Source organism: Ascaphus truei, chromosome 10, assembly GCF_040206685.1.
Source record: "Ascaphus truei isolate aAscTru1 chromosome 10, aAscTru1.hap1, whole genome shotgun sequence".
NCBI lineage: Eukaryota > Metazoa > Chordata > Amphibia > Anura > Ascaphidae > Ascaphus > Ascaphus truei.
The window spans coordinates 8,578,473-8,702,478 of NC_134492.1; the positions used below are offsets into that span (position 1 = coordinate 8,578,473).

General features: G+C 42.0%; 1 protein-coding gene across 1 annotated transcript; it reads left to right on the forward strand.

Annotated features, from left to right (window-relative positions):
• Window positions 1–2,508: 2,508 nt before the first annotated feature.
• Window positions 2,509–77,675, forward strand: LOC142503479 (vitellogenin-1-like). The gene is made up of 35 exons (XM_075615727.1): window positions 2,509–2,547; window positions 2,731–2,754; window positions 3,025–3,176; window positions 4,521–4,772; window positions 15,138–15,299; window positions 15,403–15,551; window positions 17,331–17,481; window positions 31,491–31,648; window positions 31,976–32,141; window positions 33,427–33,552; window positions 36,393–36,611; window positions 38,734–38,951; window positions 39,038–39,135; window positions 39,669–39,793; window positions 39,890–39,997; window positions 42,131–42,250; window positions 44,123–44,312; window positions 44,597–44,690; window positions 44,782–44,967; window positions 46,609–46,756; window positions 51,021–51,240; window positions 51,757–51,950; window positions 56,682–58,349; window positions 58,450–58,506; window positions 59,934–60,020; window positions 62,755–62,961; window positions 64,307–64,449; window positions 64,545–64,683; window positions 67,304–67,436; window positions 69,106–69,295; window positions 71,250–71,347; window positions 74,970–75,064; window positions 75,219–75,378; window positions 76,599–76,757; window positions 77,377–77,675. Exons 4-35 carry the CDS (start codon window positions 4,737–4,739, stop codon window positions 77,493–77,495), a joined length of 6,123 nt encoding a protein of 2,040 aa, XP_075471842.1. The 5' UTR covers window positions 2,509–2,547; window positions 2,731–2,754; window positions 3,025–3,176; window positions 4,521–4,736; the 3' UTR covers window positions 77,496–77,675.
• The last annotated feature ends 46,331 nt before the right edge of the window (window positions 77,676–124,006 follow it).

Consider the following 124,006-nt stretch of genomic DNA (forward strand, 5'->3'; position numbering starts at 1 on the left):
TTCTGCTCTGAAGTTCATATGCAGCAGGACTCTTACTGTACACATAAAGTAATAAATTCACCTGTGCTGAAGCAGGGGAATCCTGAGAACCTAACCGGTTGGTGGCTTTTGAAGACTGGAATCGGCCACCCCTCCCTTACTCTCAGGCTTGCATTATTTGCCTCTTCCTTTTCTCAATGTGATACATTACTGATTACATACTGGTAAGACAACGTCTTAATTCTTCCCACCAGCTTAAACATATTGCATTGTGCACTAGCCTGTCTCTGCTAAAATGCAGACACTGCCTTTTTTATAAGAGAAATACAGACATTAAAATTAGATGCCATTCAGTGTGTTTCTAACCACTTGGCACCGAATCAATACGTTCATCCAAATACTGTCTAGCAGATCGTTTTTTTTTTTTTAAAGAAATATGTCATAAATTGTTACTGCTCCATGTCATCTATTTTTAAAGGGAAACAAGAAAATATTGATTTTCAGTATTTGTTCTACTTCAGTATGCACAGTACACAATGTTGTGCCATGTCTATATAAAACAAAACTAAAAATGTATGATAATCTTATGATATGTAAACACCACACAGCAACCAGATAATATGTATATATGTATGTATATATATATATATATATATACACACATATATATATATATATATATATATATATATATATATATATATATATATATATATATATACACACACATATATATATATATATATATATATATATATATATATACACACACATACATATATACATATATATATATATATATTATATATATATATATATATATATATATATATATATATATAATCCCTTTAAACCAGACTGAATGATGTCTATAAAACTGGTATCACAAGTACTGATTTCACTATACAAAGAGTCACATCAGCAGAATTAAATAACTTAAGTGCAGACAGAAAACTCTAGTAGCTGTAACATTTCAAATCATCGTTTCAAACTTGTACTTGAACTATAAAATAAAGTAAGAAACACAGTTGTTCTAATCATGTTAATCAGGCTGTTTCTATGCTCCACTTATGCTAAAAGCAACCAATGCAATCACAACATCCTATTTCTTGCAGTCAAGCTTAATCTATGCTTCCATCATACTAGCAATAGTATTATTGTTACTTCTCATTTCGTCTCCCTGCGATAGCTTTAAAATAATGCATTATTCTATTATTTCGAAAAGCTCTTTAACATAGCTTCTTACTTTACTGTACATAGTAAATGCACTTTGTGAGCCACATATTTATGATATCTAGAAGCTACTTTGCCAGAAGTGTTACACAAAATATTCAGAATGTTAACTGTGGGGACTTCGCTGAAGATGGTAAAAATAATACTTGAGCAGTAACAGAAATGATTTAACCACCTAATGATACAAGACCAAGGAAAAGCGGCAACATTTCGTTACACACAAATAAAATATTGAGATTAATTAATGTGTCTGAAGACTAAATTGCAACTGTTAATCCATCTTGTGTCTCAGGAGAATATCTGGATGGATAGACAGTTAGAAGTTTAATGGAACTTACATTGACATGGAGTCGGTGTAATTTTGAATATACTGTATGAGTACGATGACAAATTGCAAGCACCATATTTCACTTTTTAAATTGTGGCATTTCAGTAAAGCAAATTAGCATACACGTAATTGCCATTAAAAAAAAAGAAAAAAACTGTGCAAAAACAATACAAAAAAACAGCTAACCAAGAAAATGGAGGTGCTATAAATGTCTGGGAGGTAATATCCTGACAAACCCCCATTATGAATAATACAAGTAGAAAAAAGACATCAGCGCACTGCTCCCAGGAGGATGTTATATATATATATTTGCATATCATTTCCCAGAATCCCTTGCTGCAGTGGCAGCACTGTATGCTGGGCGATAATGGGGAAAGACAGGGTTGCAGACCTGTCTAAGACATGCAAATGAGCATACAGTAATATTTACAGTTGATATATATATATATATATATATATATATATATATATATATATATATATATATATATAGTGCAATTTATTAGAAATATATCATCATAAGGGAAATATAAAAAAAATAGAGAAAACAGCAGAATTGTAGGAAAACATAGCAGCAGCAGCAGCGATTCAGGTATAAGCCCCTTTAACAAGCATGATCATGGGGTTTAGCTGCTGCTACGTTTTCCTACACTTCTTATGTTGACATTATGCTGACTGTACTGATGTCTTTTATCAAAAAAAAAAATCAAATGTTATTATACATAATCACTCCTTGTAGTGATCCATTTCATGGTCCTGGTACTGGTGAAGTATCCATGTCCTGCTACTGGTGAAGCACCAGACTGACATAGATTTCACAAAGTTATTTATTCTCAGTTTGATCAACACCCAGCCTAAAAAATGCTTGTTCATCAATTTATAGTTCCAACAAAAAAATCACATGATCGATTGGGCCTTTCCTATAAAAGAGAACACCGTGTGATGACCTCAGTCCTCCTTCACTATGTGGGGTGCAGTATTTGCCCTGACAGTAACGCTTGCTGCTGGTAAGTGTAGGCAAAGAATAGTTTTACCAATTGTATTTATGGGTTAAATACTGATAAAAAAAAACAATATTTGGGAATTGTTGACTTGGGTAGTGTATCTTATTCAAATGCTATGTAAACAATATAGGCACATGGATTAGTTTAATTATCTGTACTTACATACAATATATTTAATGTTCACAGCAGGAAGTACACAGCTTCACTATGGTAAGTAAAAGCATGTTTCTTAAGAAGTTTTAGAATATTACATATACAATGTTATTGTCCTAAACTTAATTACATTACCATTGATTTAATTTTTGCTTTTAACATCTCAAATTAACTAGTTTGTATTGACATCTATTGCATGTCTTGTAACTTTATCAATTACTTCATAACTCAGCATTATACAGCTTGATTGCAACATTACAAAATGATACTAAAATCCAACATTCATACAGAACTGTCTGCTATTTACTAACAATATATATTTTTAAGAGCTGGAGTTCAGTAGGAGCAAGACGTACACATACCGCTATGAAGCAGTGGTGCTAAGTGGGTTACCAGAAAAAGTTTTTGCCAGAGCTGGACTAAAGCTAAAATGTAAAGTGGAAATCAGTGGTGCCGGGCCAAAGCGCTGTCTCCTTAAGGTAAGAAAAGAAAGTTTCTCATTTTTAAAACTGTATGGAAGAAAAAGTTTAATTTTATGGTTTACTTGCTCAAGCAGGATGCAATTACATCAAAATTTTTTTTTTAGGAAATACCCTTGATTCAATTTCTTACATATGCCAGATAACTATCAACCAACCTTGGACTTAAAGGATTTGTTCTGCTTTCTGCTCAGCAACACAAAAGAAAATAATTTGAGCTGAACAACAAGTCTTTATTGGATCAATTCAATTGCTCAGAAACGGAACACCAGGCTGTTATTTAATCATCCGCTTCTGCAGTCATATAGGCAATCTATAATCTGCAAATTCTGCATGCTATCTGAGCAACTTAATATGTACAGTTTTACACACACACACACACACACACACACACACACACACACACACACACACACACACACACACACACACACACACACACACACACTATGAATTTATACACACATGCACACATATATACATATATATATTTATACGCACATGCACACATTATATATATATATATATATATATATATATATATATATATATATATACTGTATATATGTATATATATATATATATAGTTTCACTTACAGTCAGTACTGGTGTACAAAATCGTTCCATATTTTCAGAAACAAAACTATAAAAAATTTAATCTGAGCCTGTTTTAAAGCAACAATCCAAAGTGGCATTTTGTGGGCGATTTAAAAATATATATATTTATATATATATGGTTGAAGCAGGGGGTCTCCAGAACTGCACCCGTTAATTTCAGCTCTGGGGACCCCCTGCTTCTGGAGACCCTTACCACTCCCCTCGGCTGCCAAGGTTCACAATATGTCCACTGTTCAGATATTTCCCATCCTGCGGGCCAATAGGAAGCTGTGACATCATCGATGCGTCTTCCTATTGGCCCATGTGATGCACGAGCTTCTAACTTGAAAGTCCTGCTTGCTCAGCCGGAGCAGCTACCGGCACCTACTTTGGAGGTAAAAATCTCCATAAGTAGGGCATCCCATGAGCTGAAATTAATGGGGTTCAACTCCGGAGACCCCCTGCTTCAATTATTTCAATTATATATATATATATAATAAACTTTTTTTACATTTTTTTTTTTTTAAATTGCCATCTTTGATTTCTCCTTTAAATCAGTTTTGTACCATGGAAATTTTTATGCATTTTAATCTATAATGCTCAAGGTTTTGTAATTTAATAAGTTGAGTTGTTTTACAGTTCTAATGGTAACAATTATTTGAAAGAGGAAGATTTTTTTTTTAAATATTCACTGATAGTTTGAAATACTTACAGTATTTGGAATTAATTTTTTTTTTCTAATTTTAGATCCATGAGTTAGAAGTACAAGAATTTAATGGCATATGGCCCAAAGATCCATACACCAGATCTTCAAAACTAACTCAAGCCCTTGAAAAACAACTCACCAGGCCAATAAAGTTTGAATACAGTAGTGGCCAGGTTGGAGATATATACATACCGGAAGGTGTACCAAATGACGTGGCTAATATCCATAGAGGTATTTTGAATATCCTGCAGCTCACCATGAAGAAGGGACAAAATACATATACTTTACAAGAGGTAAGACATTTACTGTAATCATTGCCATTCAGTTCTCATTTGAATGTTCAGGACTTGTTCAGTGTTTACTCTATCTTTTCTTTAACACTCCCCCTTGGTATGTACGGTGTGCTGCTAAATTAACCTTATCCGTTTTGTTGAGTAGGAAAGTCGGATAATAGACCAAGGCAATGCAATTGATGTGATCTATTTAGATTTTGCAAAGGCTTTTGATATAATGCCACAAAAAAAGGCTAGTGTACATAATAAAATTAATTGATCTCTGTGCAAATATTTGAACCTGGATTAAACACTGGTTGAAGGAGAGGCAGCAGTGAGTTGTTATAAAATGGAATATATTCAGATTGGACTAAATTTGTACAGGGGCCACTTTTTTAATTGGCAGATATGGATTAATACAGATACATGTACATTTGTGAAGTAACAATAGGCATGCCACCTACAAACTAAATGGGAAAAATTAGGTCAATGTTTGATGGAGAAGAATTTAGGAGTGCTTGTAAAGTAAAGGCTTTGCAATAGTGCTCAATGTCAGTCAGTAGTTGCAAGGCTACCATGATATTATCATGTACTGGATGACACTGAGTATAGATACAGTAAAAGGGAAGACACTCTCATTTTGACATGGTATAGATCCATAGTAAGACTATACCTTGAATATGGAGTACCATTTTGGGCAACTTTCCACAAAAAAAACACATTATGTAACTGATAAAAGTACGGAAAGGAGACACCAAATTAATAAAGTGGGTGAAAGGTCTGATTTATGAATATACATATTAGTATTATTTACATTATCAAATCAGCTATGAATATGATTACTAATATATTTACAAGTATATTCAAAGTCAAAAAAGGGGGACCTTTTAATCCCAAGGACAGTATAGATGACTCCGGGTCATCCGGTGACATTGGAGGAAAGAAGATTTCACCAGCAGCAAAAAGGGTTTATTTAAATGAAGGGCACTCCAAATGTGGAATGTAGGTACTACCCATGGAGACACAGCTGGCAGATACAGTAGATATATTCAAGAGATGGTTAGATGCTTGTTTAGGAAGGTATAAAGGACTATGCCACATATAGATATAGCAGGCGTTAATGCATCTGTTATCGTGTGATTTTGCAGTACCCGCAGTGATGTGCCTTAGCACATATTATAATGGGTGCACTATCATCTGCTGCATCTGTTAATTTAGGATTGCCATTACTAAACAAGGATTATTTCCCTTTGTGAGACATAAGTAAAATTAATGAAGTGATGAAAATGTGGCGAAACTGGCGAAACTTCATGAAAAAATGTACAAACTAAAGTGCAAACCAATTTACACATCTTTACTTCTGAGAACATATTCCTCATGACAAATATTAAGATAACTTCTCCGAAGTGACACGTGAGACAGCTCACACTCCTAACGGTCACAGGGGCTGCCACGTCCCATTTCCAAATACAGTTACTATGAAACAGAGAATCTCAGCTCCTGGACACATGCACTAATAACTCCTGCTTCTGTGGTTTTCTTCACTCGTTTTCCTATCTTTCTCTTTCCATATCTCTCTCTGGCCCAGATCCATAGAGGTCAATTAACTCAGTGCTAATAACAGGCAGTTATCAAAATCATTAATGGACATTCTTCTCCCTGAGGTTAACTCATATCCACAAAGCTAATTATATGCAAAAACCATGGTCGCTGTTAGCATAGACTTAATGCCATGTTAAGTTAGCACTGACGCGCTAGCTTCAAATAGCATGGCTTCCATCCAGACCCTGAAATATAGGCGTCCCTCTCTCCCTCTCTCTCTCCCTCGTATCATTAGCACTAATGGCTTTTATACTTCACATAATGCCCTTTCCGGACTAAAACAGCACTTAACGCTGCATTATTAAGATTAGAAGAAGTACAGTATGCAAGCACTTAACGTGCCAATAACAAACCTCTGTGGAATTGTGCCTTAGTGAGATGTTATTATTTCTGTCAATTAAGATACTCATAGACCCTGGGCCACACCAGGTATAATGAATAACCAGTTCACGTGCTCACAGGTGAGTGCGCTTAATTTACATGACAAAGAAGGGTGGGTAGCCATGTTGGTCCTTTCTTCCATGTAAAGCTGAACCTCGTTATAACACGGTGCTCAAGGTCCACATAATGAGACCGCGTTATAACCGGGACCGTGTGGGGGGGGGGTGGCCTCTGTCCCTGAACCTGGCATCGCAGCGGCATCCTGACACAGGACTTACCTGTCATCTGCAGCAGCAGCTGTCAGTTCTCCCTGCTTCAGAGTCAGCTTCCGGCTGCGTGAGAATGTGTGTGTGAGTCTGTGTGTCAGTCAGTGTGTGTGTGTGTCAGTCAGTCAGTAAGTCAGTGTGTGTGTGTGTGTCAGTATGCTGCTGCGGTGCGCTCTCCCCCTCTCTCCTGACATGAGCTTTCCAAGTCCCCCGACCGGGAGCAGGCCCCCCCTCTCTCCTCCCCTGGCGGAGCTGCTGCGCTCACTCCTGACATGATCTTGAAGAGATTTGTAAGGTAGGAGGGAAGAGTACGTGAGGGAGGGAGGAAAAGGAAGCTAATTTAGCACTGAAAGCTACAGGAATCTCAGACAAGTGAAGGAGCAGAGCAGCAAACATTACTGAGAAGGCAGACCAGCAACAGAGTGCTGTAACAGAGAGAGTGAGTGAGTGAGTGAGTGAGTGAGTGAGTGTGTGTGTGTAAGTTGACATAGCATTGTTCATTTATCAGGTGTTTTTGGGTATCAGAACACCTTTTGTTGTACAGTATGTTTCTGATCCCAGTAAGGGCAGGTGGTGAAAAGCTCCAAAGCACTGGCACCCACATTTATTCTCCTTGTGAAGTTTTTGGGGAGGTGGTGGGTCCCTCTGCTGTCAAGGGGCTGCATGCATCTCACGGCTGCCGAGTAGGAGGAGATCTTGTTGGAGTAGTGGCACAAAGTGTGTGTGTGTGTGTGTGTGTGTGTCGGAAGCAGCAGCAAGAGGGGAAAAAGGTACAGTATTACCTGTTATTAAATGGCCCATCAGGCTGACGGGGAGGATAAATGCTGTAGGTATTTCATTGTTTCCCATTTACAGTTTAATGCTGTTTCTATCAAACTGAAAGGAATTTTTTTTGTCAGTAGCTGCTTATTTTAAATGTACAAAACCCTAGTGAGTAATTCGATTAGCTGATGCATATGCTATATATATGGTGTGTGTGTGTGTGTGTGTGTGTGTGTGTGTGTGTGTGTGTGTGTGTGTGTGTGTGTGTGTGTGTGTGTGTGTGTGTGTGTGTGTGTGTGTGTGTGTGTGTGTGTGTGTGTGTGTGTGTGTGTGTGTGTGTGTGTGTGTAAAGCAGTACATTTTTTTTTAACGGGAGCCACACTCACACCGTGTTAATTGCGGATCCGTGTTGTAGCGGATCGCGCTACTAACGGGGTTGAGCTTTAGTAGCAAAGGAGGGAGAGGGAGTAGGGAGTGTGACCTTTTATTGGCCAACAAGTATTTGGTTACAAGCTTTCAAACCTTTCAGGGTCCTTCATGGGTAAAAAAGATGAAGGACCCTCAGAGGTTCAAAAACTTGTAACATAACTACTTGTTAGTCCAATAAAAGGTACATAACCCCTACTCCCTCTCCCTCCTTAATTTACATAGGAATATAATGTGGTATGGTTGGCTCAGGAGCTGGTGTGGCGGGGCTCCATGAGGAGAGGTTTGGGAGCCACTGGTTTAGTTTATGTATTATAAAAAAAAAACACGTGTGTGTGTATATATATATATATATATATATATATATATATATATATATTGTGACAGAAACCAGGGGTTGGTAATAAACTCCATATACAGGGCTCCCAGGATACTGAACAGTTTCTGTCCTGTCTAAGCTGAACAGGGCAGCCTCGTGGTACAGGCACTCCATTCCACAGTTTGTCTGCTGCCTGTTTTCTGTCACCTGTCATGCTGATTAGAGTTCAGGTATATAAGACCTGTTTCCTGTTTCCTCTGGGCCCCGCCCAAGAGCCTGGAAGGCTGCTGAACTGCAGAGGGGTGAGAAAGCCTCTTTCCCAAATCGCTTCATTCATTCTGTTAGTTTGTCTAAAGACTGCAAAGGTACTTATTTTGTTGGTGGAAGTGGACAAGCCACTTCCAACTCTGAGTCAGGGACATCTAAGTTTAAGTTATCGCTCAGACGAGCAGCTTTTTGTTTGGCTTTGTTTTCTGTTTAAACTGTGGCAGTCTCAGTGCCTGGGACTGAATAAACCAGGCATAGCCTGTTTAAAGGAACAGTACGTGACGTCTCATCATTTAACCTACCCTAAAAGACCGTGTTCTAACAGTCCCGGACAGACGGCGGAGCCCCGGAGTAAGCCGTTTGTCACATATGGTGGAGAATGCGGGCAGAACACTGAAAGGTCTGGGGGTTAAAGAACTTTAAAAAAAAAAAAAAAAAAAAAGAAGGTTTTTTTTTTCTCTCTCTCCAAACAAGATGGAAGACGTGGTGAGTGCGCTGGTACGCAATGTCGCTGTCCAGAAAGACGCGAATGAAGCCCAGCAACAGGCGAGTGAAACCCAGCGACAGCTGTTAATAGCCCAGCAAGAGACTAATGCAAACCAGCAAGAGACAAACCGCCTGCTGAGAGAGGAGCAAAAGCGGTTCGCTCAGGGCTTACAGCAGGAACTCGAGATCCTGAGGGGGACTATCAGTAACCTTCCACTGGCAGAGGCAGCCCCAGTTCCGAAAATGACCAGGGCAAGCCACTACCTTCAGAAGATGGGACCCTCGGATGATGTGGAAGCCTATCTTCTCACGTTTGAACGCACGGCACAGAGAGAGGGATGGCCAGAAGCTGAGTGGGCTGGTCTAATCGCACCCTTCCTAAGCGGCGAACCCCAGAAGGCTTACTTTGATCTAGAGCCAGCCGAAGCTAACGTCTATGCAAAATTGAAGTTCGAGATCCTCGCCCGCCTCGGCGTAACCACGGCTGTTCGTGCCCAAAGGTTTCACGCATGGTCCTTCACGATGGATAAAGCCACCCGAAGCCAGATGTATGACCTCATCCACCTCGCCCGGAAGTGGCTACAACCCGAGATCAACTCAGCAAGCCACATCGTGGAACGGTTGGTCATGGACCAGTTCTTGAGGAAACTTCCCTCTGCCTTACGCCGTTGGGTCAGTCGGAGTGACCCCCACAATGCGGATGAGCTTGTGGCCCTTGTAGAAAGGTACAGTGCAGCAGAAGAGCACCCGCAACCCACAGTCGTGGAGCAACCCCACTATCCGAGGTTCCAGGACTCTTCCAGAGACGGTAAAAGGGTACCGGGGTTAAGGGGCGCTGAAGAGCGGCGACCACCTTCACGCCGCTCCAGCAACAGTGGTTCGCACACTAAGGGCAATAGCCAACATGGGGAGCCGGGAAAAGGCTCTAAGTGGGACACAGACTATGTACCTAAATGTGTAAATTGTCATGAGAGGGGCCACACAGCAAAAATCTGCCCACTAAATGATGAGCCCATGCAATGCAACAGCGTGGAACCTTATTCGCTGTTGTCCCAATGTATGGGCCCTAGCCCAGAGGACCCCTTGAATAACCATCTGTGGGCATTTGTAAAGGTTAATGGTAAGAGGGTTCGGGCACTTCTTGACTCTGGGAGTATGGTCACACTAGTGTCCGAATACCTATTGCCCATTAAGAAGAAACAGGTAAACAGTTCACAAAGAGTGGCAATTTGTTGTATACATGGGGATAATCATGAATATTCCACTGTTGATGTTTTTTTTGAAACAGAATTTGGTTCTTTAGATTTCAAGGTGGGTGTTGTACCCAAACTGGCACATGATGTGTTAATAGGGACCGACTTTCCCCATTTTCTAAAAATGTGGTCCCCAGGTCAGAATAGCGCCCAGAGTTCAATAGCAGACCATAACGAAGTGTTAGAAGAAACAAATCCTTTCCCTTTTTCAGAAATGGAGGTTGACGAGGGCCCAAATAAGAAGGGGGAAAAGGAGGAGTGCTGTGAAATTCCCTTCCCCATCACTACTTTGGTAGGGAATACCCCAAATCAAGATGTTGATCAGGCACTTACCACCCCAGTACAGGATAAGACCCTCGCTGACCTAGAGGTCAGTCCTGGGAGTTTTAAGAAGGCCCAGTGGGAGGACCCCACATTAGCGGTAGCAAGGGGAAATATACGGGACCAGAATAGTACTCATGGCCAACCAGATAGGTCACTTGCTTACCCCTACTTCGAGGTAGAGAACGACCTAGTATATCGGGTTGATAAAAGAAAATCAGTTACAACTAAACAATTGTTGGTACCACGGACATTCCGTAACGTAGTATTACACCTCGCACATAGTCATCCATTGGGGGGACACCTAGGGGTGGAAAAGACAAAAGAAAAGGTTCTCCGAAGCTTTTATTGGCCTGGGGTTCTGGCAGAAATTACAAACTATTGTTCCTCATGCCCAGAATGTCAGATCACCGCCCCGTTCAAAGCATACCGCAGCCCATTGGTACCCCTTCCCATAATAGAGGTACCATTTGACCGGATTGCTATGGATCTAGTAGGACCCCTAATAAAGTCTGCTAGGGGACATCAGCATATATTGGTAATATTAGATTATGCTACCCGATATCCGGAGGCAGTTCCCCTACGTAGCACCTCTGCTAAAAACATAGCAAAAGAGTTAGTACTTCTGTTTTCCCGGGTCGGAATTCCTAAAGAGATCTTATCTGACCAGGGAACACCATTTATGTCCCAAGTAACAAAAGAGCTATGTAAACTCCTAAAAATCAAGCATCTCAGAACCTCAGTCTATCATCCACAAACAGATGGTTTAGTGGAAAGGTTCAATAAAACCTTAAAGAGCATGTTACGCCGGGCGGTCGATAAGGATGGGAAAAACTGGGACTGTTTGTTACCATACCTGTTATTTGCCATTAGGGAAGTTCCCCAGTCATCCACAGGCTTCTCCCCGTTTGAACTATTGTATGGCCGACATCCAAGGGGCTTACTGGATATAGCCAAAGAAACTTGGGAACACGAGGTTACCCCTTACAGAAGTGTAATAGAGCATGTTGCCCAAATGCAGGACCGCATTGCTGCAGTCCTACCCATAGTGAGGGAACACATGGAGAAAGCTCAAGAAGCACAAAGGAATACGTATAATAAGGGTGCTAGGGTCAGAATTTTTTTTCCAGGTGATAGGGTACTAGTTCTGGTTCCCACCGTGGAGAGTAAATTCCTTGCTAAATGGCATGGGCCATATGAGGTCTTGGAAAGAGTGGGAGAAGTAAATTATAGGGTAAGGCAGCCAGGTAGGAGGAAACCTGAGCAAATTTACCATATAAACCTACTCAAGCCCTGGAAAGATAGAGAGGTCTTGTTAACCCTAGTACCCCCAGGTCCGTCAGAGAATCAAGAAACTGACCCAGAGGTTAGCATAGCTGAAACACTGTCCGTGCATCAGAAACGAGAGGTCCAGAGTTTAGTGAGAAGGAACAAAGAAATCTTCTCTACACAGCCAGGTAAAACTAACGTAATTAAACATGACATAGTCTCTGAACCGGGGGTCCGAGTTAACCTTAAACCGTACCGAATCCCAGAGGCCAAGAGAGAGGCTATAAGTTTAGAGGTTAAAAAAATGCTAAAACTAGGCGTAATTGAGGAATCCCAAAGTGGGTGGAACAGCCCTATAGTTTTAGTCCCAAAGCCAGACGGTACAACAAGGTTTTGCAATGACTACCGGAAACTAAACGCGGTGTCAAAATTTGATACTTATCCTATGCCCAGGGTGGATGAACTTGTAGAGAGACTGGGCAAAGCCCGATATCTCACAACCCTAGACCTAACAAAAGGGTACTGGCAGGTTCCCCTCACAGAAAGGGCAAAAGAAAAAACAGCCTTCTCAACCCCAGACGGCCTCTTTCAATATAAGGTGCTGCCTTTTGGCTTACATGGAGCTCCCGCCACATTCCAAAGAATGATGGATAAAATTTTAAAACCACATGTTCGGTACGCTGCCGCCTACCTGGATGATGTGGTAATCCATAGTGAAGATTGGCAGTCCCACCTTCCAAAGGTCCAAGCTGTGCTCGACGCAGTTCGGTCTGCTGGACTAACTGCTAACCCCGCTAAATGCACTATTGGTCTGGAGGAGGCCAAGTATCTGGGGTATTCTATTGGTAGAGGGTTACTCAAACCACAAACACTCAAAGTAGAGGCGATACAAAATTGGCCAAGGCCAGTCACAAAAAAACAAGTAAGGACCTTTTTGGGGTTAATTGGCTACTATAGGAGGTTTATTCCCAATTTTGCAACTAAGGCAACCCCACTAACCGACCTCACAAAAGCAAGAGGACCGCTAATGGTAAAGTGGTCCCCCGAAGCCGAACAGGCCTTTAGAAGCCTGAAAGAAGCTCTCTGTGCCCAACCAGTGTTGGTCACACCTGACTTCTCCAAAGAGTTCGTAGTCCAAACCGACGCATCTGAGGTAGGGCTGGGGGCGGTACTCTCCCAGGAGTCTCAAGGGGAGGAGCACCCCATCCTTTATTTAAGTAGGAAACTAAATCCCCAGGAGAAAAATTACTCCATAGTCGAGAAAGAGTGTCTCGCAATAAAGTGGGCTGTAGAGACACTCAAGTATTATCTGTTGGGGAGAAAGTTCCGATTGGTCACAGATCATGCACCCCTTACCTGGATGTGTCAAAATAGGGAGAAGAACGCTAGGGTGACCAGGTGGTTCCTAAGCCTACAGCCCTTTAAATTTTCTGTGGAACACAGGTCGGGGCACAAACATGGCAATGCCGACGGGTTGTCAAGGATGCACTCCCTAATATCCATGGTCGCTCACCCCTCGAGGTCTGAGCTGGGGGGGAGGATATGTGACAGAAACCAGGGGTTGGTAATAAACTCCATATACAGGGCTCCCAGGATACTGAACAGTTTCTGTCCTGTCTAAGCTGAACAGGGCAGCCTCGTGGTACAGGCACTCCATTCCACAGTTTGTCTGCTGCCTGTTTTCTGTCACCTGTCATGCTGATTAGAGTTCAGGTATATAAGACCTGTTTCCTGTTTCCTCTGGGCCCCGCCCAAGAGCCTGGAAGGCTGCTGAACTGCAGAGGGGTGAGAAAGCCTCTTTCCCAAATCGCTTCATTCATTCTGTTAGTTTGTCTAAAGACTGCAAAGGTACTTATTTTGTTGGTGGAAGTGGACAAGCCACTTCCAACTCTGAGTCAGGGACATCTAAGTTTAAGTTATCGCTCAGACGAGCAGCTTTTTGTTTGGCTTTGTTTTCTGTTTAAACTGTGGCAGTCTCAGTGCCTGGGACTGAATAAACCAGGCATAGCCTGTTTAAAGGAACAGTACGTGACGTCTCATCATTTAACCTACCCTAAAAGACCGTGTTCTAACAGTCCCGGACAGACGGCGGAGCCCCGGAGTAAGCCGTTTGTCACAATATATATATATATATATATATATGGCAAATCGAAATATTACTGTATGTTCATTTGCATGTCTTAGCCAGGTCTGCAACCCTGTCTTTCACCATTATCGCCCAGCACACAGCACTTCCACTGCAGCAAGGGATTCTGGGAAATAACATGCAAATGAGCACACAGTGCCACCTTTTGTCTCAAGCTCATATTACACGAGCAACCCTTAAGCCAATGCATGCTGCTTTAAACACAGCTTTTAAGCATAGGCTGGGGTGAAATGCAAAGCCAGTAAACCCACTCACAGACATGTTTCAACCTTGATGGGTATCATCAGTGTGAGGTTGGTTGTGCTGGCTCTGCTGTATTGAGACTAAGAGAAGGTAGGCTTTGGCTTAAGGGTTGCTCGTGTAATATGAGCTTGAGACAAAAGGTGGCACTGTTATTTGCATGTAATTTCCCAGAATCCCTTGCTGCAGTGGAAGTGCTGTGTGCTGGGCGATAATGGTGAAAGACAGGGTTGCAGACCTGGCTAAGACATGCAAATAAACATACAGTAATATTTCCATTTGCTATATGCTTTACTGTGGAGGGTTTTTGTCACTTTTTTTTACCCACCATAACCTTAATAAGTGTGGTATATATAACACACAGACACACACAGACACACACAGACACATACAGACACACACAGACACACACAGACACACACAGACACACACAGACACACAGACACAGACACACACACACACACACACACACACATTTTATTATTTTGAATACCTCTCCAAAGAAGGCTGAGCAAAATTGTCCTCCACTTGATTTTCTGTGAAATATATATGCTTTGATACAACTAAGTACATTGTAAAGACAGAAAGCCAGATTTGACACGGCAACTTAGCCCTACATAATAATAATGTTCTTTTTTTATCTGATAGAGTGGAATTGGAGGCATTTGCCACACAAGCTACATGATTCAAGAAAATAAGGAGGCAAATCAATTATCTGTTACCAAATCAAAGGATCTAAACAACTGTGAGGAGAAAGCCAGTATGCTTACTGGTAATGCGTATTCTCACACATGCAGCAGTTGTAAGCAAGTAGGCAATATCAACATCATTTCATATCTATGACATTTTTATAGTAGAGAAATTGTGATTTTTTTTATTCATTTATCTTTCTGCCTCTTCTTTTTGTCTTGAGAGAAACAAAAATTCCCGTGCTGTAGCTACCTACAACTACAAGGTGAAAGCTACAAAGACAGGCGCTTTGTTGCAGGAGGTGGATGTGCAGGAAGTACACCAGTTTACGCCCTTTAATGAGATGGATGGGGCTGCCGTTCTGGAAGCCAGGTACATGCACAGGCCTAGTTTAGAAGTGCAGGGACACATTTTAGCCTTCATGCATTGGAAATTCTTGCACAGAAGTTTGTGCATTGTGGGTTTTAAATTGCATTATGTAAATGTTGTTTCAAAACCGGGGCAAAAAGTGGTGAAACTAATAGCTCCTGTTGTATCAAAGAAAATATCCCACTTAAGATAAAGGACAGTGTTTCTTCTTTTATAAGTCTGCCACTATTTTATTGCCCCACCTTTGTAGCTGAGTTTTTGAAAATGTGTCTATAGAAAAGAGACTTAAAAAAAAAAAATATATATATATATATATATGTTTTAATATATGCCGCCTTTGATTACCTTTATTGAAAACGAATTACCTAAACTGCCGATTGATCTGCAAAGGTCCTGCTACCCAGGGTTCACTAAATGGCTGCCTTTCAGTTTCAATCAATCCTTCAGTCCGTGTAATTCCGCAGCTACAATGTATTCTTATATTACTAAGGTAACACTATCTATTGTTACAGTTTGCAGCTCAAACTGCAGGGAACATTTGGCACAAATTATCACAAACAGGAAAGATTTTAAAAGATCTTGCACTGCTGGGGAGGTGGCTAAAACCTGCTATGGAAATCAAAAAATGCTCAGTATATTAAAACATTTAAAAAATAGCATTGAGTTCAATAATAAAAACAATTAATAAGTATTATCCAACACTACAGAACTAATTTATTTAAATAAAAAAACACACCCATGTAGGATATTGCATTGATTGCTCCTCAATTTATATAGTATGATGACTGCAGCATATTACACCAGCCAGGAATATAAGTGGTAATATAGATAAGTAAACAAATCAATATGATTATTTACATATCGTAGAATGGCGTACTTGATTTATATCAAAGGATTTATCAATACTTTAAACAACAAGAACACCTCAGAAACAATCTGGTTGAGTAGAAATGTTATAACAAAGAATAAGGACTGAACATTAGAATTTGGGTTGGGTGCAGGGTCTCACAATCAGCGGGCGCTGCGGATCACAAAGGTAAGCCCAAAGTAATGAGCAGGGGCATACACATTGGGACATAACAGGTAGAAAAAAAGGAGGCCACTGTCATTAATAATTCAATCATATATTCCACTAAATTATAGCAAATAAAAATATCACTTGTGAGTATTGACTGTACGGGACTTTTATTAGGAACGTTTCCTGTTTGGGATTTATTTGTGCCTGTACTGGTTACGATTTTTGTATATTTATTTATGTATGCAATATTATCACTTCCTCTGCCTCTGGGGGTGTGTGTTTTAGACCTGTGAGGATGAGATGTTAAGGGACATTGCAGAGGTTAGCCTTTTGATATGCAATTCTGTCCTATTTATAGCAAATACAAATATCACATATGAGCACAGTCACGTGTCTCAGACAGGTCTGCTGCCCCGCTATTCCCCATTATCTCTTAGCATATAGTGCTTCCACTGCAGCCAGGGATTCTGGGAAATGACATGCAAATGAGCACACAGTGTCACCTTTCACTTCATGTCCATTTTAACATGGAACCCTATGAGCTTCTTCCTACCGCATTACTCAGCTTTTCAGCACAGCCTGGGTTAAGAAGTGCGTTAAATTAAATAAACTCTTTTTCAATGGGATTTTGTATTTATTTTTAAATCCCAACCTTGATTATCTTCCGAGATGTTTTTTTTATTTTGAGTGCACAAATTACACCATATTCTCATTATTATTATTATTATTATTATTATTATTATTATTATTATTATTATTAACAGGCAGAAACTTGTATTAGAGGAAGTTCAAGAACAGTTGAAATCTCCTACTGAAAATGAGTTTACCAACAGAGGATCGCTTCGATATCACTTTGCGAGTGAACTTATCCAAACTCCCATTCAGTTGTTAAAAATGAAAAATGCACAGACTCAGGTATGTGACTTAAAAAATAGCATTTCTGCTCCATGTGTCGTTAGTATTAGAGATGGCCGAATTCGCCCATATCCGTTTCTCGCATTTTCCCCCAAAATCCTTTTCACGGAGTAAAATCTGCAAACGGATTTGGTTGGTTTTAATCTGCGCGGATTCATCAAAAACCGCCGCTGGATAAAACCCGTGGATGGATTCTTAAAATAGCAATGGCAATAATAATAATAATAACAATGAAAAAATCCGCAAAACGCAAATCGCTCTTTTTGAGATTGATCCGCGGAAATCTGAGGACCAAAAGAACCGGTCGATCCACTGCGGATCCAAATCCACAAACACATTCACCCATCTCTAGTGCGCCTGTATGTGTAATATTCATCCCAGGAAGTACAACCAGGTAACATTGAGTATCTCTAGTGCGCCTGTGCGTGTAATACTTATTCCAGGAAGTACAACCAGGTAACACTCACCCATCTCTAGTGCGCCTGTATGTGTAATACTCATCCCAGGAAGTACAACCAGGTAACATTCACCCATCTCTAGTGCGCCTGTATGTGTAATACTCATCCCAGGAAGTACAACCAGGTAACATTCACCCATCTCTAGTGCGCCTGTATGTGTAATACTCATCCCAGGAAGTACAACCAGGTAACACTCACCCATCTCTAGTGCGCCTGTATGTGTAATACTCATCTCAGGAAGTACAACACGGTAACATTGAGTATCTCTAGTGCGCCTGTGCATGTAATACTCATCCCAGTAAGTACAACCAGGTAACACTCACCCATCTCTAGTGCGCCTGTATGTGTAATACTCATCCCAGGAAGTACAACGCGGTAACATTCACCCATCTCTAGTGCGCCTGTATGTGTAATACTCATCCCAGGAAGTACAACCAGGTAACATTGAGTATCTCTAGTGCGCCTGTATGTGTAATACTCATCCCAGGAAGTACAACCAGGTAACGTTCAGCAATCTCTAGTGCGCCTGTATGTGTAATATTCATCCCAGGAAGTACAACCAGGTATCATTCACCCATCTCTAGTGCGCCTGTATGTGTAATATTCATCCCAGGAAGTAACACCAGGTAACATTGAGTATCTCTAGTGCGCCTGTATGTGTAATACTCATCTCAGGAAGTACAACGCGGTAACATTCATCCATCTCTAGTGCGCCGGTATGTGTAATACTCATTCCAGGAAGTACAACCAGGTAACATTGAGTATCTCTAGTGCGCCTGTATGTGTAATACTCATCTCAGGAAGTACAGCCAGGTAACATTCACCCATCTCTAGTGAGCCTGTATGTGTAATACTCATCCAAGGAAGTACAACCAGGTAACATTCACCCATCTCTAGTGCGTCTGTATGTGTAATACTCATCCCAGGAAGTACAACCAGGTAACATTCACCCATCTCTAGTGCGCCTGTATGTGTAATACTCATCCAAGGAAGTACAACGCGGTAACATTCAGCCATCTTTAGTGCGCCAGTATGTGTAATACTCATCCCAGGAAGTACAACCAGGTAACATTGAGTATCTCTAGTGCACCTGTATGTGTAATACTCATCCCAGGAAGTACAACCAAGTAACATTGAGTATCTCTAGTGCGCCTGGATGTGTAATACTCATCCCAGGAAGTACAACCAGGTAACATTCACCCATCTCTAGTGCGCCTGTATGTGTAATACTCATCCCAGGAAGTACAACGCGGGAACATTCACCCATCTCTAGTGAGCCTGTATGTGTAATACTCATCCCAGGAAGTATAACCAGGTAACATTGAGTATATCTAGTGAGCCTGTATGTGTAATACTCATCCCAGGAAGTACAACCAGGTAACACTCACCCATCTCTAGTGCGCCTGTATGTGTAATACTCATCCCTGGAAGTACAACGCGGTAACATTCACCCATCTCTAGTGCACCTATATGTGTAATACTCATCCCAGGAATTACAACCAGGTAACATTCAGCCATCTCTAGTGCGCCTGTATGTGTAATACTCATCCCAGGAAGTACAACCAGGTAACATTGAGTATCTCTAGTGCGCCTGTATGTGTAATACTCATCTCCAGAAGAACAACGCGGTAACATTCATCCATCTCTAGTGCGCCTGTATGTGTAATACTCATCCCAGGAAGTACAGCCAGGTAACATTCACCCATCTCTAGTGCGCCTGTGCGTGTAATACTCATCCCAGGAAGTACAGCCAGGTAACATTCACCCATCTCTAGTGCGCCTGTATGTGTAATACTCATCCAAGGAAGTACAACCAGGTAACATTCACCCATCTCTAGTGCACCTGTATGTGTAATACTCATCCCAGGAAGTAGAGCCAGGTAACATTGAGTATCTCTAGTGCGCCTGTATGTGTAATACTCATCCCAGGAAGTACAGCCAGGTAACATTCACCCATCTCTAGTGAGCCTGTATGTGTAATACTCATCCAAGGAAGTACAACCAGGTAACATTCACCCATCTCTAGTGAGCCTGTATGTGTAATACTCATCCCAGGAAGTACAACCAGGTAACATTCACCCATCTCTAGTGCGCCTGTATGTGTAATACTCATCCCAGGAAGTACAACCAGGTAACATTCACCCATCTCTAGTGCGCCTGTATGTGTAATACTCATCCCAGGAAGTACAACCAGGTAACACTCACCCATCTCTAGTGCGCCTGTATGTGTAATACTCATCTCAGGAAGTACAACACGGTAACATTGAGTATCTCTAGTGCGCCTGTGCATGTAATACTCATCCCAGTAAGTACAACCAGGTAACACTCACCCATCTCTAGTGCGCCTGTATGTGTAATACTCATCCCAGGAAGTACAACGCGGTAACATTCACCCATCTCTAGTGCGCCTGTATGTGTAATACTCATCCCAGGAAGTACAACCAGGTAACATTGAGTATCTCTAGTGCGCCTGTATGTGTAATACTCATCCCAGGAAGTACAACCAGGTAACGTTCAGCAATCTCTAGTGCGCCTGTATGTGTAATATTCATCCCAGGAAGTACAACCAGGTATCATTCACCCATCTCTAGTGCGCCTGTATGTGTAATATTCATCCCAGGAAGTAACACCAGGTAACATTGAGTATCTCTAGTGCGCCTGTATGTGTAATACTCATCTCAGGAAGTACAACGCGGTAACATTCATCCATCTCTAGTGCGCCGGTATGTGTAATACTCATTCCAGGAAGTACAACCAGGTAACATTGAGTATCTCTAGTGCGCCTGTATGTGTAATACTCATCTCAGGAAGTACAGCCAGGTAACATTCACCCATCTCTAGTGAGCCTGTATGTGTAATACTCATCCAAGGAAGTACAACCAGGTAACATTCACCCATCTCTAGTGCGTCTGTATGTGTAATACTCATCCCAGGAAGTACAACCAGGTAACATTCACCCATCTCTAGTGCGCCTGTATGTGTAATACTCATCCAAGGAAGTACAACGCGGTAACATTCAGCCATCTTTAGTGCGCCTGTATGTGTAATACTCATCCCAGGAAGTACAACCAGGTAACATTGAGTATCTCTAGTGCACCTGTATGTGTAATACTCATCCCAGGAAGTACAACCAAGTAACATTGAGTATCTCTAGTGCGCCTGGATGTGTAATACTCATCCCAGGAAGTACAACCAGGTAACATTCACCCATCTCTAGTGCGCCTGTATGTGTAATACTCATCCCAGGAAGTACAACGCGGGAACATTCACCCATCTCTAGTGAGCCTGTATGTGTAATACTCATCCCAGGAAGTATAACCAGGTAACATTGAGTATATCTAGTGAGCCTGTATGTGTAATACTCATCCCAGGAAGTACAACCAGGTAACACTCACCCATCTCTAGTGCGCCTGTATGTGTAATACTCATCCCTGGAAGTACAACGCGGTAACATTCACCCATCTCTAGTGCACCTATATGTGTAATACTCATCCCAGGAAGTACAACCAGGTAACATTCAGCCATCTCTAGTGCGCCTGTATGTGTAATACTCATCCCAGGAAGTACAACCAGGTAACATTGAGTATCTCTAGTGCGCCTGTATGTGTAATACTCATCTCCAGAAGAACAACGCGGTAACATTCATCCATCTCTAGTGCGCCTGTATGTGTAATACTCATCCCAGGAAGTACAGCCAGGTAACATTCACCCATCTCTAGTGCGCCTGTGCGTGTAATACTCATCCCAGGAAGTACAGCCAGGTAACATTCACCCATCTCTAGTGCGCCTGTATGTGTAATACTCATCCAAGGAAGTACAACCAGGTAACATTCACCCATCTCTAGTGCACCTGTATGTGTAATACTCATCCCAGGAAGTACAGCCAGGTAACATTGAGTATCTCTAGTGCGCCTGTATGTGTAATACTCATCCCAGGAAGTACAGCCAGGTAACATTCACCCATCTCTAGTGAGCCTGTATGTGTAATACTCATCCAAGGAAGTACAACCAGGTAACATTCACCCATCTCTAGTGAGCCTGTATGTGTAATACTCATCCCAGGAAGTACAACCAGGTAACATTCACCCATCTCTAGTGCACCTGTATGTGTAATACTCATCTCAGGAAGTACAACACGGTAACATTCACCCATCTCTAGTGCACCTGTATGTGTAATACTCATCCCAGGAAGTACAGCCAGGTAACACTCACCCATCTCTAGTGAGCCTGTATGTGTAGTACTCATCCCAGGAAGTATAACCAGGTAACATTGAGTATCTCTAGTGCGCCTGTATGTGTAATACTCATCCCAGGAAGTACAACCAGGTAACACTCACCCATCTCTAGTGAGCCTGTATGTGTAATACTCATCCCAGGAAGTACAACGCGGGAACATTCAGCCATCTTTAGTGCGCCTGTATGTGTAATACTCATCCCAGGAAGTTCAACCAGGTAACATTGAGTATCTCTAGTGCACCTGTATGTGTAATACTCATCCCAGGAAGTACAATGCGGTAACATTCAGCCATCTCTAGTGCGCCTGTGCGTGTAATACTCATCCCAGGAAGTACAACCAGGTAACATTGAGTATCACTAGTGAGCCTGTGCGTGTAATACTCATCCCAGGAAGTACAGCCAGGTAACACTCACCCATCTCTAGTGCGCCTGTATGTGTAATACTCATCCCAGGAAGTACAGCCAGGTAACACTCACCCATCTCTAGTGCGCCTGTATGTGTAATACTCATCCCAGGAAGTACAGCCAGGTAACACTCACCCATCTCTAGTGCGCCTGTATGTGTAATACTCATCCCAGGAAGTACAGCCAGGTAACACTCACCCATCTCTAGTGCGCCTGTATGTGTAATACTCATCCCAGGAAGTACAACCAGGTAACATTCAGACATCTCTAGTGCGCCTGGATGTGTAATACTCATCCCAGGAAGTACAGCCAGGTAACATTCAGACATCTCTAGTGCGCCTGTATGTGTAATACTCATCCCAGGAAGTACAGCCAGGTAACATTGAGTATCTCTAGTGCGCCTGTATGTGTAATACTCATCCCAGGAAGTACAACCAGGTAACATTGAGTATCTCTAGTGAGCCTATATGTGTAATACTCATCCCAGGAAGTACAACCAGGTAACATTGAGTATCTCTAGTGAGCCTATATCTGTAAGGCTGCGGCCATGGTGATCGTGACGGCGCGCAGGCGGGCACGCGCAGTGTGATCTCATAGATGTGCTTCTATGAGGCTGTCTATAGAGCGTGCCAACGCACACAGGAGCAGAGGCGCTGGCGCTCGCAATGCAGGAGGAAACAGAAAAATCTGTTTTCATGTGCGGCGACCGGGGGCAGCCGGGTCACATGAGCGGTTCGCCCAATGAGGGCATCACAGCCACGCCCCCGACACGCCTCCCTGTCTCCTCTGCATGCAGGACACAGATCTCTCCTGCTGCAGGCGGCGGGGAGAAGCCGAGTGAACGCTTGCGCCCTCTCCAGCGTTCACCATGGCCGCAGCCTAATACTCATCCCAGGAAGTACAACAGGGTAACATTGAGTCGATTTATTTTTTATTTAACTGCAATTGCTGGGGCTCACATGGAATATTAATGTTAATGGTAAAAGTTTTAGAGGCTTATTCGACATCAGCCGATTTGGCCAAATCTAGTGGTTTTGGGATAAAAATCCCCATTGACTTCAATAGGGAATTTTCACCAAAAAGAGCCTTAATAGGGAATTTTCACCAAAAAGGGCCTGATCGGTCGCATTGGCGGATATAGAAAAGGGCAGGGGCTCTGAGCTCCAGTTCTCAAGACCCCCCAACAGGTCAGGTTTCCAGGATATCCCATCATCAGCACAGGAGGCTCAATCAGTGGCTCAATCTTCGATTGAGACAACTGTGCTGAAGCAGGGATATCCTGAAAACCTGACCTGTTGAGGACTAGAATTGAGAATCCCTGAAATAAAGCCCTAAGACTTTTACCTTTAAGTATACAATGAGGGTTGAGCTGTAGATGCTTTTTAATATACTGCAGTTGACTTAAAGTCATGTTATTATGGATAGTATGTCATAATTTATTTATTTATTTTATAAAATATTTTACCAGGAAGTAATACATTGAGAGTTACCTCTTAATGTGTCCTGGGCACAGAGTTATGATGACAAATACATGTTTACAAATACAGTTACACAAATACATTTACACAAATACAGTTACATAAATAAGGATGTTCGAGTTCCGTGGGGGGGGGTGTCAAAAATCAAGTCATCGGCCCCATACACACACACTCACACACATGGTTCAGGTGGAACAAACACACACACATATATATACATTAAACATATATACACACCCATACACACACGTGGGGGTATTCCTCCTGGCCACTGGGGGCGTTTACACATCTCCTCAGGCTGTCTCTGAGGAGGCAGGGATGGAATAAAATAAATTCTATGTCCTTGAACGCTGACACGGAGCAGGGAATGAAACATTGTGTCCGTTACTTGAGGGTGTCAGACCTGCCAGAGCACATGAGGTGCTAGGATTGTCCTGGGAGCGAGAAGGGCTCCCTGGACTAGGCCAGACTTTACCCCCTAGGCCCCAGATAGCTCCACCTCACTGTAAAGACGTGTGCAGGGCTGGCCCGAGGTATAGGTCGCTCCTGATAGTGAGGGAGCACAGTGGAGTACAGCGGAGCAGACGCAGAGATCCTCACAGGTGGAGGCGCTGCACCAGTCACCGTAGGCTCCCCAAGCGTGGAGGCTTAGGACTCCTGTACACCTAACAGGTAGCACCACAGTGCATAACACCTGCTTTTACTTGGGGTAGGGAAGGGGTGTTACATTTGTAGGCGCTGCTAAGATTCAGACTTGGGGTGCCCAAAATGGAACAAATATAGTATAAAAATGTAAAGTTTTTCAAATATAATATGCCGCTACCGTCAAGACAGGAGGTCCAGCAGTGGGTCCTGGCAGGGCTGGAACTGCCAACTGCGTGGTAGCCGTTGGCCAAGTGCCAAAATTGACTATTTTATATGACATATGAATGGCATTAATGCAACATCCAGAGATCACCAAAATCTAGGAAGTGGCACGAATATCTGATTCCGATTCTGCCTGGGACTAATAGCCAGTAGCGTAGACCTGGATGCGACGGAGGGGTCCAAGGGCGTGAACCTCCATGGAGTCCTGGAAGCTGGGTGCCCTCTAATATACCCGGAGGCTGAGATCAAGAGGGAGGAGGATAGTGATGAGGGTACAGATCAGAATACCGGAAGGTTCACGATCATTGCAGAATTGCCCACACCAGGAAAGGGATAGTCCTAAACCCTAGGATAGCCTTGTGACTGAACCCATACTGACCGAAATACTGTGGTGGCAGGCTCACCACTACCGTAAATCGTAAAATCAAGGCTTTCTTGGGGTTGCTGCCCACCCCGCACGGCAAAGAGTAGTTCGAGGAGTGGGAAGATCATTCTCTCCAGGTAATAGGGGAGTGGTCCTGCTCGGAGGCCGTGAAGCGGCACAGAATTGTAGAGTCTTTGCGACCCCTTACGGCCAGCATAGTCAGGTTGTGGCTTTTCATGCAGCCTACGGCTCTAAGGACGATAATATTGAATTACTGGCCAAGTTCCATGACCTTAAACAAAATGAGGGGGAACGTACGTCAGCGTTTCTTCGATGGTTACAGCTAAATTTATGGACACTAATATCCAAGAAAGTTATTGAACTTTCTGAGGTGGACAGCTATCATTTTAAACTGTTGCTGAGGGGATCATTGCCTACGCATCCCATTGCTATTAGCTAAGATGTATTCTCTCCCCCGAAACCCCCCCTAGGTTTGAGGAAATAATGAGTTGAGTGCAAGATCAGGAAGTAGCCCTGCGGTTCTATATGCCTAAGAAGAACCGGGAGGCCAAATGCACCGAGGAGGCAGGCAACTCCTCCCGTGGGACTCCGGTGAAGAAGGAGCCCACGGATGTAATGGCTCCAAAACCGCTGCGGCCTACTCCCTGACCACCGACGCGGGTGGCCCGGAGCCTAGCCCTGTCTTCCGTGAGAGATCCAAATGCGCTCCCCGCTGTTATGAGTGGGAGGAAGAAGGTCACATGAGGAGGGACTGTCCTCAGAAGGTAACCCCTAAAACGGCAGCACTAACTTTTGTAACTCACCCTAAAACACAGTCACCCCAAGGCGGGAAATGTCTGGTATTTAACAGCCCCAGGATGGAGCACTGAGCCGACCTTTCAAGCCGTATTGGTGCCACCTCTTTGGTCCAAGTTTTGATAAAAGGAATATACGCGTCTGCTCTATTGGACACCAGTTCTCTGGTAACCATTGTCTACAGGTCCTTCTACGATGATCACATGCAACATCTGCCGTTGGAGTCAGCTGAAACTATGACTTTATGGGGGCTCAGCAGCCAGGATTACCTGATAGATGGAGTCATCAAGGCACGGATGGACATACCTCAACTGAATACTAACCGAACTCACCCCATGGAGGTGGAAGCACTGGTGTGTCCTGAACCCAGGGAATTCACCTATTATATTGGGCACCAATGCCGATATTGTGCGATCCCTGGTCCGGGCGTTTCTCAAAGAGGCGGTAGAAATACATCCTGCTTTCATGGAAAATGCCACCGGATCTCTGACCAAGAGCGACACGGCGATTCTTCAGTAGGGAGAAGGGAGTGACTGAGATTCTTCCAGGGGGAGTATGGCATATGCTAGCCAAAGACAACTACCCCAGTGATGATGGAAGTGACTGGTACTTCGCATTGGAGTCAGCGCCTGAAGAGGATCTGAAGAGGGACTGGAAGGTGGTACCGGAGGTAAAGGAGTGGAAGGCTATGTTCCCCTCCCAATTTGCTGTGTCCATACAAAACATCTCCCTACACCCTGTCCAGCTGGACTCCAATCAGGAGTTGGGAAAAATATACTCGGTGACGGATGTGAAGCCCTGGGCTCACGTGAATGCTGTATCAGTACCGGGGACTCCCCCCTCCCGACCGAATGGAAGAAAAGTCTACAAGAAAGACTTATGGAATATAAAGAAGTGTTCACTACCAGTGGGATGGACGTGGGTTGCACCAAGAGCGCTCAACACAACATTCGGTTGAGTGATACCACACCCTTTCGAGAACGATCCAGGCGCATAGCGCCCCGGGATGTGGAAGATGTCTGGGATATTCTAAAAGATATGGAGGGTGTCGGCATCATAACAGAGTCCTGCAGTCCCTATGCCTCCCCTATCGTGATAGTGAGGAAGAAAAATGGCTTAAGGAGTTTATGTGTGGGCTACCGAACCCTCAACTGCCGGACCATCCCTGATCAATATACTTACCTCGAATTGAAGAGATCCTGGTGCGTTGTCCGGTAGTCAGTGGTTCAGCATGCTGGACCTGTGGTCGGGGTACTATCAGGTGTCCACGAGCCCCTAAAATCAAGACAAGACAGCGTTCATCTACCCACTGGGGTTCTAACAGTTCACCCGAATGCCCCAAGGCATAAGTGGAGCTCCAGCCACCTTTCAGTGATTGATGGAAAGAACCCTGGGTGACCTGAACCCCCACGAGTGTCTGGTCTATTTGGACATTATTGTGTTTGGGCGGACACTGGAAGAACACGTGGAACGTCTATTCAAGGTCCTAGACTGATTTGCAGAAGGAAGGTTTGAAATTGTCCTTAGACAAGTGCAAATTGTGCCAGACCTCTGTCACATATGTGGGCCATATCGTATCCACCGACAGGGTGGCAACTGACACCACCAATGTAGAAGAGGTGGTGAACTGGCCTCTTCTGGGGAACGTAGTGGAGCTCAACTCCTTCCTCGGATTCTGCGGATACTACAGGAGATTGTTGAAGGGTATACGTGTATCTCCAAAGTTCTGAATAATCTATTGAAGATCTGCCCTGAGGAACCTCAGCAGAAAGTCTCAAACCCCAGGACCCCATTTGGCGCAAAATGGACTCTCGATTGCGGGAAGGCTTTTCTGAAATTGAAGAAGAGTTTCACTGTAGCTCCATTCTGGCCTATGCTGACCAAGACCAACCATACGTGTTGCACGTAGATGCCAGCTTCGATGGAATAGGAGTGGTACTTCACCAGAAATAGCCCACTGGGTTGCGACCTGTCACCTGTGTGAGTCGCAGTCTGACCCTGAGCAAAAATACACAGTGAAATACATATATATCTCTTGAAAAGGGGTCATTTAATTAACCCTTTGGCCAAAGCGTATAAGCCTGCAAGCCACTTTCAAGGCATGACATAATATCGCATATCCTAACACTAACTGATTAAAATCCTTATTTACCTTTATGATTAGAGAAAGGATGGTCCTGGCATTGAACCTGTTGCAACCAGCTGTATGAAAAGAAAACCTGCTTACCTGGACAGTGGAGAGGGGCGAGCTTTAAACCCTGGGTGGGAGGAGCCACTAACCTCCAAAACAGCTGAGACCAGCTGGACAAAGTTAACAAACACACAGATACCCAGCAAGCTCTCAGAACCCCCCCAAAATTACTACAATCTATATCTATATCTATATTGATATCTATATCTATATCGATATCGATATCGATATAGATATAGATATATATATATATACAGTGGTTGACAAATCACCAAAAAATCTACTCGCCACACAAAAAAATCTACTCGCCACCTAGTACCAAACGTGTGCTGCTTGGGCCAATATTTACTCGCCCGGGGGTTAAATCCATTCGCCCGGGGCGAGCAAATGTATAGGTTTGTCGAATACTGTATATATATATATATATATATATATATATATATATATATATATATGTGTATATATATGTGTATAAGTGCCTAGTGTTTTTGTTTTGGTCCTAAATCATTTTGGGGTTTTGGTTTTTAAAATATTAATGGTTTTAGTTTTGTATTTAGTTTTGGCGTGTAAGGTTTTGCTAGGTTCTGATTTCACACGCCCGGTTTTGCCCAGCTCTAAAATTAATATATTACTACCCCATCGTCCGGCATTGTCGATCCACTGCTAGAGGAAGGCCTCCCTAATGATCTACCAGGTACTGCGGTTGCAAGCCTCTCTTCTCCACGTAGCTCCAGCAAATGATTTAATATTATCCTCCGATCTTACTTTTGGTTGTAATCTTGGTCTTTTGACATCCCTTGTAATTCAGTCCAAGAATGGCCAATTCTTCTTGCTATATGTTGTAAACACTGACATTCAATTTCTTTACCCCTGTGATGATGTCACAGACATTGCCAGCTTGAGACCTATTCATTTTTTTTTCTATCTCTTAAGGTAATACTCAGCATACAGTAGATCTCTCCATACTTCTTTGAGTTGTCTGCTGTTTCTAAATTTGCTTTGCATTTATGGTTCAAGTGTCACACCTACAGTACACATGAGCAAAGACAGAATACACTGGTGAAACACTTATCTTTTAAAGGCAAAGATAGAAGGTTTCTAATGCGCTCTATCTCTTATTATCTTAATTCTCCTATTGATTTAATTTGGAAAGATCCCATCCATTGATACTTGCTGGCCAAGGTACTCATCGTTTTTAACTTTGGTCTTTCTGAGGTTCATATGGAGGCCCACATTCTTACTTGTTTTAGCAAGATTTGTTGCTGGAGGCCTTCGAAACATGTGGTAAAAATAATGTTGTCTGTAAATTGTAGATCACTCAAGTACAGTACTGTATGTACTGCTGATTTTGATTCCTTTATCTTCACAATCCAATGTCTACAACAATTATTCTAGTATTGCAGGGAAAAGTTCTGGTGACATGGTGTCCCCTTGTCACAAACCTATACTAATCCTGATCTTGCTTGTACTTAGCTTCAAGTAGTCTGATTGATATATATATATATATATATATATATATATATATATATATATATATATATATATATATATACATGTAGAGGTATCAGTACCGTGTTAGCCGAGCTTCAATAATCAAAAAATAAATAGATGATACCGTTCTGTGTATATATATATATATATATATATATATATATATATATATATATATATATATTATAAAACAAAGAATAGTAGCACCAATAGATAAGAAAGAATGGTAAATAATTAAAAATATAATAATGCAATAGGTCTAAATGATAACAACGGATGGAAAAATAATAAAGATAAATATATGATTGAAAAGTTAATACTAAACCACTCCATAAACAATGTCCAGTCCAATAATACGCTTGATTGGGTTTTTGCAGGGCAGCTTTCAAAGGGAGAACCAGTTAAAAGGAATCTAAAAAACAAAAGGAGAAAGCGCACAACCCATAGCGTAAAAACGTAAAAATATATTTAATATAAAAATAGAGACGAGGGAATCAAGCTCACTCACAAACGATCAAATAAAACAGGTATGTATATATAATATATATATATCACCACCACGGGAACGGCACGGTACGGGAACTGCACGGCTAGGCCTCCACTGCAAAGATGTTAAAACCGCTAAAAGCCGCTAGTCCCCCACATCAGACCTCGTGGATGATGGTATAGGTGTAAACACTGAACACGGAAGTCCTTCGTTGTAAGTCCTTCCAACCCGGATAGGTTCTCATCTGAACCAACACTGGGGCTCTGTGCAGCAAGGATGGAGGTTCGCCAATCCTTCCGTCCTCCAATGATGACGTAGTGTCGGCGCTGCAGTCCTGACGCGTTTCGTCAGACCAACTGAGTTTGTCAAAGGATAATGGAATCTTAACTAAAACAGACACATATACACAAAAGAGCTCCACTCTACACCTCACACTGGTAAATAACACCCTCCAAACATGAGACAAGAAACATGATCTTCACCCAAACGCTTGACATTAGATATTATCTTCCTTGGAAGGGACTATCTGCCCTACAAAGAATACTATTATCACTTTCCCTCACAGGCTGCTCTTGGAATTATTTTGAGCCTGTTTATTTATTTCTAGCTATCTTTTACTAGCTATCGCCTGTCAGTCCACATCACACCGTGTATTTATATGCTATGTCATTAATTCTACCACTAGAATTACGTGAGTATAGTCATAGGTCTCCCATAGTTTTAAAGGTTAAATATTATTACAATTATTTTTAGACTCTCCACAACTCCATGGTGTGCCCAATATAGGATCTCTGTCTGATGAGTTCACCCACATATTCCTCCCCTTTATAAATACTCTACCCCAAGATCCTAAGCAGCACCCAGTATCGCCACTAAAAATCACTACCCCAAGTGAGCAAGAAACATCCGGTTCATAACTGGACATCGCTCTCTTTTGATCTATTCATTACCAATCTAAATTAAAAACTAAACGAGTTCAGGCAAACCCAAACCACAACACTTTTTTTTTTAACAAAAACTTAAACACCTGCGAAAAGGGCCAACCCTTAATGGCTTATCAATATGTTATTACGGGTGGTCCTTAGTTAGGTACAGCAGAACATGTTGTATTATTAATACAGATCTTCTTGTTTGGTGCTGGTCAAATGAATTAGAAATACAATAGATTCTTATCCTATGTGTCTAAGGTATGTTTTGACGGGTCATTCTTTTACAGATTATTGAAATCCTCCATCACTTAGCAGAACATAACATAGGATCATCTTCCAAAAAATCTCCAGCTCAGTTTTTGCAGCTTGTTCAGCTTTTACGGACAGCAAGCTATGAAAATATTGAGTCAACATGGAAACAATTTTCAAAAAGACCCCAATACAGGTAAAGCGGAACGATCTCTAATAGTACGATAAGTAAAATAACCAATATATTTTTCATGTGTCTCTTTTTAGCATGGTGCGTAGAAGAAATAATTACCATATATTTAATTAAATGATTATAATTGCCTATAAATGTTCTTTAAAAAAAAAAAGATCTACTAAGGTTCAGATCATTGAATAGCTGTATAAAACACTATGCTTTAATATAGGCATTGCATCCAGTTTCTTTTACCTATCATTTGAGTTACTTTGATCTAAAAACAGAACTAAGGATACTACTTGAAATCAGTGGGTCTTGAATAATTCTTTTCTCTTTTATGTTCTCTAGACGTTGGATTTTAGATTCAATTCCAGCCATTGCCAGTCCTTTGTCGCTAAAGTTTCTAAGACATAAAATTGATACAAAAGACCTGACTGAATTTGAAGCGGTACAGGTTGTACTCATGGCTATACATTTGATCAAAGCAGATCATGAAGCAATAGCAGAAGCTAAGGTACAGTATGCTCTCATTCTGCCTAATTATTTCTCACTACTTCATTCCTCATGGATGTACAGTACAGCAGGGGTGAGCAAACTTTTCCGTCTGCACCCCCCCCTGTCTACTCTCCCACCCCCCTTGCTCGCACCCCTTCCCCCCCACCTTGTCTCTTTGTCCCCAGCATTTCTAACGTCACAACATCATGTGACGTCATGTTGCCATGGCAATGCGACATTATGTGACCCCGGCGACGTCATTTGACGCCGCATTGCCATGGCAACGTGTCACCAGAAGCTGCCGGAGACAAGGTAAGGGAACTTACAGAGGCGTTGCGCGCGCTCCCGTAGCATTTCATTTCAATGCTTTGGGGAAGAGCGCGGGGCCTCAAAGTGTCGCGCCCCCAGAAAAAATTATGCGCCCCTCCAAATTTGCACATCTCCTGCACTACAGTATGCTTAGTAAAATGTTATGGGAGACTTTCACGAGGGGCAAATAACTGGATATATGCGGTTTTGCGGACGCCTGCCAGTCAGGCGTCAGTTGATAATCTAGAAAACGAATGTTGTGACGCACATTTGAAGACATTCACGCAACTTTGCAGGTCACATGGCCCTTCAAATACTGCCATTTTCACAAAAATCTGGAGAAAGGGGATAAAATAGAACTGGTAGAAATATTGTATTTTTGTGAATTTCCAATGAAACGTGAACTTTCCCAAAAATGGAGCAAAAAACCCGTAATACAAAGAAAATCGTGAGAAATGTTGCAATGCACGTTTGAAGACATTTGAACGACTCCACACCTAATGGCGCAGAAGCAAAAACTAACATGGATCATTTATATACACTGTTATTGTAGTAGTGCAGGAGTAGCCAACTCCAGTCCTCAAGGGCCACCAACAGGTCAGGTTATCAGGATATCCCTGCTTCAGCACAGGTGGCTGAATCAGTGGCTCAGTCGAAGTGACTGAGCCACTGATTGAGTCCCCTGTGCTGAAGCTGGGATATCCTGAAAACCCGACCTGTTGGGGGGTCTTGAGGAATGGAGTTGAGCATCCCTACTCTAGATTGTAAGCTCTTAGGAAAAAGGACTCGTTGTGCCTGCAACATCCTGTGAACATGGCTGCTTACATTGGCACCCCTATATAAGAAAAGTCTTATTTGTCTTTACTACAAAAGCTATCAAACTATATACAGTACTGTAACAACGTTTACAGTTTTACCACATTGATTTTGATCACTTGGGTGTGATTACATTTTCTATGCATGGTTTTAACCAATACATTGGTTTCTTTTGTTAGTTATTGCTGGCTAGTGTAAAACATCGTCAAGATTCTTTTCTTCGGAAAGTGACATACCTTGCCTATGGATCTCTGATACAAAAGCACTGCAGAAGTACTGAAGTCTGCTCAGACTCCGCTCTACAGGTAATAGTTATACGTTGAGTAACAGGCAATCTGTGTTAATCAGAATGTCATTATGAGGGGTGGGGGGAGATATCACACGTTTCTACAGTAGGGTTATATAATAAGATTTCTTACAAAAGCTTATGTAGAAAATTACCCCTTCTCATGCCCCAAAGCATTGTAAGGCTCGGTTATAGTGCTGGTGACAGCGACGCGACGTTGTGTCAAAACAAATGCATTGCCGCTGTCACGTGCACTTATACTAAGCGTGGCGGGACGGAGCGACGGCTTGGTCGCAATCGCTGGAAGTCATCTCAATTTGATTTTTACAGCTACCGCAGCCTGAGGTCGCCGTCACCGGCACTATAAGCGCGGCCTTAGGCATACTTTCAGGAACGAAGGGGTTACATCATTTGTAGAAATAAAATACAATGCTTACAGTAACATCCATAATCCTCATCATGGGTTGCCAAGAGGTGATATATTAGGTTCAATATTGGTAATATTATGTATTTTTATAACCTACTGTATTGTTTGTTGGTTAGTGACAATGGGTGCTATGCACTAAGCAGTGATAAGTGCTTTTAAGTGAGATACATGCCTTTATAGTGTGATACTGTCTGTTGTGAGATTCACAAAGCAGTGATAACACTACAGTATCGTGCTATAATGGCATTTTTTCCCACTTAAAAGCACTTATCACTGCTTTGTGAATCTCATAGCAGACAGTACCACGCTATAAAGGCATTTATCTCACTTAAAAGACTTATCACTGCTTAGTACATGACCCCCTATGGGGGCTATGCACTAAGCAGTGATAACAGTGCAGTATCGTGCTATGGGGGCTATGCACTAAGCAGTGATAACAGTGCAGTATCGTGCTATGGGGGCTATGCACTAAGCAGTGATAACAGTGCAGTATCGTGCTATGGGGGATATGCACAAAGCAGTGATAACAGTGCAGTATCGTGCTATGGGGGCTATGCACTAAGCAGTGATAACAGTGCAGTATCGTGCTATGGGGGCTATGCACAAAGCAGTGATAACAGTGCAGTATCGTGCTATGGGGGCTATGCACAAAGCAGTGATAACAGTGCAGTATCGTGCTATGGGGGCTATGCACAAAGCAGTGATAACAGTGCAGTATCGTGCTATGGGGGCTATGCACTAAGCAGTGATAACAGTGCAGTATCACGCTATAATGGCTTTTTTTCCCACTTAAAAGCACTTATCACTGCTTTGTGAATCTCACAGAAGGCAGAATCACTCTACAAAGGCATTTATCTCACTTAAATGTATATGTCTATAGTGGCTATTATATACGTAGGCAAAATGGGCCTAACGACAGCCTAAGGAAGAAGGTAGACACTTGCAATATTGTTTGGCGGCGGCCCAATATTGCCAGGTATCGGAGTTTCATGAATAGCGTGTGAAAAAGTAATTACCCGTTAACTACAAATTTGCAAACACCAATGTCAAAAATAATGCTGACGTATTGCCTCGAGAACAAGCCCTTTGCAGCGGCTTCAACACCAGTGAAATACAGATAACACCAGTTGTTTCATCAATCAACCTTTCAACCTTTAGTGAGTCCCACCTATAGCGTGAAAATGCAATTGTATACTTAACAATGTGGCAACTGCCATTCATTTCAATGGAAGTGAATGCATAATTAATTGTGCATTAGCAGATTCTCACTAATATTATATATAATATTCCACTTCCAGCAGTGGAAGTGCTGTGTGCAGAGTGATAATGGTGAAAGGTGGGGTTGCAGACCTGCCTAAGACATGCAGATGAGCATACAGTTGTATTTACATTTGCATATATATATATATATACACATATACATATACATACACACACATACATACATACATACATACATACATACATACATATATATATATATGCATATATACATACTGTACATACATATTTATATACATACAAACACATACTGTACATACACATACATACACACACATACATACATACACACACATACATACATACATACATACATACATACATACATACAGGACCTAAAATGAAACTTGCCTTTCTTAGACTGTGCCAGCGACAACGACGCGACGTCGCGTCAAAACAAATGCATTGCCGCCGTCGCGTGCGCTTATAGTAAGCGCGACATGACGGCGCGACGGAGGGACGGATTGGTCACGATCGCTGGAAGTCATCTCAATTTGATTTTTCCAGTGACCACAGCCTGACGTCACCGTTGCCGTCGCCGGAACTATAAGCGCGTCCTAACACTCCAGCAAAGAAAGAAATGGGTTTGTAGGAAACTGCATGTGGAATTAGCTAATTACATGCAATGCATCAAAGGGGTGGCAGCATTTTCCTACCATTTATAACTTGGTTTTTTGGCCTTTTATGAAATAGCAAAACATTAATTTTAGAGTATTGCACATCTTAATATGCATTGCACAACCACTTAATGACTCAAGTTCAAGTAACTCTCATCACTAAATTGTAGGTATAATGAGTGAATGCAGTAAATGTATATCATGTTATTTATAGAATTTGTATTAAACTAATCACCTCTATTGTACATTTACTAATACATCTGTCAAGAATATGGAAGCTTACAATGTTATATAAAACTGTAACACCACATATCAAGATAATAGAAAAATGAATATAATCTTACGCTATGCAATTTTGCACAGGTTTGGCACAAGGGAAAAGAAAATATCTTGGTTTATCAATTTCATAATCATGTATAATATAAAAGAAACACTTGTTATTTCCCCTAGAATTAAAAAAAAAGAACAAAATAATAACCTCAAATTATACTGTCTCAAAATGAATGTGCTTTTTGTTTTTTGTTTTTTCTCCAGCCTCTTAACGATCTTGCAGCTGAGGCTGCCAGCGGAGCTCATGAAAGGGATATAATCCTGGCACTGAAAGCTCTCGGGAATGCAGGACAACCTGCAAGTATAAAGCGTATTCAGAAGTTCCTGCCAGGATTTTCATCCGGTGCTTCCCAACTGCCAGTCAGAATCCATACCTGTGCTATACTAGCTTTAAAAAACATCGCTCTAAAAGATCCTAGAAAGGTAATGTCATCCATAGCAAAGAAGAAGTGGGTGAAGTCTGTTTGTAGTTGAAGATACAGTATGTTGCCCTGGTTACATTTTGATACATCTGCATATAATTACCCTGTAAATGCATTTCAAAATGATTGGATGGAGGAGAACAATGTTTCATTAATAAACAATTGGAGGTGGGTGAATGTGGTGACATTTGCTTCACGTTTTTTTTCCCAGGGACCTTTTAGGGACACAAATTGAAGCTAAATTCTCCGATTTCCCTATACAAATTATTTTCGGTGTTTGTTTTTGCAGCAAAAACACTGCCCCGCTTTTTACATTTTCTCTTATTTTTTCGAATATGCACCAATTTTTGTATTTTAATAACAACAACCCATTAGCGGTGGTTATTTTCGAACTTTGCGAATTTGCAGCAAATGTGAACTTTGCCACAAAGTGTACGTATTTCTAATATAAATATTATATTGTATTATGGGTAATTTTCATAAGAACAAAACAAAATGGCCTCCTAACTTCAGTAGCGCACGATTGGGACTTCTACATGACACTAACATCATTGTGCTTAAAATGTGACAAAAACCCTCCATAGCAGGGAAAAGAAACTCAGAACATTTATTTATTTTTCTACAGGTTCCTAAAACCTGCTTAATCCAATTATTGTAATTAGTACTTTACTGGCCAACTCTCCTTATTTTTATGGCAGACTCTCAAATGCAGTAATTTGCTGAAAAATCAATAGTTATTTTTGTTTCTCCCTGAAAAAAACGTTATCTCAATCAAATGCATGTCAAAGAAACATGAAGAGGCTCCCTCATTTTCCTACCATATCTTCCGGAAAATATGTTAAGATATTTGGATAGTATGATTGCATATAATGTAATTATGTTCCTGCATATGTACGTTTACTGGTACTGTATTGATCAGAATCTACAGGTCAGCAAAATCTCATCCTAGTCAATAAACAAAAATACATCTACAATGGATTTCAAGTGTAATTGTAATTGTTGTATATGCATGCATGAAATGCAAGTAGCATAGTACCCATATTCACTCACAGCGAAAACAGCCATTAAGTTATATTTCTTTACATTTCACATACACCACTTGAAATGTTATGCTTCACTCTTAAGAAAGAAGGGTTTTAGTTCAATCATATGGCAAATTATTCAATGCTATTCTAAAATGTTATCATGTCAATATGAGCTGAAGTCTCCCCCAATAGTGTTTTTTTAAATACATGGAAAACATCTATGGCAGGAGACGCCAACTCCAGTTCTCAAGGGCCACCAACAGGTGAGCTTTCCAGGATAACCCAGCTTTAGTTTAGGTGGCTCAATCAGTGGCTCAGTCATTCTGACTGAGCCACCTACGCTGAAGCAGGGATATCCTGAAAATCTTACCCATTGATGGCCCTTGAGGATTGGAGTTGGCCTCCCCTGATCTCTGACTTCATGTGTTATAGTGATCTTCTTTTTCCTAAGAAGTATCTCATTGCAGTCACAGTCAGAGTAATTAGCTTTAACCAACTCCCAATAGTATAGAATTGCATGGAATAAATGAAGTTTGAAGGGATTTAAATTAATGACATGACATATGGCAGCTTATATAATGGGTATGCATGGTTATTGTACTGTTTCCTTATCAACCTACTGTATCCATTTAGTCAATGACACATGCATTAATTATTTAACAATCTATCACCTTCAGCATCCATTTAGTGCAAAGCACATGGGATTTGCTGTTGATACATGGCCCCCTATAACATCCGCCTGTGCTATAGGAATGTCTGTTACGTGCAGCTCATAACTAAACACACCAGCCCTGTAAAACATGTACTGAGTAATACACAGCGTTACATGCAGTATTACATATAGGAGTAATATATAGAAGTCCTGTGATTTTCTTTAGTACACTACATCCCTTCAGAGCCATTTTGAACAAATGTTGTATAACTCATTTGTATTTTGGGGAGATATTTAGATTTATACACTACGGTTACTGAAAATCTAAATGTATAACACATGCTCCATATCACCACTGCCAAGATACCCAACTTCTAATAAAATGTATGACAAGAAGTACATTGTTTAAAAAGAAACACTATTAACCACCAAACTTTCCAATTCAGGTCCAAGATATGTGTCTTCAGATATTTGTAAACTACAATTTACATCCATTCGTCCGGCTTGTAGCATCATCTGTACTACTGGACTCTAGACCCCCTGCTAGTCTGCTGGCAACAATAGCGAATGCGTTACTGCGAGAGACTAACATGCAAGTGGCAAGTTTCACATATTCGGTATTGAAGACTCTCAGCAGAAGTACAGCTCCCGACCTCCAAGAAGTGTAAGACGACAAGTCTGTTATCTTGGTGTTGTGCAAAGGATTATTTATATGTGCGGTTATTAACTACATCTTCCCTTTCTTATTAGAGCTGCAGCTTGCAACATAGCCATCACAATTCTGAAACCCAAATTTGGACACTTCAGTAATAGCTATAACAAAGGCTTCCATTATGACATTTTTAAGAGTAAGTGCTTCCTTTCCTCTTCACTTCTGTAAAATGAAAGACTATCATGTGACCATTTTGGTTGTAAATTACAAGCTGTAAATGTACTGTTGATGAGGTAAATATACACTGGACTCACAACACTGCTTCTCTTTTCACAAGCTCTCAATGCCCTGAAAAGTTCCTGCAAGAGATTAGGACTGTTCCCCTAAAGCTTGGCTTTCTCCATAAGGTTTGATGACAGAAAGGGGGCAGATTGTTAGATTTTTCCATCGAAGTTAGATTATTGGGAATTTATTGTTAATGTATCGCAATGTCAGAGTGAAACATATATTGAAACTTGATTTTGGTATATTTTATTCTAGAGACATTTCTAAATGTGCATTTTCAGGGGCTCTGTACATTTTATGCCCTTAAATAAATCCGCAATATATAATATAACCTGTACACTTATATTACAAACATCGTGGCCACTGGCGTTCATGACGTACACTATACATCCAAAGGGGTGAAGTGAAAACATGTTTCTCTTTTATGTTTTGAATTCCCCACAGATTCATTCATGTCTGGCATTACAGCGTCATTTGATTTGTTAAACAATGCAGCCCACAGTATTCCTTTAGAAATAATAACCAAGCTAAAAGGTTCTTTCTTGGGAGCCACAGCTGATTTGCTTGAGGTAAGTAACCTCCAGTATTTTTGTCATTAACAGGAATCAAGCAATCCCTATCTCCAGTTTTAATGCTTCCATATTCCATTTCTATACTGTACATAGGTTGGCTTTCACTCTGAAGGACTTCAGGAATTATTGATGAACAAGCATATTTTCTCTCGAGAAAGCAGCCCACAAAATATGAAAACAATTATGGATATGCTGAAAAAGGTAAGACACACTATTGAATACACCCTTCTAAACACTGAAAGTATGCCTTAATTGGAGACCTGGCCATTAGCATGCTCTGTTTTTTGTAATATTGTTCAACATACACCATGTATCCATAGATCTCCCAGATTCCCGTCATCAGTGCTGGGTAACAGAATAAAATACTGAAAACCCAAGGAAGCGTATATATGTAGCCTGTGCCACTGACTTATGGGATACTTAAACAAATCAGAGCATCATTTAGAATTATTTATTTATTTATAAAATGTTTTACCAGGAAGTAATACATTGAGTGTTTCCTCTCGTTTTCAAGAATGTCCTGGGCATAGTTATGATGACAAATAATACATGGTTACAAATACATGGTTACATAAATGAACAGGGTGTACATTATATACATGACATTGCATGCACAGTTAAAGATAGTATATATTATAGGCGTATGTAACAGTTACAGACCAGATTAAAATGTGAGACAGCTTTAGTTTTGAAAGAACTTAGACTGGTGGCGGCTGTGAGAGTCTCCGGTAGATTGTTCCAGTTTTAGGGTGCACGGTAAGAGAAGGAGGAATGGCCCAATACTTTGTTGAACCTTGGGACTGTGAACAGTCTTTTGGGGGCAGATAGGTGATAAGTGCTGCATGTGGTAGGGTTGAGGAGCTTGTTCAGATAGGCGGGTAGCTTGCCCAGAAAGTATTTGGAGGCAAGACAGGAAAGATTAACTTTGTGCCTAGACGCAAGTGCTGACCAATCTAGTTCTTTGAGCATTTTGCAGTGGTGATGTGTTGTAGTTACATTGGAGAACAAAATGGCATATTGAATTGTAGAGGGTATCAAGTTTGCTAAGGTGGGTTTGGAGTGCCGAGCCATATACTGCTGCGGCCAACTTCAATCTCACAAATGCCCGTGATGTTCCGGGGCTTTTTTTGGCTGGCGCCGAACTTGTCCGCGCTCAGCCGCATCTTCCCCTCCCCTCGCGACCCCCTGGCTGCTTGGCTGCTCCGCCGCTGCTCGGCAGCTTCACGCGTCTTCCCCTCCCCTCGCGACCCCCTGGCTGCCTCTGCACCCCCTCTTCCCGCATCTCCCCTCCATTTCCCTGTCCCATGTCCCCTTACCCGGGGATGCCGGCGGATGTGTGACCGGTGCCACAGTGACGCGCGTCACGCGTCACCAGCCGCGTGTCACCAGCCGCGTCTGCCCGGAGTCTGCCCGCACATTGCGGTGGCGGCCACTGAAGACTCAGCTCGGCCGCCACTGTACTATGTCCCCATAGTCAATTTTTGGCATTAGCATCTGCTGTGCGATGCGCTTTCTGACCAGCAGACTTACTGTAAGAGGATTTGTTTCTGTAAAGTACCCCTAGTTTGGCATAGATTTTCGATGTCAGGGTATCAATGTGCATCCCAAATGTTAAATGGGAGTCAAACCATTTATATTATACATACCTTATACTGAATTTAATGATATAATGTTGCCTTAAAATGTCACAATATTACTTTCATGTCATAATGGCTAAATTAGTATTAATCAAAAGAATCAAGATATGTATGAAGAGATAATACCTGTGTGTGCTTGTACTCTGATCAGGAGAATCCTTAGGCAAAATTCAAAGCAAATACTGTAGATGGGCAGCAGTCCAACTGCAGTCAACAAATAGGTGGTTTATTCCTGCGGACATTTCAGTCCCCTGTATTACAAATTATGACTCCATATCATTAAAATGTAAAGATTCACAGTGAAAAATTGGTTTTTATAATTTCTAAAAAAACCTTTTTTTTTAAAAAGAAACAATTACACTAAAATAAATGTTAAATGTGATAGTATAAGGTGAATGTTTGGAAATTTAAGGTGTCTTTTTTAAACAGTTAACAGCACTTAAAATGCATTCATGAAGGAAATATGTAATTTTAATAAAATAAAAAGATTAAACCTAGTTTAATCCTAATTTAGCTATACAATTATTCAAAACCCAAATGTCTGTATATTACATTTAATAATAAAGGCCACCCATTTTTCAGCCCACATAGTAGAAGTTTGCAATCAGCATTGTGCAAACATCCCAAAGCTCTACTTATTAATTCTTAATCCCATCCAATGATAGCTCAAGTCTAATGTGCTTTTCTTTCCTAACAGCTGTCTGAATGGAGACCCCTGCCATCAGATGAACCTCTTGCATCAGCCCACATCAAGATGTTCGGACAAGAGATTCTCTTTAAACAGTTAGACAAACATAACCTGCAAAATATAGTGAAGGTAAATATAAATTGTCATGCTATGTTGGATATAATGTTTCATATCTAGTATAAAAAAAAGAGAAATGTCAAATAAGATACACTTTTCCCATGAATAATAAACATAAACTCTTTGATTTTACAGTACAACATCAAAATACAATATTCAGGATGTATTGAATTTTATAGTGCATTTATTAATTTTATGTTGCTGTTTGCAGTATGAGAACATATAGCATGTTAACAGCCTAGTCGTGTATCAATGTGTAACCAAAAGGGAAAACACAACATCGGATTCTAAAAAAAACAACTGCTATGCTACCGCTGAGATTTAGGGAGCAATTCTATATACACCAAAGAGGCTGTTAGGGTCACTTTTGGCCAAACATCCCAGTTGAAGTCTATGAAGACTTTCATGAGAAAATGGCCTGAGCCCTGCAGTCATTTTGAAGCCATATAGGGCAGGAGTGGGCAACTCCAGTTCTTAAGGGTCACCAACAGGTCAGGTTGGAAGGATATCCCTGCTTCAGCAAAGCTGACTCAATCAATGGCTCAGTCAAAGACTAAATAATACCGTAGGTGTCTGGAAGGTTAAAATTAAGCTTTCTCTAGAACACAATGTGGTCAAAAGTTACCATTGTAAGCTGAGAAGCTAGAGATTAAATCATTATTAAATCATGATTTTTTTTTTACACTATATCCCTTTTTTTAGTAGAACATGATGGTTACATTACTGTATATGAGTTAAACGTATATAGGCTTCTGGGGGAATTGCTGCTTTAATGTAGGTATAGTATAAATGAGATTATTTTAAACACATTAATATACTTAATCCTTTGGGTGCCCTTAGATGATATAGTCACTACATCATGCCCAAAGAGGTTTGTTTTTTCTTCTTAGATTGTGTCCTGCATTCCCATGGCGCACAGGACCCGATCTGCCTAGTAGGGAAACGGAGGACACCTCTTCCATTTCCTGGAAAATGGCAGCCGCAGTCACATGATTGCTATTGTAAGCAGTCACATGACCGCATTGTGCCATAAGAGCTGTGGCACTCAGGTACAGAGACCCTTTCAGCACTCAAAGGGTTAATGTACACAGGGCCGGCTTGATGGCAGTGCCGTCGGTGCAGTGACACCCAGCCCCGTGGTTACAGAGGCCCATACTCTTCCCCACGACAATTAAACTGATTGCTGAGCGCTGGCCCTCTGTAACACTTTTACCTTCTCCGGTGGCATCACCTCCTGCAGGGTCCCTCATCATGGCACCGCGACGCGAAATGGTGTTGCGTTGCCATGACAATGGGATGCCACAGGATGTCACAATGCCATTGCCTCGTCACGTTACTAGGACATCAGGAAGCCCTGTGGCGCCATGTTGCCATGACAAACTGACGCTACATGATGTCATGACGTCAAATTGTCATGGCAACACAATGCCATTTGATGTCGCGGCACCATGATAACGGGACGCGGAGGAGGAGATGACGCAGATAAAAGGCCCTGCACATGTCCCTGCACTGAGCCCTGCAAACATCCCAGCCGCCCCTGAATCTACATATGAATCAGCAGTACAAACGCAGTCTGGCTGTGGGCTGGAAGTAAAGCCCATAACCCTAGTGATTGGTTTAATCACTAGTCAATTGATGACTAGTAAATATACAAATGTATTGGCCAATATTGTACCGTAACGGGAAATCCATAACACAATATTTCAGAGAGTCTCTATTCAAACAAACGTAAAACGTGCCATAAATCAAGGAGGGTATCGCGTTATCCATGATTTTCTAACGTGTTAGTGGGTACAATAACGGCTGCAACAGCTATACATGAAACTCTCATTCATTTTCTACCTCTTGATTTTTAGTAAACTTCTTTACATTATACTTTTATAGCTATTTCACAGACCAGAAGAGAAAATGTCTATGTTGAGCACAATAGTAAACCAGCTTCAAAATGGTGTGGATGTACACTGGTCTAAACCCATCTTGTCTAGTGAAATCCGTCACGTTGTGCCTACTTGTGTAGGGCTGCCATTAGAAACAAGCCTGTATTATTCTTCCGTCACAAGAGCTGAAATCCAGGGTAAGAAGAGAACACCTCCACCTACATGTGAACAACTGCCCAAACCAGGGGTGGCCAACTCCAGTCCTTAAGGTCCACCAACAGGCCAGGTATTAGGGATATCCCTGCTTCAGCATGGGTGGCTCAGTCAGTGGCTGAATCGAAGACTGTTGAAGCAGGGAAATCCTTAAAACCTGACCTGTTGGTGGCCATTGAGGACTGTTGGTGGCCCTTGAGGATTGGGGTTGGCCACTCCTGGCGGCTGTAATATCATATATAAACCATCATTGTTTTCTGCTTAACAGCTCGAACTCACATCACACCGGTTCCAACTCAAGACTTCAACTTACCCCAGTTACTAGATTCCAACATTAAGCTGAATTCCAAGATGTCACTCAGGTAAATGTAGTATAGTTGAAAATGAATATGACATTTTTGCCAGATTCTAGTGCTAGAGCTTTTACAAATACTTTATGTTTGCTTTTTTTAGTATGGCTAAAGATATAACATTTGTAATGGGAATAAACACGCACTTCATTCAGGCTGGGATGGAAGTTCAGGCAAATATTCACGTCATTCTCCCTCTGAATTTTGCGGCAACAGTCGATATTAAACAAAAGAATTTCAAGTTTGAATTTATTCCGGGTCACCCGGAAAATGAAGTTGTTTCTATAAGGTACGTATTAAATGAATTACTATATTTGTTGCAATATACTATTGACTAAAAAGTTGTAGCAAAATAATGTTAACTACATATGAATTCGTTACAATGTGCTTAGCCCTAGATACTTCAGCCTCCGTTAAACCCGAGTTCAAATTACACATGGTAACAAAAGAAAATAGTGTGTGGTTTAACCACAATTTTATGACCAAAGTCATACATTTTATCGAGTGAAATATTTACATGTGAATTGCGATGCGGTTATTTACTCCACTAATAAATAGGACTTAATTACCACATGTGATTGAATGGGGGAAAGGGAGAATCATATACTGTACTGTATGTCAACCATAGGGTTATGTAATATAAATAATATACCACAGTTACTAAAGGATTTAATATGTAACTTACACTACCTACCTCGCTTGGGTAGCTAAGTGGCTAGTAAGGCTTTGCATGGTAATGCCTTACTACCTGCTAAGGTAAGCAAAGTGCCCAACCACCCACTCTGGGGGAACCTACCCCCAACACCCACTCTCCTACCTCCCACTCTCCTCAACATTTGGCTACTATGGTTATTTGCCATTAGTATAGAGGGTCAAGTTTATTGGGGGAGAATGGGGAGTGGTGGTTGGGTTTAACCGCTTGCTTGCTCTAGTCGTTAGTAAGACATTGCCATGCAGTGGCCCCCTTGGTAGCCAAGGGGGATAGTTAGTGTCATGTTAGGACATGTTAGCCCTTAGTAGCCCTTAGTGGTCAGTTACCTTGTCATGAGTAGCTGACCACTCCGACTGCTAAGGGGTTAATATCAAATGTTTAAAATGTACAGTTTTATATCCCCTATTCCATGTGGGTTTAGGTTATCTTGCCTGTATGTATATAATGGTATGTGTATATGTATGTGTATCTGTATTTATATAGCACAATCCATGTACATAACGCTTCCCAGCAGTAATACACGTGATAATATAACACATAGTGAGAAGAAAAAGTGCTTTAAGACATAAAATTAACACTGAGAAAAGGAGTCTCTGCCCCCAACAGCTTACAATCTAAGTATTAAGTAGGGAGAATGTACAGCGATAGTAGGAGGGAGTTCTGTAAGTGCGTCTGCAAGGGGTCAAGGTCAGTGCATACGAAGGTCATTCTACACAAAGGCAAGAATGGTCTAACGCCAGCATGGATGCAGCCAGAAATCGGACAATGATGACTGACATCAGAATGAGTCAAATTGTGGTATTTACTCATTTTGGTGCCGTTCTGATATTTTTTGTAGTGGACATGGTAAAAGTACGTTATTTCTAGTGGTATCAAATTGATGACGCCCCCAAAAACGAACTAATTTTATATAACAATTTGATGGATTATTATTGGATGTCCTGTGTTATTGAGTGGACTCTGTTCCTCATTAGGTTCCCTAACATTAAATAATAGCATTTGTATAACGATAACTAGTGTTTCATTGTTATTTATCACGGGCAAATTGCAACCTCTAAAATTCTTGGCAAAGAAATAGAGTAAGAACACTGGAACAAAATATTGACCAAAAAAGGGGGCTGTGCCTTAAAAATATTGCAAATAGAAGAAATGTTTGTCTTAGGGCAATTGCACATACTGTATTTCTTTAAGATAAGCAATGCAATGTTTCATGTTCAGGTCAAAGGCATATGCTGTAACAAGAAACATTGAGGATTTAGCTGCTTCTAAAATGATTCCAGTTGTACCAGCTGGAACAGAAGCAAATGTACTGAGACAGACCTTCAATCCAAGAGACCTGCCCACTGGGGACTTGCTAAGAACAGAGGTAAAGAGAATTCACTATCAGCACAGAAATATACTTTCTTTCCGTTGGGATCCTCTTTCTTACATAATAAAATAGACTCCCGCTTTTTCAAACTTGCTTGCATTAAATCATATTCATATTGCTTATACCAGGATCAAGGCATCTAGTGCTATTTGTTATTTCAAATGAAACATAATATAAACAGATTTTTACTTGGGACTTCAACACATTGAGATGATTTAGGAAATGCCAGCACTAAGGACAAACAATATCGTTGCTGGCTCCTGGTTCGTGTACAATTGATCGAATATAGCATAAAGTAAAAACATTGATTTAAGACAGTGTGACAAATTCTGGGACATTCATTTACAGTGTGTTGCTCTGTGTCCAGATACATATTGCTACAGTACATCCAGTTCTCACTCTGCTGGTTAAAAATGTATCAAATGTTCACTGTTGAATACAACACAGCTCCAATTTGCCAGTTGACACTTATTTGATTTGTTTTACTTTATATAACGCGATACTCACCAAGAAAACACTGTGGTAGAGTGCGTAGAACAGCTTAGGGAATGACCCTTATCCCAGACCTAACTATTTATCATTTCAAATTTCTGTCTGGTATCATAAAGAAAAATACAAATCCTCAGCGATTTCATAATTTTTGATCAAATGTAAAGTGTAATGATGAAAATGGTGTCCCCGATTGGGTCACGAGGGGGTTCTGTCATAAACCTTACAGCGCTGTAACATGCGGCCACTTCTGCTGAATAGCGTAGTGCCGCTTAATATATTTGGACCATTATTTCTATAGTTTCTTTAGAAATGTACTTTTCAGGAACAACCAGAGAAAAATATTGAGACAGAGGTAGAAAAGTAATATATTTAACAGATGGGGAAATATACCTTAATTATGTACTAATATAAGCTTGTTGTACTGTTGAGGCTATAGGGGATTTGTACTAGTGGAGAAAAAGAACCCCAACGGAGAGCACTCAACAGTGCACAATATACAATAGAGGATGTGGTGTATGAAGTGGTAAGTATCGTGAGTAATCTAAAAAAACATTTATTGGAGACTTGACTCAATTAAAATATATATGGACGCTAAGTACCAGGGTGATGGATACTAATATAGGCCAAAAAAGCGCAGCGAAAGTAAAAAATGCCAGATCTCAAGTGTAAAGTGTGGGCTGTAACCCTTGATGATATGTGCAGGGTAAAGCCAGATGTATTGGACAACCACAGGTGTCTGTGTATATTAGGAGTAAATCACAGGTAAGGTCGCCTGTGTCAGTCAAGTGTCTAGCTTGTAGGTAGTGTTGGGTGGTGTCGTATATACCAGATCGTTGTATATACAGGTAAGTATACCAGGTAAGTACACACCAGGGTAAACTTGCACAGGGACATTCATCAGTCACCAAATGTTAGGGCAATCCATATAAGCAGGGCACTGCTGCGGTCCCTGGGTGGTGCTGCTAGATCAGGGCACCTTGTCTGTGTTAAGAACACTCACACACACTCACTAACAAATCCCCCAGCGCAGGTCTCCTAGAGGGTGTATATATTCTAAGCATTTAGCTTGTTATCAGTTCGTGAGGGCAGAAACCATGCTGATTTTTGATACACCAAGCAATAGCAGAAGCGTGTATGGCGACACAGTCTGGTCACGGTTCCTGTCTTTTTATGCTACCAGTACCTCATGTTGTTTTTATCCGCCTCTAAGTGTTAGTAGACACTACTTGTGATCTACATTTTGTCTACCCACCGGTTTTTCAGCCATCTGTCTGTCTGCTTAGAATAGATACACCCTCTAAGAGACCTGCATGCATGCATTACCAGCCACACCATGGATATCTATAATATAATTAAAGAAAACGAGAGAGAATTGTTTACTGCAGAAATCTTCAGAATGCAAATGTGAAAGCATAAAAATGATGCATGGATTATATGCTTTAGATATGATTAACTGGATCCCCATGCAAATTGCTGGTGTATATTTAGTGCAGAGATTTAGTAGCTCTGTTGCTTTAGAGAAGAGTATTTTTTTCTGGGCCTTTTAATCTTTTTGCCACAGGCTCCTGCAAAGCTTTACATTGCTCGATGTACATTACATTGCATTACTTGACCAAGAGAGTTATTACATACAGAAGTAGCCAACATTATTGCATGCGCAGGAGTGCTCCTGCGGGTGTCATAGCGCCGTGGCCCCGCCCCCTTCACACGCTTGGTTGTTTCCAAACGATGGCGGCTTTTCCACTGGTGAGTTTTGTACTTCCCACTGCAGCGCACCAGCAGGAGGGAAAACGTTGGATACATCTTTATGTATAGCAATCGCACAAAGCTTTCATGTCTCTTCTTCGGGCGCCCTGCGGCTTGTGAGAATCTATACCAGGGGTGGCCAGCTCCAGTCATCAAGGGCCACCAACAAGTCAGATTTACAGGATATCCCTGCTTCAGCACAGGTGGCTCAATCAGTGGCTTAGTCAAAGACGGAGTCTTTGTCTTTGACTGAGCCACTGATTGAGCCAACTGTGCTGAAGCAGGGGAGAAGGAGAAAAACTGGAAGAGCACTACTGTAGTTATCAAAAAAGTAGAAAGGAGGGTGCATATCCCATAAGAAGATTATTTATTGGTCATGAAAAAACAGGGCACGGAGAGCCCCACCAACATTTCACGCTTCACAGGGCGCTTTTTCAAGGTATACATATCACAACTTTATTAACATATATATAGACACAAAATGACATAACCAGCCAATACTCACAGCTCACATGCGATCCACCCACTTTGATTGCTAATGGTCTTCTGATGTGTATACACCTAATCAGTATATTCAGACACAGACGACAGTGACTAACTCCGCCCCAACTACCAATCCGGAGACATGCGTGGTCTAGCAACCCCCAGTAGTACGCACTTGCGCAGTAACCAACTGAGGGAGAGTCCTCAATGTCAATGGAGGCCGTGGGGTGTGGGGAGAGCGCGTCATCCAATGGCCCTGACTGTATACCTCACTGGGGCTCTAAGTGCACGCGCAACTGCGCTCTGCAAGACACTAGTCCCCTCCCCGCAGTTGGAGCAGACACAGTGAGCTCCGGACCATCGGCGGAGTGCGCTTGCGCAATACCAACCATCGCGTCACAGGCTTGAGAAAGCGCTCTGTGAAGCGTGAAACGTTGGTGGGGCTCTCCATTGCCCTGTTTTTCCATGACCAATAAATAATCTTTTTATGGGATACGCACCCTCCTTTCTACTTTTTTGATACCTACAGTAGTGCTCTTCCAGTTTTTCTCCTTCTCTACTAGCCTACACCCTGGACGGAATCACACCTGGGTACCCCTCACCTTTGGATGGAAGCACACCTGGGAACCCCTCACCTTTGGACGGGAGCACACCTGGGGACCCCTCACCCTTGGATCGCATGGACTGTGCAGCGCTCAGAGTGAGTCAATCGCTTGCTACATGTTTTCCTGTTCAGGACTTTATTTAGACAATTGGTACGTTATAGGGTGTTATTATGCTCAATCTTCCTGGTGTTATTGTTAACAACAGCGTCACTTATTAGTGAGCTTACTATCCAGGACTGCAACCCAGTACCTGTCTTCTATCAAGTTTATGTTTAGGGGTCACCCCTACAAGTATCTGGTTATTCATTCATTCATCCTACTGTTGGGGTCTTTAGCATTATGCAGTCACATGGTCTGTGCTGAAGCAGGGGCTGATTGAGCCATCTGTGCTGAAGCAGGGACTGATTAAGCCACCTGTGCTGAAGCAGGGATATCCTGAAAACTTGACATGTTGCTGGCCCTTGAGGACTGGAGTTGGCCACTCATGATCTATATCAATAAATATATCCAACAAATATTTGAGAATATAGCTAGTGCCACTAAATGTGAGGATTCGGGAGAACATTTTATGTTTTAGATATTGGAAACACAGCTAGAAAGCAGGAGCTGGCGATTTAGTATCAGCTGGGACAGCATGCGGTGCGAACAAAGATTATTTCAAAATCTGATCATTTTTTTTCAGTAAATCTCTATGAATAAAAACATCAGTTTTCCATGGAGAGAATAATACCAGGAACAGTATATGTTCTACAGTGGGAAATGAAGTTAGCATAAAATACATACTTTAATAATACAAAAAAACATACAGCTTCAATGTCTGTTTTGAGATGTATTCCATTTAGAAGCGTTTTATTTTTATTTTTTTTAAATCCCTATTCATATTGACTGTTTCATCCAATGAAGATTTTTTATTTTTTTATTTCATCACTTATTAGGGAAAGTTTTCAGCTGAAGTTGTTTCCAAAGAAAACCTATATTCCACCGAACAGCCAACTCGACACCCCTCTCCCTCTGCCCACTCCTCGTGTGCTGCAGCAACGGACTTTGGCTTCCAGTTGTGCTTGGAAAAGAAGCTCACAAGTGCCGCCTTCGTCAGAAACTCACCTCTTTACCACATGATTGGGGACCATTCTCTTCAAGTGATATTTAAACCAGGTAATTTATTTAAGAGACAATAGAAAAACAGCAGATGCTCAAAATAATCTCTATTGCAATAAATTGTAGTGAATACCTTCCTAGTATAGAAGGTATTTAGGTCCATATTTACTAAGCAAGGCTATGCCTTAAATGTATTTTTGTAATGTTTTTGCAATACAACAGAAGCTTATAGCAAGCAATTATTTTATTTTATGTAAAATGTATGAGTTAGGAGTTGTTCTAAACAAAAGGCTTCTATGCAAAAATGAATCAAAAATGTACATAATGATTACCCTTTCCTTTATGGGGGTCTAGCAGTGTATTGCACTGCATGAAAGCAATGTGTTACAAGTCTAAATAAGGGACAAAAGGGTCTAAAGGGACAAGAGGTCACTTAAAACTGAAACACTTAATTTACAAGAGATTTGCTTTTAGAAACTCAGCAGGCTCCTACCCAGTTAAGAATGTGTTGCTAAAGCATATTACATTTCAGGTCCTTGAATAATTAAACTAGTAAATGCTATTTTTTTTTAGTCCGCAAGGATGCTTCAGTTGAGAAAATACAAATAGAATTTCAAGCAGGGCCTCAGGCTGCTACAAAAATGGTACGTTCAGTTAATGTTCAGAAAGCTGATAGACAGGAACAGGACACGGAAACCACAATGGACACAGTGGCTCTTTCAAAGCTGAAGAAAATTCTTGGTGGCCAAGACGAAACAGTGTCAAAGGTACAACATGTCTTACTATACATAAGCCACTTCATATTAACCTTCTTCTATATTTTAACATCTTGGCTTGCATCATTCTGATTGCAATGGGAATTCATAGCATGTTACAGGAAGACACTTCCCGTGGCAAAACAATTAGGATTTTTCAGCTATATGGTAAAGAATAATCTTCAAAACAGAAAGTGAATCCCTGCGCTTCTCCCATAGGGATAGCAATCAATGGGGAATATATATATATATGTATGGTGTAAATACCTATAAGAAAAAAGGAGTCTCCTTTTTTCTTATAGGTATTTACACCATACATATATATATATATTCCCCATTGATTGCTATCCCTATGGGAGAAGCGCAGGGATTCACTTTCTGTTTTGCACATTTGTATGGCCATTTCCTTCACTAGCTGCATGCTCTTTACATGGAGAAGCGCAGTGATTATATTTGTTTTAAAGAATAATCTTCAACAATAAAATGGAACACTATAAACTGTTATAGATATGAAGCAATATTTCGGGGCCCATGCTCTATGCGTTCATAAAAAAAAATCCCCGGGCCATTTAAATCGCCATTTTTTTTTAGCGTTGTTATCACGGTATTCAGAAAGTCTCGATTACCTGTGATAGCAAAATTGACAAAACGGGCGAGTAGCCGGCGGCGTGATGATCGCCTCTCTAAAAAGGCCGTACCCGGTGATATCTTTCAGCTGCAGAGAGAGCTGCTCAGAGGGAGACGCCTCATAACGGGGCCTGTATCTCGGGAAGCAGGGGGTCCCCGGACCTGAAATCAACGCGGTTCTGCTCCGGATACCCCCTGCTCATCTACACTAGTAATAACATTTATATTAAAACAGCTACTACCCACAATAAACATTAAAAACACACTAATATCCACCTCCTCAACCACCACATGATTGATACAAGAGGCCGCAGGTGTCTGTGGGCCCTCGGGTTCTCCCCATGGGTGTCCGGGGGCCATCAGGTGGTCCCCGTGGGTGTCTGTGGGCCCTCAGGTAGTCCCCGTTACGTCTGTGAGCCCTTGGGTGGTCCTCGCAGGTGTCTGTGGGCCCTCAGGTGGTCCCTGCGGGTCCCCCCTGGCATGCGGTACAAATCCTGTGTCCCAATTGTTTTTACAATATATTAAAATAAATACACCACCCCCCACCCCCCACCCAACACATACAGTACTGTAATGGGCAAACTAACTATTACCCAGATATGGATAATAGCTCATTTGCCCATTATTAAATAAAACATTAGCCAGTCAGCATAAATAAAGTAAATAAACCTTTCTACTTACCCCTGCCATCATGAAGGGCATCCTCATCAGCATACTGCAGGGCCATGTCCTCCGTTGCCAGAAACAATAAAAGAAAAAAAACTATCTAATGGCCCCTAACCCCTTAATCACCTTAGCAGTTAATAACTGCTATAGTAATTAAGGAGTTAACCAACCCTCCCCCACTACCACCTGGGAGGCCTAACCACCCACCCCGGGACCACTATACCCACCCTCTACTCATTGATTGGCACAGTGGTAAATCATACCTATATAATATGGGCATAATAAGCCAATATAGCAGTCAATGGCCACCCTAATAAAAAAGCACGAAGGCCACAAGTACACAATAATAAAATATATACACAAGCACCTAAACCCCGCAATTCAAGAAATAAAAGCACCAGCCAACCAATTAAGTAAATAAAAGCACTAGCAACCAATTAAATACATAAATAAAAGCAATATACGACCAATCAATTTAATAAATATAAGCAACAAATCAATTAATTAATAAAACCACTAGCCAACACAGTAACCAACAAAATGAATAATTAATTAAAAAGGCTAAACAATCGGAAAATGAAATAAAAACAAGCCATCCAAATTACAAACTATTTAAGCCAAACAATAAACAGAAAACAACAATCAATAGAAAAAAAGCATTTGCCAAAAAATTGGCTATAACTGTATCGATCTGTACCCTAAAGGGGCACAGATTAATACATTAGCAGTCATTGGGCAATAAAAAACATAAAACTAAAAAAATACAATCAAAAATCTGTAAAAATAAATTTACATACATTCAATATTTTCTTACCTTTAGAAGCGTTGACCCTCTGAATGCCAGCGTTTCAGGAAGCTCTCGTACCACAATGTCATCAAAGTCAATCCAACGCCATCCATCTTGAAGATCCGGAACAGGTAACAAAATTCTTCTTTCTTTCTTTTATCTTCTATCACCTTCTTTTATCTTCATCTGTCATTATTTCTTTCTTTTCTTTCATCTTCTGTCTTCTGTCTTCATCTGTCAATCCAACCCCATGGTAAGTCCCAACAGATGTTGTCTTCTTTCTGTTAAATGAGGCGTCCAGGCCTAATATAGGGCCTGTGACGTCACATTTTCAGGTCAGATAGTACAGCTCCAATCTGATTGGATGCTGTATCATGTGCCTGGCTCCTTTTTTTGTTTGTTAAGGATGTGACGTTATCTCCAAGGGAGGTACATGGCTATATCACATGGTATTACAGTCAATGGGATTGAAGACAATCCCATTGGTTGCTGTACCATGTGATAGGTTACATTAGTTCAAAAGGATGTGGCGTCACTTTAAGGGATGATGTCACATTCCTTTTGAACTAATGTAACCTAGCACATGGTACAGCAACCTATGGGATTGTCTTCGATCCCATTGGCTGTAATACCATGTGATATAGCCATGTGGTTTTAATGGTGTGACGTACCTCCCTTGGAGATGATGTCATATTCTTAACAAAAAAGGAGGCGGGCACATGATACAGTGTCAAATCAGATTGGAGCTGTACCATCTGACCTGAAAGTGTGACGTCACAGGCCCTATATAAGGCCTGGACACCTCATTTAACAGGAAGAAGATGATGAGACAACATCCTTTGGGACTTACCATGGGGTTGGATTGATAGGTGGAAATTAGAAGATTAAAGAAAAGAAAGAAACAATGACAGATCAAGATAGAAGAAAGGAGAATTTTGTAACCTGTTCCAGATCTTCTGGTTGGCGTTGGATTGAGTTTGATGATGTCGCGGTGCGAGAGCTTCCTGAAACGCCGGGATTCGGAGGGTCAACGCTTCAAAAAGGTAAGAAAAATATTGAATGTACGTAATTTTATTTTTACAGGTTTTTTTATTGTATTTTTTTAGTTTTATTTTTTTCATTGCCCATTGACTGCTAATGTATTAATCTGTGCCCCTTTAGGCTGCAGTCCCACTAACTACTACAATGCACGCCTCGGCGTGCGCTGTGCGATCAAGCCCTGCCCCCCCAATTCCTCCAGTCGCAGTTCCTACCTTGTCACGCACCGCTGGGGAAAGTTTTTCAGGCAGGCAGGGCAAATTGAGATTGGCATTTGTGACGGAGGCGTGGCCAGCGGGGACCCTTGGAAACCACCTGAGGACCTCTGGACAACCGCGGACACACAAGGGCCCACAGAAACCCATAGGGACCATCTGAGAACCCGCAGGACCACCCGAGGGCCCATAGACACTCTTGGCCTCTTGTATCTATCATGTCGGGGTAGAGGAGGTGGGTATTGGTGTTTATTGAGGTTAGCGGGGTGGGTGAAGGGGTATTTGGCCCTTGGTGGGTAGTGGGGGGGGTTAACCCCTTCATTGCATTAGCTGCTAAGGTAATGAAGTTGACTGTAAATGCATTTTTATTGCATGGGATTCATGCTGGGAGTCTCCAATGCTAATATTAATGGGTATCAGCTCTGGAGACTCCTGGCATCAATCCAATGCAGAAAAAAAGCATTGTCCTGTCTCACCGCTTCTCAGCAGGTGCTCACCACCTTCACGCCAACTTTTCCCGGTGTTAGACTTTTGGGAGAAACTGTAACGCTCACGCTGCCCACAAACAAGAGAAGACCCCGGCACTGAGGTGGGAAGGTATAACACCACACACCCGGAAGGAGGATAGTTTAGCGTTGCCGGATCTGGGTTGGAGAGAGTAGGAGATGCGGTGTACTTGCCGAGTCCTTGGATTGGAGAAGACAGGATAGTAGTGGTCCGTAAGACGTGGTTTGGGATTGTAGAGAGCAGCATAGTCCGAGTCCGTATGCCGTGTGCAAGGGTAGGTGAGATTGCAGTAGTCGAGGGTATGCCAAAGTCCAAAATCCAGAAGGGTCCATAAACAAGCCAAGTCGGTACACAAGAGGTAACTGCAAAGGAGACAGAGCACTGCACAACAGAAGTGAGCTTCACGAGGCTACATAGGATTCTGCTGAGCAAAGCATGGGAGGAATCAGGAAGTATTTAAAGGCAGGGCAGACGAATGGGAACAGGAGGCGGAGTGGACAGGAGCTGGGCAGGAGATGGGCAGGAGCTGTGACCACGGCAGCAGCAGCAGGTAAGGAGGGAACACGCCATAAGGGACGTGTTCCCCGATTCCTTACAGAAACTCGCCATTCTAGAGCTGCGATAGGCCTCGATAAGCTAATCATGGCTACTAGAATTTCATGAGTTTCAGAACCTGCCACTAAGTGGCTTATCAACACTCTGCAATTTATTTTTTTGAAGGCTCTAAATTTTGTCTATTCAGTCTTTTATCACCCACTTATCAACGCTTATAGAATCGTAGTAGGCATTTTGGCTGATAAGTGCTTGATAAGTGGCTTATGAACACTTTTAGCATAGGCCCTTTAGTTTTTTATGTTGGTATTCAGAAAGAGATATATCAAATCTTTACTTTTTTTCTACCAGGAAACTTTGCGTAATAAAACATGCTCATCATCTAGTTCTGAAAGTAGCAGTGAGTCTTCAAGTCAATCTAGAACTGCATGCAAGCCTAGAACTCAGCAGAAGGGTGAAGAACCAAAGCACAAAACTGAAGGCAAAAGGTTGAAGAATAAGCATGAGAAGCACCATCAACAAAAGAAGAAACAGTGCCAACAGAAAACGAAGGAATTGCAAAAGCATCCGCATAAACACCATGCAAGGAGCTCAGAACAAAAACGTGATTCCCAAGAACCAAGCCCTAAATACCATGTAAAGTGCTCAGAACAAAAACGTGATTCCCAAGAACCAAGCCCTAAATACCATGTAAAGTGCTCAGAACAAAAACATGATTCCCAAGAACCAAGCCCTAAATACCATGCAAGTAGCTCAGAACAAAAACGTGATTCCCAAGAACCAAGCCCTAAATACCATGTAAAGTGCTCAGAACAAAAACGTGATTCCCAAGAACCAAGCCCTAAATACCATGTAAAGTGCTCAGAACAAAAACATGATTCCCAAGAACCAAGCCCTAAATACCATGCAAGGAGCTCAGAACAAAAACGTGATTCCCAAGAACCAAGACCTAAATACCCCGCAAGGAGCTCAGAACAAAAACGTGATTCCCAAGAACCAAGGCCTAAATACCATGCAAGGAGCTCAGAACAAAAACGTGATTCCCAAGAACCAAGGCCTAAATACCATGCAAGGAGCTCAGAACAAAAACGTGATTCCCAAGAACCAAGACCTAAATACCCTGCAAGGAGCTCAGAACAAAAACGTGATTCCCAAGAACCAAGACCTAAATACCCCGCAAGGAGCTCAGAACAAAAACGTGATTCCCAAGAACCAAGACCTAAATACCCTGCAAGGAGCTCAGAACAAAAACGTGATTACCAAGAACCAAGACCTAAATACCCAGCAAGGAGCTCAGAACAAAAACGTGATTCCCAAGAACCAAGCCCTAAAAACCATGTAAGATGCTCAGAACAAAAACATGATTCCCAAGAACCAAGCCCTAAATACCATGTAAGGTGCTCAGAACAAAAACGTGATTCCCAAAAACCAAATCATAAACACCGTGCTCACAGCTCAGAACAGAAGCATAATTACCAAGAACCAAGCCCTAAACACCGTACACAGAGCACAGAACACAAACGTCGTTCCCAAGAACCAAGCCCTAAACACCATGCACGCAGCTCAGAACACAAACGTCATTCCCAAGAAGCAAACAGTAGAAGCCATAACCACTCTGGCTATGGTCATGTTAACAGAAACAACACTAAAATCCACCCCAGTGAAACACACAGGGGTCCGAGCAGCAACAAGGGCAAAAATGACAGTTGTGAGTTTCAAAGAAGTAGTAGCAGTGAGAGCAGCGGCAGCAGCAGCAACAACAAGCACAGCAGCGGCAGCAACAAGCACAGCAGCGGCAACAACAAGCACAGCAGCAGTGGCAGCAGCAGCAGCAGTGGCAGCAGCAGCAGCAGCAGCAGTAAATGCCAGAGAAGTAGACATTCCAGCAGTAGAAATTGCGGTGGAAGAGGTCAGGAAAACACCGGTAAATCGGGCAGGAACAGTAATGCCCAGAAAATACCTAAGAAGGTGACATCTATTCCTTACGGTCATGGTAACCCGTTTTCAAGAGAATATTCGGTAACAAATATTTCTTTGCATTTATTTATTGTTTTTTTTTATGTATATATTTTTCAAGGTGGTTCATTTAAAATACTAATTGTTTCATACATTTTGGCAGCCAGAATTTGTTCCTGATATTCGTGAGATCCAGTATAAACCATCACCTGCTCTTCTGGTATGTATAGCATTTTATGCCAATTATTTGAATGATTCCTTCACCGTACTGTACAACAGTGTATGAATTTTCCATACAGTACTCACTGTTTATTTTTTTTTATCTGTGTACTCTATTCATAATAAATTATCCCAAAACCTACATTTATAGGGGTGCTAAGCCCCCCTCTTACCTAGTGACATTAGTAGATTTTAAAGATCCATATCTGATGTGAAGAGGAGAAAGTGAAAATAAATTGCAGATGTTGCCATATGAACACTTACAGCTTTCTGTGGGAATTTTTAAATAAAAAAATCTAATTACGTCTAAACAGTCTAGGTAATAAAAACTCAACATAAGGTTGGTAATTTGCTTTAAATGCCTCACATTGAGCCCACTTTCAGGACACAGATGTACAGTAGCCACAAGCCAGTTTCACTTCAGTAAAAGTGACAGGTGCAGCGTTACCGTCATCGCTGGGGGCGGTCCAATACTTGTGAACGGCCCCACCCACATCGAGGACTCTCTGCCGCCTGGCTGGGATCCCGCAGGATACATATAAAGGAGCAATCCATTCAATAGCCTATATGTGTGGTTTTTAAAAGTAAATCAGTTCTGCAGTATTAGATAATACTAATTATGTTTTATTATTCAACGCAATGCGGTTTTTAATTATTTTTAATACAATGAGCATTCTTTGATTTCTAAAGCAGGTTTTAGGCATTATATCAAGCAGTGCAAGATATTTGCAACACTTTCCTATTTGTTAGAATTTGTTGCCAATATTCCCAGCAGTTTGAGCTGCAAACTGTAACCATAGATAATGTTACCTTAGTAATATAAGAATACATTGTAGCTGCTGAGTTACACTGACTGAAGGAATGATTTGAAACTGAAAGGCAGCCATTTAGTAAACCTTGGGAAGCAGGATCTTTGCTGATCGATCACAGGAGAATTAATCGATTGGCAGTTTAGGTAATTAGATTTCAATAAAGGTAATCAAAGGCGGCATATATTAAAAGAAACAAAAAAAAACATTTTTAAAGTGCTGCTTTGATGACCTCTTTAAGCTGTATTATGGTTTTATGCATAAAATGTTATTTTTTTATATTGGAACTACCTGCTAAAAAATACCCATTTATAGGAAATTGGAGAAATTAAATGATATGCTGTGCTTTAAACATTTATTGAGGTCTCGTGCTTCCATCAAACAGTATAAAGGGGTTTTGTGATATAAAGATAATACAGTTTGATGTCGCTGTTCTTGCCTTTTGATACAATTGCCTAAAATGCAAGGGATATAGTATGTAATATACCAACCGATACAAATAACATCTCTCGCTCACAAAACATCATTGAAAGCCAGAATCTTTGTTTGCTCACTATTTCAACTAATGTAATCTTTCTTCTTTTAATTCTTGCTCTTTATGTAAAATGGTGTCTTACAGGAAACCGGACAGAGACACATTAAACCAGACTCATGGTTTAGATCAAAGAGCAGCAGTAGCAGCAGCAGGAAGCCCTCAAGACATCAGGTCAGCTGATTGCAGTATCTATATATATATAATATATTTATATTTTAGCTTACCTCTCATTACATTTAACCACTCCATGATTTCCTGCACCTAAAATATGGGAAAGCAGAAAAAAAGTATTCTTTCTTTAAAAGAACAATTAAAACAGGACTTACACCCATACTGTACCTTACACTTACATTTCTGTAATGATGCAAGACAAAATATTCTTGTCAAATACTTGAAATACTTTTTCTACAAGAGCATGCATACAGTATATTTATAGAATATAATTACAGTATATTAGTGTATGCCAATAATACACAATGGTTCCCAAATAACAAAGGAGGGAGAGGGGGTAGGAAATCTTTTATTGGACCAACAAGTAGTTGATATGTTACAAGCTTACGAACCCCTCAGGGTCCTTCATCGGGTGTGGCTGAAATACAGAAACACTTTTATATACAGTGTCTGTGAGAGGGATATCTGGTTACAATGGATGTTGAGAGGAAGTGGGAAATAAGATAAGGAGAAACCTATAGCCTAAACCAGGGATTTTCAACCGGGGGTCCGCGGCCGCCGCTACGGGGTTCCGCGGCCGCCATGGGGGAGAGCTGGGACAATTCTCCCATGCTGTCCCAGGCCCGGCGGTGTGGCAGCACCCTTACATAGCAGTGACTCGCCGGGCCGCCCGGTCACTGCTATACTTCATCTCCCCATCTGCTCCGATCGGCACCGGAAGTGGCTGACAGGAGGGAGAGGAAGGATCGGGTGGTCGCTTGTGTGTGTGTGTAAGTGGGAGTGGGAGTGTGTGTGTGTGTGTGTGTGTGTGTGTGTGTGTGTGTGTGTGTGTGTGTGTGTGTGTGTGTGTGTGTGTGTGTGTGTGTGTGTGTGTGTGTGTGTAATTGGGAGTGTGTGTGTGTAAGTGGGAGGGGGAGAGTGTGTGTGTGAGTGTGTGCGCGCGCAAGGGGCAGAGGGAGCGTAAGGGGAGAGTGTGAGGGGGAGAGAGATGGGGTCTTTGGGGGGAGAGTGTGAGGGGGAGAGAGATGGGGTCTTTGGGGGGAGAGAGAAGGGGACGATGGGGTGGGAGAGATGGGGCGATGGGGAGGGGGGAGAGATGGTGGGGGAGGAGAGAGACAGGAGGAGAAGTATAGACCAGAGCAGACAGGGAGAGGAAGTATAGCAGTGACTGGGCGGCCCACCTGGTCACTGCTATGTGGGGGTGCCGCCACACCACCGGGCCTAGGACAGCATGGAAGAGTTGACCCAGCTCTTCCCCCTTCGGCCGCGGAACCCCTAAGGGGTGCTTGCGGAACCCCGGTTGAAAATCACTGATTTAGGCTATAAGTTACTACCTTATCTTATTTCCCACTTCCTCTCAACATCCATTGCAACCAGATATCCCTCTTTTACACTGTATATAAACGTGTTTCTTTATTTCTGCCACACACGATGAAGGACCCTCAGAGGTTCGTAAGCTTGTAACATGTCAACTACTTGTTGGTCCAATAAAAGGTATCATACCTCCTACTCCCTCTCCCTCCTCTGTTATTACATGGAAGAAAGGACCAACACGGCTCCCCACCCTTCTTTGCACAAATATGCCTAATATCACAAACATGCTGCGTTTACATGAAACCATAGTTTGTGCAGATTTCATGGGAGATTGTAGCAGTGAAATAACGATTTATTTCCCACTAATATGTTCCAAAAATTAACACTGAGGGGCATTAAAATATTGCTCATCATGTAGTCGGCTTTCACGGACTAATTTTGAGAGATGGTTTTATCTTGATTTTTCGTTCATGTTGTATGGTATCCAAACAGCTTAAATATTGTAGGTCGGGAGGTTTGTCCTGTATGTGGCATAAGGTCCGAACTGCTGATGCAGCTAACGTTATTACAACCCATGACATCCCCCCCACCCCCCACCCCCCCGGGTAATTAGCACGCCGCCCGCTTCACGCGTGTGGATGATTCTCCCAATGGTGCGTTGTGTATGTCTTGCTACAGAGCGCCTCGGGTTTCAATAACATTAGCTACATCTGTATCTGAATCACTTAGCTACATCTGAGCTGGAAAGGGAAATGTATCATCCATTTCGGATTCCCATTGCCAGTGAATGGGAAGAAAAGTCTGTGTGTAATACTAAATAAGTGAATATGTGTGAGGCTAATTGGGAAAATCTGTTTAAGAGAACATCAGAACCCACTAGAGGCAAATACACCAGGATAACATGTCACTACAATTATTCATATTGAAGTCTTCTTGCAATGTCAGGTAACACAATTGCTTGGAAAGCGTACAGTAGTTCATTGCTTCCTTGGTGTAAGCCATATTAAACTAAAACAGACCAAAATATAGGATTGACTATAAACCGATAAAACATATCAAGTAAATGAACTGATAATCTCAGACAGTGAACAAAGACATTGTACCTATTTTTCTGATATTACTTATTAATAAATCATTTAAATTGTAGGCAGATGTACGTTTGGACACATTTGGATGTCTATTTAAAATATTTGGAATAAAAGAATTTACATTTTTCTCATTGTTCTCCAGTAAAAAGGTAAAACGTTGCACATTCTTTCATAAATCTTCATCTACTTTGTACACTGTCATATTAGTATTTTAACTAAACTGAAATGAGAAAAGCAATCAAAAGGAATGCATATTATTTTATTGCCATAATTGCTATGTTTCAAAGCTATGATTTTGTTTTAATGCACTTTTTAATCTTCTATTTTTTTAGCACAAATTCCTTGGTAAAGGAAGTCCACCCGAGTTCACCATCCTAGTTAGAACACATATGAGTGATAACAAAGATCGAGGGTACCAAACCACAGCCTATCTTGATCCAACCAAAAACCGTGCACAGCTGATCATCGTTTCACTTGTTGAAAAGAGTTCCTGGAAAACGTGTGTTGATGCTGCAGTTTCAGGAAGCCACAAAGCCATGGTAAAATACTGAAAATGTTTCATCTAATTACCTTTCTATTCCCTTTCTTTAATTCATGACTAAAAAGAATATCAGCGCAAAAAATCACGTGAAGATTGAGAATGGTTTGATACAGATTAACCAATACCACTCCTAATAAAACAAGCTCATTGCTTAGAGTGGAAACTTGCCACTATAGAATAGAAACCTGTTATAACAGTCCACACTTGAAAATTCTTGAGGCAACGCCAATAGAGAATGCACCGCTCTCGGCTTGGCAGTGAAAGAACCGCTCCCATCTCTGGTGTAAGGTAAAGGTGAAGGGTCAAATCCGTCTCCACCTCCCTCTCATCGTCTGGTTTCTCACCGCTTACTGCTCTGTTCCAAACGGACACCGGGCAAGGAATGCACCTGCTCCCGGTTTGCAGCTCTCAGTGGTCACAAGACGTCATACAGGGCGGATCTCCAGAAGTCATTACACATTTACACAGAAACCAGAAGATGAGCACACAAAACCATATGTGCTATGCAGCAAGCATAAGCTTATAGGGGACCATGTCATATGGTTTTGAAGCAAAGGGTGGCACTGTATACTCATTTGCATGTCATTTCCCAGAATCCCTTGCTGCAGTGGAAGCACTGTATGCCGGATGATAATGGTAAAAGGCAGGGTTGCAGACCTGTCTAAGACATGCAAATGAGCACACAGTAATATTTCCATTTGCTATATGCTTTGCTGTGGAGGGTTTTTGTCACTTTTTTTACCCATACATACACACATATACATATTGTGTCTCATTCTCTTATTAGTCCAGGGACTATCCCAATGAGGCTTTGAGGGGTGAGTTTATTCCCACTAACTCAGGCCTTCAGGGAAACATTGTTCCTTTTTAGGACTTTATTGCATGAGACTTTTTTACTCACTCATTTATACATTGATATATCTATATCTATATATCTATATCTATATATATATATATATATGCAGCACTCAAGCGCTTATACCACCCATCACTTTTCCTTATTGAATAGCACGGCTTAGTCATAAGGCCAATAGGGGCTTATTCTGTAAACGGAGAGATTGCTGTTTCGCGATCTTGGACAGAAAGCCCCATTGACTTAGATTAGGCTTTCCATTAAAAATTGTTGTTTACAGAATAAGCCCCTTAGTATTTAAATATCAATTGTGTGAGTGAAGCAAGGATGCAGACATTGCAGGTCTCCCCGGGCATTATATCACATCCATCAGTTCCTGCACCATTGTTACACACGGGCACATTTTCAAGAAGAGATCTCTGAATAGCCACAATTATGAATTCCATACATTTTCAATCAAATGAATGTATCATTCTGTTTCATCTTACAGACAATGGTCAGGTGGGGTCAAGACTGCCAGGACTATAGAATTACAGCAAAGGCATCGACAGGCAGGCTTGAAGGGAATTCAGCCGTGCAGGTGGCATGGCAGTGGGCAAAACTGCCAACGTGGATGAAAGGTGCCGCTCAGAGGTACAGGTTTTACCTTTTCATGCTACTGTAGACCAATACTGTTTACAGATGTAAGTATAATTGATTGTGGAAACATACCTCTTCTATGTCCCCAGGGTTATGGAGTTTGTTCCAGGAGTAGCATATATGTTAGGAATTTCAGCAATACATCGTAACAATCCATCTCACCAGCTGGTTCTACGAGTGGCGACTACTTCTGCACAAACAATTGATGCAATTGTTAAAGCGCCAGGGGTATGTTGCCTTTTACATTCAATTCCTAAATGGTATATTGTTGCATAAACAGAGAGCATAAATAAGGACATATTAGCATAAGAAATATCTGATATTTACTATACTGTATATATATATATATATATACAGCTCAACCCCCTTATAACGCTATGCTTGGGGTCCATAGAGTCATATCGCGCTATAAGCGGATTGCGTTTGAAATAATATACAGTATGCATTGTACAATAAAGTATATAAGATACCAATAATCGTGTTGTAAAGTATTCATAAATACGAAAATTGGGAGCCGCGCTTGCATCGCGTTATAAGTGGATTTGCGTTGTAACGGAACGCACTATAACGGAGTTGAGCTGTATATATATATATATATACATATATATATATATATAGTGCAGAATAAATGAGTTCTTCAGTATTAGGTGATACCTTTTTTATTGGACTAACAATTTATGTCATAGGACAAGCTTTCGAGAGTTCTCCTTCACCTAATACTGAAGAACTAATTTATTCTGCACTATTGCATTGCAACTGAACTAACACTGCTATTTTCTACTATATATATATATATATATATATATATATATATATATATATATATATATATATATTATATAAAATAATTTTTTGCCATACAGAATACAATACATATTATAGACGCTAATGCTATTTAAAAGTAAATGAAATAAAAAGAAAGTAAATGAATAGTCTCACTTTCCTGAGATTGGATGTAACAGAAATGCCATAGTTTTTTTGGGGTTTTTTTTCCTGTAACAGAATCACACCCTTAGGGGCACATGCATGAAGTGCTGTTATGGGTTATCGCACCTGCTACGGTGTTAATTCACATTGACTTGAATGGGAACAGGTGCAATAACCCATCCCTGCACTTGATCCATGTGACCCTTACTGCTGCAATGTAAAACATCAGTTCAAGAGTAATTGAAGCAATTGGATGTGTTTGTGCATTCCCTAACGGAGCAGGAACATATTTAGCAATCTATAGAAAATGTATAAGACATTATAGAATACAGTATATGTATTCTATACAGGTCCCTCATCACTATTCTTTATAACCAAGGATATTTTCACCAGTGCATCTGGATCAGTGTTTAGGAACATTGCTTATGTGTAGGGCAAGGGCATTATTTAGCTTTTTCTGATAAGTTGTGCAGATAAATTAAACCCATAAACATTTAACATAAATGATCAATTATGAAGCACATGGAATGGAAGGTGAGGGAGGGTGTGAGAAGGTGTGGGAGGGTGTGGGAAGGAGTAGGAGGGTGTGGGAGGGTGTGGGAAGGAGTAGGATGGTGTAGGAGGGTGTGAGAAGGTGTGGGAGGGTGTGGGAGGGTGGGGGAAGGTTTGGGCTGGTGTGGGAAGGAGTAGGAGGGTGCGGGAGGATGTGGGTGGGTGTGGGAAGGTGTGGGAGGGTGTGGGAGGGTGTGGGAAGGTGTGGGAGGGTGTGGGAATCAAAGATGTTTATAATTTCCTAACTTCATGCTGTGACCCAAATGTCTTTCCTTCAATCATCATTTGTCAATCTTGGAACACCCTTGTAAACCTATTAGTCACCGGTTTCTTTTCCAATTATGGGTGTTTTTTTTTTTTTTTTTTAACAAGCAACACCATTCCCTACAAAGCATGCCAAGGAGAAGAGTTGCTTTTCCCAACAGCCTAGTTTTCAATGATAGAACAGCAATCTGACCATTGGGCATTAGTAAATAACAAACAGTTACATATTACTAGCTATTTCCGTAATAAGCACAAGCTTGGGCTGTGATAGAAGTGACAGCACTACAAGTGAAACGAGTGCCAGGCGTTAGGAAGGGAGAGGGGAGACGATATAATGGTGTACACTGAACCTACCTTAGTTCAAGCATGATTATTTATTAGAGAGCCTGGATCATTCTTAGGCTGCGCTTATAGTGCCGGTGACGCGACGTCGCTGCAAAACAAATGTATTGCCGCCGTAGCGGGCGCTTATAGTAAGCGCGCCGGACCGACGGGAGCAACGTCGTGGCACAAAATTTGGAAGCCGGTCAAATTTGATTTTTCAGAGGCTGTCACCACATGTGACAGCCTCTGAACCAATCAATGGCCAGGTCGCTTGTGACGTCGCTGCAAAGCGAAATGCAACTTTCGCGAGTGGCGAGGGCGACGGATGACGTCATCCGTCGCATCGCCGTCGCGCACACTATAAGCGCGGCCTCACTGAATTGCACCACCCCTAATACACAACCATACACACATTCACACAATGAATACAGACACTGATATTTACATTTCTATACATTTTTATAGCTGCAGTAGACAACATAGAAAATGATTATTAGAGTTAGGTTTATTACCTTAGTTTATTGCAATCCCATTCTTTCCCTGCTGCTGAACACCTGCTGTAAGACCAAGAATGAGTATCTCCAACTAACAGAGAACATGAAATAACATGCAGTAAAAAAAAAACTATAACAGAAACCTCTCACTGGCCACAAAAGCCTTTTTTATGGGAATGGAAGGAAGTAATCTTTAACAAAATAAGCTTCACTGGTGGAACCATAATCAGGAGGTTCCTAAGTCACAGGGATCTAACGGAAGCTCTCCTCCCTTGTTCTTTTCTTAGCTCACACTTTACTGCCAGGCAATTCCAGTTCCATTTGATGTCCCGCCGGGTCCATACTCATTTAGCGGGATTCAGCAAAGCAGTTGGCATAATCTTCCTGCAATAGCTGCAATGATCACCAAGCCTGTAAACGGTAATGTCTCACTGCACTTCTATTTCCCTCATACAGCAGGATTGTTCAGTCTTGTTGCACCGCATCACACAGAGCCACATACTACGCTAGGTGACACACTGTCCTTCTCAATAACTCCAGTTATTATTAGAAGGTATCTTCTTTTCGATACTACTGCTCAGGCAATAATGTAATGCACCAAATTGAATTATTGGCTGATACCACTTTCATAATAAGACCTGAGAACCCAATTGTATGCACTCGTCTGTTATCAAATAACGGTGGGTAGTAAATGAAATATCAGACTAATCAGGGACAACTACCAAATGCAGCCTATTATAAAACACAGATTCCCCCCTAGAAATAAATTGAGGAAACACCTAAATCTGTTTGTCTTTTATTTATTGTCTATTACCATAGTGCACCACATTTATCTATTTATCAGAGCGGGTGGAGCTCTTTTGTTCTACACTGATAAAACATAGATGTTCTACCGACCTCTTCACACAGCCAACCGTTTATTTCATGAAATAATTGATAAATGTACCTTCTTAGATTAGTTTTATAATCTATTCATAGCCATTAATCTGAAATTTATTAAGTTGCAAATCGTTTCAGTTGATTTGTTTGAAAGATTGGTGTCAACGTTTTAAGTAGAGATGGGCGTATTTGAACAAATCTGTTTCCAGGATTTTTGCGCATTTTCCCCCGCGGTGTAAAATACGCAAACGGATTTGGTCAGTTTTAAGCATCAAAAGCCACCATTGGATACAGCCCGTGGACGGATTTGTAGAATCCAATCCACGGATTCAGCTATCCGTTGGCGGATTCGTAAGAATTTTTAGGATTTGTAGAATCCGCTAACGGATTGCTGAATCCGCGGATTCGATTCTACAAATCCGTCCACGGGAGCGGAATCCGCAGAGTGTATTGGTAATGATATTTTTTAAATCCACAACACGTGAATCGCCCTTTTTGAGATTGATCCACTGAAATCCGTGGACCAAAGGGACCGGTTACTCTTGTTTTAAGCTAGAATTGCATGTTATTGTGTAATATGTCCTGAATCATCATATATTTGAAACATTTTCCACTGTGTAGCAGCAATGAGTTTCCATTTTTTTAATTACAATACGATGGTACGGTTTCAAAGACGAAAATATATGGAAGAATGTGCAACAAATGTAACTTATTCTCTCCACAAGTTGAATAGGTGAAGTATTTTCACTGTTAAGTATTATTGTGCTATATAAGAAAAGAGTATTGTTAACATAATGGGCTCCATCCTTCTTCCCTTCAGCAAGCAATCCATGCAAGATGCAATCTGACATCATTTGGTGACATTTTCTCATTTGCATACAAAATGTGCATATTGTTCAGACTTATACAGCCTCAAAGGAAACCTACTGTTTCATGTTTTTGCTTAGTTTCGACATGCACGTCCAGTTTAATGAATATGGTAAGAGGTGTTCTCACAGTTTAATGAATTGGCCCCTAATTTCTGCTAAGGGAGGCAGGATTACATTAATATTCTTTAGTCCACTTTTTTATTATGGCTTACACAAGAATCTATGGTAATAAGAATGATTGCAAAATACAATAAAAAAATATTTTTTACTGTATGTATACTTCTGTTTAAGTGTATAAACTGTGTTTCACTAAATATATAAATGGATATATTTTGTTGCAGCTGAATGTGAAGTGAAGGAAGACAGATTCACAACATTTGACAAAGGGACCTTGAAATGTTCACTTACCTCTGCCAATTGCTATACTGTGCTTGCACAGGACTGTACCAACCAATTAAGATTCCTTATTGCCATGCGGAAAATGGACCAAACATTTCCAAGTTTTGAAGTTAATGCCAAGATGGGCCCCTCGTAAGTACATGTATTAATACAGTAAAGTCTTTTAGGGAAATCATTCTGCTAATTCACTGCAGGTGAGGTTTGTAATGCCGAGCCATGCCTGTTCCCCATACTAGGATAACGCTATATTTTATAGCACATTGTGGGTTGAGCAATCAAATTATATTATATCAAATATGTGATAAAGTGCATAAGCATTAAAAAAAAAATCAAATTTAATGAAAGAAAATAAAAAAATTGTCCAATCAAATAAAAAGCAGATGTAAAGCAGACTCCTGATAGCTATAGTCCTTATCTTTTCTTATATTCTTATAATCGTCCTCCTCAGATGTTGTTACAGACACACACACACACACAAACACACACAAACACACACATACTGTACATTAAGCAGTATAGATAGATCATAAACATAATCTGAAGACATTATAAAAAGAAAGAAAGAAAATTGAAAAAATGTATTGTTAAGGGGAATTAAAATGGCCGAAGTGGAAAATGTATAAGTATATACATATCCAAAAAACTACTCACAGAGTCTGAGCATGTATATACATTTACATGGATGTACCTTGCTGTTTGTTACCGTGGTTACCACATATATTTTCATTTTTTAATATTTAATTTCTCGGAAATGGTTTGCGCAAATTGTCCGAAAATTTTGTACAAGTTGCAAAATAATACATTTAATGTTTGGTATCAAGAATCCGGTAGATAACGGGTTTTTATCACTTAAAAAACAAACAAATAATTCCAAGATGGGGGCTGCACCGATTTGGTTGAAACTTCTGTCAGATCTAAGTTAGGATGAAATAAAGGTTCAGGTCAGGGTGTTTGGCCTGCGGAGAGTGAACACGCATACAGACAAACATCTCATCTAGTTAAAGTCTTCACTTCCCTCTCTCGCTCATCCAATTAAAAAAGAGGCCGTTATTATACCAATCAGATTATTTTAGGTAACATAATATTGTCCGCAAAATAATCATTTAGTGTCCCGTATACATTTCCCGGTATCGACAAAGGAAAGGGTTTAAACCTATATACTGTATGCTAGGGTTGACAACTCTAAGTTATATCAGTACATACACTTCACATTGCTTATTGAGATGTTAGTGTGAGAATTATTAAATGCAGTGAATTATTTATTTTATTTTAGAAATTGCCACCACGTAATATATTATACAGGACAGGGGGGCTCAACTCCAGTCCTCAGGCCCCCTCCAAAAGGTCAGGTTTTTAGGATAGCCCAGCTTTAGCACAGGTGGCTCAATCAGTCCCTGCTACAGGCTCAATCAGAGCCACCTGTGCAGAAGCTGTGATATCCTGAAAACCTGACCTGTTGGGTGGGGAGGGGGCCTGAGGACTGGAGTGGACCCCCCAGCTGCACATTGCTAAAATACGATAGAAACATAGTTCTCTTCACTACAACACTGTGATGTATTTTTTCTCAATAGATAGGTATAGACCACTGCAGGACCAAAGTAGTCTAAAGGCGGTGATATGTTTCAGGCATTTATTATGATAATTGATGGATAATTCTATTTTTTTTCTCTTTAAAAAAATAAACAAACCAATGAACACATTTTAAAAATGCATCATCATTAAATTCACTTATACATATGCGTTAATTCATGGGTTTTATGTGGGGCTGTCTCTTACATGAACAGCTATAGCAGGCGGTATTGCTCTGTCTGGTGAGTGCAACAGGGCACACACAAGGTGCTAGCAGGGAACATTGTAATAGTATTAGCTGCGGGGAAAAAAGGGATGGGGTTAGGGCAGTATTCCACATGTTGGCCCGCACCAGCGGGTGTAATGAGGTCTGCTACATCTGTATGTACAGTATAATGACAAACTGATGAACATCATACTCAAAATGTCTCCACGATAGCCATTATGATTCTATCAAATTGCATTGTCTCCATTTGTTTGTCATACTTCAATTTTTCTGTCTTTTTTTTTTTATCAGAGACATCAGGATATTTTCAGATGCTACTGATCCGTTCCACGTGCTACTAAATGGAATGTTCTTACTTCTACACAATAACACATATATAAATGAGGAAGGTATAGTAATGCCAAAGGTTCTCCCGTACAAAAGAATGGTTCATTAACTCTTTTTTGCTTTTCTATTAGTGACTGAACTATGACCATATGGTCAAAAATAAATCTTACTGAGCCCTGAATGTGAGTAAAAATCATCGACCTCTCATTAAACCTCTTGTTAGAATTGGTTACCTGTAGCCGAACTAGCCGCATCTTCCTGGCTCTGCATCAAATTGGTTTATTTGCCATGACTGGCAGGAATTGGTCCATTGTGGTCTGACGTTAGTTGGCTTGGTGGCTGAAGTATGCTGTGATCCCACCTCTTCACGGTCAGAGGAACATTTCTTTCAGGTGGCACCTCTCACTGCAAAGACAATTTGTTGCAATTTCTCTATAAATTCTTCACCGAATGGTGGAGTTTGGTTTAAGCCACATTAAAATGTAGTAGAAGGGAAAAAAAGCTGTGTGTGCTGTGCACGCGCATAGTAAGTGAAACTTCTTTGAGTTTTGTCACAGAAATTGTATTTGTGTTTGTGATGTTTTAATTAAAATCAAGATACAATTTAATTGACAAAACGTAAATAAATTTGACTTAGAACGCGCGTGCTCGGCACACATCCCCTGTATTAGCTATTTGCACTAAGCGTGAATTCCTTGTGTGTGTGTGTGCGTGTGACTGCGTGTGTGTGTGTGTGACTCTGTGTGCGTGCGTGTGTGACAGTGTGTGTGTGTGACGTATGCGCACCCCCCTGCACATCGCCCCCCCTGCACATCGCCCCCCTGCACATCACCCCCCCTGCACATCACCCCCCCTGCACATCGCCCCCCTGCACATCGCCCCCCCTGCACATCACCCCTCCTGCACATCACCCCTCTGCACATCACCCCCCCTGCACATCAACCCCCTGCACATCACCCCCCCTGCACATCACCCCCCCTGCACATCAACCCCCTGCACATCACCCCCCCTGCACATCACCCCCCCTGCACATCACCCCCCTGCACATCACCCCCCTGCACATAACCCCCCTGCACATCACCCCCCTTGCACATCACCCCCCCCTGCACATCACCCCCCCTGCACATTACCCCCCCTGCACATCACCCTCCTGCACATCACCCCCCTGCACATCACCCCCCCTGCACATCAACCCCCTGCACATCACCCCCCCTGCACATCACCCCCCTGCACATAACCCCCCTGCACATCACCCCCCTTGCACATCACCCCCCCCCTGCACATCACCCCCCCTGCACATTACCCCCCCTGCACATCACCCTCCTGCACATCACCCCCCCTGCACATCACCCCCCCTGCACATCACCCCCCCTGCACATCACCCCCCCCTGCACATCACCCTCCTGCACATCACCCCCCTGCACATCACCCCCCCTGCACATCCCCCCCCTGCACATCACCCTCCTGCACATCACCCCCCTGCACATCACCCCCCCTGCACATCACCCCCCCTGCACATCACCCCCCTGCACATCACCCCCCCTGCACATCACCCCCCCTACACATCACCCCCCCCTGCACCTCACCCCCCTGCACATATCACCCCCCTGCACATCACCCCCCTGCACATCACCCCCCCCCCTGCACATCATCCCTCCTGCACATCACCTTCCCCCCCCTGCACATCACCCCTCCTACACATCACCCCTCCTGCACCTCAACCCCCCTGCACCTCACCCCCCCTGCACCTCACCCCTCCTGCACCTCACCCCTCCTGCTCATCACCCCTCCTGCACATCACCCCCCCTGCACATCACCCCCCCTGCACATCACCCCTCCTGCACATCACCCCCCTGCACCTTACATCACCGCCCCTGCACATCACCCCCTTGCACATCAACCCCCCCTGCACATCACCCCTCCTGCACATCATCCCCCCTGCACCTCACACCCCCTGCACATCACCCCCCCTTCCCATCACCCCCACTGCACATCACCCCCCTGCACATCACCCCCCCTGCACATCACCCCTCTGCGCATCACACCCCCCTGCACCTCACCCTCCCTGCACCTCACCCCTCCTGCACATCACCCCCCCTTCACATCACCCCCCCTGCACATCACCCTCCTGCACATCACCCCCCTGCACATCACCCCCTGCACATCACCCCCCCTTCACATCACCCCCCCTGCACATCACCCTCCTGCACATCACCCCCCTGCACATCACCCCCTGCACATCACCCCCCCTGCACATCACCCCCCTGCACATCAACCCCCTGCACCTCACCCCCCCTGCACATCACCCCCCTGCACATCACACCCCTGCACCTCACCCCTTGCACCTCACATCACCCCCTCCTGCACATCACCTCCCCTGCACATCACCTCCCCTGCACATCACCCCCCTGCACATCACCCCCCCTGCACATCACCCCCCCTGCACTTATCCCCCTGCACCTCACATCTCCCCCTGCACCTCCTCACATCACATCACATCACCCCTGCACCTCCCCTACACCTCCCCTCACCCCCTGCACTTCAGATCACGGCGGCAGAGCAGACAGGACTGCCTGAGCGTGCAGTCTTTAGAGCGGGCTGGGGGGGAGGAGGGGGAGAGAGGGCTCTGCTCGCGGCTGGTGGCAGAGAGGGAGAGCGGACTCGGGAGGGAGAAGGAGGAGGGGGAAAGCCATCCTCCTCATTCACCCAGCAGCGGCAGCACAGGGAGGTCTCTGAGCCGTGGCATCTGTGAGCGTTGCCATGACTACCGCGCATGAGCGGCATGTCAGTGGGCAGCAGGCGGGGAACGGCGGCAGTTAGGAGCGGCGGCGGACGTGTGGGGGGAATGGCGGCCGTTAGGAATGGCGGCGGAGCGGCACCTGTTAGGAGCAGCGCCGGCGTCTATCTATAGGGGGGGGGAGCCATGACGTCACTTCCGTTTCACATTTCGTCTCCATCTCTCCAGTTTTGCCCATCAGAACTAGGTGCCACTAAAGAAGTTTCACTTCAAAAAGACCATTTTGTTTTTCCAGTTCATTAAAGTCTTCGTCCCATTTTCAGATATGAAAAATACTAAACCAGATGAACCAAAGTTGTACATTTGGGTACATTAACCCTTTGGGTGCCCCCTGGTATTGGGGCACTGTAATATTAAGTGGCACCCTGCTGACCGTATGATGTTTCCCCAATGTCCTATTGATAAACTGAGATCACGAACAGAAAGGAGGAGGAACACTTTCTCCTCTTACATCGTCACGGGGCAGATTGGGTCATGTAATCACTATACTAGTGGTAACACAAGAGATACTGTATGCAAGTATGTTCCAGTTCCTTTCAGGAATGTTCCTTTGAAAGTTTGTTTGAATGTTGCAAAAATGCATATATCCCATTTATTTATGAAAATAGCTCCAAAAATTACCTTTTGTTCTACAAAAAGTTGACTAAACATGAGCAAACCTCGCAGTAAAAGTTAGACTCTGGAAAAGCTGCATTTACATTGGGAGCTTTTTTCAAGTTTGGTATTTTCACAGCGTATTTGCAAGAAATTAATATCTAAAATTTGCTGCAAACATGAAGATCTGATCATTTTTCACAAACCCCCTGTTAAGTTATCAAAATATCAAAATAGATGCCCCTAAGAAGTATTTTACATTTACTGTTTTTTTTTTTATTTTATTTATACAGAATGCATCAAAATTATGAAAACTTCAACAATGGTAAAATTAATGGCACCAAAGCACGGTGTGGAAGAAATGACATTCAATGGAGCCTCAGTCAAGGTATGGAAATGAGTCCTTCATATTTATCCTTCAAGAGGCCTAGTATTTGCAGAAAATATAATGTAGAGTCAATGGAAGCACATTTGTTTGTTTGTAATATTCGTTCACATGCGGATTTACTTTACTGTTACATTACTGCAACTTTCTTTTTCAGATTACCATTGTACCGTGGCTGAGAGGAAAAACATGTGGGCTTTGTGGAAATGCTGATGGACACAAACACAATGATCTCCAAAAGCCCAATCACCAGAGAGCAGTGAGCTGTTCCAGCCTGGTCCACTCCTGGATGTTACCAGACAATTCATGCTATGGAAGTCAGTTTGTGAACCCGTTGTGTTTGACTGTGTATGGAACAATAGAATGCTAAAATAAAAATGTTATTTAAGAACAGGAATCATTTAAGCGGAGTATTAAATGCAGCGCCATTAAGTCTCCAACATTTTCTCAGTGCCCCTGTACCACGTAGTTCTGAGGCTGAGTGATGGTAAGGGAATAAGGAACACATTGACTAAGTGGTGCAATTCCATATTTGCAATTCTTCTTGCCTGGAAGACACCTTTAAAGCCTCATTTACGTCACGGCCAAATCATACTATTTCCCAATAAAAAGTATACTTGCTGTTTTTCTCATTTATCTTGTCGTGCCAGCATCATGCGCAAGCCATTATCAGCCATATTCAGTAGAGACGTGCTAATGTCTCACGGTTATAAAATACATGTACATATTCATGTGTTCGCCATGTCGCCACACAACTTGCCGATTTTCACCAAATTATTAGCATTTATAAGTGCGCAAGAGCCAGTTCAGCATCGCTGTTTCAATGCTCGAGGAGGAGTCACAGGGGGTGCTGGGGCCTGTCAGTGGGGACTTGCACACAGAGGGGTGGAGGCAGGGCCTCTGGATTCTCCTCCTCACACTGTTTAGCGGGAAGTGCATTTGTGCACAGGGTGTGAGCGCTGCAGGCCCCACTGGACATGGCAAGGAACATGCGCCCTTCCACACAGAGGAGTTGAGGCTTGTTGTACGTTATGTTCCTCCAGAGAGTCAATAATCCACATCAGCAGCTCTGTGCTGATCGTTACAGTGAGAACCGAATACTCATCCATACACGACCATTCCTAATCCTTTAGCTTCATGTTAAAATATGATTACAGCAGAGATATGATGAAAGATATGAAACTAAACCTCAGTTTAACTCACACAACAACTAAATCTCCAATAGGCTCCTGGTGTATCTCTCTGTGTATGGGCCATATTTATCGTACAGTATTTTCCGTAAAGAATTTTAAGCAAATAAGTCTGCAGGGGGCGCTCTTCTCACCAGAAGTTACACTGCAATGTTCATTACAAAACATTTTTGGGGGGACTTTTGCCACAGTTGCAGCGTTTTATGTTCCTAGAAACGTGTGATATACTAAGAAACCTAAATATAGTGAGCGATCTCTATGTTTGGAAATGCAATTGCTGTATGTGGGAAAATGTATAATAATTTTAACAATGTACTGTATTTAGTTTTACTTTTATTCTCATGTAGGTTGCACATTGAGTCGGCAGTTTGTTTTATTAGAGAATCAACTTATTGACGGACAAGCATCAACATGCTATTCTTTGGAGCCTGTATTACAGTGTGTTAAAGGATGTAACCCAACCAGAACAGCTCCGATTAAAGTTCCCTTCCATTGTCTTCCCAAAGGTACGTGGGATAATCCAGTGGTGCTCAACTCCAGTCTCCAAGACCACCCAACAGGTTGGGTTTTAAGGATGTCCCAGCTTCAGCACAGGTGGCTCAATCAATGGCTCAGTCTTTGATTGGGGGGTCTTGAGGACTGGGGTAGAATAGCTGTGGCATAACTGAAAGGCTTTTACGGATTACCAATTAAAAACTGTGATGGTTTCTTTTTATTTTTAAACTTTCGTAGATGGGACAAACCGTTCTTCTAGCTACAGAATCTGGTATTAAAAGAAGTTTTAGGCGATACTTTTGTTTTAGGTTTTAGAAAGCATTAACTTTCAGCTCCTTTTGCTAGAGACCTGTTTTTTTTCCATTCCTTTTGCTTTATCTGCCTTCAGATAAACTCCTGATTCTCAAATAGAAGAGAACAAAAAAAGACAAGATATTGTGGGAATGATTTATGAAAGTATCCAGGCTGCAGAACTGGGACAAAACGAGTGCAAAAGAAGTGCACCTGATTTATTAAACGACACAAAACCAATCGCTTTTAATTGAATTCATTTTCTTTGAAAAACCTGGTGTTGACTTTCTTGTGGAGAATATGTTTAGTACATTTTCATATATGCCTTATTTTTATTAGATTCTGCAATAAGTCTGGATGATTGGCAAGTGAACCCAAAGCAGATATCCGAGGACTTCATTGAAGAAGTGGATGCCCATACTAACTGTGTGTGCACAGCAGGATGTGTAAAGATCTAAAATATCATACTGCAATGTAAAGTACAGCACAGAAACCAACACATCAATGTAATATGTAGTTAATTTAGTAAATTTTAAAAAAAAACTTTGTTTTAGTGATCCTTAAAGTTTCAAAATATGAATAAGTACTGCTTAAAAAAATAATAGTTTGTAATAGGCAATAAAGTTGTACTTTACGGATTGTGCCTCCGTGTCTAGTGTTGTAATAGGATAATATGGGTTACCATGTTTGTTTTATTCATCACTGCACAATGTGCATAAAGACTTAGAAATCGGTTTTCCCTGTGCTGTATAAACAATAAACACCAGGTAACGTGACAGAAGGTTGGTAATTGAAAACATGAAATGCCTCTGCGATTACTTAGCATTGACTGCCAGGCGCTCTCTGCGAGTGAAACCAAATCTGTGTTATGTAATGTTGCAACTTTGTGAGCTGCAAGCCATTGCCTGCTGTCACCCGGTACAGCAAGTTTGTTACAGAACATTAGCATTACTAGCGAAATAGCAGGTTCCTTTTATTTTCACACATCTGTAGTTCACAGCAGGCTCACAGTTTGGTTACAGTTCAATTCTTACAACTGGCAGTTTGCAAATGATTCTCATACCAGTGACAAGTGTAATGCGCCTGTATGTCTTGAAGGCAGAACTTTGCAGCTTGGCTGCTTATAGTCAGCAGGGGGTGAGGATTATACTGCTGTCATATCTCAAGCATATACAAATTACAAATGCATTACACTGGGGTAAATCCTCAGGCTCAGCAGTACCTACATTTTCCATACGTATTATGCGTGCTAGTTACAGGCATGCTTGCTCTTTTTCTCTATTCTTTCTTTTTTGTTTGGCTTCCAATGTTCTTTTGGAAACTGCACAAATTTCAGAATCTTTGACATTTTTATTCCTACCCTCAAGCATATACAAAAGGTTCGGAAATATACACACACACACACAAACAACAAAGCACAAGCAGATCAATTTAATTTATATGTAGCCTGTGTCCCCCTGGTCCCGTTTGTCCCCTTACTTTTCCATAGGAGTATTGCACAGCAGGGGAACTACACGTTTCAGCAGCCTCAGGGGCTGCAGGACGCGTTGCCAGGCAACCAATAGGGCTGAGAGCTGTATGGCAGTTAGAATTCTGACAGTTGGGATTCTGACAGTTAAGGGGACAGTTAGTTGTAAGCAGGATAGCAAGGGGATAGGTAATGTCCAGGGAGAAGTGCTCCACTGGACTAGGTCAGAACATACCCATAGGTCCCCGCTAGACCCCATCACTAATTGCTTGTGTGCTATAGGGATGGCCCCTAGACAGGGACGTTTCCCTTAGCAATATAGTGTTAGTCAGCATATATGCTACGGATGCACGCGGTGTGCGCTGCCTGCGTCTGGGACAAGACCAGGCCATCAAACCAGAGACTATCCTAAGGCGGGACCCTCCAACCAGACACCACCCCACGCAGAGGCGGATCTTCGGTGCACAGACTGATCGGTTGTTTGTTAGTATCCAGCGGCACCCGGGTACTGGGCGCCCGGGCAGGTATATCTACAAGTGCACCAACAACACACGAGGGCAGCGCTGTCACATACTTGGGGTGGGATTGGCTATTGTGGCCTGGACACTGGGACACTGGTGCTCCTGCACCTAATTAGTGTGGTGGGATATTCCACGGGTCGGTATATCTCTATCTATCTATCTATCTATCTATCTATCTATCTATCTATCTATATATATATATTGTATTGTTATATGTTATACAAAATAAACAATACAAACCGGCGCCAAAATAGTCCAAAGGGAATAGTTATAGTCCAATGGTGTTAAAGTCTCTAGTGGTGGATATCAGCTTGTGTCACTTCCAGCTCCTCCATAAGACGTTACTCCATGCGTATGTAGCAGAAAGAAAAGAGACAAAAAGAAGAACACATCATAGCGCAACAATGCAAATATAGAACATGCAGGACAAACAGGACAGGACAAACAGGACAGGACAAACACTAAACAGAACAAGCAAGGCTGACTAATAGTAAGAGTTAATTTAATATACACAATAAAAAACTAAAGCAGATGTGGGATGCGGTACTTACAGAACTGCCGCAGATCATAAGCAGAGATATAGATGAATGGTGGCCGGCTGTAGCTCCGTGTGAACACGTGACATCCAAAGGTTTCTTCCTGGCAGCATAGCCCATTTTTTGGTTTTGTGTAGGGTCACATAATATTATTAATATTAATACACTGTATTGTTATTGTTTAACCTTTTAGCGATATTTACACCATTTCCCCTTTTTTTTATTGTTATGTGTTATGTTGTATTGTTCCTGTTATAAGTTACTGTCCAGTAAATACTGTTACATACACCCTTGTGTGCAATTACTGACTGTATTGTCTTGGGAGGGGCTATCCCACTGTGTGAGGATCCTTTCCCAGGTGGAGGCACTGTTAGAATATTCATTACACACACCCCAGGCTCCCAGTGGCGGAGGATCAGGCCTCCTGTTTGCCACTCAGGTAATAGCAGCACACGGGGGGGAAGTAAGGGGGCTACATATAAATGGTACATTTCAAGGTCAGGATTAAAAACACAATATATACATTCTTGAAAGCTTTTAGGTAATAACGTTACCACTCGGTGTCCAGCTGGAAAAGACGGAGGTGTGCTGTAGCAGATGCTCTCTCAATGGTGGTCGTGAGTTGTATTATTGTGCCAAAGCCCAACAGAAATATACGCTGAAGCAGTGGCATTGCTAGACAAGGGCAGGCCCCAAAGCGAAAAAAAATTCAGGGCCCTATTAATATTAATACTGTGTAATTTTTTTCCTTCCTCTCCCATCCTCTCCCTGATCCTCTCTCTAATCTTCAGCTCCCCCTCACCAGCTCTCCTCCCTCCTCATCAGCTCCCCCTCACCAGCTCTCCCCCTCATCATCATCAGCTCCCCCTCCCCAGCTCTCCCCCCTCCTCATCATCAGCTCCTCCTCACCTGCTCTCCCACTCCTCCTCATCAGCTCCCCCTCACCTGCCTCACCCCTCCTCATCATCAGCTTCCCCTCACCAGGTCTCCGCCTCATCATCAGCTCCTCCTCCCCAGCTCTCCCCCCACCTCCTCATCAGCTCCCCCTCACCTTCTCTCCCCCTCCTCATCAGCTCCCCCTCACCAGCTCTCGCCCTTCCTCCTCCTCATCAGCTCCCCCTCACCAGCTCTCGCCCCTCCTCCTCATCATCAGCTCCCCCTCACCAGCTCTCCCCCCTCCTCATCAGCTCCCCCTCACCAGCTCACCCCCTTCTCATCATCTCCCCCTCACCAGCTCTCCCCCTCCTCATCATCAGCTGCCCCTCAACAGCTCACTCCCCCTTAAGCTCTCTCTCTCTCTTCCCCTTAGCTCTCTCTCTCCCCTTCAGCTTTCTCACCTCCCCTCAGCTCTTTCTCTCTTCCCTTCAGCTCTCTCTCTCTCTCTCTTCCCCTCACCTCTCTCCCCCATGCCTACCTTTGGTGGGCTCCTGTCTATTTAATGGTTTCATTCAACCCATTCGGTACCAGAGTGTCCAGTTTAAAAATCCTAAATATTTCCTGACTGCACATTTTTGCGAACCTGTCGTCTCCAAGAATGGAAATAGGGATGTTTTCTAGGCCAATTATTCTAAGGGTGGAAACATCTTTGAAATGATTATTGCAAAAGTGTTTTGGGACACCATGTGTTAAAAATTGAACATATAGCGGGCATGTGGTTCTGCTAAAATAATAAAGCCCACATCCACAGGTGATTAAAAAAACAGTATACTCTAGCTGATTCTACAATTGATGTGTCAAGGACAAAAATTGGCAGGTGAGGCACCTAGAGGTCCTAGACTTGAAATGACAAGTACAGTATGTACAGTACTCATTTTTTTTCTTTGTAAGTGTGCATCTTAAGCATCAAAAAAAAAATTGTGAACTATATTGGCGCAAAAAACTGGAATGCACATGACACACATGTAAATAGTATGTACTAAAAAATTCTGTGCTTCAAGAAAAATAGTGGAACCTGCATTAAAATCGTCTGACAACTTGCACCTGGTATAAAACATAAAAAGTCTGTTAGTGCAGAAAAAGGTACAGTACTAACCAAAACCTTTTCTGGACGTAGTATGGATGCTTCGTTATAAATAGAATAACAAAATGTATTATATTAACAGTATGGAGATTATAAATAATATTACACTAATCATTTATATTTACTAATTCTACAGATGTAGCCAGTTTCAGGGTTCTTCAAAGTACAGATACCGTGGCTTCCCTTGGCAGCGAAAAATTCTCTGTGCGGTGTCCCATTTGGCAGAACAGACCTGGCCACGGCTTTTAATGTCCCCGGAACCAAGGTGCTTTTATCTGTGGTTCCAGGGACAGTACATCTGGCAACATCTGTCGTTATAAATAAAAAAAATAGACCTTATTCTGATTTAATTTGCCTCTGTGTCCTCACGCCAGGATTACTGCGATGCACATTACCAGGGACGTCCAGAAAACGAGCTGTGCTTCCTGCAGCTGGTAAACCTGTTTGCATAGGTTGAACTTGATGGACGTATATGTCTTTTTTCAACCTCATCTACTATGTACTATGTAACTATGTAACATTTTGGCTTCGTGGCATTCAAAATCCTACATTTTTGGGGATACAACTATCTGAAGGAGCTCCTGGTTCTCTGCACTTCTATTCACAGGAAGGAGGACTCCTAACAAGTCACAAATCTCCCTGATTTCCTTTGCGGCCCGTACTTTCAGCCATTCTGCTCCTACTCTTTGGAACTCTCTGCATCATATGGTTTGAGATGCCCCCTCTTTGGTAATCTTTCAAAACAGACTCAACACTTCTTTGTTTACCCAGGCATTTGATTAATGATAACCAGTCTTGCATGTAACACTATCTTTCCATTCTGTTTTCTATTCATCTTATATTTTTTATCTTTTGTTTGCTTCCTTTATTAGCTTCCCATGTGTTATTTTTTTGTCACTGTGAAGTGCTTTGAATCCCATTGGGAGACAAGTGTCCTATAATTAAAATTATTGTTATTACATAGGCTCCTAATTTATATCAGATTGTGCTAATTTCATGGAAAGATGGAAAAGGACAAGAAACATCATATATTACAGCAGCATTACCAGATTAAAACAAGCATTGTGCAGCAATGCGACATCATGTGACTCCTCCGGAAGTCAGATTGGCAAAATGCGTTGTCTTCTGGAGCGTGCAGTGAACACGAGGGGATCACCCGGTGGAGAAACAATGTGTCCACCAGAGGTTCTGGAAGTGACGTCAGATGCCAGGGGGGAGTCGGTCTGTCGAGGTCAGATCAGACAGGCAGCTGATACTGTTGCAGACCTGTGGCATTGTATCACAACGCTTGCTTTAAACTCACTAAATGTGAGTGAGATAATCTTGTAATGCTGCTATAATATATTTGTCGCTGCATACTATACTATGCCATGCTTTTTGTCGCATTTCTCAGTGAATAATTGAAGAGTGATTCAAGAGAACAGAGGAAGGGTCTCAAGCCATAGGAGCATAACAAATGCCAAATTATTACTGATAAGGATATTGTTGCAATAATGTGAATTACCCCAACTGATTGTTTACTTCACTCACACCAGTACTTCCCCAGTGTATTTCTCCCAATATGGTGAGTGCCCAATCATAATGATTGCTGAAGAAAAATGTGAGTTGTACAAAGTCTAAAGCACCATTATATCAGTGCCAAGAACCAGATATGAATTACATTTTGTTATGATTCCAACTTCTGAATTCATTGGACTTTTCCACAGTTCCACATATCTGTGCAAGAAGATGAACAAACAGAGAACTACCTATGGAAACAAATGGAATAAAAAATAGAGAATGCGTATTCTGTAAAAAAAATGATGTTGATTTATTGGTCATGAAGACAAGCTAGCGAAGGTGCCGCCGCACCAATGCTGAGCTCAAGATACAGCTCCCCAAAAAGGAAGAGAGGGAGGTGTCCACCTGTCAAGTGGCCGGCCTGACACTGCGCTATGAGGCCAAAATGGCTGATACCTGCGAATTACTGGACCATGCGGCCAATGAGAGGGCCCAGCTGCAGCTGGAGCTGGACAAGGTACGGGATGAGCTGCTGGGACCCTAGCGAAGGAATTGGCAGAGCTCCAAAACTTAATGAAGGATGTGTGGAATCAAGCTCAGAGCAAGCACAGTGACGAGATGAAGACCCTGAGAGGAGAATTGCAGGATGCAGAAGACCCTGAGAGAAGAGTTGCAGGATGCACTCAAGAAACAGATGAGTTCAACTTGCATTAAAGCCTAGAAGGGGAAGAGCTAAAGCTGGCAGCTAAACACACATCCCAGCAACTTACAGCTCTGCAGACGCAGATTGCTGAGCTCAAGATACAGCTCACCAAAAGGAAGAGAGTGAAGAGGGGTCCGTTCATCAAGTGGCCAGCATGACACTGCTCTATGAGGCCAAGATGGCCGATGCCCACATATTTCTGGACCACATGGCCAATGAGAGGATCCGGCTGGAGCTGGACAATGTCCAGGAGGAGCACCAGCAGCTGCAGGTCAGAAATAAAGAAAACGAAACAGATTTAAGCCTTGCTATGAGTCACCTGGGAGATATGGATTTGCGACTCAACTCCAAAGAAGCTGACTGGCAACTGCATTGAGTGGGAAAAGAAGTGCAGATGGACAGCTTCAAGAGCTGAAAACTCAAATAGCTGGTCTTAAATGCTCTTTAAATGATAACACGAAACAGCATGAGACTAGGACAGTAGAAATAGATTCCGGATATCAGACAGAATTCAAAAGCAAGCTGGCAGAGGCTTTGCAAGACTCAAGCAAGGGTTACAAGAGACAGACATTTAGTGCTAAATTGGAGTCTGAAAAGATGCAGTTGGAGAAAGAGATTCCAAAGCTAAAAGAGATATGTGGGTCACAAAAGGAGGACATGGAATGTGAACTCAATGTCCTCACTGATTTCTATAAAGAGGCTGATGGACCGGTTGCTGTTTTCTGTGCTGTCACTGTGTGGACAAATACCTTGCCCATCAATAGACCACCGGACGAGGGCCACCTCGAGTCGACTTTCCATGAAGGACATCCTTCTGATCCAGGAAGGTCATCTGTTGGACCTCACTGGAGAGAGGGGGGAGCAATGTCAGGAAATAGTCCTGACATATATATTCCTAGAACTCCCTCTCTCCCAGTTCCTTTCCCTGTCCACTGGGTGTGCTGCTGTTTTCTGTCTGCTCTGGGGTTCCTCTGTCTGTCTCCTTTTTGCTCCTGTCCTCTGTCCTTATAGTTTCCTGTTCCACCCTTGCCTTTGTTATATGTCCAGACTCCGTTCTGGAAGTAGCGTTGGATAGTAAAACCATTGTAAAGTGAGTCCGATGTTAATCAATGGCGGTGAGTGTTGGATAACGCATTCAGGCTTCGGATAATGCATTCCGGAGTTGAAAAACGGCCCATAGGGTTGCATTGTAAAGCATTGGTTATGCCATTCGCTGTAAAGTGAAACGTTGGATAGCGAGGACTACCTGTAACGCTATATCTGTTTTTTGGCCATTAGCATCAGACATATTGGTTCTCTCACATAACTGTGCAGACTGCTGGAAACATTCTTACATTTTCAGCCAGCCCTCCAAAAGCATCAGCATGTTGTAATTTATATAATTGTTTGGAGAATATAAGCATTATGGAAGCTGTCCCTAATGGTAACAGGTTCTGAAATTATACACAGGAGTAATTTATCAAGGAGCCAATAATGATTCAAATAATTCATTCACGACATCCATTTAGGTTAGTTATTTACCATGTTAAAAGCAGCAAATTGCTAGCCATCATCAACACAATTAAACTGAAGAGAACAAAGTACCTTAATCATTGTACAACTTCAGGTGACAGACACGTAGAGACAGAGGAGCATATTTACTAAGCAGAGCTATTACATAAGACAGATGTCAGCGACTTATAACCCGTCAATTTCTGGCATCTGAAGGTGTCTCATGGAATATCATACTTACTGTATATGTTTCTATCTCCTACATGTAACAATTTTTTTATAACACAAGTCAATTTCAATAGTTTATTACATTAACTAAATACCATAGTGATACTTCATGTACAAAAAAGAAATTGCCTAACCGCTCATTTATACAACACAGCTGCATTCAATCTAAACCCCTTCAGTGTACATCTGTGTCGCCCCAAAGGGGGACAGCCTTTCGCAAAGCTGAAGGGCAGCTAAAGGGTGTGAGCCATTTGCTGCTGTTCACTGATGTTTGGTGATGTTAAAACTTCTCTATTTCAATCTTAAACTCACCAGCCCTTTATCCCCTGTACCCAATTTTCCAACTATAACTGTCCATGAAATGTCTGTGAATTGACTGTATAACCCTGTTCTTTTAATGTAACCGCGATGGGGGAGGGGGGAATTATTATTATTACCAATATACTCCGCGGATTCCGCAAACCATGGACGGATTTGTAGAGGCCAATCTAGAAATCCATCCACAGGTTGTGTCCAATGGCGGATTGTGATGAATCCGCATGGATGGAAACTGCCCAAATCCGTTTGCGGATTTTACACCGCAAAACAGAATTTTGGGGCTAACATCAGCGAATATCCAGAAAATGGATTTGGTCGGATTCGCCCATCTCATACTCAAACTGAATGGGACTGCCAGGGACCCCTGCTGTGTTAATCCGATGGGCCATTAGCCTCTGCAGAAATGTCTCTGAAATGTACGCAGCATGTACCCAGCATGTACCCAGCATGTACCCAGCATGTACCCAGCATGTACCCAGCATGTACCTGGCAAGTTTAAGGCAAGTTTCAGAATACTCGTAAGCTCGTCTGTATGGAACAACTCGTTGCCTAATTGGATCCGTTTGCTCTCTAAGAAGTTATGGAAGAAAAATGTTTGCTCAATAACAAGAAAATAAATAGAGGAGAACTCAGCTTAAAGGAAAGTTGGTATAATATTAATAGCCTTTGAACAAACTAATGGAAGTTTACTTTTGCATGGTAGTCAACTCAATCATATGATTTGACAATTTTTTTTAATGTATTTTATTTAAAATCCTATTGACAAAATTAATTACACATAGAATGGAAATGTAATAAATTAATTCTATCAATTCATCCTATCTTACTATATATTTCTGAAAACGTCATGTTTCAGTGTCTGTATGTGTCTCTCTGTGTCCCTCCCTGTGTCCCTAGCGGCAATCCCATTGGACCTTGGGCCAGGCCAATGGGATTGCTCCCTTGGCCCGCCCGCCCGCCCCCACATACCTCTCATTGACCTGAGGCGGAGTGACGGGCCAAAGGAGAGACAGAGAGACACACACACACCACCCCCCACCCCTCCCCCACGCTCTCTGCGGCTCTCCCCTCACATAGGCCGCTCCTCCAGCTGACCATCCCCGAGAGCGCTCCCCACGGCTCTCACCACCCATAGGCCAATCCCTCACCCGGCGCTCTCCCTCACCCCATACCCACTCACCCCCCCGCTCTCCCCCCGCTCTCCCCCCCCCCCACCCGCTCACCCCCCTCTCCCCCCCGCTCTCCCCCCCGCTCACCCCCCGCCCTGCTTATCCCCCCCTGCCACACATACAGAGCATGCTCTCTGCGGCTCTCCCCTCACACAGGCCGCTCCCCGTCCCAGAGGACGCTCCTCCGGCTGTCTCCGCCTCTCCCCGCGAAAGGCGCAGCACCCCCTCACTGGAGCGTCTCAGCCGCAGAGCCGTGAAGGAGCCCGAGGTGGAGGAGGACGGCGGCCGGTACCCGGAGGAAGAGGAGGAATGTGGCCGTGTGCAAGGTGAGGAAACACAGGGGAATGGGTTATTAAATGCATCCCTGACTCCCCCTGCCCATTGCCCCCTCCCTGCCCCCCCTACACTCCCTGCCCCCCCTACACTCCCTGTCCCCCCTACATTCCCTGCCCCCCCTACCCTCCCTGCCCCCCTGCCCCTTGCCCCCTGCCCTCCCTCCCTCTGGTCTTTTCCCCCTGCCCTCCCTCCCCCTGCCCTTTGTCCCCTGCCACTCTCCACCTGCCCCTCCTCCCCTGCCCCTCTGCCCTTGGCCCCCTGTTCCTCAGCCCTTTGCCCCCTGCCCTTTGCCCCCTTCCCCCCCTGCCCTTTGCCCCCTGCCCTCCCTCCCCCTGCCCTTTGCCCCCTGCCCTTTGCCCCCTGCCCTCCTGCTCTTTGCCCCCTGCCCTCCCTCCCTCTGGCCTTTTCCCCCTGCCCTCCCTCCCCCTGCCCTTTGTCCCCTGCCACTCTCCACCTGCCCCTCCTCCCCTGCCCCCCTGCCCTTGGCCCCCTGCTCCCTCAGCCCTTTTCCCCCTGCCCTTTGTCCCCTGCCACCCTCCACCTGCCCCCCCAGCCCTTTGCCCCCTGCCCCCCTAGCCCTTTGCCCCCTGCCCCCCCAGCCCTTTGCCCTTTGCCCCTCCCTGCCCTTTTCCCTGCCCCTCCCCTCCCTGACCTTTGCCCCTCCCTGCCCTTTGCCCCGCCCCTCCCTCCCCTCCCTGCAACCCCCCCCCCGACCCTCCCTGCCCCCCCCTGCAATCCCTGCCACCCCTCCCTGCCCTTTGCCCCCCCCACCCCTCCCTGCCCTTTGCCCCCCCGCCCCTCCCTGCCCTTTGCCCCCCCACCCCTCCTTGCCCTTTGCCCCCCTGCCCTTTGCCCTCCCCACCCTTCGACGCCCCTCCCCCCCCGGCCTTCCACTCCCCTCCCCCCCCTCCCGCCCTTCCACTCCATGCCCCCTGCCCTTCCACGCCCGGGCAACGCCGGGTATATCAGCTAGTATGATTATAAATATAAAGACATTACATTTTTTTATTTTAAAGGGTATGCGATAAAAAAAATACATGTAAAATAAATCTATTAATTGAGTTAAAAATTGGAACTTTGATATCCTCTATAAATTTGTACCACTGGAGGATATCAGAAAAAAGGATGAAAGGGAAGGAAATCTAAATCAAAATAGCAAAATACAGTATAGTAATGTAACACCTTCCCCCCTATCCCTGTAAGGGAGATTCGGTAGTTACAGGGTGTGCTGTGGTGCTGTTTAACTCACCTGTGATCTTCCAGGAGGTCTGAGGGCTCCGCATGTTGTATTTGGGAGCACCAACAGGGCAGGTTTTCTCCTGGTACAGTGCCTCCATCCTATGAGGGTCCTGCCAGAGACAGGATAGATCCCCACAGGCACATACTTCCCCAGTAACAGGCTCACACTATCAACTGTACAACTTGGTCTTATTGATGGTACTCAACAGTCCTTCTCCACGGTCCCTGAAGCAGACCCAAGGGGCTTGAGGCCCCAAGAGACCCTCCTTAGCTCCCTTAACCCCTGATGGGGCAAGGGAGATGCGCTCCTACTCCACTGAGGGAGGGAAGGAGACACAATTTGGTGGAGTGCCAGCTTTAATACCCGGGGAATGGGCTTGTAACCCTGCCCCATAACAGGGCAGGTCCAGGTATTGACAGGAATCACACCATCTACATGTGACCCAGTCAGTACCCTCCCCAGGTATTGACACTCCAAAATGCCCCTGGGTATAATAACATTGTAGCTATCCAGGCTGCAACTGCAAGCTAGGCCCTTGCAGGAGTTTAACCCCAACACTGCCTGTTCCTATCAGGACTTATAGTGTTGAGGCCAGTGGAAAGACTATAGCCAGAGGCGCTTGGCTACACTAATAAGTGCAAGCGTCTCTAGCAGGGAAACCTTAAAACCTACCAAAAATAAACACAATATTAAAACAAAGACACTGCACTAAACAAACTATTCCACTAGAGGACGCAATTGTTCAAGTCAAACAACCAATCTATTCAACATTTTCAGTGTTTCATGTGTTTCAGTATTTTGCACTGAAACACATACTTTACAAATACAAAGATACCTTACAAAAATTGTTGCGTGCAATTAATTCCACCCATCAACATAGCTAAAACATTTGCCATACATTACATCCCACATAGAATAGCTACTTTGCAAAATGTATAAAACCTTGCTCCCTCCGCAGTGAGGACTGGTTGCATATTACTGTGAGCTTTCTCTGCCACTATAAAGTTCACTTTGATTTTGGGTCGCACACAGTATGACCAGCAAGCAGAGACCGATTTTAATGTAAAGGGAAATGTACAGACTGCACAGGCACTGAAAGTAAGAGCATGAGTGATGGGGAAGGAGTACTGGTGGGTGCTATGTATCCAAGTTCGTAACTCAACACAGATCAATTCTGAAGACCAACAGTTTGCGATAAATATGCCTATATCAGCCCAAAGGTTCCTATTTGTCTACTGAAGAGTTAAGGCCCATGAAGGAATACTGTAGGGCCCCTTACGAAATAATTACGCATGCATTTGTTTTAATAGGATGTTTATATATACTGTTGTAATTCTGTGTCGGCCATCAGTGCGCAGGACATCTGGAATGTGTTTGTCAGCATCAAAGTAAAACTCTCCTTATATTGGAGAAGGTTGATATACGATATATATGATAGACGTTAGCAGAGGAAATCACATTCCCACACACTACAAATTAATTCTTCAGACAATGTTGGCCTCTCCCTAATCTGAACAAACCTATATTTCGTATCATATCTACTCTGTCCTTCCATCCTAAGTGCTCGTTATCCACTTCCAGCTCCCCTCTGCCCACCTTCACCACCTAACCTCTCAGCTCAAGAACTTGCCACACGCCTCACGCCGTGGTATAGTAAAGGATAGATGAACAAGACATTGTTCAATGAGCAGAGCTCCTGTTTGCCACGGCAATCTCATGAACCTCTATTTCGGTATGGGGTCACAATGCCGAAGTTCCTATTTGTGGATGTTGGCAATGGCTGGCAACTGTCTCCTGGGTAGAAATGGGCCAGTTTTTTTGCGGATTTGGATCCGCCTTGAATCATCCAGTTCCTTTGGTCCGCGAATTTCTGTTGATCACATTCCAAAAGGCGAATCCACAATTTCGGATTTTTTTTCAGAGATAGAGAGCAATCCGTTTCCAGATTCATTTTTAACAATTCAAAGAGGGATGGGGAGAGAGGGGGGAACGGGGATGGGGAGAGAGGAAGGAGAGGGATGGGAAGAGAGGGAGAACGGGGGATGGGGAGAGGGGGTGGAGAGAGAAATAGAGGGGATAGGGGGAGGAGGGGAGAGAGGGGGAAGAGGGATGGGGAGTGGGAGAGAAGGGATGGAGGAGAGGGGGGAGAGAATAGAACTGCAAGTCAGCAAGCAAAAAAGGCAAAGAAAGAAAATCATCATATTCCAAAGAAACAACCATTATCCTCCACAATGTTAGGTAATGTTCAAAAAATCTGCAATTATGTATCTCTGGCAAGTGAATATGCTCTTAACAATCCTAAAACAAATGTCTCTGTTAGCAAATCTCAAGAGGCACTGCTCCCAATGTAGAATCTAATCAAACAAGTATAGAAACACAGAATAAAAAGAAAAGAGCATGTCTCACAGGATTAAATCCACATCATAATTGATGAGGTAATAATAAATATTAAGATACTAAGTAAAAATGTATATATATATATATATATATATATATATATATATATATATATATATATATATATATATATATATATATATATATATATATATATATATATATATATATATATATATATATATATAACAAAACAAAACAGAAAATGTTAAAGGAGCGCCTATTGCAATAAACTGCCTAACTGTGAGTCAGTAGCCAACTGCGTTTGTACAACCTTTGGGGTGGCTAAAGCGGACTAAAATATAATTAAAAACCCTATGTGTTTTTAAGATAAAATGTGTAATAGCTTTAATACAAGGTATACATATCAAGATAAAAATTATGATTTAATGGGAAAAAAAAAAAGGGAATGTATGTTATTATACAAAAAGATAATTATATTAAAACTAGTTTAAAATGAAAAATATATTGTATAAAGTGAAAAATATAAAAAATTAAAGAAAAAAATATTTTAAAAATAAGATGTTCTCCCAAAAACTTTTGAAACCTTAAAAGTCACAGAGTCCTGTTCCAAATGAATGCATCCAGGTATAGGCAGCCCGTTTGTAAGGGATCACAACTCCCTAGGAATACCTATGAAAGAAAAAAGAAAAGAAAACAGGCGCACACCTAGTGCATTAAAGTTTAACAATAATTTTATGGAACAATTAAAACCAGACAAATGCCCACTCACAAGTATAGCGTTATTTGAAAGCAGTTATGAGATTGGCCCTCATAAGCCAGTGTTGTCGTTTGAGTCTGTAATGGTGTCCTCTCGTGCGCGGTCTCCTTCACCGGAAGTGACGCTCACCCGGTCTGGTGTCCCGCACAAAACGGAAGTCCCTCCAGGAAACCGAGGCCTCTCCTGACTGCCTCTAGCTGCTGCACCACCAATGGAGCCAAACGAAGATTCACTGATCTGCTTTGCCGAGCCTCCCACACACTGCGTTCCTTTCAGTCTGCTTTCAGTGGGACAAATGCCTGCTCTGCTCTAGCCACGCCCTACGCGTTTCGTCATCAATGATGACTTCTTCATTGCACCATTACAGACTCAAACGACAACACTGGCTTATGAGGGCCAATCTCATAACTGCTTTCAAATAACACTATACTTGTGAGTGGGCATTTGTCTGGTTTTAATTGTTCCATAAAATTATTGTTAAACTTTAATGCACTAGGTGTGCGCCTGTTTTCTTTTCTTTTTTCTTTCATATATATATATATATACACACACACACACACACACACACACACACACACACACACACACACACACACACACACACACACACACACACATATGTATGCGCAGGCATGTATACTATATCTATCAATATTGCATTAGTTAAATTACAATAAGTTCTTTTCATCACAATATTGTTATAATCTATCATGTAGTATTTTTAACAATCTGACATTATAATCCACCCATAATGTGTCAAAAAATTATAGTGTATATTGTATTAATATATATTAATAGAATATTATATATTATTACAATAATAATGCTGCAACCGCTTTTCATGTTTTCACAGCTGATAACAGGTATGATGCAATATTGTTTAAAAAATGATCTTATTTTAATGCAAACCAAGTTACTATTTGGAAGACTCAAACAAAACTAGTATACCGGCTTACAACAATTTGGCAACATAATCAGTGACGTGTGAGTTCGCTCTGGAGCAGTGTAAAATTATTGATAGAAAAAAAACCAGTCATGACATCACCGTTTAAGACAAGCACGTGGACCGCCGGGCGGAAGTACTTGAGCAGGGCCACCTCTTCCAGGGAGTGAGCAGAGGATGGAAGTGGCATTACACCCCATCAAACAGCGGAGCTAGGAAATGTGAACACTTTCATGCTGCCAAATCATTCCAAAGTGCAAGGTACTGTACAACAAACATTGGATGCAGTTACAATGTAACGTTTCTCTATTCCAAGAGAAAGGATCTAATCTTAAACAATATCATTTAAAAGGGAACAGGGACACAGTAAGCGCTCTCCGGGGCAGGGATTTCCTCTCCTATTGTCTGACCTCGTTGCGCTTATTGTATTATAATTCCCTGTACTGTATTGTCTAAGTGACTGTGGGTGATATATAAATAAAGCCATACATACATACATGCATACATACATACATACACACACACATATATATACATATGCATACAATATACTGTACATATATAGGCACATATTGACTAAGTGGTGCAATGCAACAATACCGTTTGCTTCATTAGGACACGCGTTGATCCCTCAACAAGTTATTTGTTGGTAGCATCTAGTGTTGTATACTTTGTAGATTTTATCCTACAAAAAGCAATACAAAACTATCTCAAACTTTCACATGTATCATTTATATAAACCCAAATTCTTCTGTGAATACTGTACATGTATAGCAAAAATGTATTTTTACAACAAATAAATATAGCTGCTTTATTTGTAATTGAATTTATATACACCTAGATATTTTTTACTGCAGCAAAGAGAAAGCATAATCTTACATAGCCATACAGACATTTATAATCCGATGTCAATCTTTTTTTTAACAATAAAACTTTTTTCTTTATGAAAAAGTTAACATTACTATTTTTGTGTTGTAGGAATCCATCCAAACGTCCACATCGTCAACAGAAGAAGGAATTAATGACATACGTAATTCATTAAATTCAGAGAATGTTCATGCTACCAATAATACTGTTTCACCTAATGTGATATCTGAACATGTTGAGCAAGACATTTTTATGGACCAGACACATTCGGGCACATACAAGTTTCACAAACGTTTGAAAGAAGTTTAGTACACAACCTTAAAAACATTAATAGAACTATTGCACAAGGTTTCAGTATTATGCAAGAAAACATTTCAAAAGAATTACATAAAATAGGTGTAACTTTTTATAACTTTGGTCCAAAAAATATATAGTACCTGGCCCACACTTTACTAGTGCTAACACAAATAAAGTGGCAACAACATTAAATAACTGTATGGTTACAGGAAAGGAACATGAAGTGAATCATCATTTGCAGAATTCAAAACATTCTGACAACTGTAATAATATTACATCTGTTCCACTGGCTGAACAGCAAACCACACACCAGCAGAACCATTAAATACATGACGGAATGTATTCACTGCGACACTAACGATGTTTGCTTAATGAAGGTAGTTATTGCTATTAACTTCATTTTTTTAGTAAGGCTTGATGGGTATCATGATATTCCTATAAAAAAAATATGTAGACATCCTCATATAGTTTTGGATTATATTACTGTAGCTTTGCCTTACTTTTTTTTTTAAATATATGTGGTTAATTAAGTATTGAAATTGTTACAATAAGGTCTGGTTTACCTGGAGTTACTTTAGCAACACATTTTTTTTTATTAACACTTAAACAAATGGTTATCCCCAGTGCATCAAAGGGGCTGGACATAACAGTGTTGATGATGTGTTGACCAAATATGGCCATACTTGTATAGCCTCGTCCTCAAGGTATAGAGCCCCATATAAGGCCATTCCGTCATCCATGGGGAAATACAGCGGTTTACCTTCAGCCAGCAGGGACACGGACCCAGACGGAGAGATGCAGATACGGCTGCAGGTGACTGCGCAACTCATCTGCAAGGTGGGTACCGGTATTTCTCTAATTGCAACTGTTATGAGCAGGGAAAGGGGGGGAAGGGGTATACTCTGGCAACAGTCAATGAAGAACTGGGTGCTGGATCTAGTAGTAAGCATAAACAGCGTCCTATAAGAGAATAGGGGGAAAGAGAAGCCCCTATTGTAGCACTGCTAGTTCAAATGTGTTGATGAATTAGTTCAAAATAAAACTTTAATAGTATCAATAGTTAAAATTAAAATTGGACAAACTAACAATCACCCATAATGAGATGATACTCCTAAGTGCTGGTGTGCACTTGGGCTGATGGGTAGATATCAGTGAAAATCACTGCTCTAAATGCCTATTCTGATCCATAGGCATCAGAGTAGAAATATTACCAAAATATCGCCTGTATTCAAATGGGATCCTTTAATTATGGAGAAGTATCCTCCTTAAACAATACTGTTTATAAAGAGCATGGGAGGTTCAGCAATTCACTAAGCACCATAGATAGATACTGTATGTATCAGTAATGGTTTCTGTTGGAGTATGAAAATATACAGGTATAGAAAAACTCTTAATATACAGTAATAGGAATAAAGAACTTGTATTATCCTGTTGCTTCATTAGAGACAAGATAAAGATTGCAAAATCTACCATGTGTTAACTTCAACTCAGCTGGAATTGTATGGTGAGGTAACGAAATGCTTGCACAGGAGACTGTGAGATATGTATTGGTGCATACCATACATGAATAATATGAAGCAATGCGTAACTCAGGGTTGTTAGTAGCATACTTCCCACAGTATGTAGGCTGCGATGGCTGCAGATACACTTTGTAACACTAATGTTGCCAATTGGAGTGTTATATGAGCACTTCCAATAGTTAGTGAGACACGTATCAGTATGTAACGAAAATGGAACTCCTAGAAGCACTGGGTGGTAGTGACATTGAAAATCCCGAAGGACTGTAAAGGTGTATATTAATATATACAGACTAAGGCTGAGGCCATGGTGCCTTCGCCCACGCGGTGGCTGTAAGGTAAGGTGGTGTTTTCCCTGGCCATGGTGGATGGGCCGTGGGGGTGTGCCTAGGGGCTTCACGGAGCTGGTTCGCCCTCAATGGGCGAACCGCTGATGTGACCAGCCTGTTGCGCCAAGAAATGAATTTGAACTGATTTCTTGCGCAACGCGCGCCCCTCCCGCACGCACCCGCAATCCACATGGATGCGAGCACTGCCTTAAGGCAGTCTGTTTGCTCAGTGTGCGGACGCCTCCGCATGGTATGCGGTACCATGGCCCCAGCCTAATGCTGCATCGGCTAGACGTGCGGTGGCTGTAAGGTAAGCTGGTGCTTTCCCTGGCCATGGTGGACGGGCCGTGGGGGGCGTTCCTAGGGGCGTCACGGAGCTGGTTCACTGGTCTATTAATTCTACCTTGTCCATGTTGCTAATCAAAAGATCCAAAATGGCTATCAGGGGTTATTTAACCTGCATAGCTATGCCTGATTATACATGTAGCCAGGTCCCCTCTGGCTCCCCGGTTCCCCGTTCCTTCCCCCCATACCTCCGCCAGTGAGACGGCAGCTGCAGGGGTAAGCGCATCACCGGGGCTCCCGGCGACGTTGGAGGCAGGGCACCGCCATCTTTGTTGTGTCCGCGCATGCGTGGAGGCTTGCGCATGCGCAGACGTGATGCGGCAGCCATTACAGAAAGGGAGGCAGGAACCAGATGGTGCTCCGTAGTGCAGGGACCCCTAGAAGTCGCACATGAGCAGTTCAGAGTAGCGGCGGCCATTACAGGGTTGCGCATGCACAGCAGAGTAGGTGCACACGGCCACAATGATAAAGAGGGCCATGGAGAACTACAGCCCCCAGAATGCTTAGGGGCAGACAGGCCACCTGATGCCAGGGATCCAATAGGGCTTGCAGCTCCTCCTGCTGGAGAGATACATTTTGGCGCACATAGACAGGAAGAAGTCAGTTGGTGCTGGGATAAGGTAGGGGGAGGTAGTGCGTGTAGGGAGCAAGTGACTCTTACACTAGGCCAGGTTACCCTCCTAGGCCCCAGCTAGGCCCAACTCACCATTAGGATTGTGGCTGCTCTAGGGAAGTCCCCTGCAGTTAGGGACTTTGCCCTGTTAGCAGTCAGTTTAGTCAGGGACACAGCTGCAGTGCTGCGTGCTCTGACAAGAAGGGTCAGTGTTTGCAGGAAATCATTCTCTGCAGTAGCAGAGACAGAGACTGTCTGGGTGGTGAGGTTATCAGAGGGAGACCATCCACCAGGAGGAGGACACCATCGCTGAGGCTTTGGCGTTGGACACCGACGGGTCCTCTTCCTTTGTTCTGCAGTACCCGGGTGCAGGAGCCCCGGGCAGGTACAGTCACCAAGTGCACCGCCATTACCGGTACCAAACAGGCACTGATCACGCCTAAGGGGTGGGTTGCAGAACTCTTGGGACTATTGAGACACCTGGGTATAAGGTGTGGGGTACAACGCCACCTTACCTTTCCCCTGGCATTGGCGGCATCACAACGCATTGCCATTTGCCACCGCATCACCAGAAGCTGCTGGACATACAGAGGCCTCTCCAGGCATTTTATTTAAATGTTGTGGGGAAGAGCGCGGGATTCTCTGTAAGCGCCCCCTCCCCCCACCCCCCCCAGATAATCTCGTGACCCTCAGTTTTTGTACCCCTAATTTAGGTGATGCTGGTTACTGACAAGTTTCTCTAGAAAAAAGGGAACTGAGGGTATCTCTCCTGCTGTAAACATGTTGTATTCACAGATCTGACTATTATACCTACAATCCCAACCACTGCCGTTGTCCCTGTTCTCTGCACAGAAAGATCCGCATGCCTCAGCTTCATGGGAGCACTTCTCTGCAAGAGCTGTGACATTTAATGAATCAGAACTGTAGCTTGGAGACTCACATTCCCTTCACATCCTAATGATACTGTATATCTCTGCTCTTCCCTTTCATAATATCCTTTCCAATACACACAAGCTGGACTGTAATTTGTGTCTCAGCATGGTTTTCATGTATTAAGGCCTGCACAAAGTTATGATACGATGTTGGTTTCATAGATAATTTATTTTCAACACATATAAAACTGTCTCGTATGAAACCTTCTTGATGAACTTTGTAGATTCTTCTGAACTTTTCATGCACTTTCACGAGAAAATACCTTTTTATGCAACCCTCTATATAATATACAATATACTGTACCATGGCTATATTAACCAGTTAAAATGTTACAGTAAATTGGGCCGGATTAGACCTTTAGTAACATTTGTGTGGCATTTTATTTTCTATGTAAGGAAATGCTTCTCTATTGATATGCAGGCATACCCCGCAATAACGTACGCAATGGGACCGGAGCATGTATGTAAAGCGAAAATGTACTTAAAGTGAAGCGCAACCTTTTTTCCACTTATCGATGCATGTACTGTACTGCAATCATCATATACGTGCATAACTGATGTAAATAACGCATGTGTAACAGGCTCTATATTCTCCCCGCTTGCGCACAGCTTCGGTACAGGATGGAAGCCGGTATTGCTGTTCAGGATGTGCTGACAGGCGCATGCGCGAGCTGCCGTTTGCCTATTGGGCGATATGTCCTTACTCGCAAGTGTACTTAAAGTGAGTGTCCTTAAACCGGGGTATGTCTGTATATTTGTTTTGTGTTTAATCCATGGAAATTGTTCCTGCACGTTTGAATGTTTCTTCTGCCTCTCAAATTACATTACTCCAATAAAAAGAAGTCCCAAATTCCGATTATAATATTGAAATATTCCATAATTCTGAAAATCTTATCTGCTAACTAAATAATAATTCAGATGCATATACCTTTAATATTTCATAAAAATCACAGCCTACAAAAATGACACAAAGGAGAAGGTTTTTTTAATGGAGTTTTGTTTGCTTTTTTGTTCCTTGTTTGATGTGGTAGTATTTTAAAATTCATGGAATTAAATCTCTTGGGTAATTATGATAAAACCCTGCAATATGTAAGAGTTTAGTTACAATATCCTTAAAAATAGCTGATAGGTGCATGATACTGTCTACTTGGGAAACATCAAAGATCTTCCATCATATGTTATATAGATACAGTTTGCTTACTGTTAAAAAGGAATCTCACAAATATCATTGTCAAATTCTAGGGCAGCGCACCCCCTGAACATCAACTTAAAAGATAAACAGTAAGTCCATAACACATGGACTACTTTTACCTGGCCATCTAGGCATGATACAATCACATTTTAAACCTATTAGTGTCAATACATTTATAAAGCTCCTATGACAAATTGTGTTGACAGTTAATAAATCCTTAACACATATGCCTTTACCAATTGCTAATCCACTGCACAATACTGTGTGCCAGTCTAGACTTGATTGTTACAGAATACTTGGTTTTGTGTGACAAATTCAATTATGTAAACCATCAGTGAAACTTTATGCCATACTGCAAAACTACTGCACGAACTCCAGGCTAATCCGTATTCGCCATGGCATATAAATCTTCTAAATCAACCAAGAATGACATTTCTATTGTGAAAACCTTCCATTCGACATGCAGTATATACCTGCTGAATCTTTATGGAGTATTACATTGCAACTGTCAATGGGAGCCACTGAGTCGGTATCTTGTCAGTAAATAATCCTGGTATATATGCCTGTTTAATGAGCAAATAAAAACTTCCCCAATTAAATTACTGGAGAATGAACTCTATTTCAAAATCTTTATCTAATGTCAATATATATATATATTTCTCTTACAGGTATGTGTCCCTAATAAATACCCTGTATTCACAGTATATATTTATAGTACAATATTACATTTAATGGCACTGTGGAAGATATTAGTTTGCAAAGAATGCAACAATGACACAAGACATAACCTGGAAAGGTATACATTTAATTACAGTAACATGAAGGTGACCTTTTTTATATTAGTTTAAGGACAAAATAACCACATAACTTTTTGTCTACTAACTACTTTCGGGAGTGCCTATACCTGACATTTCAATTTCAACCTCAACAAATGTGCACCACATTTTTAAGCTAAACATGTATTTATTTTATTTCAAGATCATTTGATTGGGCGTGGGAAGAAGATACAGTACAACTTGTATAGTTTATGATCTGAGCCGGTGTTGTATATACCTGTATTCTCCTCTTGTTTGAGGGTGTTACCAGTCATTTTAGGATTCTATTTCTGAATGTGATCGAAAAACAGTATTCAGCTCTAATGTGTCTGATGGTCTCGTTGTGATGCTGGTAACATAAATGTATGCATCATGTTTTAATTATCTCCTATAGCTGATCAGGGACACTGAGCGATTATAGGACATATTAAGCAGTTATCTCGCAGGAGACACCTTGTGAATCAACGGTGCCTCCCAGGCATCTTCCAGCACCCGAAGGTGTCTGAAGGCAGAACATTACTAGGTAAATATGGGCCTGTATGTCAGAACCCAGATAAATCATCCCCAAAGTCTCCTACAGAAGCCACAAAACTTGGGGCAAAAAATAGCATGAGATTTATCAAGGATAAAAACAAGCGCACTGGCTTTCCAGATATCTACAGTTTATCCATTTTTATAAACAGGCTTTTTTTCTTTTGCTAAATGTGGTGCGGTGTTTTTATTCATCGTGTGCTCTGGTTTCGACACTGAAAGACTTAAAACAAAAAAATCATTTTTATTTTCCAACACAGCAATGTTGCAGATGCTCTGAGCACTGAGATTAGTTTCAGGCATGAAATGAATCTTCATTGTCAACAGCTATATTCTAAACCATATGCAGTAAAAAGCATGAAGTATGAAGTAAACATATATTAATTGAATGTTATATCTGTCTTTTAAATTAACTTAATGGGAGCCCTGTATGAGGAAAACTGAAAATCAAATAGAAAAGTTCATGCTTCTCTGTAAAATAGATAATGCATATACAGTATGTTTAAATGTATTTATTATGCAGCTACTTACTTAAACAAATGTTGCATGCAATATGTATGATATTGAGACATAATTACCCATATTTGCAAAGCATTGCTACACTGTAAGACACCTTCTAATGGCGAAAAATACTGTATAGCTCATTGGGCTGAATGGGCGATAAGCTGTCTTCTTACACCATAAGGTATCTTGTGGAATATACAGGTATACAGGGATGTGTCAGCGCCAAAGCAATCAGTCAAGCTTAACTTCAACTTCGATGATAATACAAAAAGGCTTTATTGAAATAGTTGCACACACTATAACCAATAGGCTACACCACAATCTCCTCCTCTACGCGTTTCACACAATAACAACGTTTCGTCTTGGAATAGCATGCATAGTAACTATTGGCCAAGGAATCTACTGGCGCTGGAAAGTTTCTTATGGAATTGCACCAGTTAATAAATATGCCCCAAAATATCATTATGGTTCTCACGCCAATAACATGTATTTTCTCAGAATATAGCATATTCCCATCTAAAGTAGGAAATATAATGCATTTCTAATATGTTGTATAAATAAATTATGTTTTTATCAAATGTATATTAATTTAGAGAAAGCAATTCCAAAGGTAATTGATCTATAAAGATTTCCGTGCCAAATTCTAAACTGAAATGTAATAATAATTGCTTTCAATATGTATTTGTTGCTTATCATATGATTGAATAGGATTGAATGAATGATGAAATGAAAGTGAATGCAAAAAATATAGATTTTGGTTTATGTAGCATTACTTGCTACAACAAGAATAATTTGAACATATTTTATTTGCCATACAAAATCCCCTGGTACTGAAAGGCTTTACTCATGAACGGCAGTCAACAAAAACGTGCCGATATCCTTAACATCAAAATATGTTGGTAAACTCCTGAACAAGCAAGTATTAGTATTAGTATTAATAGTGACTCCTGTCCTGAGACTCTTGATTTATTATATTCCATAATAGCATCTTGAATGGACATCTCCATCCTACAAAGGCCCAGATACATCTCTGTTAAAGTGGGGTTAATATCTCAACCAGTAAAAAAAAGAAGAATGGGTCTTGTTACCACAATTTAAGATGGTATACATGAACATTGCGATAATAATTAACTTGGTGCGATGTTTAACCCAAAGGCGCGATGTGGGACCATTAAAAATGCGTTAATTAGTGCATCACAATCATATTTCTATCATATGCTTCTGTAATATCTATTATTACAGAAGCCTATGATCGAAATACCCTTAACCGGTTTGATGCCCTCCCACCCCTCTACCCTAATGGGATTCCTAACCACCCTACCCTGGGCAACTACACACATCACCCAGACCCTGTCCCCAAAATACTAACCCCCTCCAATAATCGGCAAGCCCTATTAGCCAAATGTGGCTAATCCATCCATTTAAAGCCAATGATTGTCCTGGTGGCTACCTAGGCCCTCAATGGAGACCTAGATAGCAACATTTGCAATCAATATTGATCCGAAATAAATACATGTATTAGTTACCCCAGCTGGGATGAAGGATGTCCTCCTCACCTTCATAGGCACCAATAAACTGCCGATGCCCAACCATAAAAAAATAAAAAAACAATTCACCCCATCTATTCCACACGGGTAGCAGCCCTATCTGCTAACTGCACTCTATTGATCTATATCTTGTGAGTAGGCTGAACATCCGAGCCAAGATTATATCTTAAATTAGACCTCTTTGTTCATACATCTGCACTTAAATTGTGTATTCTTCTCTTTGTCCCATATATGCTCCTCCTGGATTGTTTGAAATCTGTCATACTTCTTGGAACCCGTGAAACAGGTCCCACCAGAGGGTTTGAGCTGGGTTATTTTATTATATTTGCACTTATTGATATTGCACTTATTATTTTTTCACATTTAATATATTTTCACTTTGAAGTTGTTTGCGCCTTTTTTCACTAATTTTCACAATATATTGGTCATTATATACATTGGCAAGATTGGGCTAACTCCAGCCTTGAGTAGGTGATAAAATATTTGCAATAGTTCTGTCGTTATTCCCACTCTGATAAATATCTGAACGTGATGAATAGGAGTTAATACCACAAAATACAATATTAGACCTTTTCTTTAATCAGATCCAATATTTTAAAGGAATCCAAAAAAGCTGTGGTTTGGTGTGCTTTTTTGGGGCGGTGATAACGCATTTTTAGTTTCCGCAGCTTGATGTATCCGCCCATAGTCCATGCAGTATTGCAAATGACTGACCGTAGGAGCTAAATTTAGGGAAAATTAGCCAAAAGGGTCAATGTATCAAAGTAGAAAATGGTTTATTTAGATGCATTCCTCTGTTGTTTTTGCAGAGCAGCAGCATATGTAAGAACAGTTTCTTTAACCTGATGCAGTATGTTAGATTTACGCATTTTTTTGGCAAAAAAAAAAAAGAATGGCTCATACAGACGCAGAATGTAATACATCTCATTTTAATCTTTGCACCATGTAACTTCCCAACCCACCAACTCCTCCTACCGACTCTCCCCAAGGTGCAAGCTGGGGCAGAGACGCAGAATGTGATACATCTCATTATAATCTGTGCCCCATGTAACTCCTCCCCAACTCCTCCTACTGACTCTCCCCAAGGTGCAAGCTCGGGCAGAGACGCAGAATGTGATACATCTCATTATAATCTGTGCCCCATGTAACTCCCCCCCAACTCCTCCTACTGACTCTCCCCAAGGTGCAAGCTCGGGCAGAGACGCAGAATGTGATACCTCTCATTATAATCTGTGCACGATATAACTCCCCCAACTCCTCCTACTGACTCTCCCCAAGGTGCAAGCTCGGGCAGAGACGCAGAATGTGATACATCTCATTATAATCTGTGCACCGTGTAACTCCTCCTCAACTCCTCCTACCGACTCTCCCCAAGGTGCAAGCTGGGACAGAGACGCAGAATGTGATACATCTCATTATAATCTGTGCACTGTGTAACTCCTCCCCAACTCCTCCTACTGACTGTTCCCAAGGTGCAAGCTGGGACAGATGGCACAATTGTACCATAATGCCTTGATAGACCCGGTAGACCCCCTTCTTGATTTTAGAGCAGTGTTTCCCAACTCCAGTCCTCAGGGAACCCCAACAGGTCAGGTCTTAAGGATATCCCTGCTCCAGCACAGGTGGGTCAATCAGTGGCTCAGTAATTTTGACTGAGCCCACTGTGCTGGAGCAGGGATATCCTTAAGACCTGACCTGTTGGGGTTCCCTGAGGACTGAGTTGGGGAACACTGCTTTAGAGAATCCAACACACATTGCTGTAAAGTTGGGTTTTGAGCCAAGCACATTACCAGCAGTGGAGAAGTTAATTTAGGTGGATAATGTGTGAACATGTGATAACTATCAGTAGGAAGCTGCACATATATTCAGGAACACAGGAAAAGATAAATCTCATCATACTTAGCCATGTTTTATTACGCTTAAACCATTGCAAATGTTCTATAAAATGATTTATTAGTATTTTTATTGCTATTACAATCTGCAGATTTGAGACAGATACACAGAATCGGCCATTCATAAAACAAGAAATATAGGGCATGCAAACCGTGGCTGCACACCTACAAATAAAACATAATAGGGCATTGAAGTAGTCTACAAGGATACCACAAAATATCCACATTATATAAGTTGTAATTCAAAGAAGCATAAACGTTAAAAAAAAAAAACACACAATAAAGAAAACATAATGTAAGCGGTCTTATTTGCGTCAGACTAACACCTCCCGCTGAGGTGGGGGCCTGAGTCCCCTTTCTTACGTTATTCCACACGTGGCCTTTGGTCAGACAAAGGGAGGCTCATAGTCCAACCGTATTTATAAAGTAATTAGCAATGGCTACTTGGGTACATTGTGATCCTTAACAGAACGATCACTCCATGCATTCACATTACCTACGGTGGGACCATAACACTCCCCACTAAACGCTGCGCTGGTCAATGTCAAGGTTTTTTCCTGTGGCCACACAATCCTGGCTATAAAGGCCTGTGTAATGGAGCCGGGACACAGTTGAAGCTCTTATCTATGTATCAGTGTAGCAGGCCTGTACTACACTTCAATACCCCTTTATCTGACTTCCGTTGAAGATCCCCTTGGATGGTGTGCATTCCTCCAGCTGCTCTCCGATGGGTGCTCCGCTGGGCCTCCTCGTGAGATTGACTGCATTCCCTCCAGCCAGTGTCCGCTAACTGTAACGGAATGTAGACTGGCCTCGGGTCACCAACAGTCTGTACTGAGAGCCCTCAGGCTCACGCATCTCTGCCCCGCGTGCTCTGCCAGACACTTTTAAAGGGTCCTCTTTCCTTAGTTCCGCCTCTCTAACATCCTATGTCATTGGCTGCTGCAATGTCCATCAGCAATCACATGCTCAGTACACACTAGAGAGGAGTCTGACAAGGGGCAGTCTGTGTGCGTGGCATACATCTTACCAGGGGTTGCAATCATATACTTTTGGTTTCTGCTATTGCTGCGAGTCATTCGCCCTCCAAGAGAGGGAGTTTCACAGTTTAGTGTTAGGACCTACAAATTTGGTTATGCTTTGACGCGGCTTGCAGGCTTATAATACTTTGGCCAAAGGGTTCAACTAAATGACCCTTATTCATGAGAATATTATTATTTAAGTATTTAACTATATACTAATTACTATATTACTAATTACTATATATTTTGTCAAATTGGATGAAGCATTGGGCTTTTCTGTCTTTTGTTGTATATATTTCTGCTATTATCAGCAGATATTTAAATCTTTAAGATCTCTTCTCTGAGGTGTGAAATAGTTAATGCATCAATATTGCAGTTTAGTAAACTGATACACTGTAATCCCGCAATCAAGAAGTTGGCCCCACCCACAAGTTGGGTCCAACATCCGCATCCACTCGTGTGATTGGCGTGACAGGGAAGGCCTGCCTCCACCCAAGTTAAAATGGTGTGTGTGTGTGTGTGCGTGCGTGCGTGTGTGATTGAGTGAGAGGAGGGGTGTATGTGAGGGAATGGGGACCGAGGGGGTGTAAGAGAGGGAGGGGGTGTAAAGGAGGGGAGAGAGGTGGAAGAGGGAGATTTCATACTGTATTTCAGCGTTCCGTATTTTAAAAAACTTAAATATTGCAGCCCTACTTATGAGAGCACTATATCCAGATGCCATGTTCTGTAAATGTAGTCAATAATTAAATAATATATTAATTTCATTAGTTAGCAATAGATTTGCTGCATAGAACCTAAAACGTGGTATAATAGTCTCATTTTGTATTCAAGTATAAAATATAGACCAGAACTGTAACTTTACCAGTAGGAAGTAGTAATTTCCTTCTACATGAAATGGAAAAATACATTCTTGTAATTTTGCTCCTAATGATGTTTAGTCACCATCCAGAGTTCCTTGTATCCTCGTATCATCAGACAACCACAAAATAAAAGGGCACAAGACAGTTGGCCTGGAAAATATTGTTTATGACGTTGGCAAAGGGACGACTTGGCAAAACCAAAGAGCATTTTCCACCCTACAAAACCAAGGAACTGACTTCTTTCAGTATACACCTAGAAAACATGACATCTATCTCTAGGGAACAAATGAACCTTTGTTTTCAATGATTGCTCATGAAGCTTTGTTTTTAATTATTCCTTGTTGGTCAATAAAGGGGAAGTGGTTAAAAGACTGAAAAGCATAAGCTTTATTCTCAATGGTAAAGAGATTATAACTATGGCGCGTGCATATAGTATCATCAGGAATAGAGATGGGCGAATTTTGGGGGCGAATTTGGATCCGCAGTGTATTGACCGATTTCTTGGGGCTGTGGATCTCAGCAGATCCCTCTCAAAAAGGGCGATTCGCGTTTCGCTGATTTTTTTAAATTATTGTTACCAATACACTCCGCGAATTCCACAACCCGTGGATGGATTTGTAGAATCCAATCCGCTGATTCAGCAATTCGTTGGTGGATTCTTGAGTCCGTTCACGGGTTGTATCCAATGGCGGTTTTTGATGAATCCTTGCAAATTAACACTGCCCAAATCTGTTTACGGATTTTACACCGCGACACGGATTTTGGGGGGGAAATGTGAGAAAATCTGGGAAACGGATTTGGGCAGATTCACTCATCTCTAATCATGAAGAACATAGCTTAAAAATACTTCGAAATAAATCCATTGAAAAGGTTAACTCTATGGAAATACAGTATTCAGTTTCTGTTGAATTGCTCACTTATTGGGAATGTCATTGGTCAAATTTTGGAACTGGACCGTAAATAATTTTTTAACATACCATTTCAATTAGGTTTCAACATCCAAATCTGATCTTCTCATAAAGTCTGTTTTGCAATCATGGTGCTGCATGACAAGACCAATTTTAAATCCACACTTGTAATGTAATTTCAAGCGATAGATTTTAGACTTCTTACACTTGGTGCATTTATATTAACACATTTATTTTGTCGTTCTGCTAACAGTATTTTTTGTCTGAACTGCTTTCCTGGAGTTGGTTATTACAATAATGTAGCACGAAACATGTTGCATTAATAATGACCTGTTTAACACATTAGAAATGCAGCAAATTAAATGATAGGAAATGATGTAGAAATGCAGCATTGTATAGCACAGAGTAAAAGCTAAACATAAATTAGACAACAACAGGTAGGGCTCATTAAGTGGGGTGCTCAGTTTCACTCCCCCCAACAGATCAGGTTTTCAGGATATCCCTGCTTCAGCACAGGTGGTGCAGTCTTTGACTGAGCCACTGATTGAGTCACCTGTGCTGATGCTGGGATTTCCATCTGTGCCGAGCACCCCAGCATTAAGCCACAGATTAGAGGTGTGCGTGTGATGTAGCATTTTGTTTTCTTTGTAATGCTTTTGTATTGTGTTCTGATTTCAATTGCACTATGCCTGTCAGTTTAATCACGTTTGTAGAGAAAGTAAAACACTTTTTAACCCATTGTATCAGGTTTAAACAAAGACATGAAATACTGAGGTATTCTGGGCATTTTACTACAGTCATATCTCTGATCCCCCAAAAAACGAACAATGTAAGTGGAAGGAAAAGGGCAGAACCCATGCGATGGGAGCATATAAAATGTGAGAGAATGTGAGCACAAATCCCTTAATCGCTTTCCGGTGAAATGCTGTCAAGTTGTAATGAAGATTTAAGCTCAACATAATTTGAAGACAAACAGGAAGTTTTCAGCATCATTATTCCTACATACAGGCACTCATATCACTTCCAGACAGAGAAGGAAAGCCATGAGCCGTGTAGGACTATGCATCCATCGCCAAACGCAACATCAGAAAACCCTGTCCCTTCATAAAAGACATACTACTTATGGTAAATGCAAGAGCTGTTTTGAAAAAAAATATTTTAATGACAACACCAAACGAGAACACATAATTGAACCCCTAACTATCGCACATACCAGGAACCTCCTGGACCTTGCCAGCCATATTCTGCACCCACTTCCTGAAAAGGACGAAACGCAAGATTGCCTTCAGCAGCCACCGTTTTAACACCCACAGTGAGGTAGATAGTAGGATAAGCTGCTCTCCTGCTATGCCCCTGCACTGCATCCTTGATTTGCATTCTCCCCGCCCCAACTCCCACCTAACTGAGAACCGATAATACCAGGACAATACAACCTTGGCAGGAATTTCCTCCCATTGCCGAAGACATCTGACTTAGAATAGACCTTTCTGAACCCCTAAAAACCTTTCAATACCTTCTTGCAATGCCACATTAAACAATGTCTAGCCATATATCTAAAAGATGGGTTCCATTAACGCTATACAAGTCTTCGCCACAGCCTTAAAGATCCACAAGTCTTAAAACCAAGCTTCCAATACCTTTGACAAGATCAACCAGTTTGTGTAGTTTCTTATGACTGTTACAAAGGCTTATAGTACCACAGACCACGAAAACCTTGGAATAACTTCAGACAAAGTCACTTTACTGAACAGCAAAGTCAGTTGTGCAACATCCCTCCTAATTTTATGAATAAACTCTATTGTTTTAAGAGCAACTATATCATTATCTCCAGCATATATAATCTATTGTGTCTGTATATCAAGAAAGTAGTCATCGCTGACACAATTGAATAAAAAAACTATTTTTTTTCCTGCGTGAAATGCAACATATTTATTAAATGTATTTGTACTGCTATAGAATTTGCCGCATGCAGTCACGGTCTTCTGCACTGAAAAGACCATCACAGAAAACCATACAGAAATGGAACGCTAGCCGCGCATTTCTTGTTACATGGACCTGCGCCATATCCAATACCTCGTCTCAATGCAGGCATACGAGAATATGGCGCCGCTCAGATTAACACTCCGATGTGGCCTGGTGCAGGAATATTTCAGCAGGGGTAACAACTTGGTGCCTACATTTTGCCTTTGACACAGAGCCCCACATTTCTGTATCCCCAAACCTTGCTTTGTAGCCAACAAATGTGGGTAATATCCTTTCCCATTTTAACCCCCTATGTTCAATCCAATGGAATTTAATTTAAAGTCAGGGAAACCCAGCTGATCTCCATAGTAACGATTCGCTGCTCTTCTAGCTGCCCATTGCATGAAGGAGTGACCCCAAATCCACAACAAGGAAGCAGGATTCCCAGTAACGGCAATATGGTACATACAGTATGGTAACATCCATACTAATAATTCTCCTTACATTGAGGCCTAACATACAAACTATAATAATTGGACTCCCATCTACCAATTCTCCTAATAATCCCCTTAGGTAAACACAATCTCGCAGGTTTTATAGCTGTCCCTATTTGAAAAGAATGTGTCCCAACACTGCCCAGATCTAAACCCAACTGGTTAAAAACCCAATTAAATGTACACATTGAAACTGGTGTACAATACTCATGTGCAAACGAATCTCCACTGCAATATGGGCTGATCCATAATAAGTCTCTTGACGCTCAAACTGGGCAAGAGTAACAGTAAAAGAAAAAAAACGAATATGAGCTCTAGGAAAGCAGAAAAATAGAGATATTTGATATTGAATGCGTATATGGCGGAGCTCCCGATGGGTTGTGGAGCTGTAAATTCAAGGAGTAGGGAAAGGAAGAAGACACCATGAGTGGTATATTTAGAACAAATAAGAGCAGATAGGGTACATGTGTGGATTGGGAGGAGCCCCACTATACCATGTACCTCTGTTTACTGCTCTAGTCCTGACCCCACATCTCCAACTTGTCCGGTGTGGAGTAACATTACTCACTAGGAAACATCGTCCTTCTCCTCCTGCTGTTTGTGCGTCTGAGTGGATAATCACTGCACAGACTCACCTCCGTGTCCCCCGATGGCGTCGGGTTGATCGGAATGAACAAAGAAAGTGGGTGGATCGGTAGGACTTCCATTCGAAAGGATAAATGTGGAAACTCACCAGCATGGAAAAATAAGATCAATTTATTGAACTACATAAAAAAGAAAGAGGTCAGAACAAAAAACCCTCCTCCTGCTCGTTTCACACTTACTTTGGTGATTTTCAAGGATTATTAACAGGTCTGCGGGTAAAGTGAATCCCATGAACCCTTACCGACTTGGTAAGGTTTAGAACGGTGATTAAGAAACCTTAATAAATTAGCTACACAACTGATAGACCCAATGAAGACCTCGTACTAGCTCATGAATTCTTAAGGCCTTAAAGAATGCCAAGGAGAAAAGTGTTTTAAATAACACAACTTCAAAATTCAAAATGTATATAATTGGTAAAACATTCCCTTCATCACCCAAAATCCTAGGTGCACTCAGTTCATGGCCATCCACTTTAAACATACCCCTCTTGTAACGTATTATCATTTGCATGACAACAATCTTTTGGAACATCCTGCTCTCCATGCAAGTTGGATAAAAAGGAAATACTTGACAGTTTTCTATCTATAGTAGAAACTAGAAGACCAAGCTGATAATTACACCAAACAAAAAAAATCATAATACTAACCAATATAAAAACAAAAAGAAACTTAAAAACATTTGGCACAGCTCTCTTTAAGTATTAAAAATATTTATCACGTGAAAAGTAATAATAAAAGGAGATGGTGTCTGTTCGGGTCTGTTTAGCCCAAGCCATGTTTTATTACTACTTTTCATGAATTAAATATTGTTGATACTTGAAGAGAGCTGTGCCGAGTGTTTTACAGTTTGGGGGGTTTGTTCTTGTGTTTGGCCGTCGCGGCGGCTTCTTCTGCAGCTGGCACAGGAGAGGCTGGACCAGAAGGGGAACATATGTGAAACGTGGTTATACTCACTGTAGACGGACGTTCACAGAGGTACACAATTGGAGACTTTATAAGGTGAAATTATAACCCTTCCCTCAATAGCTCTGCTGCTCTTTTATTGGTGTATTTGCTTAACCATGGGAGTATTGCATCTATCTTAACCTGCGTCCTCGCCTTTTGCCCGCACCACACTGCTGACTCTAGGGAAAACCATTTTACCCTTCTCAAAACATCAGAGTGCTGAGTGGGAATCCTCACGGAATGATCATTTTCCCAATTACTGCTACATACAGAAGCTATCAATAAAGACCCAGCAGAATCTCTGTCTTTACCCCACAAACACTCTGGGATGCTAATGAGTGTCAGACAGTAGCTAACAGAAAGGGAGCAGCTCTCTGTAGTGTTACAGTTGAAAGCCAAAGGTTAACATTCATAATTTTTCACTCTAATCCTGATCTAGCCGCTATTTGTTGCGCTGCTGAAGACATGTGAGCCTCAATCCTGAAGGGTTGGTGTCCTGTTTTATGCTGATTAGTGTTGGAATCTCAGAGTCTTCTCTTCATAACATCCTTCGCCAGTGAGTGATGACAAGGCCCTCGCTCTGGTGGATGTTGCCGTCCTCTTTCTTGCCTGCCTCGTCATTCATTGGTCGTTCTCTAGTGCAGAGGCTCAGGAGCAACCAGAAAGCCCAGCTATCTGGCCCACAGATGCCCAGGAAGGCAGTGCTCTACTGAATTACTGTAGTGCTGCGAGGAATGGCAAAGACATTCCGTGGAGGTGGTGCATTTGGTCCGACCAAGATCCACTGCCAACTACCTCTTATAAACCTAGCCTCTGCATAGCCACAAGCCCAACAAAACCTCGCTGACCTTCCCCCACACCTAACAATTAGGTAAATGGTAGTCTGCTACCAGATAACACCAACAACCGATCACCAATGAAGGAGAGTGTTTGTCTCCGGTGGTCATTGCTCTTGTGCCAAAACTGCTTAGGTATATCATTCGATCATTCCATTCCATCTAGTCTGTTTGTGAGACATCTTCTGTTCCTTATTCTAGACCAATGTTTCCCAACTCCAGTCCTCAGGGAACCCCAACAGGTCAGGTCTTAAGGATATCCCTGGTCCAGCACTTGTGGGTCACTCAAAATGACTGAGCCACTGATTGACCCACCTGTGCTGGAGCCGGGATATCCTTAAGACCTGACCTGTTGGATTTCCCTGAGGACTGGAGTTGGGAAACACTGTTCTAGACCAGGGGGGCGCAAACTTTTTTCCCTGCGCCCCCCTGCCGGCGGTCACCTCACTCCCGCGCCCCCCCCAACCCCCACTTACCTGCGCTCCGGCGTCATGATGTCACGTTGCATAGCAACGTGACATCACATGACCTCGCGGCGTCATTTTGACGCCGCGTTGCCATGGCGACGCAGGAAGAAAGCCGCCGGAGCCTAGGTAAGTAAAGGTTTACAGAGGCCCTGCACCTCCCCCGGCACTTAATTGAAATGCCTGCGGGAAGCGCGCGGGGCCTCTGTAAATCCTGCGCCCCCCCGCCGGCAGTCTGGCGCCCCCCCTGGGGTCACGCCCCACAGTTTGCGCACCGCTGTTCTAGACTATCATTTAAATGAAGTTGCTGCCACGTGAACCTACTGCCAACAGAACAGGGACAAACGAGCTGCAATAGATTTGTAAAAAAAATAAATAGCTTTTAATGTAAAGATTTTCTGTTGATAAATTTGATGCTATTTCTATCTATGTACATTTTTATTTATACTGTGACAACAATATACTCGGTGCTTTGCAAAAAAGAGAGACACTAGAATATAATGACTACAGGATATATGAAGGGAAACAAACCTAAATGAAGAGGAAAGGGAGCTTACTGCCAAGTGGCATTGTGGGAGACTTATAGAGACAATTTTCGCCCACGTTTTGTAGCCATGAGGCTTTGATAAATGAACCACAGAGGTTGTGTTTGAATCGTGAAAATTTCAAATAAACATCATTATGAGATACGACAGATAACTTCTAGTGTACTCAATTAGAGAATGATGGTCCATAAGGATAAAAAAAGTGATTTGTTTTAAAACGTACATTATGCCTTAATGTGAGCTAGTCTGTGGGTTTTATGCATTCCAGTTATTGTATATAATGGAAAAAATTGTCTTTAAAATGTCAGCTTGCTGCAGGCTTTATTGTCTAGGATAAATAACTCCATTTTGACATTCATTTCCCATAAAACCCTGTTTTTTTGTTTTTTATTGGAACCGGAACTTAATGTCCTGTCATGAAACTGCGGATTGTTTTACCACTGACACTAGAATAATATACATTTCTGATTAATTATAGATTACCTATAATGCTGACTTTGACCTGATGAGAACATTTCTTAGTGGTCATTGTTTTACGTGGAAAACAAAAGCGAATCTTCCAATACATGTCATGGAACATAAAGCAAAAACAGGACCCGATATACAACCACATGCAAAATATTATATCAAACAAAGTTTTCAGACGTGAAGGAAAGCAGCAAAAAGCTTCTAGATTCTGAGGGTGAGGTAATAGAGCAGGAGTGGTCATCTCAAGTCCTCAAGGGCCACCAACAGGTCAGGTTTTCAGGATATCCCTGCTTCAGCACAGGGGGCTGAGTCATTGACTGAGCCACGGATTGAGCTACCTGTACGGAAGCAGATATATCCTGAAGACCTGACCTGTTGATGGCCCTTGTGGATGGGATTTGTCCACTCCGGTAATAGAGTGACAAGGCGGTGAGGAGACCTGACTGTCTGTAAAGCGAACCGAAGGCAATGCTTCATTGTTGCAGCCTCTAGCTTCCGGAATCTTTGTATCAGTTAAGCCTCTCGGGACTGTACTGTATGTAATGATCGCCGAAACAACTGATATCATCCAATGTATTGGACCTGGTGTGATATGACTCTGTATGACTCTGTGTGACTGAGTCTGTGTGATTGTATGACTTTGTGTGACTGTTAGTCTGTGTGACTGTATAACTCTGTGTGACTGTGAGTCTGTGTGACTGTATCATGTGACTCTGTGTGACTCTGTGTGACTCTGTGACTGTGAGTCTGTGTGACTGTATCATGTGACTCATGTGACTCTGTATGACTCTGTGTGACTGAGTCTGTGCGATTGTATGACTTTGTGTGACTGTTAGTCTGTGTGACTGTATAACTCTGTGTGACTGTGAGTCTGTGTGACTGTATCATGTGACTCGGTGTGACTCTGTGACTGTGTGACTGTGAGTCTGTTTGACTGTAACTGTGTGTGGCTGTGTGACTGTGTGATGTGACTCTGTGTGACTCTGTGACTGTGTGTGACTGTGTGATGTGACTGTGTGACGGTGACTGTGTGTGACTGTGTGAATGTGTGATGTGACTCTGTGTCACTCTGTGACTCATAGCTCGTTTTCTGGCTGTGAACGAGTGATCTGGCAGTAAGAAACATTCATATTTAGTTAGACATCCTGAAAGAATTAGGTTTTTGATTGTCCTTTGTTAGTAGTTTACTTCTAAAAGGCACTGTGTTCTGTATACAGTATTTGTGTGTATCTGCGAGCACACATAAAACCTATTCATAATGGGATTGAAGTTCTTATATGGAGATGGAAGAAACATGAACCCCGCAGTTTGCGAACCAAGTGAAATGTTCCCATTTTATTTGCAAAGAATTTCCCAAACTCACTTAGTGACGCTGACTGAGCCTGGTCCGCGTTTCAAATGTGGTGAAAAATGGGAAATCTTAACAATTTGTTCTGAAAATTGCATATTGGTCAAGTTACTGTAACTTGTAAATATCTTTAGGTGAACCGTGCATTTCCCCCCATATTTTACCATGTTTGCAAATGTCAAAACGTTCACATCTCTCCCAGTGTTATTGTAGCTGGGGACAACACAACATCTCTGTTCCTATAGGATTCAGTGGCAATGCTAGCACAGTGTACATATCTCACTGATGAAGGTGCTACATCTGTATATAATTAGCTCTGAACTAAAACATAGCGCATTATATATTGTGTAATATTGTTTGCACAATTCTGGCCAAATAAGTATATATGGCATTTTGAAACTGACCCTATGGTATAAATCAGGGGTCTCAAATTCAGTCCTCAAGGGCCACCAACAGGCCAGCTGTTATGGATATCCCTGCTTCAGCACAGATGGCTCAATCAGTGAGATTGAGCCACCTGTGCTGAAGCAGGGAAATTAATAAAAGCTGGCCTTTTGGTGGCCCTTGAGGACTGAGTTTGAGACCCGTGCTATAAATGGTAGTTTGCAGTAAGTTACATGGATGTGTTCTCATCTTATTGCAACTCAATATACAGATACAGCCAAAGTTATTGCAACCCGCGGCGGACTCCCACTGGGGAAATAGCGTGATAGCCCCGCCCATTAACGCGCGCAGCTGCTTCAAAACAATGGCCGCTTCTCCCACTAGTGCGTTGTGTATATCCTGCGGCAGCCAGCCATGGGTTGCAATAACATTGACTACATCTGTTGTATGTTGCTATGTAGGATCTTTATTAGATTTATCTACCAATGATAATTAAACAGTGTCATAATTCCTTCAGCAGATGGTATCTTTGACGTGCTCAAACAATTAAACAAAGCGATTAAATAAGGGACACTTGTGACTTTTCCTAATTTATTTCTTATACAAGTTTAGTCCTGAGTCGGATTTTTGGTTTTGATTCAAAAACCAAGCTCTTGAATAAAATAGACATTCATGTAACAAGAGGCGAACCCATTCCTTAATTGCTGACACATGTAAAGTATCAGTGAGAATGATGCAGAAAGTATAGAGAATAAAGAGGTTACTTCATCTACAGTGACTTCTCGGGGAATTGTAAAGATAATGGTGTAAAATGTAGCACGTAAAAACAAAATATAATGCACACACTATTTATTTCACTGTAGAGAGGTGGAGTAAGCAAAAAAAAAAACTGTAATTATTTAACATCTTAATTAAAAGTGCTGAGTTCATATTAAAATAATTCCTAGCCAGTCCTAAATCTGCATTATTTTTGTTTAAAGTAACTTTTTGACAAAATGCATTGTAGCCATATATAAAATAATTTTCACCCTTTGGCTACCTAAGGGAGCATGTATGGGTTGTTCATGATTCTTATTGTTCATTTTCCTGAGCAAGATGACAGCAGGGAAGGATTGAACATAATCTCATTTATACAGAAACATAAAAGACTGACAGATTTTGTGCTCTGAGTTTTGTTTCATGCCATCTTCCATATAAAGCTATTCCCATAAATTGTCATGCTCGAAAGCTGAGTCATCGCAAGATAACAGAGCTGTTCTTCCCAGGGAGTAATGAGAGAGAAGACCAGAGAACAGCACAGACAACAAGTGAAAGATGAAGGACAGCAAGTACAGTAAGACAGTAAGGCTGCTGAGATAGGAAAAGAACTAGATGTAGGAGACCCAAAGGACAGAAGAAGCAGTCAAAGAAACAATTACCATTTACACCAATATGTGTTTGGTCTCCATATTTCTGCCTGTGCCCTGTAATCATTTGCTAAATCACCATGAAAGGGGTAGAAAAATTACAGATTCTTTCCAAAACTGTCCCTTTGAGAAATGAAATCACCATTGCAACGTGATGGGGAAAGCAAGGAAGTTTTTGATTTCCATTGAGACGTTTCTGTCTTTTCATATTTACCTGCATGGCAGTATCAGGGTTTTATTTTTATATTTCATCTTCTGCTGCAGCCAGCGATGAGCAGGTCAACGTCTCCTTACGCAGAATATTCCGTCCATCAAAAAGAGCCGAACTTCTAAGCTGGATAAATCCCCCCATGTATTACAAGAAAATGACAGATCCTAATGACTTTTTAATGGATGTCATTGCAATGCAAACACATACCGTACACACAGTCATCACTGTCCACCTTGTTCATCAAACCTTAAGTGAGAGATTCGTTAAGCACCGATAAGGGTATCTGAGCTTTATCTGGCACTAACTGCCATCCAAGTTAATAGCACGTAATGCCAGCACGGGCGCTAATCCGCTTTATTGGAGCTTAGCGAATACCGCTCTAAGTACCCTTTGCTCAACATAAAATGTTATTTATGTGTTCATATGCCGTGTTAAGAGCTAGGCACATCACTCACTTCTTCAGTTAAATCATTGATAGTTTCTAAAATCTATCCTCTGTGTCCCCAGTCAGACTGTTTTACGATAGCCAATAAACATCCCCTTTACTGTATATACTAGATATGTATCTTCCCATATTGTGATTTAACTTTAACAACCACTGTGGCTTTGACTTCACTGGTAATAGGTTTGAGGAACTGCGACCTTGATGCTCCTTTGCTGTCTTTTGGTTTTATTACTGTCCTGATAGTACTGATTTGCTCTCCTCTAGGTTGTATACTTCCATTTAAAATATTCCCCGTTTGTTATCCACCTTTGGGCTGGATGCTATTATTTGTAACAGTAATGCTCGGCATTTCATACGATTTCCCTTTGTTGCTATAAGGACGGTGGTTCTGCAGGCAACGGTTTTCTGCTAATATATTGAGGAAATAAAAGCACTAAACATTAGGCAGGCTTCAGAGTGAAAGCAAAACACATTTGTTCAACTAACTGCCTGAACTCATGATTGCAAAGACTATTCCTGAAAGCCACATACTGTAAGGGGCTCAGGAGGGGAAAGACTTTGTTTTCCAAAAGTTACTTGCTTTGTTTTTGAATAAAGATTGTTGTTGTTTTGCCATTTTTGACTCAATTAGTTTTTGGCACTTACAAATCCAGACTCAGGCTATGGTTATATGATGAGAACAAGTGCTGCCATTTCGCCATATTGTGGGCTTTTAGTGATAAGCAGATTGTATGCAATTATTTAGACATTATGCTTTAATACTGTAACTGACTGTTTCTGCTATCGATGCATGGAGGGAACAATGTTCCCTTTTGGATTTACAAACCTATACAGTATATGACTGTATTATTGTGATTTTGATGCTGTCTCCACTTCATTTCTCCTTGAAATTGATCACCTGTACATATTGTTCTGAGGATTAGGAGGTACAGTATATCAATTAGATTGGGAGTCCACTGACACAGTAACAGTGATTTTAATGTGTGTATTTTTCATATGGGCTGACTTTTGCCGATGTGAGATTTACTGATACTTTTTGATACATTGAATACTAATAAAAGGTAATGCATGAGAGCACCGTTAATGAGGTTTATTTTTCTACGTTTATTTTGTGTTTATACTTTTGCTAAGCCAGCTGTTTCAAATGGAAGCTGCATTTAAACTGATATCACAGGTCTATTCTGCTATGTAAAGAAACCGCAGATTATACTGTAATAATATTATTAATAATAAAAGGGTATGATTTCCAACACCAAGATTTATACAAATAGATATAGGAACAACAGCTGCACAGGATATTAAACTCCCAAATAGAGGCTGTATTAAAGCACGTTGTTTCTAACTAGCAGCTAAATCTGACCTGTTAATTTCACTGGTCTAAGCTGCTAGACGACCAAAATTGGTCACTGCAGTAGAGGCGATACAAAGGCCTGTTGTTTTAAATAGCAGCCCATTCTGGCCTAACTGTATGTCCGTCAATGGATTGCTGAATCGCAGAAGCACTTTCAGCAGGGGTTTGAACTCACCATGTTTTTGGTGAGTTGCTCTCACGGCATGCAGGAAGGCCCGAATACCTGCGAGACCAACCTTTTTCTAAATGGCGAGTAGCCGGTGGTGAGACGGTCTTCCTGCCGAGAAGGGTTTCCCTGGTGAGATCTGCCTGCAGCAGAGAGATCCGCCACTCTCTCTGCGCAAATCTCGCCAGGAAAATTTTTTTTTTTAATAACATTTTACTCATAGTGTAGATGTGCAGGGGGTCTCCGGAGCTGAACTACGTTGGTTTCAGGTCCGGGGACCCCCCGCTTCGCGAGATACAGGCCCCGTTATGGGTTGCCGGTATCCCTCTGCTTTTAAATTTCCCGATCACATGACCGTGGATGTAAACAAAGCAGAGAGATACCGGCACCCGATAACGGAGCCTGAAACTCGGGAAGCAGGGGGTCCCCGGACCTAAAACCAACGCGGTTCTGCTCCGGAGACCCCCCGTCCATCTACATTAGAGTCAAAACACACATATCAATAAATAATAATTCATTACCGTAGCGGATAGCCGCTATGGTAATGAAGCTGCATTAATGTCATTTTTATTAATAGTGGGCGTGTGTGTTGTGTATTGCAATGTTTATTGGGGGCAATTGTCCCCAATAAACATGCTATTGTGCCTTAAGCCCTTCATTGCCTTAGCGAATAGCCGCTATGGTAATGAAGCTGCTTTAAGGTATTTTTATTCATAGGGTGCGGGAGCAGGGGGTCCTCTGAGCTGAACCGCATTGATTTCAGCCTCGGGACCCCCTGCTTCCCGAGTTACAGGCCCCGGTATGGAACATCGGGTGCCAGTGTCGCCGCCATTTGTATTGAGTCCATGTCGCGTGATGTGTGACATGTAAACAATGGGATACCGGCACCCGATGCCCCATACCGGGGCCTGTAACTCGAGACCCCCGGATCCAATCCTATGCAGTAAAAATAAAAAAAACTCTGTGATATGCAAATCGCGATTCCGATCTCACCGGCCTTTAGATTGCGAAAAAGAATGCGAGTGTTTATAGCACGATTTGCATATCGGAGTTTAGTGAGTAGCAGTTTCTGGCAGAAAAAATGCTAGTTTGGGCATTTTTTCAGCTACTGCACAGCTTGTTATAGCCAGAGTGTTATAGCCAGAGTGTTATAGCTCATTGAAAAGCCGTTTATTGCGATATTGCCCTGTTATCGAAGCTTTGTGAATAGCAACACATGCAATATCGCTTGAAAAGGGCACTTAACCAGCATTAATGGACTTGTGAATAGGCCCCACTGACTCTAACAATGACACCGAAGCTTGTTCAATTCCCGGTATCAGCTCCTTGTATGACCTTGGGTAAGTCCCTTTATCTCCCTGTGCCTCAGGCACCAGAAACTTAGAGTGTAAACTCATCTGGGCAGGGACTGTGTCTGTAACATTCCTATGTGCTGCGTACCACACGATATACTGTAATTGAGAAGCGTTTTGAACCCCATTGGGAGAAATGCGCTATATGAATTAAAGTCATTAGTAATTTCTCAGTTTTTGTCTTCAGACTCGTGATACAGTAGCTTTCCCTTTACTGGAAGACTGCAAACAATGTTTGTGTAATTATTGTGCACACGTTCATATTTGGCTATAGATTTCAGACAAATTGGGCAGAATCTGATTAAGTTCTTATTTACTTTACAATTCTTTCATCAGCTGTCGCCTCTTGCACTTGTTTTGAATTCTTTGTGTGTAAGACAGCCTTCTTGGAAAAGTTCCAAAGACTTCCCATAGTATAAGTTTACGTAAGTATTCAAAACGGACATTACTGGAAATTGTGTGAAATGCACAATGGGAGGTTATTTATTAAACTGCACCAGTGTCGAACATGAGCACTAGAACACGGAAACAATCATTGAAGGAAGGCCATTTCTCTGCAATACTGCCGATCGACACTAACTTCATTGCGTTAAAGAAACCTAATATGTACAGAACATATCTGAATCCATCTCAATGTTATACACAGAGTATGAAGAAGTGCACAGTTAACACAAAACATTAAGCTATGTTAAGATAAGGTTTTCTGAACAAATATGTGTATAAATGCCGAATTGTCGACTATAATATGATATGTACACTGTGAATCTGTGAATGTAAAACAATAAAAAAAAGTGAAACAAACAAAAAAAAAATCCTAATATGAGCAACCATACATAATTTTATGCACAGGTGGTTAAAATATGGGATGGCCCGCAGTGACTTATGGTCACTTCAATGTATAGAATGTAGTGAGCCACGCTTAATCTATCTTTAGTTTCCATGCTCCACTGCATCGTCATGTTAAAATATCAAATGTTCACGGGAGATAAATTCTAAAAACGGTGCAGGTAATAAAATCCAAAACTTTCACAACAGTCATCAAACCTCACAACAGGGATGAAGGATCATAGCTGGGTGTGCAAATGTGTTGGAGTGTCTAGGTGAATTGTTTCACTTTGCTGTTTTGTTAAAATTAAGGATGTCGCTATCATTAGCCAAAGAGATAAAAGGAAAGAACAACGATTTACACGTTCAGATCAGAATTAAATTTACCTGAACAAAATAGAAACATATTTATTTTTTTACACGGGAAGAGAATAAGTACAGAGTTTTCTTTAAGGAATTAAGGTTCATATTTGCTACGCAGTTTGATTCCGAGACACATTGGGTAGGGGGGGGGGGGTGAAATTCTCCTGGCTGCAAAACTAGCAAAAACTGGATTACAAAATACAGTATATTTACCAATGAAATCACCCCGTCCCTTTAACAGGAATGTTTTCCACAGACAATTTAATGCAGTTTAATGCCCCAGTTTTTCGGAGACTTTGATAAATAGACTACTTTATAGCACCAGGCAACGCCATAAAGAAGCAATAAAAGCGCTTTTTTTTTGTTATTTTTTAACATAGGTTTGAAGCAGGGGGGCTGCGGAGTTGAACCCCATTATTTTCAGCTCCCGGAGACACTGTACTTACCTCCGAAAAAGGTTTTAAGCTCCCTCGTCCTGTGGGCCAATAGGAAGCCGAACTTGATGATGTCACGGCTTCCTATTGGCCAGCAGGGCACTGGAGCTTTGACACTCCGCCATTACACGAACCCTGCAAGCCGAGCGACTGCAGGCACCTACTATGGAGATAAGTATCTCTGATCTCCGGAAGCAGGGGGTCCCCGGAGATTAAATGAATGGAGTTTGGCTCCAGAGACCCCTGCTTTAATCCTGTGTTATAAATAAAACGCTTTGCCTGTTCAGATTGCCTCATTGAGGCTTATTCACGTAGTAGCCTTTCTTACTAAATATGGCCTTGGCTCTTTCTAAAGAAGCCAATTATATTGATGAGTTGATCAAAAGAAAGTTTTTTACCCCTCTCTGTGGTCTGCTTCTTTATAGGGATATGTAACCCTCGTTAAAAGTAACGTGCTAATCACTAGATCAGGGGTGGGCAACTCCAGTCCTCAAGGGCCACAGCAGGTCAGGTTTTCAGGATATTCCTGCTTCAGCACAGGTGGCTCAATCAGTCTCAGCTTCATCACAGATGGCTCAATCAGTGGCACTGCCACTGATTGAGCCACCTGTGCTGAAGCAGAGATATCCTGAAAACCTGACCTGTTGGTGGCCCTTGAGAACTGGAGTTGCCCACCCCTGGGCCAGATTCACAAAAGTTTAAACATTTGCATATACTTTAATTGATCCTTTCAGCCAATAAATTCAGGTGAAATTGTTACATTTTGACAGAGAATCTTTATTTTAAAATTCAAACATCCAGAGCCTGAAATAAGAGAGAGGCTATTAAATCAGACTAATATGCAAATTTAAATCATTTCAATATATTTTCCATATTTAAATTAGCTTAAAATAGCTAACTCTCTTGGAAATGTCCGATTTTGTGACATTTTTCATGACCAAAAATGGGTACATTTCATCTGGTTTACACATTTCTACAGTTAAACATTGTCCATATCAATATTTTTTCTAGCTGCTACATTGTTTCAGACCGTCTCTTAACGTCCTGTGTAAATAGTACCTTTCTTTCAAAAACAGCAAGGCCACAGCATATAAAAATGACACAGCATATAGTCTCAGCGTCTCCCCTACTGAAATCCCTCTCCTGGCTTCCTATCAAATCCCGCATCTCACACTCAATTCTCCTCCTCACTTTTAAAACTTTACACTCTTCTGCTCTTACTGACATCTCAGCCCTAATTTCTCGTTATGCACCATCCCGACTCTTGCGTTCTGCTCAAGGATGTCTTCTCTCTACCCCCTTTGTATCTAAAGCCCTCTCCCGCCTTAAACCTTTCTCACTGACTGCCCCACACCTCTGGAATGCCCTTCCCCTCAATACCCGACTAGCACCCTCTCTATCCACCTTTAAGAACCACCTTAAGACACACTTGCTTAAAGAAGTATATGAGTAGCACCATGGCTAATACTATACACGATACATAAAGCTTGGCCCCTTGCAGAAGCACTTACCTGAACGCCCTCCTCCTGTCTCTGTACGTTCTCCACACCAATTAGATTGTGAGCTTCCCGGAGCAGGGACTCCTCTTCCGAAATGTTACTTTTATGTCTTATTGCCATGATCTGTTATTTGTATTATTTGTTATTTATATGATTGTTACGTGTAGTACCAATATGAAGCGCTATGTACACTAATGGCGCTATATAAATAAAGACATACATACATAGTACAATACCTACAGTAAACCCTTTGGCCAAACGGTTATATGCCTGCAGCCACGGCATGACCAATCTGCAGGTCCTAACACTACAGCTTAACCCCCTTATAACGCTGTGCTTGGGGGCCAAAGAAGCACATGGCGCTATAAGCGGATCGTGTTAGAAATAATGTACAATTGTATGCATTGTACAATAAAGTATTTAAGATACCAATAACCGTGCTGTAAAGTATTCATAAATATGAAAATTGGGAGCCACGCCTGCATCACGTTATAAGCGGATTCGCGTTGTAACGGACGCGTTATAACGGGGTTGGGCTGTACCTGGTACAATCCTCATGTACCTCTCTTTTCTGCTGGAGGGAGAAAGACCATACTGGGTCTGTGACTCACAGGATCATGATAAAAACTTCTCATTGTAAAGTGGGGCGGGCGAGCTTTAAACCCTGGGGAGGAGGGGCACACCTCCAAGCAACAACAGCTCCAATAACCCAGCAAGCTCCAGAACCCCAAAACCCACCCTCACATCATATATACAGCATAGATATTAGTGTCAAAAAGCAGTGCTACTAAGCATGGCAAGATATACAAACACACACACAGAAAGGCCAGCGCAACACACAAAATGACACAACATATAGTACAATACCTCAGTGCTTATCTGCTCATGAGTAACGGTCATTTAGTTAAACCCTTGCAACCCAATCCAGAGAGGCCTCACTATTACAGCAGGCCAGTACTATCCGGAAGCAAGGGATCTACCTTATCAACGAAAGCATTCGCTGGAGCAACATCGCAGTGGCTGCTATAATAAAGATCATCCTCGTTTATACTTCTGGCTCCGCGG

Coding starts and splice junctions, on each gene's coding strand:
- LOC142503479 (XM_075615727.1), top strand. CDS start 4,737: ATGAAGAAGGGACAAAATACATATACTTTACAAGAG. Junction 42,251..44,122: donor ACCTGCAAAATATAGTGAAG/GTAAATATAAAT, acceptor ATACTTTTATAG/CTATTTCACAGACCAGAAGA. Junction 44,968..46,608: donor AATGAAGTTGTTTCTATAAG/GTACGTATTAAA, acceptor TTTCATGTTCAG/GTCAAAGGCATATGCTGTAA.